Genomic DNA, 144,179 nt, shown 5'->3' on the forward strand with positions numbered 1-144,179 from the left:
ACCACACGATGACATTAGCATGCTATGAAAGTTCCTCCAGGAGTGCAGGAAGGTGAATCAGGGGACGATGCTGGTGGGAGGAATACCAGTTAGGAGGCGGTTGTCTCTCCTTCTGGAGGAATCCACCCTCAGAGGCCTTCCTTCCCCTCCCCGACAAAAGGATTATTGACTATTTTGGAAATGCCAAAAGGAAAAAATGCAAAAACTGTTGTGCAAAATCAAGTTAGTACTTACACCCAAAAGTGTTGATTGTGTTTCTGCTCTGCACTGTTGCCATCAGAGTTGAGAAGACCTGTCCCAAGCAGCCTGAGTCTGGTTGAGCAGTGAAGACAACCAAAAAAACCAAGGGGTTTGTTTAACATACTGCAAAAGCGTCTAATTGTTCACTTGGCTGTCACCCCTGACTAGAATGTGATCTAGAATGTAAGCTAAAACCAAGAGAGAGAGAGACTTTGTCTTGTTGGCTCTACTCTAGCAGACGAATGTTTTTTGAAGGAACAAATAAACCCTGGGCAGTCACCCCAGGCCCAGCCCACGTGGCCAGGCCAACTCCACCCTCCCTCCTCCATACTCCCACGTAAAGTGCCCTTGACTAGTCTTGTGTACTGTCCCTGACAGTATGTTTAGGGCTCCGAAAGAATAAGACATTATGGACAGAGACAGCTTTTCACCACAGTTCTCCACAGAATTCCCCATGCTGCTGCCCCTCCCTGAAGTAACGTTTGGCAGACGCCCTGCAGGTCGGGGGCCAGGAGCAGGGGCTCATCCCTGGCTGGCTGGCAGGTGGAGGCTGATTCCTTCCGTGAAGGGGCCCATCCTTTCTTCTGTGCAGGGAATGCATCTGAGGGGCCAGACCCTTTCATCGTGGAGGCTAAGGGGCGTTATCCTCTCTGGACCTCAGAGGACAACTCTCAGTGCCGGGAGAAACACTGACCAGGAATGTGGCAGCTCCTCTTTCCCGTCCCCGGCCTCCCCCCGTCCTCCCGCCTGTGTGCTGAGATGCACCATCCCTCACCCCTTCGTTCTCCCGCCTCCTCCTGGCAAAGGTCCTCCTCCTCTCTTTGGGGCCCTCTTTCCCTCCTACTCCGTTTCCTGGCTTTATTCCTCCCAGGCTTCCTGTCACACTAAGCTCTTTGTCTCCACTCCCCATTCCTCATTTTCTGCATGTCCTCTGTAAGCCCAAAGCTGCCTGCCGGGGCCTTTCCTCCTCTCATGTCTTCTGTCTCATGAAAAAATGCACCCAATCCAGATTTAAAGTTTCCTTCTGGGCACTTCATTCTGTGTGCCCGGGAGGCCTGAGGGGCAGTCACTCGCCGTGGAGCACTCTGCCGTCCTGAAGAAGGTCCTGTGAGAGAGGTGGCTTTGTCAGGCCTGGCTGCGAGCTGCAGACCTGGGTTTTATTCCAAGCTATACACTTCCTCAGCTCTCCAGCTCTCCATCAAAACTCACAAGTACCTACTGAGACCCCTCATGGGTTTAGTCAGCTCTGGAATGGATTCCCTGGGTGACAGATAAGCCACCGGCCGGTGGCTCCCCCTCCACTCAAGCCAGCCTGCGGTGCGCTCACCCCAGGCAGCCCGGCCTTCAGAGCTCATCCTGCCCACTCTGCCTGCTTCCAGGAGCTAAGCAGCCGCCTCCCTCCGCACGTTCTCCCTCCTACCCGCAGGGAGCTGCTGCATTTTGTAGGTTTAAGCTCCTCCCTGGTAGAGAAAAGCAACCAAGGCATTTAGAAGTTGAGTTCTCTTCAGAGAGAAAACCAGAGGTCACCTTGGCAGGAAACAGCAATATTTCTTTTGTGGGAAGCAAACAGGGTCACACTCCCTGCCTTTCTGCTTTCTCTGCCCTCCCCTCCCAGCGGGGACTCAAGATGCTCTTTTTCTCTATCCTCCTTCCCCAGGGCCAAAGCTTTGGAGTCAGCACCCACCAGCCAGGCACCAACAGCCCCCAGGCATGGGGAGCAGAGGAGAGTCACTGAAAGGCAATGCGTTAAAAGAGGGGCTTGTTCTGCTCTCTCTTTGCCCCATTTCTGTTCTGGGCAACCCAGCTAACCTGGCCCCTCTAAATCTGTGCCCCTCTAAATCTGAGCTTGGGACCATCCAGAGCCTGTTTCTGCCCTTGTTCGTCCACCTGCCAGCCCTCCCCTGCTCCCCTCATCACAGTTCTAGCCCACTGGAACCATTTCTGGGTTTTGGCTGGATTCATCTTTCAAAGCTTTCAAGGAGAGTGAGAGGAAAACTGTCTTTGCAACTCTGGACACATTGAAGGAGCTCAGGAAATATGAGCTGAATTGGGTGAAGAATGAAAGGAAGGAAGGAAAGAAGAGAGGGAGGGCGGATTCTGCCCTCTGGAGTGCCCTGACGCCTTACAGACTCCAGAGGCAGAAAGGCTGAACACTCTTCAGGCAGGTGTCTGGCTGTGGAGGGCAGGTGGGAGGCGCAGAGCAGAAGGGAGGAGCTGGCCAACGCTCCAGTGAAAACAGGCCAGAGGCTGGGAGCTCACAGCTTCTACTGCCAGCCCTGGACCCTCCACGTCTGCCCCACTGACCTTCTTCCCAGGCCCTGGGAATATCAGAGGCCCCTTCTCTTTACTTTTGTCTTGTCTTTACTCCCGCTATTTCTTCCATGTAGGCTGCTCTTTCCTCTTCACATTTCTCATCCCTACTCCTTCAAGACCAGGTACAAATTTCCCAAGAGGCCTTCCCACACATCCTTTCCCTAGCCCAGTGGCCAGGGGCCCTTCGACTGGGCTGTCCACCAGGCTTGCTCACATTCTGGTGTAGCACTTGACAGAGCATATTTGTCTATAGGTCTCTCCCTTTCACAGCTTCATTCACCCATGTATTCATTCATACTTCATTTATTGAGGGCCTACTGTGTGCAGGGAATTGATCCAGCAGTGAGAGAGAGAGAGCTGGCTCCTCAGCACCACCAGGGAGTTCGCAGTCCAGTGAGGGAGAGGGCGTTTCAAGATGGTGAATGTTGGGCCTGGCCCTGTGGTGTAGTGGTTAAGTTTGGCGTGCTCCACTTTGGTGGCCCAGGTTCATGGGTTGGGATGCCAAGCACGTACCTATACCACTCATCAGCCATGCTATGGTGGCAACCCACATATAAAATGGAGGAAGACTGGCACAGATGTTAGCTCAGGGCTAATCTTCCTCAAGCAAAAAAAGAGGAAGATTGGTAACAGATGTTGGCTCAGGGCTAATCTTCCTCAGGAAAAGAAAAAAGATGGTGGATGTTTTGAGAAGGAAAGTCAGGGTATTATGGGAGTATATAAGAGGCGGGCATTCTTTAGTCTGGGGTTGGGGCAAGACAATCAGAGAAGGTTTCCCTAAAGACAGAACATTTAAGCTGAAACCTGAATAATGAGGAAGCCATGACCAGCAAGAGAGGTAAGGGGTGGGGGCGTGTATGTGTGAGTGTATGTAGGAGCATGTATGGGTGTGTATGTGTGTGAGTGTGTATGGCAGGGTGGGATCCCTGTTCAGGCTGAGCATGTCCACGTGCAAAACCTTCGCAGCAAAAGAGACGATGTGCCAGGCGGGAGGAACAAGCAGAACGACGTAGCAGGGGAGAGACATAGGCTTCAGGTAGGAAAGGCTGTGGAAAACCAGGACGGCCGTGTTCAGTGCTAGCTCTAGAAAGGGAGGGTTTGAGACTTATTTGTTTTTGTATTCCTGGGGCCCTGCAGAGCAACAGGTGCTCAAGAAGTGTTTATTGAACAAACAAAAATGAATACGCTTTAACTAGAGAAACAATTTAAACAGGACGTAGGGATGTGACAAATGAAACAAAACCACCTCTCAAAGCCAGCTGTGCCACCATGAGGACCATTTCAGTCTTTAGCTGGGAGCCAGAGAGCCACATCCATCTGGCTGGCACAAGGACAGGTTGTAATGAGCACATATGGCCTGATTTGAGTTGGTCAGATTTAGCAAGACAAGTGTGCCCTTCATCCAAAGCAGGCCTATCTGGAGCCAGTGGGGGCAATCTAAGTGACATCTGCCAGGCTGGGACTTTCCACGGCATGGGAGTCTGGCAGACAGAGACCCAGCCAGGAGCTGTCTTGATGCCACTCGTCAGAGGAGGGCTCTCTCTGCTACTCCCTGCAGTCTTGTGGACTTTGGAGAATCGAAGCATTGTAGAGCCCAGGGGTCATCTGGTTGGCCCCTAAGTTTACAGATGAGGACACTGAAGCCAAAAAGGTTGAGTGGCTTACCGTAAGTTAGTGGCAGAACCAGGCCAGGTCTTAGGTCTCCTGATTGTAGCTATAACCAGGCCTCTTATAAACACATATAAAGGGAATAAAGGAGGAAGAGAGACAGGGAGAGAAGGAGAGGAAGGAGGGAAGAAACTACACTGGTGCCATCTCATGGGAACTAAAAAACAAAAAGCAGATCTCTGCAGCCAAGGGTGACTAGGAAATACTGTGCCTTGAAACATCCTCCTAACCTGAGTTAAGGCAACACGTTGAAAGGTAATGAGTGAGAACCCAGTGTTCAACTTTCTCAGCTGCAGGCTCAGCCCCCGGGGGAAGAGTTTCCATCTCACAGATCCAGGATGCTATTGGCTGCAGTTGGGACCACACATCCTCCTACTTAAGGCTATTCCATCCTTAACCAGTAGCTAGGAGCTGAGATCTAGGACAAAACAGCCACAGTTTGTCTGAGTCCTTGCACTAGCATTATCTCCCAATATCTCATCTTCTTTCTGTTAATAGATCTCCTGATCTTTAGCTGAGCATATGGTTGCCCAGAATTAAGATGGCATTTCCCAGCTCTTTGTGGCTAAGAGCTGCCTCTGTGACTAAGTTCTGAACAATGGCATGTAAGCAGAGGGATCAGGTGCAGCCTCAAGAAGTCACCTACAAGCAGTGGTTCTCTACCTAGGGATATTTTGCCCCCAGGAGGTCCTGCTCCTTCCAGATTCTCAGCCTATCAGGCTCTAACCAGTCTTTGATTAAGCCATATTGAGTTGGGTTCTAAACATTTCTTTGTAACCCAGTTTGCAACGTGGAGCCCTCTTCTCCCAGACTAGGTGCTATCTCTAATGATTGGTATAGTGTGGGTGCCAGCCCAGCAAAGTGGAGGCCTGACCAATGGGAATGGACCCTAGGCCTTACTCTATACAGGCACTAGCAGCTGGGTATCAGCCCTGGTCATACTGTAGCCGAAGAATTAATCCACCCATCCATCTGTGCAACACCTTTGTAAGTCATATTCAAGGCTTTAGCATGGAATCTGGTATGTCCATACCCTGAAGGTCCTTCCATTTATTATTATTGTTTGCCACAGGCTTAAAAATAACAAACCCTTGGCTACCAAGTAGGATCACTCAGAGAGACAGAGGGAAGAGCTGGCCCCTCTCTTGATCTCTTTATGCCTCCCCATTGCTAGTGCCAGAGACCTCGATATTAACTAGCCCGTTCCTTTCTGGGCATTTTAAAGTCTGCCACCGGAGAGATGAGAAGAAAGTCATGGGGTGACCCCATCACTCTACAAATGGATTCACACTTATGCAATCACACTGTTAGGGATCCATGAGTAAACTGTTTGTATTCACAGGCAGACATTCCAGAAGAAGGAGGGGAACTTCAGCCAGCATATTTGCTCTGCTCTGGATGGTCTACCTGACATCCTGAAGATAGAATAAAATGCTAGAATGGATTATTCAAGGGGAAAGTGGGAAAGGACCAAAGAATAGTAAAACAAGGAGCATCCCAGGGGGTCTCCGAGTCCTTCAGATGAACTGGGACAAATTCCGAGTCTAGCCCCAAATTTCTGAATCGTGACTGTAAGCCTGATATGAAGATGGAAGCTTCTAACTTAGCCAAAGTAATTTAGTGCGAGAAGAACAAAGTTGAATCACTTCAGCTGTGTCCTTTTCAGAGAATCCGTTGATTGGAGAGGAGTGGGGAGTGTACGGCTGCCATGTTAAGGGGGGGCAGGGACTAATGTTACAAAGGCTGTGGAAGCCAACTTTCAAGATGGACCCCAATCTTCCCACCTCCTGGTATTTGCACACTTGTGTAGTCTCCCACGCTGTATTACAGTTGATCTGTGTGACCAATAGAATATGGTAGAATTGATGGTATGTGACTTCTGAGCCTCGATCATAAAAGACATTGTGGCTTCCGCCTTGCTCTCTCCCTCTTAGATCACTCACTGTGGGGGCAGCAGCCCCGTGGAGAGGTCTGTGGTAGGAACCGAGGCCTCCTGCCAACAGCCTTGTGAGGGAGTCATCTTGGAAACAGACCCTCTAGCCCCCGTGAGACCTTCAGATAATTATAGCCCTAAATAACCTCCTGAGAGACACTGAATGTGAACCACTCAGCTAAGTTGCTCCCTGACCCACAGAAGCTATGAGACGATAAATTTTTATTGTTTTCAGCTGCTTAGGCCTGGGGTCATTTGTTAACGCAGCAATAGATAACTATTAAATCCCTTACTGTCATGTCAGTGTGTGTCAGCAGCTGTTAATCCTCATGACAATCCTGTGAAGCAGAAATGATTTTCTCCATCCAAGAGGTGTGAAAATAGGTTCAGAGAGGTTAAGTAATTTCCCAGGGCCACACAACTGCCTCCAAAGCCCACCACACCACACTGCCCCGCTCAGTCCTTCCTCCCTGAGACCTTCTTCCTCCTCCTCCCACTGAGCCGCAGAGATGAGCCAGGCTGTCCTGCCGACAGTTGGTCTCAGGCTTAAAGGTGAGATCACACGATCAAGGGAGGGGAGTGGATGAGGGTTTGAAAACTACCACTGCCTACAAAAATTTTACTCTTACACACCATGTGAAGCAGTTTCAAGAAGTTGGTGGAGACATGGTGAAGCAAATGGCATTCTAAAGCAATGGCAAATAAATGAAAGAACTAAAATATATGGATAATGTTTACTAATTAGAATCAGAGAGCTGATGACAAATAACAAGACCTCCATTGGGACAAAGGATTGTTGATGTCATTTGTGGGTGTATGTCATAAACACACCATGGGGAAACAGCTGAGGTCCTGCAAGCTTGGATACCTCTGGCTGGAGGATTTTCTTTCTTTTTTGGTGAGGAAGAGTGGCCCCTGAGCAAACAACTGTTGCCAATCTTCCTCTTTTTTGCTTGAGGAAGACCATGGCTGAGCTAACATCTGTGCCAGTCTTCCTCTGTCTTGTATTTGAGATGCTGCCACAGCATGGCTTGATGAGTGGTGTGTATATCTGCCCCCGGGATCAGAACTGGTGAACCCCAGGCTGCCAAAGCGGAGTGCATGAACTTAACCACTACGCCACCAGGCCAGCCCCAGAAGGATTTTCTTTATCAATCAGCTTAGGAGCCCAGGTGTAGTCATCACCTAACTGAGGTCCTCTGCCCTGTCCCGCTGTCTGACTCAGGAGGAGGAAAGCAGCCTGGAGCAATTCTTCTGCCTGTGCTGGAATGGACTCAATCCAGGTTCTATTGGACATCATCAGCAATATAACTTTTCTTCCCCAGTTACAGTGGGAAGTAAAAGGGCACAGTTTCCTCTGAGGTCATATTTTGGGCCAATAAATCAGATTGATTCTGAGCTTTTTGATGGAGTTTTGACATCTGCCTATTGAGGACCTAATGCTAATGACAGAAGTCCAAGTGAACTAATGAGTTTGAATATCTAAGCCCCAAACCAGTGCTTCTCAAACTTTAATGCAAAGTACAGATTCCAACTCAGCAGGTCTGGGGTGGGGCCTGAGACCCTGCATTTCTAACCAGCTCCCAGGTGAGGCTGAGGTTCCTGGGACCTGGTCGGCACTTTAGTGGGAAGGGCAGAGAGCACTGGTTCTTGAACTTGGCTGCATCTGAGAATCACCTGGGGAGTTCAGAAAAATACTGACACCAGGGGGCCACGCCCGGAAATTCTGATTTAATTGGTCTAGGGTGAACCCTAGGCAGCAGGATTTCAGTGGGCAGCAGAGTTTGAAGACTACTGGTCTAACGAGCCTGTTCCTAGTTGCTCCCTGGTTCTCTGCTGATCTCTTTCCTGGGAAAAGCAGCTGGAGTGAAGGGTAACTGTGAATTTGAGGACAGGCGCCTGGACCAGTCTTGCTGCTCTCCCTGTGGTTTGCCTTCCCATCTGGGCACAGGGGCAATGACTCTGCCTGCCTTAGAGGGTTGTTATGAGGATGAAGCGAGTTCACATATATGTAGAAAACTAAGAATAGTGCCTGGCACTATGCACTATTACTTCCTTATTATTCTCAACTGCTAAAGAATTCAGAGAGGTTAAGCTTTAACGGATGGTTTTCCATTGTGGGGTCCAGGAGCAGGGGAATGCCTTTGTTTGGTGAGAACTCGGAAGGAAGAGATGTAGGTCTCGGGGGGTGCAATTCAAGACCACTCCCCCAAACTGGGTCACTTTTCAGTAGAATTTTCAGCAGAATTAGGACACTGAAGATGAACTTCTACTTCCACAAAGTCATTCATGCAACATTTATGGGGTGCCCGCTGTATACTAGGCATCGTGCTACACCTTGGGGAGAACTGCCTAAAACTAGAAAGCAAGGATGTTTAGCTTTCAAGAGCTTCTGATCCAATGCAGAAGATAAGCTATGCATGTGGTCAAGTAGCTTCCTTATTGCCTACAGGACCCATTCATTTGCTCAACCAATATCTGAAAGAGCTTCCTGTGAGCTAGCCACAGGAAGACGTAGTTCCTTCCCCCGGCAAGATGCTTATAGTCTAGGGGAGGAGACAGAAAACCAAATAGAAAACCATAGAGCTTCCAAGGTGCTTTGGGACACCCAGAAGAGGAGGCCTCTCCACCACCAGACCAGGCTGGAGGAGAACGTCTGGGACAGTTCCTGGAGGAGATGACATGGGCCGATCTGCTCTAGGCCACATAGCCTTGCATTCGAAGTGCTTCGGGATCTTTGCCTCACGGCCTTTCTCAGCCTTATCTCCTGACAAGTCAAACGCGTTTCCTGTACCCACCCATGTTCTCCTGTCTGATTTTGTCAAGATTGCAAGGTACACGGGAGCAAGGAAAGCGTCTGTCTTCTTCACCACAGAGAACTAGAGGAGAGCGCGACACTTAGCTGCGCTCAACGCTTAAATGAATAAATGTGCTTTTTGCAGTCTTGAAGCCTGTGCAGCTTTGAAGACCCAAGTCAGGTCTTGCCTTTGTCCAGCCATCTCAAGAGCAGATGGTGACTGCCACCCACAGGACGGTTGTGCATCCTTCCTGCGCTCTACTAGACAGAAGCCTGGTCCGCAGTCCCAGTCAACTGGCCATGTGGTCTGGAACTGTTGGTGCTGCCTGCCTCAGACATGATATACCTGCTTCTGCCTCAGTTTCCCTTTGTGACTAGACCCCTTCTCTGAACACCAGCCTAGTAGTCTGAGACTTTCAACCAGCTCTTCCCAAGCCCTTCCCTTTGGGGGCCAGATCGTGTTTCATCTATCCTCAGCTGTGATTCTTGTCCTCTTGTGAATGGGCTGATGGCACAGAACCAAGGAACTGAGTCAGGCCTGACTTTGTCATCAGTGCCTTGAACCCCAGTGACCTTCTCCCGCAACACCTGCTGCCACAAAGGCCCATTTAGCTGGACCCTTTTAGATACTGTGCATTGGTCTGTTCAGCCGGTGCCACTTTCCTGGCCTGTCCCATCTTCTTCCTCACATCCCCTTCCCCGCCTCCCCCCGTCTGTTTGCTAACCCCTGCCCAGCATTCACATTTAAATTGGCCCTAGGTTAGATAGCCCTTTCCAAATGCAGCCTTCCTCCCCATTCCCCCTCTCAGGACTCGCCCTCGCAGGACGAATCTCTCTCCCCCGCAGTCCCATACCACTGCACCTACCTCACTTGGAGGCCTCTTTATCTTGCATCACACTTGTGCACCTGTCATCATACTAGGCTGTGAGCCGGGCACATGTCTTCTTTCCTTGTATGTTACCTAGACCCTCAATCACTGCTTGCCAAAGAGACAAAGTCGTAGGAAAATACTAAGGACAAATTAAATGGGATGTAACAGTCTCCCTGACCCTCGGCCCCATTCCACTCAGCCTGCACACCACCCCTAAACGAATCGCTCTAAAGCACAGCCATCCTCTCGCCAAAAGAAACTAGTCGCAGCCCATTGCGCATGGCGCTAAATCCACATTTCTCCTCCCGAATCAAGCCCGCCCCCACCCCTTTTGCCACATCAGGCCTCAATCCTACCTGCCCAAGCTTATCTCCTGACGCTTCGACCCCTCATCCCCAGTTCTGCTTCCATAAGGACGCACTCATTCCTCTCTTCTACCTTCATGTCTAAATGTCTTCATCCTGGAAAGCCTTCTTTCCTTCCCCTCTTCCCATCTCGCTATTTAGTGTAGTTTGCTTATTGGTCCGGCTGAAACTGAATGCTTTTTCAGGATGAAAAAGGTCATCATTTCAATACCGAGAGTAGCTTTTGACTGGCAGAGATGAGTCTTCATAAATCCTTTAGGGGTGGGCCGCACCCTTGTTTTGGGAAACCATGCGATTGGACAAATGAAAACAAGAATCCGCCCAAGGTTCTTGGGGAAAGGACTGTGAGGAAACCATGACGCTGAAGGTAGATGTTTTCGGTATGAAAAGCTGAATGTTCTGTTTGGGAACATACGTGATGTCCCCAGCTGAGCAGGAGTAGGGTAGGGAGGTGGACGATGTTTCTTTGCTTGCAACAAATTTAGCTGATGCCTATCTGAACTTTGGTTAGTTCTTGCAGGATGTGGGATTTCTCTGTTGAGAGTTGCTTACTCATGATAACAGCAAACAGTTGTTACACACTTACCACGGGCTAGGACTGAGAAAAACCCTTGCAAGCATTAATTCCTGTAATTCTCAGAACAACTTCAGGATTTTTCAGATGAGGAAAAGAAGGCTCTGAGAAGTTAGGGATCATGTCTTGCAACTAAGAGGCGGAGCTAAGACACAAACAACAGGAGTCTGACTCTACAGCCTGCGCCCCTAACCTCTGCTACCGGAGACTTGACTTTTTCAAAATCGCATCCCTTTAAAATTTCTTTTTGGGGATGTTTTATAGTTATATAGTAGTGCATGCTTATTTGGGAGTGCAAACTCAAAAACATTTTACTGGTATGGGTGCCCAATCACATTTTGACACTTTTTCATATGCTATCTTGCATTATTTGCTCATTGCTTCATATTTGTGGTTCACATTTCTCCCAAGGAATTTAAAGTCTCCTTGAATTGTGTCTTAAAGTTCCACTCTATCTCCCACAGTTGGCTCAGCTGTGTCGTCCCCACTTACTCATTGAATTGAATTAAACTGGTACTCTTGACCTTCTCCCTCTGGAGCAAAGTGAAGCTAGTGAAAATATATAACAATATAGTAGATCTCTACAGCTTCCGGCAAAGGCTGAAGCACCTTCCAAGCACTGCAAATAGAACAACATAGTAACTTAAAAATAATTCTGCTGTACAAACATGAAAAGTGTTATTGCCTACTCCCAGAGGTGCATAATGGACTTGAACTTTAAAACACCAAAATGAAATAGTGTTTAATTTAGGGTTTTGCTGTCCAGGCAACTGAAATTGCAGCTGGGGGCGGAGATCAGCCTGCTGGCAGGTGGTTATAGTCCGTGCTTTGGCTCCCTCTGTCGGCAGGAGAGAACAGGTAATTTTTTTACTTGCAGGAATTCTTCTTTCAGGTTGTGTAATGGCTGCTGTTTACTGTGTGTTCTGCCTGAGAAAACTCAGCTCTTGAGGAAAGGGGAAGACAAAGCCAACTGGATCTTTCTCCTCAGGTGGTAACTAAACACACATTTTCGTTCCTTTTACTTGCTAACATTGCTGCTTTTGCAGCCAGACTCACTATAAACTGCTTATTAATTGTCAGAGAACACACACAGTGCCTGTTCTGTTGTGGCTTTCCCAGTCTTCTAATCTGGGGGAGTAGAAAGCATGACCCTGATTGCTCACAGAGTTTGTCACACAAGCCTGATTTTCCCACAATGTCTGGTAATCCTGTATTTTGGTAATGTTTTCCATGACACAAACAAGGGGTTTGGGTCTCAACTAGTGAATCAAATATCTAGAATTCTTTGTTTTATTCATTAAGTGGAATTAAAGAGATACACATCTTTCCTTGGCTCGTGGTTTCTTTCCCAATTCCCCCGTCCCAGAATTTTTACATAGATGTCTGATTTGTTACTTAATCATGTCAATGATTCATCCTTTGAGAGTTGGCTTCAGGACCCCAGGCAGAATTCCTCTGCGTGGTATTGCCAACCGGGCATTGAGCATTTCTCTTCCTCTGTTATGCCATGTGCCACTCCAAGGACCAGTGAAGACTCTGAGATGCCACCAGTGCCTGGCACATTGCAGAGTTCAATAAAGATTTGTTTAAATAAATACCATTTAAAGTCATATTCTATTTTAAGGGCTAATTTTGTACATGTGAGAATTCCTCCATGCATATGAAGATATGTGTTTTATTTCATTAATCTTAAAGGGGACATAACAATGCTTGTTGTCAAGTAACTTTATATTATGGTGGAATGAAACAGACAGACCTGGCAGCAATCAAGGCTCTGTCACTGATTGGAGAGGCAATCCACCCTGGGTCCTTAGCATCCTTGCATGTTCTTCTGGGCATGCTAAGAATGCAGGACCTTGCTCGTTTAGGCCATTTCTCAGGGTTGTGTTTGCAGGGAGCACCCTTGAAGGATGAGGGACCATCTCTCTATGGGACAAAGAGCAGGTGTGCTTGCTTCTTGCTATAAAATGGTGGGTTCCCCAAGCTTAGCATTCCTCTCCTGTAATGGAACCCATTTTGCGCGCAAGCATCCATCTGGATCCATCTACTTCAGTCCTATGAGAATTGGGGTTCAGGGAACCAACAAAAACATGTTGACACTCTGGCTACTGCATTTGCTGTAAGAGTCTTTCATCTCTGATCTAGTAGTCTTGTGTGTTCTGTGAGCATCCATGAAATTGTGACAAACTATGTTAGCCTGCAAATAGGGTAAAATCTCAGATTCTTCACAGTTCTTTACTCTTATTAACTAGGTGTCCCTACACAATTTATTTAACCTCTTTTAGCTGCAGTTTTCTTTCTTTATAAAGGGGACAATAGTACCTGCCTCATAGCATTGTTGTGGAATTAAATAAGAATGTAAAGATCCCTACTGCACTAGAATCTTCCCGGGAGCTTCCTTTTCCTCTTTAGATCACCGACGGAGGCTACTTTGCTTTGACGTCTGACGATGCCAGGCAGGGAGGAACGGAGTGGACCACAGCCCGGGCTGTGGCTGACCCTGGCCTGGTGCAGAAGGCCGCTGAGCACCAGCTTGAAAAGTGTGCCCCGCGGTGGCTCCGCAACTTCCACGTAGGCGGGGCTCGGAAAGTGCCAAGTTGATTGCAGCGGGAGGCCAGAGGTTTTGTCTTGCAGCGGTGGTTGCATGGCAACCACGCGGGTTTTATTCCGATTGTCTATTTCAAGTGGCTTGGGGTCGCGATGATGGGGATTACCGGGGCACTGAAGACCCCCGCCCCCAAACCACTCCTCGGACTCCTGGCGACCGCGCCAGTCTGAGCAGCTTCTGGCTGGGCATCCTCCGCCCGCCGCCTGGAACCCCTGCGGCCGCTCGGGCGCGCGCCCCCGCCGCCCGCGCCCGCGCCAGCTCACGCACGCTCCCGGCGCCCCCACGCGCGCGGTGCCCCCGCCGGCGGCCGCCACGCAGCCGCGTGCTCCGGGAGCGCGGGCTCGGGCGGCTGCGCGGCGCCCACGGACGAGCTCTTGGCGGCGGGCCGAGCTGTCGGAGGATGCTGCAGCCGGGGCGCGTCGCCCCCCGCAGTCCACCAGAGCCCGGATACCTCCGAAATTCGGCTCTGGGTCTGTGGGGAGCGAAATGCAACCCAAACCCCGTTTTACCCAAGCCCGCGCAAATAAACACGCACAAGCACGCACACAGACGTCGCCCGGCCCGCGCTCGCGGCGCCGGGGCCTGTCTGCGGGCGGCCAGGGAAGAGCCCGGGGCCCGGGAGGGGCCGCCGCTCGGGATCGGCCGCCAAAAGGTGCGACGTAAGTGCCCGGCGTTCCCGGCCCGGCCTAACGGCGCAACGGCCGGCCTGGGGCCTGCGTCGCCGGGGCGGGGGCCGGGGACCGGGCCGCCGGAGAGACCCGGGAGGCGGGGGCGCTCGGGGCAACAGGGGCGCCGGGGAGGAAGCGTGCGGGCGTGATTTGTCCTGCGCGGCCCTGTACGGCGGCCTGGGTGGGCCGGAGACCACCGGCCGGCGCGGACCCTGCAGACTCGCAGGCGCCCTTCGCTCGCAGGGCTCGCCGACCTCGTTGGGAGGTGGCCGCCGGGAGAGGACGGGCTCCTGCGGCCCACGTTTGGTGGCGGCTACCCGGGCTGGCGGTGCCCTGGCCTCGGCGGCACAGACGGACGACTCAGGGGGCGGTGGGAAGGGCGGAGGGCTGTTGCCTCTGGCTTAACATGGCAGATGCGCGGAGGCTCCAACAGGTGGCTCCGTGGCGCAATGGATAGCGCATTGGACTTCTAGAGGCTGAAGGCATTCAAAGGTTCCGGGTTCGAGTCCCGGCGGAGTCGCAGTTTTTTCCCCCGTGATTTGCTTTCTATCCTCATCATTTCCCTCCTCCTCCTTTTCCTAAACGGTGTAATTCACTCCCGGTTCCCTGCCCCCTTCTCTCCACTACGTTCGGCTCCTGCGGCCCTTTCCCCTCCAGCTGATCGCGCCGGTGCCGCTCCCCCGGCTGCGGGGCTCCGGGCCTGGGCTGGCGGCCCCGGCCGGCGGGGTGAGGGTAGGAGGTCCTGGGTCTCGGGTGCTCCGGGAGAGCTGTCCACCTCACGGGGGTGACACCCCCTGGCCCAGAGCGCGACCGGGGCTGCGCTGTGCCGGCCGACTGCCCCGCCGGCTCAGAAGGCTTCAAATTTGTTACGTCCCGGAATCCCCAGGGGGATCCCGTCATAAATGCAGATTTCTGGGCGTCACTCCGGGACTCTTAAATCCGTCGATCGGGGGGGGGGGGGCCCAGGAATCTTTATTTCTGATAAGGACGTCCCCTCCCCTCCCCCATGATGCCAGTGCAAAGAGGTCCGAGGTCCACTCTGTCTGTCAGCTCTTCCGGGCAGGGATTGCTGCTATCTTGTACCTCTTCCCCTGCCAACTCATAACTTTGCACACGATTAGGGTTCCACCTCACTAAATGCGAATATTTCAATGAATGAATGAAAAATTTAAAATTCATTGTAGCAAACAAGCAAACAATTCATGCAAAAAAGACAAAGTCCAAAATTGTCAAAAAAAGGTATAGGGAAAAATAAACATCCTTGTTCCTTTATCCCAGCCTTGCCTTGCAGTTCTCTCTATAAGCCATTAGTGAAAATGGTTTCTTGGAAGTATTTTCAGATTTATTTTATGCACATGGCGTTTTTATATCTGTCTCTCCCTGTATATGTTTATTGGTGTTATTGATATACGTGATACACAGTTGGTAGTATGCTGCATGTACTTGTTCTTTCACTTATTCACGCAAGGGGAGCTGCCTTGTTCCATTGTACGTATGTATCATAATGATTTAACAGCCCTCACTAGCTGGACATTTAAGTGTTCAGTATTTTCCTGTTGGAAACAGTGCTTCAGAGAACGGCCTTGTTCTTACATTATTGTCCACGAGTGCAAGTATATCTGTAGGGTGGAGTGCTAGGAAGTTGAATTTCTGGGTCAGAGATTTGTGCATTTTTTGATGGATGTTGCCAAATTGTCGTAGAGATTGTACCATTTTCCTCTCACCAGCAATGTGTGAGAATGCCCATTTCCCGACAGCCCACGTTATCAAACAGGTGAAAAATGGTTTCTAGTTTTAGTTTCAGTTCGTGTCTTTTATTATGAGTGAAGCTGAGCAGCTTTTCATACATAGGATAATTAGTATTTCCTTTTTGTGATTTATCTGTTCTTGAGTTTTGCTCATTTTTCTATTGCATCATGGGTCGTTTCCTTATTGGTTTGTAGGAGTTCTTTACATATTAAGGAAACCATCCCTTCGTTTGTGATATGTGTTATAATTATTCTTTCCCAGTTTATATGTCTTTTGATTTTGTTTATGGTATTTTATTTTATTTTTTTGTGTTACATAAATTCATATATTTGGATTTATCAATCCTTTGTTTTATGGCTTCTACGTTTGGGGTTATACTGCACTGAGATCATTAAATAATTTCATCATGTTTTATTGTAGTGCTTTTATGATTTTCTTTTTATACTTAAATCTTTACTTCATCTGGAGTGTATTTTTGTATCAGGAATGGAAGGGGAGTCTTGTCCAAGAATCACTGGTAATGAACACCTCTCCTTTTCTACATTAATTTGAAATGCCACCTTTATAATTTTCTAAATTCCTGTCTGCATTTGGGCTTCTGGATCCTCCATTCTCTTCCGCTGATCTGTCTTACTTCTGATTCACCAGAACAGTGCTGTTTTAATATCTAATAGGGCCAGTCCTCCCTGATAACTCTTTTTTTTAAAGATTTTCTTACCACCTATTCTTGAATTATTTTTCCTGCATAACGTTAATAATTTGCACTTATTTTGCATTTGCTATATACCAGGTATTATTCTAAGTGCATTATGCATTTTAATACCTTTGATCCCCATTATTATCCCCTTTCATGGAAGAGGCATCTGAGACACAGAGAGGTTAAGTAACTTATTCAAGAATACACAGCTAGTAATAAGCAGGATGGGAACCCAGGAAATCTGGGTCTGTGGGTAAAACCATAATTCTGTATTGTTTTTTCAATGGGAGCTTTAGTGATAACTAGTCTGGCTCTAATCTTAGGAAGTATTTCTGTTGAAGTCATGTTATTTATAGATTAACACAGGGAAAATTGAACTAAGCATGATGTTGAGTCTTCCTACTTAAGAGTAGCAGGGGAAATTATTTTTTTTAAGAACGCCTATGCCTTTCCATTTGTTCAGTCCTCCTTCTGTGCTCTTCAGGAGGGTATTAAAGTTTTCTTTACATGTATCTTGATTTTTTGTTAACTTTATTCCTCGATAGTTTTTCTTGTTATTGGGATCTTTTCTTCCATTACATTTTCTAACTGGTTATGGTTTGTGTAAATGAAGGCTTTTGATATTTTAAATAATTTTTATATCCAGCCATCTTATTGGACTATCTTATTATTTAAAATAGTTTTTCAATTCAAGACCACAATGAGATACCACCTCACACCCATTAGGATGGCTATAGTAAAAAAAAACCAGACAGTAGCAAGTGTTGGCAAGGACGTGGAGAAATTGGAACCCTCAGATGTTTCCAGTGGGGATGTAAAATGGTACAGTCTCTTGGAAAATAGTTTGGCAATTCCTCAAAAAGTTAAAAATAGAGAGGCCGGCCTGGTGGTGCAGTGGTTAAGTTCGAACATTCCACTTTGGAGGCCTGGGGTTCTCCAGTTCGGATCCTGGATGCGGACATGGCACCACTTGGCAAGCCATGCTGTGGTAGGCGTCCCACATATAAAGTAGAAGATGGGCATGGATGTTAGCTCAGGGCCAGTCTTCCTCAGCAAAAAGAGGAGGATTGGCAGCAGATGTTAGCTCAGGGCTAATGTTCCTCAAAAAAATAAAAAAATAAAAAAAAAATAAAAAACAACAACAAAACACACACACACACAAAAAGTTAAAAATAGAGTTACCATATGACCCAGCAATTCCACTCCTGGGTATATACCCAAGAGAATTAAAAACATATTTCCAAACAAAAACTTGTACATGATTGTTCATAGCATTCTTCTTTAATAGGCAACAAGTAGACACAGTGCAAATGTCCATCAGCTGATGAATGGATAAGCACAATGTGGTGTATCCTTATAATGGAATATTATCCTATTATTCAGCAATAAAAAAGAATGAAGTACTGATTCATGTTGCAACATGGATAAACTTTAAAAACATTATGCCAATGTTCTTCTTGTGTAAAAAGCCAGTTGCAAAAGACCAAATATTGTATGACTCCATTTATATTAAATATCCACTATAGGCAAATCCATAGACACAGAAAGTAGATGAGTGGTTGCCAGGTGCTGGGGGTAAGGGAATGAAGTGAGTGCTAATGGAGATGGGGTGTTTCTTGGGGTGATAAAAATGTTCTGGAATTAGTGGTGATAATCGCACAACTCTGAATTTACAAAAACCCGCTGAATTGTACACTTTTTAAAGGGGTGGATGGTAAGATATGTGAATTATATCTCAATTTTAAAAGGAAAAATAGTTTTTCAGTTGACTAAGTTGTGCTTTCTGGAAATATATCATCCACAAATAATGATAATTCTACCTTCTCCTTTCTAATTTTTACGCCTCATATTGTTTCTCTTGTAACAGCGTCAGCTATTGTCTCCAGAAAATGTTGAACAATTTTTCATGAAATTGGTGATAGTGAACTGACTCTTCTTCTTCTTGATCATTTGAGGAATGTTTCTCCCCTGAGCCAGCTTCTGGGGTGGGTGCACACACACGTGCACACATTCACACGGTTATCACAGTAAGAAAATGTCTGTCTCTATTTGTCAGGAATCTGTGGATATTTTTCTCTTTGATCTGTTAATATTGTGCAATATATTAACAGATTTTCTAATATTCAACCCTCCTTACATTCCTGAAATGTATCTCACTTGGTTGTGTTGTATATTTATTTTAATATTTTGCCAATTTAGAAAGATTGATATTTATCTGCCGTAAATGCAGCATTGTTTAGAATGGCCCCCAAATGGAAATAACCTAGAAGTCTATATTAATAATGATCTGTTTGAGGAAAGTGTGGTAGAATCATTAATTGAATACAATGCAGACCTTTAAAAATGAGGAAGATCTATATATGTTACTATGGAAAAATGTCCAAGGTTATGTGAAAAAAGGTGATGTGCAAATGAGTATGTTTAACATGATTCCATTTGTGTTAAATAATGCTATTAATAATAGTAATAACGTGTGTTACTGTGATTGTGTGTGCGTAGGAAATTTCTGGAAGGATATACAGTTAACAGTGCTGGGGCAGGAGAGGCGGTCGTACGAAGGGAGGGGACTTACCTTTTTACGTTCTGCCTTGTAAGGTTGGATTTTTTTCCTTATAAGCTTATCTTATCCTTGTAATAAAAAAGTTAATTTTTAAAAAGGTAAAGCAAAACAAAAATTCCTAAAGGTAACGATGAAGGAGAAGAAAGCATTTTGTGCTGGTTCTTAGGCCACTTTTGGATAGGCAGCCCTGATACTGCTAATCCATCAAAGATTTTCCGATCTCCGTCTGACGTTTACTGACACCCCCACTCCGCCCTCTGCTGGATGTCAGCCAGACGCAGCCCCTTTCGCAGCTCCTTCCACTCGGAGTGGAGAAGCCTGTCCACTGGGTCTCTCTCTGCAGAGCGTTCCAGCGGGGCGTGCCCGAAGATCCTTACTCCATGCGGACTTTACCCGAAAGGCGATGGGAAACCATGGAATAGCTTCTCGGTGGAAGCAGGGTGATTAGATATGTGTTTCGTGTCACCTCTCTGGCTGCAGTGTACATCCGGCTGGAGTAGCACAGGACTGGAGGCTGGAAGGCAGTCAGAGTCATCTAGGTAAGAAAACGGTGAGGGCTGGAACCAGGGAGGTGGTTGGGGAGAGGGATCAGTATACCAACTGGAGGGAGATCAAGGGAGGCCAAATTGATGGGACATGACGAATGAAGGGACATACAGAGAGGGAGGGAACAGTCAGAAAAGACTGCCATTTTTTTTCAATTATTTTATTGAGGTCATAATGATTTATAACATTGTGTAATTTCAGGTGTACATTATTACGTATTAGTTTCTGTATAGACTGCATCGTGCTCACCAGCAATAGTCTGATTTTTATCTTTCACTATACATGTGTGCCCCTTTACCCCTTTCGACCAGTCCCCCCACCCCCTTCCCCTCTGGTAACCACTAATCTGTTCTCTTTATCCACGTGTTTGTTTATCCTCCACATATGAGTGAAATTATACAGTGTTTGTCTTTCTCTGGCTTATTTCACTTAACATCATACCCTCAAGGTCCATCCATGTTGTTGCAAACGGGACAGTTTTGTCTTTTTTATGGCTGAGTAGTATTCCATTATATATGTACACCACATCATCTTTATCCAGTCATCAGTCGATGGGCACTTGGGTTACTTCCATGTCTAGGCTATTGTGGATAATGCTGCAATGAACATAGGGGTGCATAAGTCTCTTTGAATTGTTGATTTCAAGTTCTTTGGATAAATACACAGTAGTGGAATAGCTGGGTCATATGGTATTTCTATTTTTAGAATTTAAAAAATTTTTTGAGAAATCTCCATACTGTTTTCCACAGTGGCTGCACCACTTTGCATTCCCACCAGCAGTGTGTGAGGGTTCCCTTTTCTTCATATCCTCTTCAACATTTGTTGTTTTTTGTCTTGGTAATAATAGCCATTCTGACAGGTGTAAGGTGATATCTCATTGTAGTTTTGATTTGCATTCCCTAATAATTAGTGCTGTTTAACATTTTTTCAAGTGTCTGTTGGCCATCTGTATAACTTCTTTAGAAAAATATCTGTTTATATCCTCTGCCCATTTTTTGATTGGGTTGGTTTGTTTTTGTTATTGACTTGTCTGAGTTCTTTATATATTTTGGAGATTAATCCCTTGTCGGATATATGATTTGCAAATATTTTCTCCCAGTTGGTGGGTTGTCTTTTCGTTTTGTTCATGGTTTCCTTTGCCGTGCAGAAGCCTTTTAAGAATCCTGTTTCTAATTAGGGCAAACGGTGGATGCTGAAGTAGTCACTGGGATAACGAAGGAGAGAGAAGGGGGTTTGGGGAGAAAAATAAGTTCAGATTTGCATATGTTGACTTTGAGGTCTCCGGAACGTCCTGGAGAAGAGGTGCTGTTGGCAGTTGGATGTACAGTGCCAAGGACATAGCAAACTCTCAGTAAATATTTATTGAATGGAAGACCTAAGGAGGGTGGTATGCAGGGCGAGAGGGAAGGGAGAGAAGAGAAGGTCTGGAGCTCGGGAGACCGGTCTAGGTCCGCTGACCAGTCCAGGCTTGACATTTTAAATTCATTGACTTACAGATGGCACTTAAAGCTCTGGGTCGATGAGACTGTGCAGGAGAGTGTAGAGCAGGAGGAGATGAGGGCTGAGGACAAAATCCAGAGGACAGACATTTGAAGGACAGGCAAAGAAAGAGTTCTTCAGAGACCAAGAAAGGGTAGCCAGAGAGGTAGGAAGAAAACCAGGAGAAAGTGTTATCTCCAAGAACTGATGGAGCCGTTTCTCCTAGAGGAGAAGGGAGTCAGGAGGAAAAAGGAAGCATCTCACGTTTTTCTAAACACCTGCTTTATGCCAGCCACTTTATTTAACCCTTGCCATTTAATTGTCCCCCAAATCCTAAGAAGTATGAATTATCCTCATTTTACAGATGAGAAAATTAAGGTGCAAAGATGTTCTGGGAGCAAGGTGAAAGGATTAGCGTAGAAATGATGGGAAAGTGCCTGCTCTTCTGAGGCAGGTAGGAAGAGGGCAGAGGTAAAAGCATGAAGGTGGAGAAGGGCGAATTGAAGGTGCTCCTGTTTGAGGAGCTGTTTCCTCTGTGCTCTTTTACAGCTCTACCTCACACACCCAGGGTTCCAGGAAGGTGTTGACAAAGTGGGAGCTACCCCGAAGGGTGGAGACACTCCCATCTTATTACCACTTATGCCCAATACAGACCCTGAAGACCAGGAGTGGTTTCATTCCAGCTTTCTCCTAATCTGGGGCTTTCTACATTTATCAGCATTTAAAAAATATTTTATAACTTCATTCACCTTCAATTTGAGATATATATATATTTTTCTTTTTTTGTGTGTGAGGAAGATTGGCCCTGAGATAACATCTGTTGCCAATCTTCCTTGTTTTGCTTGAGGAAGATTGGCCCTGAGCTAACATCTGTGCCAGTCCTCTATTTGTTTTTTTTTTTATGTGGGATGCTGCCACAGCATGGCTTGACAAGTGGTGCTAGGTCCACACCCGGGATCTGAACCTGCAAACCCTGGGCTGCCGAAGTGGAGCACATGAACTTAACCACTACACAACCAGGCTGGCCCCCTCAATTTTTTATATATTTTTTGAGTTCTGGCTTTGTGCAGGGAACCATGTTGGAGGGGAATACAAGGATGAGTGGGAATAGAGTGCATTTTCTTAAAGAGTGCAGCCTAGTGAGGGACAGGGAGCTGTGAATTGGCGATTCCATTATATAGGATTGGTTTGGGCTATGAGTGACAGGAAACTCAAACTGACTGACTTTGGCAAGAGAGAAGTGTGTTTCTCTCTCATGTGACAGTCCATGGAGGGGCAGCTACTTGATCATGAGAGACCTAGGCTACTTCTTATTCCTCCATCCTCCAAATGCAGCTTCCAACCTCATGTTCCAAGATGATTGCTCTTGCCCCTGCCATCAGGTCAACACAGTTAGTTATTGGGGAGAAGAGAAAGGGACAGAGCCCCGCTCCAAGCTCACCCCTCTTTGAAGGATACTGCCCAGAAGTTCCACAGACCACTTTCACTCACTTCCTGTGGAAAGGGGGGAGTCAGAGCTTTTTTCTTTTTTAGGTGGCCACTTTCCCAGTTAAAAATCATGTGTTCTATGACTGTAAAAAAAAGGGGGAAAGTCCAGCAGTTTCTGGACTAAATTGTTATATATGTATGTGATACATTTCTTATGTACATAATACATAATGGTTGCATAAACTAAGTTGTATTTGTAAGTCCTTAGAACAGTGCCCGGCACTCAGTAAGTGCTGTGTAGGCATTTGTTAAATACAAATAAATAAAGTAAAAAGGACAGTCAAATGAGAATTTCAAGCGTGTACATATAAGTGGAGAAAATTTGAAACAAAATTTTATGATGAAATGTAGACCATGAGCTCTGTGTTGCCTGGGATGACCTCATTCCTCCCCTGGGCACCCCCAGCACCTAGCACAGTGCCTTGCACAGGTAGATACTGAAAATACTGGTTTCTGAATAGGCTTGAAAGGTCAGTGGTGTTTTCTTACATGGGATGGAGGCAAGGAAAATATTTTAGGTGGAGTTAACCATATGAACAAAGACATAAAAAGTGAAACGTGCTGTATCTGGCACAGTAGCTGGTGTGCGTAGAACTCCGTGTTATGTGGACTAACACTCAGCGTCAACTAGTTTGGCTGAAACGTATCAGTCGGGTTCAGGCAGAAAAACACATCACTAGAGAATTATGTAGGGAATTGTGACCCAGGTGATGGGAATGCTGAGAGTGCAGGTAACCCAGAGATTGCAACAGTAGGAAACCTGTTCCACCCTTAGTGCCAGAGGGACCATGGGAGGCGATGGTGTTACCAGAACTCAGAGCCTGGGCCATCCAGTGACGGGGCGCTGCTGGTGGAGCTGGGACATGGCAGAGCTGCAACCCAACCCAAGGCAGAGAGGGAGAGAAATACTCTGGCTTCTCCCCTTCTCCTGCCCTCCAGTCTTAGGTCACGTCTCACCAGGAAGTCAGTTGGCGAGAATCTGGGAAATGGAGTTTCCTGCAATCCAGCGTGGAAAGAAACAGGCAAATGACGGCACAAGTGAAGTTTGGGGCATGAGCCGGGGAGCAGTGAATATCAACCGGTGGTGGTGGTGTTTTATAGAGGGTTGTGAATGTAGGGGTTTCCGTGTATTGTGTTAGGCAGCAGTGGGCCATAGAAGCTAAAAAGCAGAAAGGCATCATTAAAAGTGTTTTAGGAAGACTTCCCCTATGGGGAGGATGGAGAACAGGGAAACAGTAGCTTCCCTTTGAGTGCCTGGTACGTGCTAAGCACTTATTTAATCCTGTCACCAAGATGATGTGCCTGGTTCTGGACATGTGGAGTTTCGAGAGGACCTCATGACACTTGGATGGGAGCATCGCACAGTTAATTGCAAGTGTGCAGCTGGAGCAGGAGTGTGGAGATGGAAGGAGGCAGATGTTGGAGGCTTCTGCAGAGAGGTGCGAGCAGAAGCTAGAGAGGGAGGACAAGATATGCAAGTCAGACAGTAGAAGATGAGAGAGCAGGCAACGGTAAGGTGGAAGAAAAACACACATCAAAGGAGATGAAGGAGGGGGCAGGGAAGTAGGATATGGGAAACAAACACTTGGTGGGCAGAGTAGGAGCATCAGCGAGGGAAAAGAGAAGAGAGACAGAAGCAGAAAAGTTTATCTTCCTGCAGAAGCCAGGAGAACCTGGAGCTTCAAGTAGGAAAGGTCAGTAGTGTCAAATAACATTTCCTGGTCAGAAGATGAAGATTGAGAAAAAAAGCCCCCATTGAATATAGCAGTTGGGATGCATGTGGGAGTAGTTTCTCTAGACAGATGAGGTCACGAGGAGTTAAGGCAGCCTTCAGTGGCCGTGGCGGGTGGAGTGAAGTAGCAGAGGAGGTAATCTGCTGAGATAGGAGTGGGAGGTGGGGGCCTCTGGGAGATGGAAGTATGCTGTTTGAGCTCCCTGGGTATGGGGGCTATGTCTTTTTCATTGGTGTACCCTGGTGCTTAAATAATACATAGGACTCAATTTTGTGGTGACTGGTTGCCTTGCAGAATGAATGAATGAATGAATGAATTTGGTGGGAAGTAATCAGAATTGAATGAAAGAATTGTGGAGCAGCAGTGAAAGCTCCCCTGAGAGTCAACAGTTTCATGGTACTGCCCCAAACCCCAGTAATCTGGACAGATAAGAATAGTGGGTGCTTCCCTGGCTGAGATTGGCAGGTGACAGTAACAGAAAAAAAAAAGGATAGAGAATAAGGAAACTAGTGGGATATACAAAGGATTTTTGGGATGTCTGACCTGTTGGGGCCAGATTGATTTGGGAGGAAAATGTATCCTGATGGGGGTGGAGGATTGGGAGAATAAGTGTGGCTGAAATGCTTGGGATCATGAGTTCACTGTCTTTGCGGGTGAGGCCCAGGCATCAGTATTTTTGAAGTCACCTCTGGTTGTTCCAAAGTGCAGCCAAGGTTGGGTTAGCGGGAACTGGAGGGAAGGCTAACAGGATAACAGACTGGGTTACTCTGAGTTCAGAATCTTGAGTCTGAGGCCATGATGGTGCTTTGCTAAGGGGGAGTGGAAATGAGGGTAACTGGAATTGATAAGATTGAGCTTGAGGAACTGTAGGTCATCTTGATTCAAATGCCTTTGGCTAAATCAGGATAATGATTTCACCAAAGGAACAACCAAGAGGCAACCCTAAAGGACTGCTGTCAGGTGAAATATGTAAAAAGGGCTGAAGTTGTGATCATCCCAGGCATGGGCAAAGGCCCTGGGCCAGGTCTTTAATAGCCTTTCATCTCACTCTGACACCCGCTTCCCTCCAGATCAAGGCTGCTGAAGTAACCTTCTGTCAACAGTTGAAAATTGGAGTCTACGGCCATACCACCCTGAACGTGCCTGATCTCGTCTGAAAATTGGGAGAAGTGGCAGATTTGGCTGGAAAGGCAGATGTTACAGATAAACTAGCCAAGGTTTTGATGAGCTTTACATTCCAGAATTAAGCTATGATTTTTTTCTTCTTCTGTCTTATAGTTTGCCATTTTGGAGTGTGTGTGTAGATATATAAAAGTGTGTACACATACATACATTTAAGGAAAAAAGCCTTACTGGTAATACACTAACCTTAAGATACAGGAAAATTCTAGTTGATTACAATATGTATGTAGTTTTCGTCCTCTTCTTTTAGTATGTTACTCCTCTGAATTTCCCTGAGTTGTAGGGGGTGAGGGAGTAGATGTAGGAGGGAGATTGAACAAAACTTCACAGACATAAATTTCTTTTCATATAGATGACGACATGCACGGTTTCTTTTCTACCATTTAAAAAGGTCAGGGAACACCTTTCAAAGTCATTTATAGTATTCTTCACTGCATGATAGATAAAATTCATATGGTAATTGGAAGTAAGTCTAACCATAGTTTTCATATCCATATTTCATCTTTTCTTCCTTTAGTGAGCAAGACCTCAGAATTTCAATACAATGCATGGGGTTTGGGGTCAGGATTTTAGTGCCTGAAGCCTACCAGTCCCTGCTTTGCAGTCCTGCCCAGGAGGTGGTAACCATAAGAACAGCCAGTGGGAAGGAAAGTACCACTTAGAACAGCTAGAAGAGCGCCGACTGCAGGACTCCCAGCTGCGCTGCGATGGGACAGCCTCTGTTCCCTTATTCGCATGCATCATCCCCTGCCTCTAATAGAGAAAGCCTGGCTCAGGAAATCCCCAAGTCCAATTTCCCATCTCGTTTGGAAGAAGGGATGACAGGCCTGCCCCCTAATAGGGCAGGAGAGCCTGCATATGGTTAATACAGCAGCCCTGTTCATTTGTAAAAATAAACCCAGTGAATATCTTGGGCTCACTTCAATCTGGTTAGCAATTCCTCTTCCCTTAGGAGGGCTGACTAGGAAGGAGGCAGGTAAGGAGTAGAACTTCCTAAATACTATTGATTGAGCCCACGTAACCATTCTAGAGCTTTCAGTGCCACAGTGTGTGGGTCATGTTTTAGTCTTCGATCAATTTCCATACTATACTGTTAAACTGAAGAAAAATTTCAGTCGTCACCAAACTTTTAAAACATTACAGGGTGCGCAGGCATGTTAGGGAAGTGTCTCGGACCTTCCAGATCTGCTCAGCTGCCAGCTGAATACCACTGAGTGACTTCGTTGGAGACCATGTACCGCACAAGAATCACCCAGCCGAGCCCTGGCCCACCAAATCACAAGATGTAACAAAATGGTGCTTGTTGAGTCACTGAGTTTTTGGGTAACCTTAGGTAGTGATAACCAGAACAAACGTGTACTGTCCACCATCCATCACCTAAACCGAAAATCGTTTTGCCTTTCTCACAGTTGGTGTTCAGTATTTATTGATAACCCTTTCCATTTCAGAACCTCCACCACTGTATCTTATTTCATCGTTCGTTTGTGAGATTTTCTTTTTTGCTAAAACACTGATCTGCTTATGACATTTGATTACAGGTCATGCTATTGGCCCTGCTTCTTGGAAGCTATTAGTAATTAAAAGCATTCCTTCTTCACTTTTAAAAACTGGAAACATTTCTTCTTCACTTTTAAATTGCATAACAACGAGAAGACCTGAGTTTTTAATTGGATGCTTGGGGAACTGGTTAACTAGAAAGCATTTATTTTTTGTTTCAGCCCTTACTGAACACTTTCAATGACATGTTGTAGGTAGTTATCCTGTACAATCGTTGTCATTGCTTCAGAGATTGAACTGAACGAGTACCCGCACATATCCCAGAAATGGAATTAAACATTTTTCAGTGTTTTCTTGTAACTTGCTGTTTCTGAGAGTGAGATCCCATGAATTTATCCCAGTTAGTCAAGGTTATATTAACTTTTCCATACAGCCCTTCCCTCTTTTTCTTTAAAACCCTGCCACCTATCCTCTGGACAGCCAAGTATGGCCTCTCGTCTGACATCCTTGATATTGGGATCCATGAGACATTTTCTCAGGTCTTTGTAATAGGAATAATGGTGTTTCTCTAAAGCAGAACACTGAACACAGAACTGACATTTTGTTAGATTTTAGGAAGCTCAGAGCCTGCCTCTATCAGCTGCTACAGTTAGTTTCACAGAATCATTTATTACCTTCACCGTGGCTTCGTCTGATTTCTCCCATCCTCATTTTCCTTGCCCTAATTTCCTCACTTAAAAAACTAGCTGTGTTGTAGGTTGTCTTAAAAGCATTTTGGAACAAGACAGGATACTTTAGTGATCTTTAAAGATCTTCTTAAGGTACTTTGAAGGCCCTTCTTTCATCAGCACATTGTATGCTTTATAATCTTTTCAGTTGAGTCAAGGAACTTTCTGGTAGTCATTAAGCCTTAAGATAGTTTCGGTAAGTGGACTGTCTTTAGTGACACAAGCCAAAGTCACTAAAACCTGTTTCTCAACACAACGCTTTGCTCAAAAAACAAAAGACAAATAGGTCCATTATTCAAATATCCAGATATTTGCAGGCTGGGAGCACAAAGACTTTTTTTCTGACCTTTACCTCTACTTTGATCCTCTTCTTAATTGTGAAAATTTAAAATAAATTTGTGAAGATTGAGATAAAGAAGCTATATATATTACTGGTTTTAATTCCTTACAATATAATAGAGGTGACTTTAAATGATTTAGTTGAGTAATTTCAGTTTATTTCACTGACTGAGGTATTTTAACATTTGTTAAAAACTCTCTGCTTTGTTCCAAGTGAAGTGGCTTACAAAAACACATATAATAAAATAAAATTAAAAATGAATCAGTGGAGACAAAACAGAAAAGAGCCTGGATGTTAAAATGTAACTAAATGTCAGTACTCAAAATACATACTGTGAGGACCTCTACGGTGAGTTAGCCACACGGCTGGACTTGGCACTTAGGTTCAGTGCTGCCCCATCACTGCCTCCCAGTCTGGAAAGCTCGAATGCTGTCTTGTGTGGGAAAGATTAGAGGTCACCAGTCTTGTTTTTCCTGTAAAATGACTATCGTATCACAAATATTTGTCATAACTGCAGTACTGAAGTAATTCAGCCTATTCCAGCATTCACGAGTCAGAAACCAACATGGAAATCATGTTACATAAGAAGTGGACCCACACCTTGAGCCTCAGGAAAACTGGGTAAGTCCTCAACTGTCTGTGCAGAGAAACACCATACTGATTGACAACTTTCAGTATCCTTACACTGTAAGTGGAAGTATTCTGCTAACAGCAGCTCCTGCTGGAACTTGTAAAGGGTAAGTTAACTGTTATTTCTTGTTCTTGTTTTGACACTTCTTTCAGAGCAGCTCCTTATTTTACCCAGTAGAAGGCAAAACTTAATATTCTTGGAATAAAAGATTTTCTATAAAAGAGAACATATGCAGATGCTTCCCAACTCCACCTACAAATGTCACTGTCAGTTCTATTATGAGGGTGCTTATGATCCCAAGCAGTAAATACAAAATGTGAGATTTCACATTTACTGAAATTCTAAGGAAGCAGCAGTATGCTGGGAAAACAGAGGTCTTGTAAATAACGACATAAGGCAAGCAACACTCCACTGAGGAGCATGGAGAGAAACGACCAACAGTCCCTGGGTGCCATAAGTAGCTTAGCCAGGATGCATACTTCTGCCACTGGAGACAAGAGAAGGCACTTTACCTCCTGACCAACTTAAATTATATTGATTTAATCCTATTTCACTTGGAACACAGCACTGAATCTGGGTAAAATCAACCTTTCCCCCTGTTTCAGGTGCTAAGGAGGAGCGTGCTCCTTCTGCTGCTACCTTTAACCCAGACTTTCTAGGTGTTCTTCACTATCTTTTAAGTCCCTTTATAGCTTCATTTAGTTCTTTGGTCATATGCTAATGCACATTTTCTCCAAGAACACTTTTTTATCATTCCTTTGGTTTCAACTGTGACTGATACTGGCAACAAACAGATCTCTGTATCCCAATTTGCAGCTGACCAAAGAGCCTCCCTGTCTACCTCCCCCCAAACACCCCCCTACATAGTAATTGCAATATTGTTTATATATCTTTGATAATATTATTTTGAAGTTTTTTGACTGTTAGCAAACTTTATACTTTGTAAATGTCTTTTAATCAATTTTCTTTAAATAACCAAGCACTGAAAACTTTACAAAGACGTTATCTTAAAGGGTTGAGGTTCTTTTCCTTTTTTTCCCTCAAGAGGTCTAAGCATGGGTGGGTCTTTTGTAGACACACCTATTTTTATTCCAAGGGACACGTGATTGAGTCTCTCTCAAATCAACTTTTTCCAAACAGAAATCCCTGTATATAAATAGGGCCAGTCTATGTTAATGTATGTGATGTTTGTTGTTAGTTTTCAAAACATCTTTAGTAGATAAATAAAAGGGAGATGTAAAATATTGTGGTTTGCTTGGTGAATCTTAATTGCGAAATTTCTTCTTCTTTCGAAACTTCTTTCCTGCTGCATTTGCTGCCTTTTCAGCCATGATCTCCGAGTACTTCCTTCGGTTATATCTAAAAAGAAAAACCAAACCTTTAAGTTCTAAAGTATGACACATCAGACATTAGAAGTTAATGTAACCTGTGGGTGGGTGCGGGGGAGCTTCTAAATCTCAAGTTGTTTTTCGCATTTTCCCTATCCATCACCTGTATACTAAGTTCCACCATGTGTAAGGAGCCACACTAGGAGCTGGGGACCCAGCAGTGAACCAGACAGCCACGTCCCTACCCTCACAGAGCCTGCAGTCTAGTGAGAGAAAACTGGCAACTGGAGAGGGAGGGCTTTTGAAAACTTTCAGCCACTGGAGACCCATGTATTTCATCCAGATGCTTGAAAAATTTTAATGGGATAAAAATGTAAAAATAAGGACTAAGCAAAACAAAAAGGTTACATTTATCTAAAAACACACAATCTATTTCTTAGAACCTTAAGAAATGTATCACAGACAGGTGGTTTTCAAAGTGTGGTCCAGGAATGAGCCCTTTCAAGGGGTCATTAGGTAAAAACTATTTTCACAAGAATACTAAGGCTTTAGTGGCCTTTTTCTCTCTCATCCTCTCATGAGTGTACAGTGGAGTTTTCCAGAGGCTACACCATGTGCTATCAAGGCAGAGAGTGATGCAAAAGCAGGTATGAGGCTCCAGCTGTCTTTAAGCCAGACATTAAAGAGATGTGCACTAAATTATTTTTGTTTTTTCATGAAAATATTTATATAGTATGTATTGGATTTCTTATTTTAAAATGAATTATTTTTAAGGTTTCTTAACTTTAATTTCCATTGTAGTAAATACTGATAAAGGTAACCCATAAAACAAAAGTTCTTTGAGTCTTCAATAATTTTTTTTAGGAAGATCAGCCCTGCCTGAGCTAACATCTGCTGCCAATCCTCCTCTTTTTGCTGAGGAAGACTGGCCCTGAGCTAACATCCATGCCTATCTTCCTCCACTTTATATGTGGGATGCCTACCACAGCATGGCTTGCCAAGTGGTGCCACGTCCGTACCCGGGATCTGAACCGTGAACCCCGGGCCGCCGAAGCATAACGTGCGAACTTAACCACTGCACCACTGGGCCAGCCCTAGAGTCTTCAATAGTTTTTAAAGAGTTTAAAGGCATCCTCAGATCAGAGAATTGCTGCTATAGACTAGATTTCCCTATTGGGCTTTGGAAACACAGAAGCACAATTTATTGCAGAAAAATAATGATGCAGTAGCTAGAAGTTTCACCAAAAGAAGGGCTATCAGTGCACAGTTAATTAGGAAAAGTTAAAAATTCTCTAAACATAAAATTCCTTTGTTCTAAAGCATTTTCACTGTTACATAAATCTGTTATCACATTACTAAAGCTGAAGATTAGCTAATCTCTTTAAAACAGAAGCTATTTAAGACTTTTACAACTTTACAGCTCACCCAATCCCACAAGTCAGCAGCACAATTTACCCACATTCTAACAAACCTAAGTTTAGGGTAAAAATGAAACAAACCAAAAACCAATACAACACAGAAAAGCACATTTTCTCTCGTACATCACACTTATTTCTCTTGTCCCAGGATATGCCTACTAATGAACATACACTGCATTAAATATGTTCAGTGAAGCTCCCTATCCCAGAGTGTTCAGAGGCCAGAAAACCTCTTGAGAATGTTGTAGAGGGGATGAAAACACTCTGGAGAGATGGGCTAGTCATGTGTTTCACATAGTGTGGTATGTAAATTTAGGTGATACAAAGTCAATATTCATTTTAAGTAATGTATCTTTGTATTAGAAAAAATATAAGTCAACAAGTCCATTTACAGTAGCAACATAAAGTTTCCTTTTAAAATAAAGTAGGCAGTATACAGATAACACAAACATTGTGAAAATGGGATTCCAGGACTGAAGAAGTATGGGAAACAATGAACTGGTAAGATGACCTCTAATCTGCAAATTATGAGTTTCATTCTACTAAATTTCTAGTTTACTGCCCTAACTTCCTTATCCTAAGATTATTTTTTAGTGAAAGCATTATCAACATTGCTGTGATTTCTAAGATTGCCATCATCAAGATTATAAAACGTCAGGTCAATTTTTATCCCAACATATAGTTAAACACTTAGGTAAGCAAAGATTCAGTCAGCTTGCACCACATCTCTGTGGGGATGGAGAGAAAGAGACAGGCTTTAGAGATAGGAAAACAGGAGGAACTCTGAGTCTGAATATGGGATTGAAAGGAGAAGGAAGTATCAAGGACCTGCCCTAAGGGATGGATGGCGATGCCAGTCAGTCATGAGGTACAGAGCATTGGGAGACGATTAGATTGTACAAGGGGAGAGGGGTCAGGAGAGACCACAAGTTAGCTCTTAGAGGTGCTTGTGAAATACCCATTGGACGTGCCTGAGGCAGCAGTTGGAAATGTGAGTCTGGACTCAGGAGCGATCTAGACTAGACATAGACAGTTGGAAGTCAGCAGTATATAGATTATAATTAAAGCTCTGTGGGGAGGAGACTTCCAAGGAGGGTAATTAAGTGAGAAAAGAGCATTGCTCGTTAAATTATCCCAACCCAATAAATAGCTCACATAACACTTATTTTCCATGCCTATAATCTACATTATTTTTAGAACTCTTGCTATGCCTACAGTCTACATTATTTTTAAAACTCTTGATAAATATTTTCACTTTTGCTATTAAATAAATCTGGAAGTTCAGCAGAGGTTTCTATATGAGGTATGCTTTTAAATCTCCTATAATATATACACAGCTGCTTCGAGGACATTTAAACATACATTGTTCCCATCTTAATAAACCTCTAACACCATATCCACTAGCCTCCCCACCCCCCCCCCCCGCTTCCTCTTCACAGCCAAGGTTCTTTAAAGATTGTCTCTTTCTTCATTTTCAGCTCACTTCCGGGCCTCTCCATCTGGTGTCCTCCCTATCACTCCCCTAAAACTCCTTCTGCCAAGGTTACTGTGACCTCCATGTAATTAAATCCAAAGGAAGCTTTTAGTTCTTACCTCATTTGATCTCTTGGCAGCATTTATTCCTGTTAACCATTCCCTCCAGCTTATACCTGCTCATAACATTCTCCTTCTTTGACTTCTATGACCCTGTGCACTCGTGGTTTTCTTAATGCCCCCTTGGCTATTCTTTCCCAGTCTCCTTTGCAGGCTCATCCTCCTCTAGCCAGTCAAATACTTTCAAGCTTCCCTTGGAAGCAGTGATTGTAAACTGGGAATGCTTATGCCTGCAGGGGACATTTGGAAATGTCTGGAGACATTTTTGAATGTCATGAATGGTGGAGGTGGGGGGGCGTTGCTACTGGCATGTAGTGGAGGCCAGGGATGCTGGTAAACATCCTACAATGCATAAGATAGTGCTCCCAATAAAGAATTATCCTATCCAAAAATAAACAGTGCTGCGGTTGAGAAACTCTGTGCTAAAGCGTTTAAAAATCTGAAATTTTAAAAGTTTACACACATTCTAAAGGAAAGCATACATATCATAAAGGGAAACATAAATTCCTTTACCTTCTGAACTCAGAATCAGCCAGCAGTTCTTCCACAATAGTTCTCTTCCTTTGTTTCTTGGGAATTCGTGAATGGTAGAAGTCAGCTGGATTGTCAACAATGGTTCCAATCTATGAACAAGTGATTGAAATAAGTCAGGCAATACCTGAATGCCAAGTTGCTTTCCTATTTCAGGACAGCTCTAACGAAGTATATTTACAGAAAGGAATGGAACCCACAAGCTTACGGTATACCAATATTAAAGTTAGTTTTGCCATCTTTTAAAGCAAAAATATATCACCCATTCAATCTGCATTGGGTCCTACTAATGACATTTCTTCATTAGAGTTTATAGTAAATCCAAAATTCTTTTTATATAATTTAGTGCTAGACAGTAAATTCTTGATAAATAGTGTAACTAGAAGAAAAAAATGGAACAGATAATAAAACACTTGTTCTAGTTTTCCAAATTAATGAAACTGACATAAATTCTACTACCTACATATGTGATCTCCCAGGTTAGGTTATCATAAATGCTGCCAGCTTAGAACCTACATAGTGATCACTCTGCATTTGTTCATACGTTCCACCGAGTAAAATTTACAGTGTCCACTACGTGCCAGGCACTGTGCCAGGTATTAGGGAAACAAAGACAAAGAACCCATAGTCATAAAGAAGACCACAGATAGAGAACTAAAAAACTAAAGCATAACATGATATTATGCTGAACAAAACACTACAGCTGTTCTGAAAACTAAGTGACCAATTCTACCTAAGGGAGGTAAAGATTTCACAAATCATGACATTTTAGCTTGGAATGGGATGGGTAAAATTTCACCAAGCAAACATGACAGAGGCAAGCACATGCAAAGTCAGAGTGCCAAGACCAGTCTCTGCATATTCTGAGAACAGCTAAATGTCTAAGCTGAAGAGGGCTATGTGACAAGAGAAGGGTTAGTGAACTGGTTCGGGTGCAGATTGTGAAGGGCCACATTAAGGGATACAGATTCTATCCTATAGATCATAAAGAATCGCTGAAGGTACCATGGAACGATATCTGTGATATCATTGAGCAGTGCTATATCATGAACAGATGGTTTTTTTCAAGAAGAGATAACTGGCTACAATATGGAGGATGGACTAGAAGGGAGAGTAGACCTGAAGGCAAAGGACTATTATGCTAATCTCCATAGTGACGAAAAAGGTATTAAAGAAACAAAATGAACTTGAGAGCTCCCAGAGGATGAATCAACGGGACATTCATCTGAAAACACTTTGAAAACCAACTTTTAACTTATTTTCAGAATTTGCCTGGGGATGTCCCTCTACCTGGAAAAGAAGAGTTTGGTGTAAATGATTCCCTTTCCTCCTCCATCCTGCAAGGATTCTTGCTCTTAGGATAGTACTGTTCATATATGGTACTACTCATAGGTTTCATAACTTTCAGAGTTGACCTGGAAACCCAGTCACCATTTGCAACCCCGACTCTACATGGAAAGCCAATACAGTTACACGTCCCTTAACAACAGGGATACATTCTGAGGAATGCATCATTAGGTGATTTTGTCACTGTGCAAACATCATAGAGTATATAGCCACACAAACCCAGAGGGTGTAGCCTACTACACACCTAGGCTATATGGTTCCAATTTTATGGGACCACCGTTGTATGTTCGGTCCGTCATTGACCAAAATGTCGTTTATGCGGCACGTGACTGTACAAGCTGGTGGCTGTCTGAATGGGGTTCTGGCCATTATTATACGGCCTAAGAAGATGTATATTGTAAATATTTATCTATTTTAAGAGTAAACAAATCAGTATAGGGCTTTCCAAACTAAAATCCATCAATAGCACCACCATTGTTCTGTTTGCTTCATACCTGGAAGTACTTGGGGAAGCCATCCCTATCATTTTTCTTGTAAAACCTTTTTGGGTCCATGCTAGCTCTCATCTTCAGTACTTTGAGATCATTTTTCAGTTCATCTGTCAATTCTGGAGCTTTCATACCAAACCAGCCATCACCTGCTGTTTTTTGTCGCTCTTTCTGAAATTCAGATTTCAAAGACAGAGAGAAAATTCTAATTTTAACAAGCAGAGTATAAATTATACCTCATTTCCCCCAAAATTACACATACAGAAAATTTCATTAATTAAAAACAAAGTTACTCTCCAGATTCATCTTTCATAAAAGGAATTCAATCACAAAAGTGATTTCTCTGGTAAATTAGGCAGAGCATTATCAGTTTCATAAATAAGGGCTCCTTAAAATTTATTTTGTATCTTAGTGAGAATTGCTGACTTGCTGGGTGAATAACCCACAGCTTCAGTTTTGATTGTCTAAAATAGCCTACACAAGAGACAATGTATAAAAACATTTTCACTTCTGGAGCTTTTATGAAAACATAAACACTTTATTCAGTCACTCAGGTGTCTCAGAAAGTCACTCACTCCAACAGTCTAGAAATTTGTATTATTTCTAAAATAAAACAAAAATTTCTATTCTTTTGAAAACTCCTAGCAAGTTATTTGCATAATTTTATTTTTTGTTTCATTCATACAACAAATATCATGGAGTGCCTACCATGTGCCAGGGTGCTCCATATTAGTGACATTACTGGAGTACCATCCTCAAATTTCCTCCAAGCTCTCTTGATAACTTTTTTTTTTTCGGTGAAGAAGTATTGGCCCTGAGCTAACATCTGTGCCAATCTTCCCCTACTTTTGCATGTGGGATGCTGCCATAGCATAGCTTGATGAGCAGTGTGTAGGTCTGCACCTGGGATCTGAACCCACGAACCACAGTCCGTCGAAGCGGAGTGCGCAAACTTAACCCCTATGCTACTAGGCTGGCATCCTCTTGATAACTTTTTTATGCTTATTAGTTGAAATGGCAGATGGAAGCAATCCTCTATATTCTACTAAAGAAAACAGTTTCTATCCGCTCGTTTGGCAGACTGAATAAACCAGCGTTTTTAGCTGGCTAGATCAAGTTCTCTACAGCAGCCTGCAACAGAGCTCCTGGCCTTTAGTGAATAGTACCTATAAGCCAAAAGATGTGGACAGTGACCTTATATGCTGGCTGTCGCTATTTTTAAGAAAGCGGAAAAAAACAGCTGTATCTATGTGCACTACTTGGTGCAGTTCCACTTTGTGGAAATCCATATAACACGTTTATGGAACCATATTTTATGGGCCGTGAGATATCTGTGATAATTTACTTTGGAAATATATATATTTTAATTGTACAACCATGTTGTATAAGCTGAACATATAGAGTCTAAAACATCTAAACATTCTAAATAATAAGAGTCACTGTACTTACTCGGCGTTTTTTCTGAAGTTGATACTTTGACTCTCTATATGGTGGGACACAGTAGTTTTTTTCAAAGTCAGGTGTAACGATGGCTTTTTGCAGAAGCTATAAAAATATTAAAATGGTTTTAAAATAATGTCAGAATGTCATAGAACTTTTTTCAACATTTTTGCTTTATATGGGAAACATCTCCCACACTGAGGACTACTCTAAATACAGTAACCTTCTTTATACACAGACACACTACTGCAAAGTTGTTCCTGTTCTTAAATTTGTACACTATATGACAATAAAAATGTTTTAGGAGCAAACTAAAGGATTATTTTAGGAAATCTATAAAATGGATATTCAGCTCAAATTTGCCCCATCAGATTTAATGTGTCCACTTGTATTTATTGGTTTGCACCCAGTCACTGCACCAAACCAGTGGAAAATAAAGACATTAGGAACAATGCCACAATGGCTCTTGAAATCCCTGAGAAAAACTTGTCTTCAATAAGTCTTAATAAGTCTTTAATAAGTTCTTTTCATGTTAGTAAAACAGCTTCCTGTGATCTGAGGAGACAGCTAGACTATTAATAGAATACGAACAGCAATACAGATTTTGATTAAACAACATATACTTGTGTTATACCAATGAGATCATTCTATCTAGACAAATCTTTTTACAACTCAACAATACATCTTACTCTTTCAATGTCAATTCATACATAGATTAACTTCATTCTTTTTAATAGCTGTTACGCACCACAATTTTTCTTCAGACATTTAGTTTAAGTCTCCATTAAACTTTTTCCATTAAACATTGTAAACATCATCTCTGTACACTTGTGATTATTTCTATAAAACAGATTCCAAAATGTGTCATTTAAATTTTGATAGGTATTGCTCAATTGCTTTGCATTTTAGTGTAAACTCCTACCAACAGTTAATCGTGCCCTTTTTTTTTTACAGTGCCACCAACACTGGGTAGTTTTTTTTTTTGAGGAAGATCAGCCCTGAGGTAACATCCGTGCCCATCTTCCTCTGCTTTATATGTGAGATGCCTACCACAGCATGGCTTGATGAGTGGTGCCATGTCCATACCTGGGATCAGAACCAGTGAACCCCAGGCCAGCAAGGTGGAATGTGTGAACTTAACTGCTGCGCCACCAGGCCAGCCCCTGGGGAGTATCTTTTGTATGTTGTCACTGGTGCCTCCTGGCTGTTTTCATTTGTTGTTGATCATCTTTTTTATATTTATTAGCTATGTCCTCTTCTGGGGAATGCCTGTACGTTTTGGGGTTCTTTTTCATTTTTATATAGGGCTGTGTTTTTATTAATTTGTAGAAGTATATTTTGTTATTTTAGTGGTATTAATCTATGGTCTTTTACTTGTCCTTCCCAAGGTGTTTTTAATTGCATAAGTTTTAAAGTTTTGTGTAGTCAAATCTGTTAATCTCTTCCTAAACAACTTCTGCATTTTTTGTGACTTGCCTAGGATGATTAAATATTGTCATAATATTGTTTATGTACCTAAAAGGAGCCTCAGGGTAATTCATCATCTCCCCCAGTGCAGGAACTAAAGAAGACTGCTCCCTCAAAATAGTTCATAGGAATACAGCAAATATTAATTTGGTCAATAACATTTGAAATTATCATTTCAGAAATAAACTATTAATTCAGAAATCCCCAATTCAGGTTCAGGCCCAGAAGTTTCTGGGTAATGCGGTAGCAGTCTAGACTTTCCTACTGCTCAGAAGAGAGAGCATGGCATTTATTTAACAGATTATTAAGAGCTTGCTATGTGTCAAGTACTATACTAAGATCTAGGACAGTGGTTCTCAACTGGGAGCAGTTGGCAACGTCTGAAGACATTTTTGGTGTGTGCATGGAGGGGAGGGCGAATGCTACTGGCATCTAGTGGGTAGAGGCCAGGGATGCTGCTAAACATCCTACAATGCACAGAATATATCCCCACAAGAAAGAATTATCAAGCACAAAACATCACTATGGCTAAAGCTGAGAAATCCTGTTTTAGGAATACAAAGAGTAAAGCCAGTAAATTAACAATTACACTACATGATCAATAATGAATCAGATCTATACTGGGTGTTGCAGGAGCACAGAGGTGGGGGGAAGGATTCGGGTCCAAGACTGTTTCCCAAAGGCAGTGATCTATGATCTGCAATGGCCTGGGAGAGAACAGGTATGTTGAGGGAACTACAGAAGTCTTCAATGGCAAGAACACAGCAGGTGGACAATCAAAGCAGGAGGTACAGAGGCCCCCTGAAGGCTCTGAGGAACCACTGAAGGCCTTCAACAGGAGAATATCATGGTCAGACTTGTGTTTTTAGAAAGAGACATCTAGCAAGAGCATGGAGGATGGCTTGAAGGACAAAGAGTAAGGAGGCTGTACTGCAGCAGTCCAGATGAAAACCAAAGGCTGGCACTAGCCAATGACAACGGGGCAAAAATGAGGGAAGAGAATAGAAAGTATGTAAGAAGGACTGTTTTCTAGGCTTAGTGATTAGTCAATCACTAAGGAGAAATCACAAAAGGGAAAGAGATTTTGGCATCATTAACCAGGATTGAGAATACAAAAGGAGAAGCTGGTTCAGGAAAGGAAGAGAAGGAGAGCAATAAGCAAGTTCAAGTACCTGAGGACATCTGAATGAACAGACAACAAGCACCTGGATTTAAAGACCTGAAGAGGCTGCAAGGCTAGAAAATACAGATTTAGGAGGAAGCCAGGCAAGGTGGTGGCTGAAGCTGAGGGTTTGGATGAGGTTACGCACTCTGTGAATTCCTTCTGAAATTAAATGTACAATTTTATGTCTATATGCACATATGGGAGGGGGAGGCAGGCACACACAGCTTTCAGATTTTCAACAGAGTTCAGACCAATTAAGAACTAAAAGTATAGCAAGAAAAAGAGAAGAAAACACAACCCCTGGGATCATAACTGGTGGGTGCAAGAAGAGGAACACTGATCTTGCATTACTTTATTTTTCAAGTGTCATCTTTTATAGCTAGGACTTTATAAAAAAGAAATGACCATTCTAGAAAGAGGGAAAAAAGGAGCACAGTCGGCTAATGCGGTTTCATTGTAGGAAAATTAGTCTCTTACCAAGAACTAATCATTTCTAGAAGTGATTGGTTAGTTCTATGAAAACCAACAGGACACTTTGTGTAACTTACCTCATTTTTCTTTTTCTCCTTGATCTGTGTTAGAGTTCTCTTATTCGACTGTAGTTTGTCTGCATTGAAATTAATATACAAACCACCCAATTGCTTGATACTCAAACCAGGGTCTATGCTGCTGCTTGTCAACTTCAGACTGAAAGAGAAATAATCACTTAAAAGATCAAGTAATTAAATCAAAATGGAAACAACTGAAGACTCTATTTTTAAAATCACTTTTTTTCTTTTCTTCCCTTTTACTGTCAATGACCAAAAAAAGTCATTTTTACAATAGAGTTTCTGAAAAACTGTGAACAAATATATACTTTAAACCTAGTCAAGTCATTTAGAACAAAATTCTGGGATGAATAATGAATTAAACAAAAAAGCTTTTGGGGAGCACATCCACATTTATTCCCTAGATTTTCTTAAAATGGATTAAGGCCATACAACAGGCCAACAGATTTCACAGAGGCATTTTATAAAAAGAAAAGAGGAGAGGAGATACATCTGGCAATGTATCAACTTGATATACAGGTCATGAGTTAATACATGTACATATCGCCATCTCTAAAACCAGGAACATAGATTCTTCTCCTTTGAACTTCCACGTTATCCATTAGATGTTTTTCTGCTAAATCAGTGAGTTTTAAACAGTGATGAGCACCCAGATTTCCCACTGGAGCTTTTTAAAAATATAAATGTCATACCCCAGACATACCAAATCAGAATCTCATGGTTCCTGCTATATTTATTTAATGAGCATTTCTACTTTATATTATCAAAGGGTCCTTTTTATAAGCAAGTACACTTTCTTCCCTGATTGTTCATATAAACCGGGCAGTTGAAATCAACTGATAATCAACCACTATTGGAAAGTGAAATTATTTTACTGCAGTGCCTTGGCGTGAATTCTCAACCCTGAACGTACATTAGAATTATCCTGGGGAGCAGTGTGACTTTTAAAAAATAAGTATGCATGTGCCTAGCCTCAGAGACTGATTTCATTGGTTTAGAGTGAAAACTGGGATCTGTTAATATACAGTTCCTTACAAGGATGCCAGTGTTTCCGGTGGACACACTGCTACTAGGGGCCTGTCCCTAGGGAAAACAAATTTAAAACAGCAAAAAAGAAACAGCCCCAAACATTAGCACTTTTCAATGGGTGATAGCTGGGATTATAGGTGATTATTTTTCTCAGGCTCTTCTAAATTTTTCAATTTCTCTACAATCAAGATACAGAAAAAAACAAGTTACTTTCCTTCCCTTTTATGTTGCTGTTAACAATCATGCAGAAAAATTTAAACAGATGATTTCTAATATATCACCAAAAGGAGCCCTGTTAGCTATAATTGGTGGAAAAAATATGACCAACAAAGGCACCTACAGAGACGAGGAAAATGCTGGATAAATGAGCTTTTCCATTAAGAACTCGAGGCAGTAATTTTCTCAATTCCCATGTTTTCTAATATTTTATATTTTTATGGTAAATTAGCCACTTGAAATATATATCAAAAACTTACTTTTAAAAGTAAAGGTAAAACTTACAGTTTAGACTTTGTGCCATTTAGTAAATCATCTTCATCACTAAACTCACTATCCTTATTTTCATCACTGTCTGATGATTCTTCTTCACTTTTTTCATCCTCTTCTTTTTCTTCCTCAGTGGCAACCTCGCTTGCCTTGTCTTCCTCATCCAAGTAAAAATTTTTATCAGCACTCACTCCAGGAGTTGTGTCAATTACAAACAATGCATTGTCACATACAATATTTTCTGAGTCTTCATTTAATGACTCTTTTTGACCACTGTTTTCAACAAAACACACAGTGTCCTCTTCATTCTCACTGTTTTTGGACTGCTGGCTTTCATCACTGCTGAGAACTAATAAAACAGAATCACCTTTATCCTGAGATGTGTTGAACTCAGACTTGTACAGTTTGGTATCACCCTCGAAATCTGTATCCCTTTCTTCATTCATATCTTCACACTCAAAATCTGTATCCCTTTCTCTGTTCACATCTTCACACTCAAAATCTATATCCCCTTCGTTCATATGTTCACTGACACCTGTAACTGTGCACTGTTCTTCATCACTATGACCACCATCATCAAATTCTGCCAAGTCACTTGTTTTTATGGTGCTCTTTCTTTTTGCATCCCATCTGTCCACTTCCACAACCGCAAATGTTTGAGCTAATGATTTCATTATAGCCTCACAGTTCAGATTTGAGGGCTCTGAGGCAGTTTTCTTACTTTGAGGGGTTGAATGCCTTTGAGAAATTAACTGCTGAATGCTAGCGTCCTTAAGTTCAGAAAGACTCTTCAACTGAGAATTTTTCTCATTAATTTCTTTTCCCTGATCTGTCATTCCTTTGGCTTCTTCATCTAAACTCTTAGAATTCTTCTTTGTTATTTCTTTGAGAGGTGCAACACTGGCCTGTTTTTCCTCTCTTACATCATCTTTCTCCCCAGTTTGTGTCTGTATTTTCCTCTGCATACTCCTGGTTGTTCTCCTAGTTGAAATTCCAGAAAAGGAAGACATGTCTGAGCATGATGACTCAGCATCAGAAACAGCTTCCCCATGTGATTCTTGGCTTGGGTCTGTTAGGGATTTAGCCTGACTTCTGGTTCTTGCAGTCATTATTGTGGGAAGCACAATTCTAGAAATACCTGAAACATGCGATTCTGCTTCAGAGACTTCTTCAGTATGAGATTCATTTACTGGAGTTATTTTCAGCCTTTTCCTAGCACTAGACACTGGAGTGCAGGCAATTAAGATCTGCCGCCTTCTAGTTATTCTTAAAATGGGACCCTGGAGTTCAGACACAGAAGAACAATCTGACTCTGCTTCAGAGGTCTCTCCATCAGTAGGTGGTCTGTCCATTTGCTCATGTAATGAGCTTGTAGGTCTGCTCTTCCTCCTTCTGGTTTTAGGAGTTCTAGAGACTGGACTTTGTTTTCTCGTGCTCTGTGATTCAGCAGAACTTTGGTCATCAGATGGAGAGTCCTTCCTGCCTTTTGAGTGTGCTTGAATTCTTTCAGCAGCAGAAATCTGTAAGCCAGAGAAAACACACTGTAATTGAGGTAGGGCTGGGACATGGGCAAAGTGAGTGAGGCAGTCCCCTCAGGAGCAAATTTTAAGAGAACAATAAAGAACTCGGTAAACAAAATGAATTACAAAAAAATCACCACCACCCATGATTAAAAAAAAGAATCAAAAACTTAAGTACTGGATCTGACCGTGCATTTGCAGGGCCCTGCTAACTCACCTCACCCAAGTACTGGATCTGACTTTAGGGAGTAAGACAAATAACTCAAGAGAGTGTTCTCACTCAAAGTCAAATCTGTGTTTAGGAACACATACAGCCATGGAATCGGTCGCTGCCCTTACCTTTACATGAGTGAATTAACGCTCCGCTTCGTCCCGTCCCCTTCATCGCATAATCAGCAGAGGCAGCGGACGACTAGCGCCACTGAGAGCCACCAGGCGGCGTCACCGCAGCCCACGGCCCCTCTGGCCCCCACCACGCCCACAGGAGGTGCTGTAGGGCCACGGCCAGCCTCCACACGTGAAGACGGCGCCCTTTTCTCCAACCCCGCTAAACTGTCTCACACTTCGTGGGCGAAGTTATTCCTCCTTACTACGGTGTTAGAAGGCCTGAGCCGTGCATCTGCATTACGGAGGTGAACTACCCAAAGCAAGTTTGCTAACCTCTGTTCCATGTTAAGGACTGCCCTAAAAGACTTCCACTGAAGAGGAAGCTAAAGGCTTCGCGCGGTGCCTGGAGCACAGAAGGGCGCGGCAGGCTCGGGCCTTTTCCGCCGCTCCTCCCCACGCCGCGCGGGGCCCTCGCACCGCCTCTCCTCTCTGAGCACCGCCCTGCGAAGCAGCGAGCAGAAATGAGGGAACCTTGCGATCTCCTACCTTCTCCCGGGAGCTTTCAGCTGATGCGGCTTGGACCCCAGCCTGAAGCCGCGCGGACCTGGTGACCACCATCTTCCCGGCTTCCGGCTCCCCGGCGGTCATCGCGGCCCGCCTCTGTTCCGGCGCGCCGGAAGTGCGTCAGAGAAGTGCCTTGGTGGTTTTTTTCTGCGGGGACCCTGGAACTCGCTAGAGTCTCCTACCTGCCTCTGCCCCCCGACTGGGGCGGGGGCCATCAAACTTGGGGGTGTTAGAGGGCCCGGTTTTAGCGTTCACTCCAGTGCGTAGAAGACAGACCTGGATTTTGCAGGGAGAGACCTTCGTGGGGCCTGCGAAACCCGCAGTGAAAGAGGGCCCTCGTCTCCGTTTTACACGAACGAATTGGGAAAGTCTCATCTTCTGCCCTACTCCATCCATCCTCTCATTTGTTCAGCAATTCTAACGGTCTTAATGTACCCAGGGGTGTGGCTGAAGATGTTTGCCTTATTTATAATATATATGTATATTTACAATCATGTATTCTTGTATTATTTGTGAAGTTGAATATAAATAACATAAAATTTAAAGACTTGGTTGGGGTAAAGATGTATATGTTAAGTGCCCCAGGAGCTCGGAGACTAATTACGAACTATATAAAGGTGAGATGATGGGTAGGGATTGGAAATAAGCAAAAAAGAAGAACTTAAAGAAATTGTAAAGAAGAGCGATAAAAAATTTTTTTGCAGTGAAAGGAAGGGAATGACCAGAATTAAGAGAAGCTTTTTGATTTTCTTTTAGGATGAAGAGTGGAGAGCTAGAACATGTTTGAGGGGAACGGAAGAGGATTGAAGAAGGAAGTAAACAGATATTGTTGGAGATGAGAAAGGATAAGTGCCTCACCAAATCTTTCTCCCTTACTTCTTTATAACAGAATACCATTTTTTTTCTTGAGGTAACAAAGCATAGATTTTTTTTGGCGGGCACACTGCCACCCAGTTAAATAGCCCCTTTCACAGTTTCCCTTGGAGCCAGATTTGACTAAGTTTTGGCCCATTACATATCAATTAAGTGTCGTGTACTTGTTTAGGGACATCTTACAAGAGAGGAGGTCCTCCCTGCCTTCTTTAACTTCACTTTGCTCCCTGGAAAGTTGTGTTTCCTGGTTTTCAAGCAGCAATTTTGTGCCGTGAGGATGAGGGCCACGCTTTAGGGACGGCAGAGCAGTGAAAAAGAAAAAAACATGGGTCCCTGACAACTGGTGGAGCTGCCATCTCAGTCCTAAACAGCCTGCTTTTAGATCTGTGTCACCTGAGAGAAGCACCTTTTTTCAAGCCACTGTCATTTGAGGATTTTCTGTTATTTGCAGCCTAGCCTAATCCCAACTGAAGAATAGAATGAAAAATAGAGATGGAGGGGTTAGCCACAGAAGAATGTGCCTTCTTTTGCGACAGAGGAAAAGGGTTGATGAACCAGAGAGAATGTGAATGCAGGGAAACTACAGTGAAGAGAAGAAAAGAGGACATTTTGGATAGATAGCTTCAATCTTCGTAAGCAGCTGATTCATCTGCTTAGAGAATGAAAAAAAAAATGTAATTGACCCTGTGAGGAATGTGGTAAGGAGCAAAAGGAAGGAGTTTTAGTAGAGCCAAGTTGCAGTGAGACTATGTAAGATGAGGAACAGAAAAGAAAACAGGCTGGATTTGAAGAGGAGGCAGAATGGTGTAGAGGAAGGAAAGTGAACCAATTGGAGGAGGGTAGTAGAGATCAGAACAGCAGAGGACAACAGCATCAATCTTAATAATAGTATTGAGCACTTACGGTATGTGGGGTACTAAGTGCTTTACATGTATGAACTCATTTAATCTCTACAACAACTTTAACATGAGCAAATGCATGAAAGTAGAAATTACGATCACAGGAGTGGGTATAGAAAATTGGCAGAGTATTAGAAAATCAGTGTGTAATATTCACTTGCAAGCATGGCCCCTTTAAAGTAAAACAAACAAAACTCCCTAACATTTACAATCTAAAAAGGTCGAGAAACAAACCTAAAGTAATAAAATTAAAATGTCAGTACATATTCATTATATGAGAAGACTGAGCTGGTCTGCAACCAACGGGGCTGCTGATTATAGGCAAAACTGCAAAGTGTTCTGTTTTATATGGGCTTACCAGTTCTGCCCTGTTTCTCTTTCTTTACCGTCCCTCTTCTTTACCCAACGTGGATTCTGGGCAAATACAGTATACCCAATTTTAGGTATACACAGTATAAAAATACAGTAATTATTACTCAGGCCCAAAAGGAAACTCTCCCTTCATAGTCTATATTTTACTAATGAAACCCTTCAACTGAAGGATTGAATCTCTCTCTCTGGAATTTTAGGCATTAACCAAAAGATGAGAATTTTAGTGCATGAGCCTTCTAAAAATACATACCATTCATGGTCATTCTGCATTATTACATATAAAAATTACTTTTAAATTAAGTCTGATCTGTAAAATGGTCCCCAAGGATCCCATCTCCTAGTCTTCAAAGCCTTGAATGTGGGCTGGACTTAGTGACTTACTTATAATGAAAAGAATATCACAAAAGTGATAGATGCTACTTTCAAGACTAGGTTACAAAAAAGGCTTGCTTCTATCTTGTGTTCTCTCACTAGTTCGTTCTGTGGAAGCTGGCTAGCTGCATGTTGTGAGCTGCCCTATGGAGAGGGCCATGTGACAAGGAAGTGTGGGAGGCCTCTGGCCCATAGCCAGCGAGGAACAGAGTCCAGCCAACAACCACCTGAGCAGTTTGGAAGCCGACCAACCTCAGTCAAGCCCATAGGTGAGACTGTCGTCCCAGCTGACACTTTGATTGCAACATTTTGAGAGACCATTGAGGTACCCAGATGCAGCAATAGATAATACATTCACTATTGGCTAATTTTGTTTGTTCTAAAACTTCATGTAAAAAAAAATGTAGTATGTACTATTTCATGTCTAGCTTCTTTCTCTCACATAATGTTTCTGAGATTCATCCGTGTTAGTTTGTATACCAGTAGTTCATTCTTTTTTATTGCTGAGTAGTATTCCATTGTATGATTATACTACAATTCACCTCTCCATTCAACTCTTGATAGACACTTGGGTCATTTCCAGTTTTCAGCTATTATGAGCAAAGTGCTATAAACATTTGTGTATGTCATTTTTGGACATTTTAATTTTCCTTGAGTAAATACCTAGGAGTGGAATTGCTGGGCCATATGGTAAGTGTACATTTGATTTTGTAAGAAATGCCAACTTATTTTCCATAGTGGTCATACCATTTTACATTCCCACCAGCATTATATGAGAATTCTGCTTCTCCCTCATCCTCACCAATACTTGGTATTGTCAGTCTTTTAAAATTTTAGCTATTTTAGTGATATTTCATTGTGGTTTTAATTTGCATTTCCCTGATGACTAATGATGTTGAACATCTTTTAGTGTTCTTATTGGCTATTCATGTCTTCTTTGGAGAAAAGTCTATTCAATCTTTTGCATATTTTTTATTGGGTTGTCTTATTAAGTTATAAGAGTTCTTTACATATTCTGGATACAAGACCCTTATCAGATGTGATTTGCAAATATTTTCTCACATTCTATAGGTTCTCTTTTTACATTCTCAATGATGTCTTTTGAAGTGCAATTTAAAAAATTTGATCATGTACAATTTATTTCTCATCAGAAATATGTACTGCAAATATTGCCCCCCCAGTCTGTGGCTTACATTTTCATATTCTTAATACTGTCTCTTGAAGAACAGAAGATTTTAAATGATTAAATTATTACCAATGTTTTATGATTAAATTTTTTATCAGAAACTTTTGCAGCCAGTTTTAATTTTTTTCCTTTGTTCTAATTCCATACACATCAAAATGAATAGAAAATTTCAACTGAAAATTAAAAAGTGACCAGAGGGAAAGGCAGACTATTTCTCGGGAAGAAAATCCAGATTTTCATCAGCAAGAGTATTTATGCTGGAAGTCAATGTAATATTATCTTCAAGATGCTGAGGGAAGGCATTTGGAAACAGTATTCTATAATGTGAAATGATCATTTAAGATTGATGACAAAATAAAGTCATCTCAGACAAACTTGACCTAGAAAGATTATGCCCAAAGACCTTCAGTGAAAGAATTACTAAGGACATACTTAAGCAAGAAAAAGGTGAACTTAAAATGGAGTAGGAAGCAGGAATCAACAGTGAGCAAAACAGGGAAAACAGAGCTGTGTCAAAATAAGTAATGCTTACTATAAAACATGAACCTTCTTAAAATGATGCACCAACAGACACTAAAACCTTGTATTACATTTTATACATTTATTCATCTCTGAGGGATACATACTACAGTTTTGTTTGACTTCTCTGGTAGTGAAACTACATACAGCCATATCCTGATATATTTAGGGGATTTGGGCAAGTTTTAGTCTCTTTCATAAAACGTTGACTTTTCCAGCCTTACCTACTCCTGTCTCAACAGAAGCCATTCAATATACGAACAAGCTCTTGAAGAAATTTTCACTGAATTTCTAAAGTCTACATATAGGGGGCTGGCCCAGTGGCCTAGAGGCTGTTTGCGTGCTCTGCTTTGGCAGCCCAGGGTTTGTGGGTTTGGATCCCAGGTGTGGACCCACACACTGCTCATCAAACCATGCTATGATGGCATCCCACATACAAAAAATAGAGGAAGATTGGGACAGATGTTAGCTCAGGGACAATCTTCCTCACCAAAAACAGTAAAAACATTAAAAAAAATAAAGTTTACATATAAACTGATCATCATTCAACAAAAGCATATTTACAAACAAGTCGAACAAGGGCCTCTGCCCAGAATGCCCACCCACACCTCGTCCTCTGATCTGACTCCAAGGCTAATTTCTTCTGGGGACCCTTTCTTGTCCTTACCCTGCTCCCCAGCCCCACTTCTTTCCACGTGTCCCTAATTGCTTTTCACCACTTCTGTCATGAAGAGATGCAGCCTTTCATTGCTCTTGTCCACGTGCAGATCTCTCTCCCCACAATATACTATGTGCTCCTTGAAGATACGGTGGTTTTTCATCTGTGTCTATCTGCCAACACCTTGCCAGTGCCTGGCACATAATAGGCATCCAATAAATCTTTGTTATATGCATGCATGAATAGCTTTATGGCTTGGATATTTAAAAATTATTCACAATTTATTTTCAAATCCTATTCAGTTTGAGTTCAAATAGTTCAAAATCAATATAATGTTCCAGGATGCTTGCAACTATTGAAACAACTCAATAAAGAAATATACAACTCACACTTTATTTTAATTAAATTCATAATACAGATAAAATTAAAAAACTATTATAAATATTTAATGTTTTATATTTTGTCTTTATTTTATACTATACTACTACATACACATAAAAGTAGAGTTATCTAATTAAAACATTTCCCCTTCTAAGTGTATTTCTAATTCTGAAAACCATAAAAAATGCAAGTTATGTTACATATTTTTCAAAAATAAAACTGACATCTATCACCAACTTTATGGGAAAATGACATGTACAAGTTCTGGTACATTAGGAACTCTAAAAAAAATAGACTTAGAATCATATGTTGGTATATTTGAGCATGAAAACACAAATGGTTTAAATTCTCATTAAAAGAACTTCAAATTTCTCTAAATATACATTTGGCAGAAAGATGAACTGTTGGCCAATATACAATAAATATATCAATTGCTTACATTCCCAAATATTAAAAATGCTAGGTGGAAAATTAGAAAGAAAATCTGTTGTACAAAAGAGACATAATTAAATGAGCCTTAAACCTTTTGTCACTGAAAATCAAGATCCTATTTCAGTTACTACTTGGCTCTGGTAGGGAAAAGTCTAAACCATTCATTCAAAACAGAATAACTTTATTTCCCATGTCACACACAGCCGTCTAAATAGTCTTTTTTGAGAAAAGAAAAAGAAAAATTCTTAGCTATTATTTGTGATCCGAGTTCTAGCGCCGGCCATCTTGGCACGGGTACTCGATTAGTACACCGGCACGATGTGGTCTTTGGAATTTACACCACATGAACATATTTTATAAGACACCTTGGTTCTTCTGGTGACTACAGTTTCCTGGATGGGAATTCCAAGTTACAGTACGTTGTGTTAAAGTAAGGCTCCAGTGTATTTTGGAAATGTAATAACAAGTTGCAGCTTCTTTTCATGTTTACTGGAAAAAAACAATTATATAAATTCTTTCTACCTTGGGTCACTGGATACACATCTGCTTAGAAAACATATGTTATATACACTATTGATAACTAAGCTTTCAGCTTTAAGCAATTCTTTAAGCAATTATTTGGTAGTATTACCGCTCTTTATTTTATGGCTTTTTAAACATTAAGTCCTTCAATATCTGAAAAGTATTCACTATATTCTGATAGGTCATGGAAAAAAAAGATGTGAACATCAGCTTGGAAAATTACAGTCTTAGAAAAAAATCAATTTTTCAAAAAAGGTTATTCAGTAACAGAAATTAAAGGTACAGAAGTGAAAAAAACAAACACTCATCTAAAAATTCCATACATGATCCCTTACACAAAACGAATCTATAATCTGGCGTCTTTGTCAAGAGTGGGGGAAAAAGCACACAGTAAAGCTCTTGCTGAAGTTTGGATACATAAGCAACATAAGCTTTTTTTCCATTTTCAAAATAACCCTTCAATCTATTTTTCTAAGTCTAGTGTTTTAAAAAACAATAAATGTGATATTAAAGTTTCCTCTTAAAATATCTTGACTAATTCCTGTAGAGGCTTAAATTAAAATGAGCATTTGTTTAAAGACTTATGTTATATGAAAAATGTTGTACATTTCCAAATAAAAAAGTTAACTATATACATTTAATAACATTACATACAATTAATATAAAGGCTCTATAAGGCTTTAGGAAGCTCAAAGTCTAAACAAGTTTTAACAGGCAAATCAGCTGATTTCAAATTATAATTCTAATGATCAAATTATGCAAGCAGTAAATCACAAAACCTTACTTAGGATAGGAAAAGAGCCTAGTGTATTTATTTTGGATATGGAACCACAGTTCTTTTCCCTAAGTTGAAAAAAATCGAGCAAACTTAGTTTTATATATTAATTTATGTATATAAAATTAGTTTCGTTTTATAAACCATGTATTAAGATACATGATTTCAAAGTATTGATTGAGATGCAAGTGATGTTTAAAAAATTTTTCAAACTATTTGGGTTACAGATACAAATTTATAGAATTAAGGAGACCTATAGTATATATTAAAGGTCACAGCTTATTTATTTGCTATTTTCTGGTTCTTAAACTAAAGAGGAATTATACTAAATGATCTATAGTCACTTCTAGCTCTAAAGTTTAGATTATACTGTTTTGCTTTTAAATAGTTAAGACTGTATCTCAAATGAAATTACCTAAACAGACAACAATGGCCCTGAATTAAAGATTTTTTTCACCCCTTTTCTGGCTTTTAGACCCTCATAGTCAGTTATTAGTGGGGAACAAATACCCCATGTTTTACTCAACTGATTTTTAATCCCTGCGCCCTGTCCTCTCTCCAGAGCCCACAGTGCGCAGCACATAGTAAGTGCTCAATACTTACAGAATATTCTTCAATGAATAGCAAAATATTAAGGATGGAGGAAGAATTAAAAAGCATCTGGAGGTGGTAAAAGTTACTTTTATAAAAACCCCCAAACAATAATTTCAAAGCTTCTAGTCTCCTTTTCAGATTTACTTTGGTTTGTCTTTATAAATAACAGCAAGAGAAAATATGGCACAAGAATACCAGGTTCAATCATTACAGGTAAACTATAAGCAAGGACACGTAAAAAAATTTAAGTTTCCATTCATGTATTGAAGAAATGAATTTTATTAACACTATTAGTAGATCCCAGCTACTCCAGTTACTCCGAGATATAGTCATCTTATCAATGACAGGAAAAATATCTTGCAGTATTTCAGTTTGAACAATTCTAACTAAGTTGCTTTATTATACTATAGAATCAGAAGCAATTAATGAATTTTTTTGGAAATCAAAAATATGTATATATATATATTACCCTGATGCCTAGGCCAAAATATATTTAACAACAAATTTTCTTGATTTCTATTATTCATAAAAATAAAGGAAAAATATATTGCAAGTATTTTCTTTATAGACAATTTCAATTAGAAAACAATAGTTTAATGAAAACAATACAGTGGTTCATGTAAGTGAACTGACATGGAGGCAAGAGAAGTATTAAAACTTGACAGACAACATATTGTCAAATGTAATTAAAGACGACCTGCCCCAGTGACACCCCTTCAGGCAGTAATTAAACTTTTACACATCTCAATTTTATCTGATATTTAAGGAAAATACAAGTCAGTAGGTTATGATCCTAAGTCGTAGCTACGAGCCCCTTCTTTTAGCTTGTAAGATGTAGCCTTTTGATTTGATGATTCCTCTGCTTTTCACGATGACCGAGTACCGCAGCAGCCATAGGGGCACCCACTCGTGTGCCTGAATGCCAGGGATGCTTTCCTGCAGAGCTTCTTGGAAACTCGCTTCAGAAAGCAGTTCTTAAAAACAACAACAACAACAATAACAAATAAAAACCCAACGTGTTAAATTAGAAAATAAAAGCACTTTACTATGTGGGTAAGCATTTCTATACAACAAAAGAAATACCTCAGAACTGAATATAAAATATGCTTATCCTTAATCTGTGCTATGAATCTGAACCAGAATATTAGAAAGACCCAGGCAGTTCTTTTCAAAGTATCTATTCCTGTCCCCCCACCCATTTAATTCATAACTTCTGGTGAGTGGAGCCTGGAGATCTGCATTTTTTAAAAGATCTCCAGGTAATTCTAATGTAAAGCCACGGAAAATATAGGAAAGTACAAAGAAGGGAAAAAAAAGTCCACCCATAATCCTATCAATTGGAGACAGACCCTTTCCATTGCCATGTATTTCAACATTTTTTCTCTATCTTCTCTCTCTCCATATCTTACAAAACTAGAAATCACACTGTAGCTACAGACTAATTTACTTATTTTTTCCACATATATTATGAATATTCTTCCATGTAATTAAATATTCTGTGAAAGTGTCATTTTTAATAATTCTCCCAATACTACATTATACAGACATTGTAATTTATACATTTAATGTTGGCCAAAAATGTACGTTTTTCCTAATACTTTGCTGATAAACATAAAGCTATGCTGAACATTCTTAAAATGCACGTTGGCTATGGAACGACAGGGTCAAAGCACAAATACTACATTTTTAAGGCTTGATACATAGTATATTGCCAACTACTTTCCAGAAAGGCTGTACTTCACACTTCCACCAGCAGATGATAATGTTAGAGCGCTAATCTTGCCACATCCTCACCAGCCATCAGTTAAAAAATCTTTGCCAATGGTTATCTTTTGATGTGCATTTCTCTGATGAAATCATTATTTTCTAATTTCACGTTTATGTCCAAGCCCTCTACTACTGCTCTGATGTCCCACTCCCTTCCTCACTTCCTCTTCTCCAGCCACACTGGTCTCCTAGTTGTATCCTGAAATCCACAAGCACTTTCACACCTCGGGGCCTCTGAATCAGCTGCTCGCTCTTTCCTGAACACTCTTCTTCCAGATACTCACGCAGCTGTCTCCCTTCTTGCTTTTCTGATTAATGATTAATGTCTCTGATTTATGTCAACTTAGCGGAGAGGCCTCCCTGACTACCCTGTATAAAATAACAACCCCTAACCTGGGCACTCTTCTTCCTCAGCCAACTTTTCTCCATAGCATATACCACCACTTATCACATTTAACGTGTGTCTTATTGTCCATCTCCTCCATTAGAATATATATTCCATGAGATCTGGGATTTGTCTGACTTAGTCCTTTATCTCTAGTACTTAGAACAATGCCTGTCACATAGTAGGTACTCAAATGTCTGTTGAATCAATCAATATGGAAAGATTCCACTGGGGTCAGAACCAACCATCCAGATAGGGATTAAATGACCATCTATACGGTGTGATTTGGGAGCACTAAAGGACCTGCCTGCTCCAAATGAACTGCTGTGCTATTTGCACAGCATCAACAGTAAACTCTTAGCAAACGTTAGCTATTATCATGCGCTAGGCCCTTTTCTGAGTACTTTACTTGTATTAACTCACTTAATCCACCAGTTAACCCTATGAGATAGATATTATTTTCCCCCTTTACACACGGAAATTGAGGCAGAGAGGTTAGAACACTTGCCCAGGGTCAAACAGCTAGTAAATGGTAGTTTTCATAAACAGAACACAAATGCCTCTTTGGAAACGCAATGTTAATACAGATTTGTTTATCAGATTGTCTAACAGAGAAGAGGACCCTAAGGAACAGAGGCATAATACAGATTAGATTTAATGGGAGTGGGGGGAGGGGTAAAGTAAATAAAAAGGGGAAAGTTCTAAAGTCAGGATCACTTACTTCACAATTTTACCCTGACTGTCGTTAAACTGTTACCACAACTTCTAGGACAAAGAGTAATGGAAAATAAACCCTTTCTGACGAATAAGGGTAATTTTAAAACAGAAGAAGGCCTTTAGGGGACGTATAAACAAAATTCTATTTTAGATAACAAGTAGAGTTAAATGTTTTACAACTTGATTGCTTAAAAAATAAAAAATATGACACATCAAAGAACTCTGCTACTCATTAGCTTAACTACATACTTTTAATTCAACTACACTAACTCTTTAGAATCCGTAAACTCGACACGTTTTTTAAGAGAATTTCTTCATTATGGATCAAAGTGTCTGAAGATTCATTAATGGTGTATGTAGGATCAGCCTATAAATTCTAATCAAAGGATTTAGAATTAAAATTGAAAGACAACCAAGTGTCAAATTATATCAGTAATACAAAAACATAAAAAAAGGATTAAATCTCTTTTCTTATAAAAATATACAGTATATTTTGTCATAACAATCACGTATTAGCACATGAACCACATGCCAACATTTAGATAACATGGTAATAAAATACTAGACATCTTAGTCTTTTCCTATTTCCTTTCCTACTGGAAAAAGGATAGAGTCTTTTTCAAGTGGAGTGAGAATTGGGTACAGGCTCATCCATCAGCTGTTGGTAACAAACGCTGTTGGAAGAGCCCCTGCAAAGTAAACAGATAAATGATACATCTGCCAACACATGGAAAATTAAAATTTAAATAGTTTATATTTCAGAATAAATCAGCATAGCATTTCTTTATTAGATTTTCACTAAAATGACTTTTTTTAAATGAATCTAATTACTTACTTGTGAAAGCTCTACTGAAGGAGGAGGCAAAAGTCATTGTCTCCTGTTCTGGTATCATTTAAATGGAAACTGATAAGAAAGTATGGTTTTCAGGCTGAAATACTCTAACACATTTTCAATCAGAGAGATAGTACAGTAGAGTGAGAAAAGGTTCCAAGTTTAGCAGGACCTAGGTCCAAGTTCAAACTTTGCCCCATGCCAGCTGAGTGAGCTTGGCTAGTTTGCTAAACTCTGAGGCTCTACTTCCTCAGCAATATAACGCCTGGTTTCAGCCGTTGGAGGATTACAGATAATCTGAGGCATCTAGCATGATGCCTGGCATTGAGGAACAATAATTATTAAAACTCCTCCTCCTCTTCCTACAAAACAGTGAGAAAATGAGAATGAGGCAGATTGCTAATAAACAGTCTAAAGACTTAGGAGGTTATCCATTAAGCATCCTAAAAATAAACAAGGTGAATCAAACCACCAATATCATGCCATCTTTTCAGACATGGAAGTAAAAGCTGAATGTTTTTCCTTCAGGAATCACCTATAAAATATAATTTCCTCCAATAGTTATTAAACTAGAATCTCTATAAAATGTAATGGAGATTTAAAACTTTCACAGGACATTTCTCACTTATGACTATACCAAAAATACTGTTTCAGAGAGCCTATACATTTAGTAAGTAAAATTCCTCCTCTGCTCCCTTTGCAACACTGAAAAAATGGGAATGGGGCAGACAGCTAATAAACAGTATAAAGTGCTAAACATTCTCTTCCTAGCTTTCCTAGCTATCTTGTAAAATGTTGATAAAAAATTATTCTATAGAAGGACAGGCCATTCTCATTAATCAAATTTTTCTGATTAATGCCAAACATATATATCTTGATAGTAATAATTAATAAAATCCTAATCAATTACTTATCCTAAGATGCTTTTAAGTTTTAAATTAAATTTGTGTGTGTGTGAGGAAGTTTGGTCCTGGGCTAAAATCTGTTGCAAATCTTCCTCTTTTTGCTTGAGGAAGATTGTTGCTGAGCTAACATCTATGCCAACCTTCCTCTATTTTATATGTGGGACACTGCCACAGCACGGCTTGGTGAGTCGTGTGTAGGTCCGCACCCGGGATCTGAACCTGTGAACCCCAGGCCACCGAAGCGGAGTGTGCAAACTTAACAACTACACCACTGGGTCAGGCTCTCATATTAAATTTTATCTGCCTCTTTTTTCCAAATATTTACCCTCTTTAATTAAGTGGCTCTTTGGTGCAATCTTTGCTGTACTAGCCAAGATTATATGAAATCCTATTTAGAGTATCTTAAAAGATCTTTTCTGTATAGCTTAACATTTATAAACCTCAACAGACTGGATATTCAGGAAATGACTCTTCACCTTTTTTCCCATTGGCAAGAAGGCAAAACTAAAGCTCCCAGAAATTAAACTAAAGGCATATATGTTTTGAACTAACCATTAAGAATAGTTCTAGGTAATAGCATTGTACATTTATTACTGTACACAATTAAAAACTACATTTTAACAGGTAGCTTCTTGTAAGATAAAAGCTCATGCTCAATTTCTGTAAGTGAAAACATCAGTCTTACCTTTTGGATCATTATGAGTCAACAGCTGTATGTCAAATTGTTTAGCAAATGCAGTCAAATCAGGTGGCATCACACAGCAGGAGGCAAGATTAACCTGGTTACTATTTGGTTTTACCTAGAAATGAAAATAAAATCATGGCATCTCCACTAAATTAAGTAATACAAAAAGTAGAAAGCAATAAAAGGACTCAATTTTAGAACATGGGAAATATCATTCTACAGTGCTTAAAGTTTATAAAATAGTTTTATATGAATATATTTATTAATGTATGCTTTTCTAACATGTTAGTGGTAACAAGAAAAGGAAAAACTGCTGTAGGAGGGGGGAAAGCCAATCTAGTACTGCACTACTGAAAAGTCTCCTGCTGGAACCTGCAATCTAACACATCTGCCTCGGAAACAAACATGATTCTAAGCTGATGGTTCTAGCCACGGATGGAATGTGTCTTAAAGGTAGAGGAGCAAATAGAAATGATAAGTATATTTAATGTTAAAGTATAAAATATGGCTGTTAATCAGAGACATTTTGAAAAAGAATTAGTAATTTCTAATAGCTGCCCTGGTTAATTCATAAGTACATTCCAGACCACCCAAGTCTTTCCAGCAGGATCTTAGCCACATTCTGGCTATCACCAAGTCAAAGGGAGAAGGGACTTGTCTAGGGTCTTCCTGTCCATTAAAAACTGAAAGCTCTGGGGGCTGGCCCTGTGGCCCAGTGGTTAAGTTCGCGAGCTCCGCTGCAGGCGGCCCAGTGTTTCGTTGGTTCGAATCCTGGGCGCGGACATGGCACTGATCATCAAACCATGCTGAGGCAGCATCCCACATGCCACAACTAGAAGGACCCACAACGAAGAATATACAACTATGTACCTGGGGGCTTTGGGGAGAAAAAGGAAAAAAACAAACAAAAAAACCCCTGAAAGCTCTGAAAAGGAGAAGGCTGAGGATGAAGTACAAGGAATAAAGAAAAATAGAGTAAAGGTAAAATACTAGTAAGCAACTTCTCTAATAATTTTGTAGGTTATTAGGCCAGAGAGTGGAGGGTGACTCATTTATGACACCTATTCCACATTTAGTTGTGTGAACTGTCTTATAGATCTTTAAATAACTTTCATCAAAATATTTGTTATATATGATATTCCTTTACTTAGGAAATTAGAACCATGGCCTAATAATACCTAAAGAAAAATTAATGTTTTTATCACATAAGTAAAACTGAAGGAAACAGCCTTAATTCATTTGGCTATGAATGCTTCAATACACATTTTCTAGTGTTTTTACCACTCATTTTAAATGAGATTAAGTTCAATTAGACATGTATTTGAGGGGGGAAAAATCGAATGCTTTAGATAAAGCCTGCCTCAAAACTCCCACATTTGGAACAGTGACCCACAGTGAGTGTCCACTGTGTGCATGATGCTCAATGGTATGCAGCAAGGACTAAGAGACAACTTCCTCCCAGAGGCGTCGTGATCTAGCCATCCTTTACCTGTGCCCACTGATACAGCTGTTCCAACTGTGTTTTGTCTAGATCAGAGGTACCTATGGCAACAATCTTTTTGCTCTGAACTAAGTTTTCTAATTCTTCCCAGTAAGGCTGCAAATGCTCCAAAGAAAGATTAACTCCGTCTTCAATAGGAGGTGAAGCAATGATCACAGAATCCAGCTGCGCAACTCCAAGGACTGAACAGGCTGATGTGCAGGAAAACACAAAGAGGATAAATGTTTGTTACATATAAAAGCAAGTATTTCTAATGTCCTTCAAGCCTCCCATTGAATTCTGTCCATACCCTTCACAAGTTTTCTGTATAACAGATTTCCTTCAGTTTCATAATTTACCCGTCATTTAGAACATTTCCATCTTTTAAAAAAATCTAAGTACCCATTCATCTACTTGCTGTGTGGCAGACAAATGGGTTTCTTTGACCTGCCTCCTTCCTGGGGACTCGCAGCTACTACACGCTCTTCCTTTTGGGGAACAGGCCTCCTCCTTGTTTCCTAAGCCCCAGGATTTTTTGTAGCTTCCTTATCTGCATAAAACTTTCTTCTTCAGTTCTGCTAGTATCACATATGGATGATCACAAGAATTCTTTCCTAATACTCTGTAATTGGTAGTCACAGCACTGAATAAAGCTTGAGACTCTGAAAAACTGAATTTATGGTCTTAATCGGTATTTATAGAGGTAGATAATTTCTTAATTTCCATAAAAATAATTTAAGAGTTTATTTTTAATGATTATTGTTCACTCTACAGTCATATTAAGGAGCTAATTATTTAAGTGTTCAACATATATAAATACCGGAAGAATATTTTAAAAGAAAAAATACTGAATAACTGTAATATCACAACAACCTAACCAAGTGCTGAAACAGATAAAAATGCTGGTTTTTTGTTGTTGTTTTCGTACTTCATCTATAGTACTACAAGGGTTAAGGATATGATTAAGAAGAATTTCTATCTCCAAACATATAGTTAACATTTGATTATGTTACATCTTTTGCACTCCTCTTATATATCAAAATATGACCCCACGTAAGTCAGTATGCTTCTGTGGAAGTCTTAAGAAATTAGGCTAGAACTTTAAAAGGTAAAATTGGAATGAGCTTATTTTCTTTTCTACCTGGACCTGAACACAAGATATAACTAATATACCCACACTAAGTTAAAGTCCACTATGAAGATAAAAGTTACAGTTTTGCTTACCCATGTCAACTGCATTTCTAGTTGATGATGAAGAGTTGGATCCTACAATGAACAGTTTTGCTGAGTAACAAAGAAAACAAAACTGATTACCACATTTGGGTAACACTCTACTACATAGTATTAACACTGCTAACAATACTAAGATGACAGATAATCCTGAATGAGTTATTTTTCTTTCCTAGTAACATTATTTTATAGTTTTCATTTTAAGACATTAAAGTATATTCCCATTGTAATTTTTTTTTTTGAGGAAGATTAGTCTTGAGCCAACATCCACTTCCAATCCTCCTCTTTTTTGCTAAGGAAGACTGGCCCTGACCTAACATCTGTGCCCATCTTCCTCTACTTTATACATGGGACGCCTACCACAGCGTGGCTTGACAAGCAGTGCTAGGTCTGCACCTGGGACCCGAACCGGCAAACCCCAGGGTGCCAAAGCAAAGTGTGTGAACTGAACCACGGCACCACCAGGCCAGCCCCTGTAATTTTTAAATTATATGCTAGTTGCCAAAAATATCTGTTTGTCCACACAAAAAAGCAAATATTAATTTCCCATTTATTAGAAGGTAGATCAGATAAAATATAGAAACAATTACTCAATACGTATATTTTTAGGAGTTAAACATTAATGGAGCACATTGTATACTTTCTCCAATAAACTAAAATCTGTATAAACACTAAATTAAAATTACTTGTAATGAGGAGAAAATTGGAAAAAACCCCAACAATCCCACCTTCCTAATATAATCATTTCATTTTTAGACATTACCTTCTAGTTCTTGATCATATGAAGGAGGGTATAACATTTTTTCACTTCTATTTGGTTTACCTTTAGGTAATAAATATATATTTTTTACACCTCTATGCAGTATTTAGTTATCTTAAAAACCTTTTTATCATAATAGTAATGTACTCACTCTAGAAATGAGGAAAACCTTTAAGCATAGAAAGACCAAAAAACTTGCCAGTAGACATTACTGAAAGCAATTACTGTTTAGATTTTTTATACTCTGTATTTTTTTTTAATTTTTATTTTTTTGAGGAAGATCAGTCCTGAGGTAACATCTGCCACCAATCCTCCTCTTTTTGCTGAGGAAGACTGGCCCTGAGCTACATCCGTGCCCATCTGCCTCTGCTTTATATGTGGGACACCTACAACAACAGCATGGCTTGATAAGCCATGTGTAGGTCTCAGCCTGGGATCCAAACTGGTGAACCACGGGCTGCCTAAGCAGAGTGCACTAACTTAACCACTATGCCACTGGGCTGGCCCCTATACTCTGTATTTTTAATGAATAATTTTATGTACTCATTTTTAACAGTTGAACACTGTTCTGTAATTTTTTCTTTTTTGAGGAAGATTAGCCCTGAGCTAACATCTGCCACCAATCCTCCTCTTTTTTGCTGAGAAGACTGGCTCTGAGCTAACATCTGTGCCCATCTTCCTCTACTTTAGATGTAGGACGCCTGCCACAGCCTGGCTTGAGAAGCGGTGTGCAGGTCCGCACCTGGGATCCCAACGGCGAACCCCAGGCCACTGGAGCAGAGCGTGTAGACGTAACCACTGCACCACTGGGCTGGCCCCTGCTTTGCCATTTTAATAGGGTATAATTTATTAAATGAGTTCCTGCTTTTTGAACATTTAGGTTAGTTCCAGTTTTTTGTTATCACATATAATGCTGAGATAAACATCTTGGTAACTTTTGTTCAACTTTATGCTGAAGCATTTCCCAAGGACAAATTGTCAGAAATGTGAGTATGAGTCAAAGGACATATCTTTTTTTGTGAGACTTGTTCTATTTTCTTTACCTCTGACTTTATAAAAGATTTGTACCAGTTCACCAGAACACTAAAAGTTAGGAGTTGCTCTCCTAACAATATAGGATGCTATTAAAAAAAAAATATATATATTTTTGTTGATTTAGTAGGTACAATATATACCTGCCCAGGACCACGTTGATTGGCATTTCTTTGATTACCAGGAAAGCTGAGTAGTTTTCTATATTTATGAAATTGAGGCTTTGGCTTGATTTCAACTCAACTTTATACATACATATTTACTTTATGTAAACTCATTGCTCAAAAATCTAAATTTACTCAATAGACAAATAGGTGAAGTAGTAGGAGAGCGAGAAGAGAGAAAATCAGAAAGGGGAATGGAGAGAAACAGGGCTAATGAAATACCCATATATAAAGTGCCTGGTGTTCAACATATACAATTTTTCCTCATACAACCTTTCTTACATGTGTCCTTTCCTTTCTACTGCTAGGTAATCTTCCTAAAACACTGCTTTCCTCATGTTACGTCTCTAAAAGCCATCACAGCTCCGCTAGTGGGTGAGAGCCAATCTTCCCCACGCGGTCCAACCTCAGCTCCCAGAATTGTACTCCATGAAAACTCTCCCCACCACTCTCCCTCTGGCCAGAATTCACGCCATGTGAAATGCTCTCCCCTCTGAAAGATGAGGCATTTTTCGGTAAGTCGAGAGAGGAAAGCTCTTCATATGGGGAGAATTTTGATGCTTATCAAAATCTCTAGCCCTCCAGGAACTGAGGACAACTTGTAAGAGCTCCAATATGGATCTACATCATGAGGAACTAAAATCAACCAGTGAGGAAGCGTTGCTGTTACTTCCTTTCCAACACAAATAGCACGAGAAATTAACAGAAAGAAATGGGTTTTGGAGTCAGGTACACCTGGACGGATTCCTGCTTCAACCACTCACTGGCTGTATGACAACGTTCAAGTTATTTAATGTTACTTGTGCAACGGGAATAAGAAACCTTGCAGAACTGTTTTGAGAATTACATGAAGAAATATAACCAAAAAGTACCAAGTACACTGTCCAGACAAAGCAAGACTCAACAAATGGTAGTTATTATTATTAGAGTCAAAAGACAGTGCCCTATCTCATGTTATATGTCCACCCCAATAGTAATAAAATAACAACCACAACACAACCACAGATGGTAATAAATAGCTACCTAGCACGCACTTTGTGCCAAGCACTGTGCTAAATGCTTCTTTTATTTCATCTAACTTACAAAAGAAGCCTGTGAAACAGATGCACCCCATTTTATAGATGAGGAAACCGAGGCTCAGAGCAGTTAAATAGTGTGTTAGCCCAAGATTATACCAGTCAGTAATCTGCACACCTGGGAATTTCAATCTAGTTAACCTCAAGCTTTTGATGGCTATGCTGTGCTGACTATCAGATGAGGGCAACAGTGCACTTTTTCATTCCTTAAGCTTTGCAGAGTCTCTGGAAAGTAGTAGCCACTCAATACATTTGTTGAATGGGTATAACATGTATTTTATTTCTGTTCATAAATCTTGTTGCCCAGACTTCTTTCTACACTCCCAGGTGACCTTAGCCATTGCTTAGCACTGTCACACCAGGAAGGGAGGGGTATGCTTGCTTTGGGCAGACACTGCTCTTAAGCCTTTTATTTCTTCCATTTCCTTCACCTTGATCTTCACTGCTCTGAAGTCCAAGACATAAATCAACGAGAACATCACGAAGAACAGCAGGGCAAAGTTCTATTCTGACTCCACTGAAGTAGCCAACACTGACCTCCTATAACTCCCTCTTAGAGCTGATATTAAAATTATGTTAAAAAAAAGAATCTTTATATTTCCCATACTTAACGACTGAGTCGCTCAGACCAGAAGCAAAGAAAGGCTTATTCCCATGCCTGACAACACCTCACTATCACTTGCTCTGTATAACAAAATAAAGTGTAAAGGCTGGACTTTACCAGAAACTTTCATTTCTTCTCTTTCATCAGGATTTATCTTTTCTACTGCGTGAGACACAGTACATTCCAAGACGTCTGGAAATTCCTATAATAAACAAATGATATTTACAATAAACAAATATAAAATTAATGTTTCTGATTAGCTATATATTTTCTCTTGTCCATAATGCCCTGTATAAGTAGAGAACCCATAAGACAACAGTGTTTTTAACCTGAGGCCTGGATGGGCTTCATAAGGTTTGAAAAGTCCTAAAATAAAGGGAAAATGCTGTGTGTGTGTGTGCACATTTTCAGAAAAAGTGTCTCGTTTTGATCAGATACTCATAGAAATGCATGATCAAAAACAAACAAATGGGGGGAGGGTATGTGAAGAGTTAGAACCACTGGCACAGTAAATAATTTTACTTAGAAAAGAAATCAATGAAAAACAAGAAATATTATCCATCCTGGATAATGACGTGTTAAAAACTCTCCACATCAATCACAAACATTTTTTTTCTGAGTACAATAGAAAAGCTAAAGGCCGTTCCAATTCATTATAATGAAAAATTTATGAATAAAATGTTAGGACACATAAATCAGAAACATATTAACTCACATTTATAAGATTAAAACAAAGTAAACAGTGAGGCCTTTCCCCTGATTCTTGAGCACATTACAATGCCCGGCACATATCAGGGCTCAGTAAGTGTTTACAAGTCATGCATAGAGTGAACGGTCATTTCAGAGAGACAGACTGATCAAAGATATTAATCAATGCCTGCCTAGCAGCTATAGTTATAAACTTGCAGTATGCTCAGGGAAACAAGTATTTCTAGCACACGTCCTCTGCTATACTTTCAAAGTATGTGTAATTTGTCATGAGCCTTTGGCTGAGTTGGATTCCAAAGAGTGGTTTACAGACAGGTGTTTTGTATATTAACATTTATGATAATAGCCATATACTGACTGACATTTAATGAAACACAGTTCCTTACTGTTTCATCAGAAACTGATAAAGAATTATTTCTAGTGATGGTATTATTGGAGTGATAGTCTACCAAAGCAATCTACCAACCAAAACTGTTTGACAGTCATTCCTCTACTACACCAAATATAAACTGCAACAGAACACACGGTGAGGAAACTATCGTAGGAACTGAGCACAGAGAATTCAAACATCTTGTCTAGTAGAAGGGTTGGCCACAGAGTGAGATTTTCTGTTTTTTGCTTAAGTCTCCTGAGTCAGACTGCCATCTCAGCAGATCAGCCCCAGGGAGTCGTGACCTGCCTCTCTGACTTCCCTATCAGAACTGAGGACATTTTTTTCCTGCTTACTTCACTTCCCTTTTGAACTACATGATTTCTTCATTCACATTTCACTCACCCTGACCAAATCCGGGCTGATCTGGGAACTCCACTCATTCAGGGTCTTTTGGATACAATCTCGAAGCTGCAAAAGGAAGGCATTTTGAAGCTGTTAATCAAATTCTATACACTCTTCTGTAGTACTTCTACAAGAATGTGTTAGTTTGATAAGTAGGAAAAAGAAGATATCAATAGGAAATAATGCCATACAAACCAAAATTTTAATTCTACAAGGCTTTTGTCTCCTTCAACAAAGATAAATTTAGACCTGTTTTTATCCTCTTAATTCTCACGTGTTCTTGACAGCAATATCTAATTATTTTAAGTGTTTTTGTACCAATGAAACTTTAAGTAAACTTTTGAGACATAAAAGCATTCATAAAGAAACAAAAAAAAAATCTCAAGATTCATATCTGTGGCCGAGTGGTTAAGTTTGCACGCTCCGCTGTGGCGGCCCAAGGTTCGGATCCTGGGCACAGACATGGCACCGCTCGTCAGGCCACGTTGAGGCGGCGTCCCACATCCCACAACTAGAAGGACCTGCAACTAAGATATACAACTGTGTACGGGGTGGGGGTGGGGGGGTGTTTGGGGAGATAAAGCAGGGAAAAAAAAAAAAGATTCATAAACTTGGATCCAAGCCCAGCCAGCCAGGCTAGAATTAACACTAACCATTATGCTATATCTCTCAAAGACAAACAGATGATTGTCTATGTATGGCCAGAGCACCTCCTACATCAGATTCACCTGTGGTGTTTATTAAAAATTCAAATTCCTGAGCCTCATCCTAGACCTGCTGAATCACTCTCTAAGGGCAGCAGAACTTGCATTTTAACAAGCATGCCAAGTAATCGATATATACTCTAAAGTCTAAGAACCACCTCAGTCATATCTTGCAGAAGTCAACTTGCATGACGTCAGTCCCTAAGTCATTTCCTAACACTCGGGTCCACTTCCAACCTGTCTTTAATGTTTTCTTACATAAACAAACAAAAAAATGTTTTACACTGACATTATAGTATGTTGTAAATTCATTAAAGTGTTTATTCATATTTTATCTCTTATATCAGTGTCTTTCAAACTTATTTGATAAGGGTCCAAAGTAAGACATACATAGTGAGTGAGGACCTACATACATAGAACAAAAATCGACAATTCACTATATGCCAGGCACTCTGATGGTTTCTATTCTGTTAAGTAGAAAAAAATAAGCTGCTCCATGACTTACTAAACTGATTTATGACCACTAATGGGCCAACACTAGCAGTCTTAAATCAATGCCTTATAAATATCCAAGGGTACAGTGCTTTGCATTGTGGGCAATCAAAGAAAAAATAAATGTGTAACTAGAAGCAAGTCCCTGAATTGCAAAAGCACTTTCCTAATAGCAACAACAGAGACTACACTTCTGAACTATCTAATCTATGACTGCTTACGACAAAAACTGATAAAAGCACTTTACTGCTTCTATCTTACTACAGATAATTACAAGGGACAACTGGTTTATCAATTCAAGAGCTCAGAGTCACGTATGTTAAGATTTACAATCCACAACGATTTATGTGCTATCCACAATAACCCAAATGAATTCAATTTACAAAGTCTAAGTCTTTATGGAAGGTATATTTATAATCAAATTTAAGTCAGTAGATAAAAATTAGTTGATAATCATTCCAGAGAGAATTACAAGGCAATATTCTTTTTTTTTGGTGAGGCAGATTGTCCCTGAGCTAACATCCCTTGCCAATCTTCCTCTTTTTGCTGAGGAAGATTAGCCCTGAGCCAACATTGGTGCCCATCTTCCATTTTGTACATGGGATGCTGCCACAACATGGCTTGATGAGTGGTGCTAGGTCCGCACCTGGAATCTGAATCTGCAAATCCCGGGCCACCAAAGCTGAGCGCATGAACTTAACTGCTATGCACCAGTCTGGCTCCTACAAAATTCTTTTAAAAATTAGTAAAAGTTGAGGCAGCAGGACCAACTAGAAGTTAACAATTCCATCAGGAGTGCTTTGGCTCAAATCATGGGAGAATTTTTAGAAAATTTCCTCTGGAAGGATGGCTCATTTGCATACTTAAGGCTTTCCTGATGAATTCCTTAATTCAGGAAGTATGTCTTCAGAGTATTCACCCCCTTCTTGAGAAACCATTTCTCTAATTAACCTTGGATGCTGCAAAATGTCAGGACAAATCAGAACAGTCCAATGCCACAATAATATGAGAAATTCATTGACTATATCACAAGCCTAGTGATTTTTAATCTTTTATATGTTACCTATACTGACTGAACATTAACCTTGTACTTTTTTGTTCTCTGTTCTCATCAATCTTATCACATATACACTTTATCACTCAAGGTAAGTATCATTATCATTTAGTATATCATTAGATCTGCAGTTGTATAAGAGTTTTAAAAATACCACATGATTCAATTGGTCAAATATCCATAGAACAAAGAATTGGGCAAAGCAGTCCTACAATGGCCCATTTAAAAAACAAGATTTGGGGGCCAGCCCCGTGGCGGACTGGTTAAGTTCGCACGTTCGGCTTCGGTGGCCCAGGGTGTCGCCAGTTCGGATCCTGGGTGCAGACATGGCACCGCTCATCAGGCCATGCTGATGCAGCGTCCCACAGAGCACAACTAGAAGGACCCACAACTGAAAATACACAACTATGTACCAGGGGACTGGGGAGGAAAAAGGAAAAATTAAATCTTTAAAAAACAAGATTTCGTAAAATTCTAGTGAAACAAAAAATCTGGGCAGAGATCACTGAGTTAGGGAAAAAGAAACACTACACCTACAAGAGGTCTTTTAGGAAATTTAGTTGAACTCTACTCAATGTGTAAATTTTCTCAAAAATGAGTAATTTATTCAGTTTCTTTATTCAATGAGGTTAAACTGTTTCAAGTAACATATTCTAATTTGGAGCTCTGGTTGTTACAAAGTCCTTCTTTACAAAGAAACAAAACACTCATCGCCCATTCTACCTAAATTGTCACATTTACTCTACAATATGCTGCCATACCTTCAAGTTCTCCTGAAATGTTTTCTAGTTTCTTTAGTTTTGTCTCTTGTATGCAGCACCCAAAATAAAACATACAAACTAGAATTAATCCTTTGAATAATGTTTTTCAAACTGTGGGGTGTGACTCACTGCATTAGGAAATCAAATTTTTAATAATTAGAATAGAAAAAAACCCAGAATATGCAGTAAAGGTTAATATCTTTTCATGGGACCTGTGTGTGTGGGTGTATGTATAAACTACGAACTTTGGATTGCAAGGACTGCAAGGTAAAATGCACTTCTTACTGGGTGTGCTGTCAAAAAACTTTGAAAACTACTACTTTAGACTGTGTTGTAGTGAGATGAGAGACAAAATTTCACCCCATATCATCAATATACATGCAAACTGCTCTGTTGAACCATCAGCCCTGGAGGAAAGTAAAGGTCTAGGCCTAAACACAGAAATACTTATCTTTGGGAGAGACAATTCAAGTGGGGGTGGTTTAAACAGGACAAGACACACAAACCGGTTGGAACCTGGACACAGAATACGGTACGGATTCTGATTCCATTAAAGTTACAACCAAGAGTCCTCATCTCCTGATGGGTGCTCTCTCCCAACCCCAGGCCAGGGTACAGGTCGAGTGCACACGCAGAGGGATGCCAGGTGCTGCTACACAGCACTTTACCAACGCCTTACAGAAAAGGGCAGAAGCTGCACAGGAATATAGAGCTGAGAACATCATAATATGACAGAGTTTAGGAAGTTTTTTCCTTTTAATCCAGATTTGTTTTATCTTTCCGAGTGAATGACATGATAAAGGAGAAAACTCCTCTATGGTGTTTTCATATATGTGAGGCTTTTAATCCTCACAACGACCTGATGCAGACATTATCATCTAACTTCCAATTTATGTGAACAGACTTCCCAAAGTAACTTTCCCAAAGTCACAGAGCTCCTAGATTAAAGGTTTATTTATTATTTCTTAACACTAAAATCGTCCCATACAACCAAGATGCCTCAGCAATTAATAGTGCAGTCAATGATTGCCTCTCCGCTCAGGAATGACCAGCCATGTAACAAATATGTAACAAGTGTATAATTCGAGATTGATCTCTGCCGCTTCAAACTAGTGAGTAGTCTTTAGGCCAATAAACTGAGGCAGATTTAATTTTCGGCAAGAAAAATATATACCTTATTGCAAAGCTGAATTTGAGCTTTTAGTCATTTGCCTCACGGCAACAGAGACACTATGGTCAACATCCTAAAAGCTATGTGGATTATTATTACTACTTCATTTCAACCCTCGAAAAGATCATCTCTAAACTATTTCTGTCCCTGGACCCCGTGGGGGGAAGGGAGCGAGGTGGGGAGAGGGGCCGGGCGGGGAGGTGGCCTTCTCCGACCCCCGGCCCGGGAGAGGCATCCACCAGGTCTGAGAGCGGCTGTCGGCCCCGAACACTGATGGAGGCGGCCCTCGGGGTCAGCTGCACCTGCCAAGCTTTCCAAGACGCCTGGCGCCGAGCAGCAGGTGTGGCTGCGAGGTCGCGCCGACCGCGGCCGCAGCCTCCTCCCGCCGCCCGAGCCTCTCCCCGCGCCCGCCCGGTCCGCCCGGGAGCCCGCGTCGCCGCGGGCCGCGCTCGGCCGCCTCACCTCCTCGCTGTGCGTGGACGGGCACTTCTTCCGCAGGCGGCCCCAGTTCAGCAGGTTCCCGGTCTGCAGGTGCAGGGTGCGGGCCCGCGCCAGCAGCGCCCCGGCCGCGCGGCTGTCGGTGCCCATGGCAGCGGCCGACGGAGCGGGCCCGGCGGGGAAGGAGGCCGCCCGGCAGGACGCGGGGCCCGAGGCCGGAAAGCCGAGCGCGAGGCTGCCCGCCCCGCGCGGCGGGAGCTCGGCCTGCGCTCGGGCCCGAGGGAGGCCGGGGGCGGCGCGGCGGCGACCCGGGAAGGACGCGCTGGTGGCTGCGGCTCCCGCGACTGCTGCCGCCGCGGGAGGGCTGACTTCCAACTGATGGAGCCGTTTCCTGGAAGACAATGACTAAGCAGAAATCGCGGCGGAGAAAGTGCTTCGTAACCGTTACCCGTCCCGCGGCGGGGCGGGGTGGGGCGGGACGGCGAGCGGGCTGCCGGAGGCCGGGCGCGGGGGACTGGCCCTCGGCCTGCGGCGGGCGTGGCGCCGGGCGGCGGGAGGGCGCGGGGCGCGCGGGGCGGGGCAGCTCGGGGCTCGGCCCTCTGCAGGGCGCCCCCTGCCGGCCAGAGGGCGGCTCGCCGGCCCGCGCCCCCTCCACCTAGTGCGGCCCGCGGCGTTCGCGGCATCGCCTCCTGGCCAATGGGCGGTCACGCTGGTGATTTCCTTACACACCTCTTTAAAAAGACAGCCGAGGTATCTACCCAGGCTTTGAAGTACTCGTTGGCTTTAGTTCTGAGGAGCAGGTGTTAATGCACAAGTGCCCCTTCTTCTCCTTTGCTTTGCTACTCTCTTAGTTCATTTCCTTTCTCAAGGACTTTCCCCGGAGCTGCTCATTTTTGTACATGTCCATTGATTAAGGTCTATTGCTTTACGCTATTTGCGGGGAAGTGTGTGAAGTCAAAGAATAAGGCTTGATCTTTGCCCTTGAGAAACTTAAACTCTACTTCCAGAGACAAAGTCTAAGCATATGAAACAGTAAGTGATAACACGAGACCTTCATAGGGCAGTTTCCAGATGCGTTCAGATGAAAGGACCCCTTAAACCCGGGAGATCAGGAAAGACTTATCACCCATTCCCTTAGAGGTGTTGTGATTCTTTACTCCTAAGAAATTGCATATATGGCAGACTTGATATCAACCTCAAGTTGGATATTTATTGAGCCTTCCTCAAGAAACCTTTACTTTCGTTGAAAGTAATCAGATATATTAAAAGGCAAAATGCTACTGAAAAAAGAGATGAATTCTAGTTGGTAAGAGTTAGAGGAGGGATGGAAAAGAAGCTCCTTCTAGCAGGAAGTTAGAAATTGAGCCTGATCTTGAGTAAATATTTATTGGCTAAATGAAGGTGAGGAACAATTCATTGAAGGGCTATTTTAATTGATGTAAACATTTGATTCTTATGCTGAATTTCCTGTGGCATCATTTCTGGGCTTCTTGTATATTCTCGAATGCCATGCATATAATACTTGATTAAAGCTTAGAGGTTACATCTCCTAAACTATTAGACCTACTGGTCACTGACATAAACCTACATGGCTTGTTCCCATGGTTCCACCTAATACAGTATGTACTACATGGGGTAGGTGTGAGGAATTAATGAGAGAAGAAAAGCCCTTAGTACAGTATTTGGTTCATAGCAAATGCTCAGTGAGAGCTGCTGTTACCAAAGCCTCTGCTCTTCCCCGCCCCCCCCTCCCCCCACCCCCCCCCCACCCCCGCCCGGAACCTAGTTCTCACAACGTTGGCAAAGTCCTGACATGAATTCACAGGAGCGTCGTGTTATGTTTTTAAAATTTACGTATGTAAAGTCATTTACTCTTCCCAGCAACTCAGATAAGCAACTTGTTGAAAATCTCACTATTAATAAGTGTTGGAGCCCCAATCAAAACCTAGACCTTTCATCTTCAAACTCCTTACTCTTCCATACTATGATTTACTTTATAACACAAAAAGTGTATTTATTGAGGTGCTCTTAATTCTTGAATGTGTGTGGGTGTCATTTATATGCTTTTTTGCTCGTACAGCTTTATTTTACTATATATTATACTTGATGATACCCTTGCCATGACACCACAGTTTTGGGAGAGGGAAACTTAATCTTCTAAGTTTATTTGGTGAAAAAAGAAAAAGAATGCACAGTCAGAAGAACTTTATTATACGCTATTATTTTGAGTGAGTCTTTTTTTTCCTGTCTATGGAAGAGGAGTAATAGCGCTAACATTTCCATCTTTGGGAATAGTATAAATTTCGGTTTTAGATGTTTTAAAATTCTTCTGAAAATGTTTGTAAATACAAGGAGTCACTAACATCAACTGCTCTTTTTTTAATTCTCCTTGACCTTTCCCGGATCTGATACTACTGTCTGTGCTCTCCTTTAAAAACCACTGTCCTCACCTGACTGATAATTGTGGGGACCTGGAAATGGCCACCCCAAGATATGTCTCTTTGGCATGAGGATTATTTGAGGCTGGTTTCTTTGCAGACAGGAAAGCAACTGAAAAGTAGAATTTACTTACCCTTTTGTAATAGACATTTACATTGTAAAGGAACTCTCCATCTGTAAAGGTATCTCTAGAAACTCTTAATCAATGGGGAAGGCAAGGCCTTAAATCTGCATTTGTTTATTGTGCTTGTCTTGTAACCTCCTGTAACTGACTTCCCTCCCCCTCCCAATGTTGGCATTTCTTTAAGGATTAAGCATCTTTCCTTAGGCTAGGAACTGATTGCTGCGCTCACCTGTGACCACCCAGCTCGAGACAATAGACTTGCCTCCTGATACGTCCTCCGAGATAGCAGACCACTACCTGCTGTGTCCATCAAGCGCTGTGCCGACAGGGCAATCTTGTGACTATTGTGGGAGGGACATTTCAATCATATGTGAAATATCCTGTTTGGGGGTATATAACCACTCTGTGCACCCCACTTCTTCGTGGCCTTTCTTCCTTCGGGAAGAGAGGCCCTGGACCATGGTTCCTCATAAAGCTTTGTTTAATTTTCTCTTCCTCTTCTGTCTCATGTGAATTTAATTCGTTCTCTGGCCAGACGAACCCACTTTGGATAGAGGAAATGTCTTCCTCCCCTACATAATATACTACACCAGAGGTTCCTCAATATATTTGATCACAGAACACTTAAAAAAATTATAATCTACTGTTGGCAGCCCAGTAGGAGCTCATGAGCTGTAAGTTTTTAGATTAAAGCAGACAGTAATAATGGTCTCATGGATGAATTATTGTTTCAGGAAGTCATCACATTTTCATTCATAATCTACTTTTACTTTATATAAGAGCAAATAAAATTTGAGAATTAAAATTCATTTTACCTTATTGGGGACTACCTGGCACATTTTATTCTTAATAAGGTAAAATGGATTTAAATTCTCAAATTTGGGGTTAATCCCTGAAATTAGTGTAATTGCTGTGTTTGTGTTAACCATATTCAGAGCCACTCATTGGGTCATGGCTACTCTAGAAGTGAGGGTTTTTAAAAGAAGTTCTCTAGGATTTTTCTAAAACCCAAATTCTTTGGAAATAATACAGTTGTCACTGTATTTGGCATACAATTTGGAGGAACAGACCTGTGGTTTAAAATAGAGCATGAGCAAGTGCAGAGGAATGGAAACACCCACAGCATTTTCTGAAGACAGGAAAGGGAGAGGCCTCCCTTGAGCGCGAGTACCCCTTGAAGGTGAAGGGAATGGAGGAGTCATTAATGGAGGACACTTCTCATCAGGTTGAGCCTTTTGGGTTTGGTTTAAGAAGCCTCTTGACTTTGAGTAAAGCAGAGTCTTGACTCCAACAATAAGTAAGAAAAAAAATGTATCCTGAAAATAATATTCATTTATTCAATAGATATTTCTCAAGTGTCTAATACTTGTCAAGAGCTAGACTAGGCATCACAGATTCACAGTGAGCAATTTATGGTCCAGTGGAGGAGGCCGATTTTAATCATATAATACAATAAATGTAAAATTCTAGTGTGGTTGTAGGAGGGGTACAAATATAAGTCTAAAAGTGGTATATAAAATTGTAGTGGGAGGTCACTCAATGCCGGGAGACCAGCGAGAAGACTCTGGTAGTCACCTAGGCATGGGTTAGTGAGAACCTGGCCACGGTCAATGAAGGCTGTGAAGATGCGTGGAACAGAATATGTGTGTTTTCATTTTGCCCTAGTTAGTAGAAAAGAGAGAAGTCAGATTATCACGGTGGGGTTAGAAAAACTGATGAGATTTACTTAGAGCAAGCAAAATAGAAAATAGGGAACAGAGAAAAGTCAAGGAGCCAAAACATAGCAATTAGCCTTTTCATATTATTTTTCCATATTGATAAGAGCAGAGCAAAACTGATGAAATCCTAGCACCGTCTGCCCCTCATTTATTATATCCAGTTTTTAGGTAAGCGCAGTGAGCTGAAGTCACTTTATGGTAATTATCTTATACTCAGCGTATTGAGGATTACAGTGGTCCCACCTTATGCAGGGGGATACTTTCCAAGACCCCAATGGATGCCTCAAACTGCACATAGTACCCAACTCTATGTATACCATGTTTTTTCCTATACATACATACCTGTGATAAAGTTTAATTTATAAATTAGACATAGTCAGAGATGAACAACAACACTTAATAAGAAAATAGGACAATTATAATTGTAATATAATACTGTAACATAATATAAATACTGTAATAAAAGTTACCATAGATCTTAGCAACCTCAGCATATGATTTTTCTTTCCTTATTAAGTTGAGAATTTTCACCCTTTCACTTAAAGGAAGCACTTTATGGCTTCTCTTTGCAAACATCACTGCTCTTGCGCTTTGGGGCCATTATTAAGTAAAATAAGTGTTACTTGAACACAAGCACTGTGATACCAAGACAGTCGATCTGATAACCCAGAGAGCTGCTACGTAATGGGCAGGTAGCATATACGGTGTGGTGGATACACTGGACAAAGGGACAGGGCAGGAGGGTGGAAGATTTCATCATGCCACTCAGAACGGCAGCCCAATTTAAAACTTCTGAATTGTTTATTTCTGGAATTTTCCATTTGATCGTTTTGGACCACGGTTGACCTCTGGTGACTGAAACCTTGGAAAGTGAAACTGAGGATAAGGAGGAACTACTGGATAGGATGTAGCCAAAGGAATGGCCTATTTGTTCATATAGACAGTGTGCCTGCCAGGACAAATCAAGTGCCTGGCGCATCATAGGGCACTCAATAAATATTTGTTGAATGAATGAATGAATGAATGAGTGCTATTTTGGATGGTTTGTTTCAGAGCTGGGATGAGTGTCCACATGTTGGTTATTCTCTGAGGTCACAATCATCCAGATTACTCAACCTCACTTAGCTGCTGTTGAACTGTTGCTGCAGCAGCTGGAGCCTCGTGGGAGAAAAGGATCCCAAGCAATCCTCTTTTCCACATCCTCCAACCCTGGCCTCACCTCCCCCTGCCCCATTTATGCTACTGAGGAGTCTAGTCAAAGGGGAAAGCAGCCCTCTCTAAAAAGCAGGCAGGATGGGCAATCCCATGTAGGTTGTGCCTGCTGGAAAAAGGGAAGTGGAATCAGTCATTCACAGGCCTTGTCATACACAGGATCCCAATAATGGCATGAATAGCATTTATTCAACCAGTCAGGAAGTCTTGTTGAATAGCTAATGTATCATCTAAGGACTATTCTAAGGGATTTGGACTGGCTCTTCAAGACAGAGATGTTTCTTACTTTTAGTACAGAAGACATATAATAAATAAAACTTTAAAATGATTTCAATGAATATTTAAGGCTATGAAGAAAATAAAAGGATATTGTCATGTATGGGACATTGGCAATCTTGATAACAATACCTATCATCTGTTCGTTGCTATGCCCAGGCCATGTGTACTTGAGTTGTACCATTAACAGTTTCAACTGCTGTGTTTTTCCATTATTGGGAAGAGAAGATCTAGAGTTGAGTTACTTCTACCAAGGAGAGTGAGCAGATTTTTAATGAGGCCATGTAGAGAAGCAGCCCTTTCCTGAGCGTCCCTCTGGCTTTGGGGTAGGCCTGGCTCAACTTCACAAAGCAGGTCTGATCCATTCTCATGATATCAGACAGCTTGACAAGAATTCTGGGCAGCAGTCTCCTGAAATTCCAATATTTCACCTTGAATAGGGCATAGTATCCACAGATCCCCTGGGTAAAATGGCCAACCATCTTCTGGAAAATCCAACCATGATGATATCTGAAAATGAAGATTAAATGAAATTCTGGACTTTGGACTCATTCAGAACTAGGTTTGATTTCCAATCCTCTCTCTTCCCTCAAAGGTTGGACTCTGCAGCCAGACTGCCTGGATATGAATCTGAGTTCTACCACTTAGTGGCCGTTTGACCTTGACCAAGTTACTTAACATTCTGTAACTCGGTTTCTTCATCTGTAAAATGGGTCTAATTATGGTATGTTGTTCATGGTGGTGTTGTGAGAATTAAATGAGTTAAAACCCAGAATGATCTTAGAACAGTGCTTGGAACACGTCCAACAAATGTTAGTTATGTATATGTTTGTGTGTGTGTTTGACATAAGCATGAATATACTATTATTTTAGGGAATTTCTTTTAAATTTAATAATATATTACTATATAGTATATATATATATGTTTACCTCATCCATATTAAAAACAACCTAGTATTCTATTACATGAATGTACTATAATTTATTTATTCTCAGTATTGGTTAATGACCAGGTAGCTTGTTTTCAAGTTTTTGCTAGAAGAAACAATGTGGTCAACAAGAATGTACTAAAAATATTCGTAGTACTTGCTTCTTGTACTTGGGGGAACACTTTTCTCAGATAGATAACTAAATGTAGTATTCCTGTCCTGAAGGGTGTGCATATTTTCTACTTTAATAGCTACCACTGAACCAGTTTACACCCAAATCTAAATTACATAAGACTATTCATTTCCTCCCACAGTTCCCAACACTGGATTTTATCAGTTTTTTAATTTTTGCCAACCTGTTGGGTGATAAGTGGTATCTCATTATTCCTTGATCACTAGTAAGATTTTTGTGGTTTTATAATATGTTGTGATCACACTCTACATAGTTTTGCATCCTCTTAAAGTTGATATTGTATCATAAGTATTTTTCCCATGTTATTACATTGAGTTATTTTCTAGTCTGTGTTAATACACGGACAAGAAGATTTCTAATTCTTGTTATATTTTTCTGGCCTTAAAAGATGTTTAATCAAGGCAGCCATCACACATCTGTTGATAATATGTAACTTCTTGAGAAAAACAAGCTTTTATCAAGAGGTGATTTAGACAGTTAAAAAAATCTGCAAGCCAAGTTTGTTCTCTCCAGCTTCCTGTTTCTGTAGCAATTCCGGTGGAGCATGTTGGACAACATTGCATACCTCTTCATAAGGCACCGGAGGCTGCCATCCAATTACTGAATTGGTGGTTTGCCAGTGGGACACAGACCACAGTGCCTCAAAGCTATAGGAATTCAATGCTACATTATTTGATAATGTGCTCTGAGGTGGAAATCTTCAATTGCCCTCAATCCCAAATTTCTTCTAGGATGTCTTCCGGTACGACAAAGCCTGCAAGCTAAACAAGGTAATTAATTCTCAGAATCCCTTGAAGTTCTTGTTCTAGGTACGAATTAGATTATATCAATTCCAAGTACTAGTCTTAGATTTCAAAAGTAAAAGTGCAATGGAGGGCATCTTCCTGCATCTTCAGCTATTGAGTTTTGCTGCAGCCATGGTCTGATGTCCTGTTCCCCAGCTTTGCAGGTGTCAGGGGAGAGTTACGGCCACTTTCTGACCCCTCGATTCTAGTGATGGCCATAGGCTCTCAAACTCGGCAGAGTCAGTGGCAACCTCCTGATTGCTCACCCTTCTTATTGTGGCACAGGAGGAGCTCCCCTGGAAGGACAGTTGAGCGTGTCATTGTGATAGTCATTCCCGGGGGCCCAGTCCAGAGCTTATTTGTCCAACCTTCAATTTTGTAAGCACCTAACTCCCTCTGTTAAATATTTTCTGCTTAAATAGAGTGTTTTCTGTTTACTGAAACTGATCCCTGACTGATACCATTTCTGTTCTTATAACCACATTTGAAGTGTACTGCTACATTGAAAATGTAATATAAATTTTTGTATTTTTGTTTCTCATCTCTGACAAACAAAGGTCACTCTATAATTTTTAGGTATACATTGATACAAGTGTTACTACATCTGGGCAAAGTGCTAACTTTAGTTTGCAATTATATACACAAAATAGCACCCATAGGTATAATACACATATTTTAAATTTATTTTTATTTGAAGATATAATAACAAACTTCTAGGAAGATTAAAAATAGGGAAAACCCTATAATTCTAATGTGAGTTTTTGAGGATTATGTTCATAGAAAGCCGAGGAATGATAGGTGATAGCTAGCCAGAGAAGCCTCTAGTAGAATTGTTAGGAGAGAAAGAACATTGACTCACACAACCTTAGTTCAAACTTTAGCTCCAAAGCTTCCCAGCAGTGTGTGTTTGGGTAAGATTTTATTCTCTCTAAGCCTCAGTTTTCTCATCTATAAAATGGGGGTAATGCTAGCCCGCAACTCATGTATTTGTTATGTAAATGAGATAATATATGTAAGATTGGCACCTGAGCTAACAACTGTTGCCAATCTTCTTTTTTTTTTTCTGCTTTATCTCCTCAAACCCCCCATACGTAGTTGTATATCTTAGTTGCAGGTTCTTCTAGTTGTGGGATGTGGGACGCTGCCTCAGCGTGGCCTGATGAGCGGTGCCATGTCCGCGCCCAGGATCCGAACCCTGGGCTGCTGCAGCGAAGCGTGCAACTTAACCACTCGGCCACGGAGCCGGCCCCTTAAAATTCTCTTAATGTGTGGCATACATAGCTCAATAAATGTTAGCTGTCCTAGGAACAGATAAATTACCTTTTTTTGCATGATTTACTCAGGAAACACAAGACTATTAGGACAAGGATTCTAAAACTTTCTGGCAAGGAAACTATACTTATTGGTTTCTACTTCTAGTTATTTCTATATATTATTTCATAAACTCTATGGTATGTTGGCTGACTTCCTCAAAGATTCATCCAAATCCCTGAGGAAATACTAGATGATGAAAGAAATTACCTTCAAATGTATTCAAAACTTGCTAATACTTGCTAATTCTGTACAAGTTGTATTTAAAATCTGACTAGTGTTGAGCCAACTTTATTTTAGGCTATCATTAAATTGTGGGATGGGGGTTTGGGGACCGGTGGACCTTAGAACCAAGTCTAAGCTGTAAGTGACAGTGGAATGTGCTAACCTAGATTCTGTCTTTATTGCTCCTGATGACCCCAACATGAACATGGACTAAAGTCAGAATAATATGTTTGCCATTCAATGACGAATTACCGTTGAAACACTGAGAAGGTTGGAGAAAGCCCCCAGGACTGCTGAGGAGGAGTCCAGAGCCCGGGGAGCAGGGGCAGGGGCTTGGGCTCAGGCAGTAAGCAGCAGCGGGACCTCAGGCAAGTGACAATCTTTCTCTGGTGTCAGAACCTTGTTTTTGAAGTGAAGGAACTGACTTGAACGACACTGTTTCCCAATAGCTGGCCCATTGGCCGAAAAAAGGACTTTTCTGAATATCTGGTAACTGGGAAAAGAAAGTTTTAAAGGTTTGTTATCATAAGAGTCGAAATTTAGAGATAAAATAAGGAACAGTGTTATACTGCTTAGAGAAATAATGAGAAATTTGTCAATATTAGAAGATGCTGAATTGAGATAGTCACATTCTTATTACGCTATTTTGAATTGTGAAATACAGTTGTATAATAGGAATCAAAGACTGGCAGCTGTGCACAGCCAGGTGGATTATCTTGGTTTGGGGGATGGGGACTGGAAATCTACCTTTAACGCGAGTCTTCCAGATGTCTCCAGAGTCACTACTATTTGAGAACCATTGGTCTCGTATATGTATTTTCTTTGACACCCAACTACAGAGACAATTCAATTATTTTGTCCAGTATTTCTCTTTAAAAATATTTTTCAATTATAAAAAGAATGTAATTTCATTGTAGAACATTTGGAATATGTAGACAAGTAGAAAGAAGAAAAATCATTTATACTATTCAAAGGTATCTACTTTGTTTTTTAAGATACATATTTTTTACATGACTATTATTCATACTGTCTCAACAAGTGTGTATCTTCCTTTTTTAAACTTAACATCATAGCAAACATTCCCTCAAGTTATTAAAACTATTTTTAAGCATCGCTAATATTTTTAAACATGCATTTTTCTTATGACAAAATTAATGCCTGTTAATTAGAGAAAAATTAAAATATACAAATAAAAAGGAGAATAAAATCCATAATCCTGCCATCCAGAAGTCACCATTGTACTATGATGGATCTCTGTCTAGACATTTTTGCACATATAATATGTATATTTATCTTTAAAACAAAACTTGATCATACTGTTTGAATTGTTTTGTACTCTATTTTTACTGTGTTGTGAATATTTTTGTGTTAATAAATATTCATCTATATATTTTTAGCAACTAAATAGTATACTGTTCCATTGTATGGAGATGGCATAATTGATTTAAACAATCTCATATTGTTAGACATTTTTTTGTGATTATATTGATAATTATCTTTGTAGCCAAACCTTTGCACACTTAACTCTATGTTCTTTTTTTTTGTGGTAAAATATACATTACATAGAATTTACCACTCTATGTTCTTTTTTTTCTTTTTAAAGATTTTATTTTTTCCTTTTTCTCTCCAAAGCTCCCCAGTACATAGTTTTATATTCTTCATTGTGGGTCCTTCTAGTTGTGGCATGTGGGACGCTGCCTCAGCGTGGTTTGATGAGCAGTGCCATGTCCGTGCCCAGGATTTGAACCAACAAAACACTGGGCCGCCTGTAGCGGAGCGCACAGACTTAACCACTCGGCCACGGGGCCAGCCCCACCACTCTATATTCTTGACAACACTTGTTAATATAATTTCTTTTATCATCTCCATTTGAAAATGGTCTGTTAATTCTTGCTTTTGTCACGTCATTCTATATCCTATTAATGTCCCTTATTGTTGGGTTTAGGGCTGTTTCTAGTTTTTTGTTGTTACAAACTACGTTGAATATTCTTGTGACACATTGTTAGGCAGTCGCACTAGTAAGTCTGTAGCATAGTTTTCTAGAAGAAAGATTGCAGATCACAGGAATGCACATTTTAAATGTTGTCGAATCGCCCTCTAAAAGATGACACCACTTTACAGTCTTGACATCAGAGTGTTGAGAGGCCTGCTTCTGAACATCATCACCAACACCAGATGTTGTCAATGTGTAATCACCAGTCTGATAGGCCAAAAATGATATTTTATTTTTGTTTTAATTTGCATTTTTCCATATTAATAATGCTGTGCTTTTTTTCACTTGCTAATTGGTCATTTGTCCGTGTTTGGTGAGTGGCCTGTCGAGACCCGCTGTCTTAGACCATTTGGGCTGCTATAACAAATTACCAAAGACCAGATGGCTTAGAAACAACAGAAATTTGTTCCTGACAGTTCTGGAGGCTGGGAAGTCCAAGATCAAGGCACTGGCAGATTCAGTGGCTGGTGAAGGCCTGCTTCTAGTTCGTAGATGCCGTCTTCTCCCTGTGTTCTTCTCACATGGCAGAAGGGGCAAGGGAGCTCTCTGGAGTCTCTTTTATAAGGGCAGAACCCTCACGACATAATCACTTCCCAAAGGCCCCACCTTCTAATACCATCACATCAAGGATTAGATTTCATCATATGAATTTTGAGGGTATGGCACCTGCCAACATCAGATATTGGTTACCCTCCCTCCCATTAGCAGTGGAGTCTATTTACACACCACACAAAGGTTAGGCTTTGCCACATGACTTGCTAATAAAATGTTAGCAGAAGATAGGAGAGTAAAGGTCTAAAATGTGCTTGGGTGGTAGGGAGTACTCTGCTGGTCTTCCGCCATCACTGTGGGAAGAACTTGCCCTGGCCAGCCTGCTGGCCAAAAGGATGAGAAACACATGGAACAGAACTGGAACCAACCTGCAGCTTGTGACAAGCCCAGCTGAGCCCAATGACCAAATGACCTTAGTTGACCTGCATGTCATGAGTGAGAATAAGTGTTATTTTATGCTATTGAATTCTGGGCCTGTTTATTATTATTCATTTTTGTGGCAATAACAAACCGATACAATGCCTTAGTCACTCTTCTGCTGCAGTGTTTTATTTTCTTACTGATTTGTGAAAACTAAGGACATAATTGCATTGTTAGTCTTATGTCACATACAGTTTTCCCTTTTTGACATTTTCTTTTTAGTTTTGGTTACTGTGTTTATTGATTTACAGAAGCTTTTTATTTCTTTGTAGACAAATTTAACATTCTTTTCCTTTTTGGCTTCAGCTTTTGGTGTTATGCTTAGAATGACCTTTCCACCTCAAGATAACATAAATATCTCTGTCTATTTTCTTCTAGTACTTTTATTGCTCCAGTTTTTACACTAAATCTTTACACTTTTTGGAACTTATTTTGATAAAGAATATGAAATAGATATCATGTAATTCATATTCACACTTGGGTCTGTTTTTTTTTTAATTGAGATGTAATTGACATATAACATTATATTAGCTTCAGGTGTACAACATAATGATTTGATATTTGTATATATTGTGAAATGATCACCACAATAAGTCTAGTTAACATCCATCACCATACATAGTTACAAATTTTTTTTCTTGTGATGAGGACTTTTAAGATCTACTCTCTCAGCAACTTTCAAATATGCAATACAGTATTATTGACTATAGTCACCTACATCCCCATGACTTAGTTACTTTATAACTGGAAGTTTGTATCTTTTAACTCCCTTCACTCATTTCGCCCACCTCTCACCCCTCACTTCTGGCAACCACCAATCTTTTCTCTGTATCTATGAGCTTGGAATTTCTTTTTTCGATTTCACATGTAAGGGAGATCGTACAGTATTTGTCTTTCTCTGTCTGCCTTATTTCACTTAGCATGATATCCTCAAGGTCCAACCATGTTGTCTCAAATGGCAAGATTTCATTCTTTTCATGGCTGAATAATATTCCATTGTATATATACCACACTTTCTTTAACGCTTCATCCATTGGTGGATACTTAGGTTGTTTCCATATCTTGGCTATTATAAATAACGCTGCAGTGAACATGGAGGTACATATATCTTTTCGAGTTAGTGTTTTCATTTTCTTCAGATAAACACCAAAAAGTGGAATTACTGGATCATATGGTAGTTCTACTTTTAATATTTTGAGGAACTTCTATACTGTTTTCCATAGTGGCTGCACCAACTTGCATTCCCATCAGCAGTGCACAAGGGTTCCCTTTTCTCCACATCCTTGCCAACACTTATTTCTTGTCTTTTTTATAATAGTCATTCTAACAGGTGTGTGGTGATATCTCACTGTGGTTTTGCTTTGCATTTCCCTGATGATTAGTGATGCTGAACATCTTTTCAGGTACCTGTTGGCCATCTATGTGTCTTCTCTGGAAAAATGTCTATTCAGATCTTATGCCCATTTTTTAGCTGGATTCTTTATTTTTTGCTATGGAGTTGTATGATTTCTTTATAATTTTGAATATTAACCCCTTATCAGATATATGATTTGCAAATATCTTCTCCCAATTATTAGGTTGTCTTTTCACTTTTTTGGTGGTTTCTTTTGCTGTTCAGAAGCTTTTTGGTTTGGTATAGTCTCACTTGTTTATTTTTGCTTTTGTTGCCTTTGCTTTTGAAGTCGGATCCAAAAACTCTTCACCAAGACTGATGTCTAGGAGCTTACAGCCTGTGTTTTCTTTTAGGAGTTTTATGGTTTTAGATCTTATATTCAAGTCTTTAACCCATTTTAAGTTAATTTTATTTATGGCATAAGATATAAACAAACATTCTTTTACATGTGTCTATCCAGTTTCCCCAACAACGTTTATTGAAGAGACTGGCTTTTCCCCATTACATTCTTGGCTCCTTTGTTGTAAAGTAATTAATCATATAGGCATGAGTTTGTTTCTGGACTCTCTATTCTGTTCTCTTGATCTTTGTGTCTATTTTTATGTCGATACGTACTGTTTTAATTACTATAGCTTGGATCTGTTTTTTTTTTTTTGTCTTTCAATTCTCTTCCATTGATCTGTCTTCTATCCAGTGGCACATAATCCTATTATTTTATTTCATTTATTTTAATCTCACAGTGTGATTTAACTTATGTTGATAAAACTAATACCATTTGAGGATGCATACACAGGTGTTAAAAGTAGAAAGTAAAGGAAAGAAATGGTAGTGACAAAATTTAGGAGGCTGGTCGCTTCTGAGAGTGAGGGTGGCATTGTGAATTGGGAAGTGCACACAGCTGGCTTCTGGGGTGCTGCCAACATTTTATTTCCTGACCTGGGAGAGGTTACACAGGGGTTCACCTTATAATAATTCTTTAAGCTGCATCAACATGTTTTACTTACTTTTTATGTAAAGATGATATGTCTCACAATTTAAGAATGTTTTTGGAAGTTCTTACTGTATTCAGAGTACCCTTCAAGCATGTGTGTAGAGACGATTTTAAAAATATCCAGAGCAGTGGATCCTTATATTTGGAAAGTTTGGGTATCATCAATATAAACATTATTCTGGAATGGTTCACAGAAGCAGAAGCTCCATGAGGATGTTCGTTCAAAACGTCCAAACCTCCTCTCCCATAACACAATCGGACTTTCAGGTCAGGCCCCCGAATGTCCTCCATGTCTCTCCCTCCCGCTCTTCCCAGCGCCCACATTCCGATTTAGGTAGGCACTGCCTTGTGCCTGGCTCCTCCACCCCTTCTGCCTGGCCTCAGTAGCTTTCTCTGATCTGTCCTGACCATCCTTACTACCCAAGTGAAATGCTGTGAGTATGGCCAACTGTTAAGCAGTGGAGCTCTCGTTACCGAGCGTTCTTCGCACACAGCTTCTGATCCAGTGACTCCCCTTATCAACCACTTCCAAGGAGTCTCACTGCCTGTTGGGTAAAGTCCAAATTCCCTATCGCCGGCACTCCTGGCTCCAGCCTGCCTTCTGTCTCATGCCTTTGACTTCCTACCCACGCCCTACATTTAAGGCAGCTGGACTTGGTGCTTTTCCACCTCTGTGCCACGTTTTCCAGCTCTGTGACTTTGCTCTCCTACTTCGACATCACAAACAGCCCAATCTTCAGGGCCTACCTCACACACTCTCTTCTTCACAAAGCCGTCCTCGCCTCTGCTCTGCTCTGCTCCTCTGGTTCCCTGTTCTCCTCTCCCCTGGGGTGTGATTGGGAGCAGACTATTGGCGTATCCGCCCACACCCACCTCTCTGATGCTCAGTGTCCTTTTCTGCTCAGAGTCTCTCCGAGATTGCCCATGACCTCCATGATACAGTCCAACAGGGATTAAGGCCCACAGATCCCCTCCAGTCCTGTCTCAGGTAGTTCTGACTTGGGAACCCTCTGCTCCAACCAGAATCTCCTCTACTCTGTGTCTTGAAGTACTTGGTGGTACCCATGCCACGCCTTCAGTTCATTCTCTCCCTCCATCCTAGCTGCCCTCTCCTTCATTTACTTGTCGAAAGGCAGCTTGTCATCTTTACACTAAGTTTATTTAAATGGCACCTCTTCTCCGAGAAATGTTTCCTCGTATCTCTGGTTGAACTTTCTATTTCCTACCTCTGAACTTTTGTTTTAACATTTAATTTCTATTGACATTTATCACATATGTTTTTAAATGCTCATTTTTGTACTTGCTTATCTAGCCAATTAATTATCAGCTCCTGGAGCTGTTGTGCTATTTCTTAGACTTCGTCTATTTTTAGTATTTCCCATGGTTTAGAGTGATCTCAGTGCCATAGGTTATTTGAAGACATTGATTGAGTGCTAATCATGTGTCCAATTCAATTCTGAGTAATTGCAAGATTCCCTGGCCTGGGCAACTGTGTATTCACCTTCTTCATATCTCACTTTTCTTGCTTGCAAAATGGTGATAATTTATTCCATAAAAGAATGGATGGGACAAAACTAAATTGTTATGCTCTATACTTTTCAATGTCGTGTATCTTTTTTATTACTTAATATAAATTTGCTGCCTAATTCAGATGTAACAGAGGAAGTCAGTTTCTCTGGGGCGTGGTTGCATTCCCCAGCTAACTTGTGGTAAAGGCTGATAGGGTTTGGATTCCACCAGATAGCTTAGGGAAAAAGGAAACAACACACAATTTCAGTAAATTCTAGTTCTTAAAGCCCTCAGAGCAGAGGGCTAAAGTAAGCCCTGTACACACAGGGGGAACAAGAGGTGCTTTAGAAGTGAAAGCCGAGGCACAAACCCACCCTGTGCTGTGGGCACCATGAGACCCCTCCACCCATCTCCCTGCTGGACATCTCCATTGGAGGGCCTGCCAGCACCTCGAACTCCTGACAGCTAAAGCTGGCTCCTTATTTCCCAGCCTAAACTGTTCTTTATCTCACTTGGGCGCCACCTTCCAGCAGTTCCCCAGGAACCATGAGAGCAGGAGAGCCCTCCTGTCCCCTTTATTGCTCCCACCCTCTGTGCTGATTTTCCTTCTGAAAACCATGATTGCTTTCCATCTCCCCTCTTCATCCCCTCCATTCCACCGTTGCAGAAGCCTCCTCATGCTGTGGATTTCCACGGTGCCACTTCGGTGATCTTTCCAAATTGCAAATGAGCGTCTCTCGCCTCTGTTTAAAAGCTGTTTCTGTTCTCTCTGAACGAGATGCCCCTCCTCTCCTGTCTACCTCGTGACAAACTCACCCATGGAAACCCTGCATGGGTGTCTTCTTCCAGGTCATTGTTGATTCTCCCAGTGAATCAATGTGTCCCCTTCCTTCTATTTGTGTAGCTACCCTGCAGGTCCACAACTGCTGTCTCACACTTGCTCTAGTTAGGGGTTCCAGTTGGTTTTCTGTACTAGACCGTGAATGCCAGGATGGTGGGTGACTTATTTGTTTTTGTATTGCTGTACCCAGCGTGCTGCCCAGTACATAATAACAGATGCTCAGTTAACGTCTGTTGACTTGACGTGCAAATAAATCATTGCATGCTGATGATTTGGCAGAAAGATGGAACATATTGTCTTCTCATTTAACTAGGCATCTTGGAGTCCCCAATAGCTAGGAGCCACTGCGTGACTTTGCCCTGCCCTGTCTCTCCGTGCATTTGACTGGGCAACGTTCCTCCTCTCATGGTTCATCTACTTCCCATCAGCCACCCACCACATCAGTAGGGGTATTTTCCCCATCATCTGCATGGCGTAGTGGAAGGCTCATTGGATTGGAATAAGTAGACCTAGAAACTCATTCTGGCTCTTCGAGCAACTGGCTGTGTGACCCTGGACAAGGCAAGTATTTTTTCTCAGCCTCAAGTTTTCCTTCTGTACGATGGCAGGGCCAGTGGGTTAGACTATAATTAGTGGTTTTAGAAGCGGTAGTGGGGCAACAGCTGGAATTGGGGCCTGAACCCTGCCTTCAACCAGAGCAGCTCTGTCTTGGTGTGTTCCATTTGGTTACACATCTTGGTAATATTTAGTCTGAACAAGACTTGCTCAGTCAAAACCTGTTTGAAAATCCCTGACTTAGATGAATTTTAGCATTTCTTTCCTCTTTTTATTTTCTAAGGAACCACAGTTCCTCAGTTGTTAATAAGCAAAAGGCTTTGCTGGTCTTCTGGAAAGGATTATTACCTGCTGGGAAGATTTCTCCCCCTTTAGTTTTCTTAAAATTGAAATCTCATCATAAGTCCAACTGGTTCTCCTCACTGACTTGACTTGCATAGTCCTGGCTTGTTTGTATTTTTATTGTCTTTTCAGCCTTTGCTCTCAGTTCGCGCTGAGGTTTGCCGGCTCATTATAAAACACAGCTCTGCAGTGAGGTCATCTTGGAGATTAACTCGCTGCTCTAAGAGATCAGAGGCAGGCTCAGACTTGTTTTCTGTGGGTTGACTGAGAAGAGAACCACTGGGCATTGGCAGGATTCTTTTTTTTTTTTTTTGAAGATTGGCACCTGAACTAACATCTGTTGCCAATCTTTTTCTTCTCTTTTTTCTCTTCTTTTTCTCCCCAAATCCCCCCAGTACAACTTGTATATTCTAGTTGTAAGTGGCAGGATTCATTTTAACACTTGCCATTTAAAAAGCATTTGTTAAATAAAACAAAAAACAGTGCATTTGAGTATAAAAGAAAGAAAAGCCTTTGTTGGGTACCTACCATGTGGAGAGTGCCGTGCTGGGGGCGGTGGGTGTAGTAAAAACCAAAGACTACGCTCTGTCTTCTCCTAGGGAGTCTACAGATCAGAAATCTTCCAAGAAATGTTTCAATTAACCTAAAACTTTGAGGTTCATAAATGTTTGTTTCCTACTGAAAATAAAAAGTTGTGAGCCATTTTGACCTTGTTGGTATAACCTTCAAAGATGAATTTAGTTCAGACTTACTGTTTAGGATCTGAACCTGAATTCTTTGCAGTTTGTACATTAACGGTTCACTGGAGAGAAGGCACATTTCAAATTCTGTAGTAGCTGTGACTTAGTGACCGACTTACTGCTTGTTTTATTTTTTAATGAAGCAAGCTCACCAAAGAAAGCAAGGACTTTTGCCTCCACGCCTTTCCATGTGCTGTCCTTCAACCTGGAACATTCTTCTCCCTGTCTTCACATCCCCTTACTACGATTAACTGATTCTTTAAGCCTCTGTTTAGAGTGTGACATCCTTTGGGAAGTCCTTCTAAGTCTGGGTTGTGCAACCCTCTTACGTCCTCCTAAAACATCTTGTACTTACACTTGTTATAAAGAGCACTTATATTTTATTGTGTCAGTCTGTTTCATTCTCACCACAGTTCGTAATACTGACCTATACACAGGACTTACTGGGTGCTAAACATAAACATATTTAGCATACGTGAATTCACGTGATCCCCTCATTGCTATGAGGTAGGTATTGTTATCATCACCATTGTATACATGGGGAAACTAAGATACACCGGGTTAAGTGACTTGCCCAGGGTCACAATGCTAGCACGTGGCAGAGCTGGATTCTAATCGAGGCAGTCTAGCTCTAGAGTCTATACCCTGAGATATGACACCTTTCCAAAACCAGGACAGTCCTGCTCACAGGTGCACCCTAGTGCCCAGCAATTAGAAGACATTAAGGCATACTTATCGTAAGAGTGCACGCACAAACAAAACTAAGTTTAAACCAGCCAAATCTGCCCACAACCCCGCTTCTGACCCTATACCTTATAGGTACATGTTTGATGAATAGACACATATTTGTTATGTATATTATAATTTACATAAAGTTGCACAACCTCCTTTTTCACTCGTGTTACTTCACGAACATCTTTCCATGTAAATTGTATGCATCATCGTCATCTACATTATTGCCTTCAATGATTATAGAGTTGCATTGTATGAGTGTACTATAATCTATTTAATTATTTCCCTACTCTGGGAAAGCTGTGTTGTGGCTAAATGACCCTGTAATGAAGACCATTGAAAATTTATGTGTGTTCACTTATTTGACGTTTTCTTAGGATAAATTCATAGAAGAGGATTTTTTGGGTCAAAGGGTAAAAAATTTTAAAGACTTTGGATACAAATCACTATATTATCTTCCAGAAATGCTGTTTGCTATGCTGTTATTCAGCTCAGGGATATCAAAGGATTTTTGTATGTCTAACTGACCATTTTGTTTTACCGACTTCTGTGACAAAATATTTTATGCTCTAGATTTCTCATTGTGTTTCTTTGGTGGTGACTTCCAAACTCTGATGTCTAAGGGCTGTCATTATTATTTGTGTTATTATTTGGAAACAAAGACTCATTTATACAAAGGAAAGGAAATCTGCACTAAATCCTTTGTTAAAGCAACTAAACATGTTTTTTGTAATGAAAACAATCCACCTTGATTCGATCTGTAAATGCCAATATTAACATTAAAGATGTCTTTGTAGGAAAAAAAAAAGAGTAGATTTGGCATGACCTTCACCTCCAGGAACTTCCTGCATGGTAGCCTGGTTGTGGAGAGCTGTAATATGAGGTCCAAGGCAGAGGTTTCAGGAGAGGCACAGACCCAGGGCCGAGAGTCTGAGGAGCAGGGAGAGACTCATGCACCCCAGGAGCTGGGGGCTGCCTGTGTGGGCTCAACATTCTCCCACAGGGAGCTGGGGGCTCAGCCAGACAGTGACTCCCTCTCTGGTTGTGTCAGGACAACCTGGAATGTGTCTCGTTCTGCATCTTGAATTAGTCACTCAGATGACCTTGATTTTAAGAGAAATATTGTGCATTTGATTTGTAGAAGTCTAATAGAAACAAAACCAAAAATTTTCTCTCAATGCCAAAGAGTGGAGAAATTATACTTGTAGAACTGTCTGCACAGTGGAATTTCCAAAGCACAAAGAGCCACTTTCTTTTTTTTCCTTTTTTCTTTTTTTTTTTTTTAGGAAAATTAGCCCTGAGCCAACATCTGCTGCCAATCCTCCTCTTTTTGCTGAGGAAGACTGGCCCTGAGCTAACATCCGTGCCCATCTTCCTCTACTTTATATGTGGGACTCCTACCACAGCATGGCTTGCCAAGTGATGCCATGTCCGCACCTGGGATCTGAACGGGCAAACCCTGGGCCGCTGAAGCAGAATGTGCAAACTTAATCACTGCACCACCAGGCCGGCGCCAAGAGCCACTTTCTTTTTAAAAGGATTTTGAGTCTAAAGAGCTTATGTGGAGGAAGCTATCATGAGTCACCGCAGTTTGCAATGCCCCAGTGAGGGAAGAGAATGTCACTGGAGGGTAGCTGAGGAGAAAGACCACGTGGGAGAGCACATCCCTGGTGCCCCCGAGGCTCGTTCATCCTGAAGGCTAGGGGACCAGGCCTTCATGACAGCTGCTCAGATTAACAGGTGTTTCAACAGCACTCATTCATATGTGTTCAGGTAGGCATTAATTTACAGATTAGATACATTACAACAGGGATGTGAGAAAATTTTGCTCTAACAAAGTCTGTGCTTGGCCTTGCCCCTGCTTCCTGAACATGCCAACTCCTTCCTGGCCGTGGGTTCCTTGCCTCTCCTTCCCTGGGGCCCTTCCAAATCGTTCTGCTTTTCTGTGGCGCCTTCCCAAGTAACTCCACTGCCCACTAATCTCCCAATTTTTGGAAATAGTATGATGTTTGTAATTTGTAGTAAAATGGGAAAAGCAGTACTTTATGGGACCCTCCCGCATCAGGTAGTGGAGTTTAACACATGCTTCTGCCAGTTTCTAGAGCCTGCCACTTAACCTCTCTGAGCCTTCACACTAGCAACAGTTCCTGAGTATGGGGTTATCATGAGGATGAACTGAGGAGATATATGTAAAATGGTTGGTGCAGTGCCAAGCACACACACATACTCCTGGGCCAATCCCTTTCAACAGGGCACCAGAAACCTCCCTTTGTCTGTAGGTCCTTTCTTGGTCCTGGTGGTGTCCCAGAAGCGACTTTGGGGTTGGAGGTGGTCTTGTCACCCACTACATACAGCAGACACAGACACAGGGAAATTAGACTGAAGCTACTAATCTAGTGTCTGTCTCTCCCGTAACGGGGAGGCTCCCTTCTGGGCTACAGAATAGAATGTGCTGGAGCAGCTTAATCACTGGCTTATTTGTTAACAAGTCAGGGAGAGTTTGGCTGAGGACCCTAACCTACATTTGGGGCACTAGTCTTCATTCGGCCTGTTGGCTGCCTCATCTTGATCCTTTGGGTTTTTTTTTTAAATACAAGAAACTGAAGCCAGGCCAGACAGAACAAAGGGGTTTATTGGCCCAGAGCTGGCGGAAGCCCCTGGGGCCCGCTTCTCCGTTCCAGGTGCCATCCATTGTTACACATCCCGAAGGTGCTCCCAACTTCCTGGTGCTCACTGCCCCACAAAGCGGGTTGCAGGGATTTTTCATGAGATTAAAAAGTAACCCTTCTCCAGGTCCCACTCTGAGTAAGCGAAAGCTCACTGGGGCAGAGGCACCACAGGCTCAAAGTCAGTAACGAATTTGGCAGGCTGACCTCGGCTCTGTGCTGCCAGGGAGGAAAGAAGCAGCAGATCTGGGCCATGGGGATGCCTGGGCTTTCGGGCTGCCACTGTGGGCAGGAACAGGCTAGTCTTTGCGTGGGGATTTTCATTTTCACAATTCTGAGTTCTCAGTTGTTTAATCAAAGGTGGCTGGAACTACAGGGTGGTGAGTGGGTTGGCATGAAAAGACCTGAATTCTGGGCTGTGGGATCAGGATTTTGTCCTAACCATGATTCATGGAGAATTTCTTTTAAAAACATAGGCCCCATGGCTCCGTGCCAGACATTTCCAGGCTGTTCATAGTTGCTAACATTGCTAAGCACTCATTCTGCACTAGGCAGGCTCTGCGCTGTGGATCTGACAGGTGTTGTTTCATTTAGTCCTCGCAACAACTCTGCAAGGTAGGCCTTTGAGGTACGCATTACAGCCCCACTCTGCAGATTCAAAACAGAGATGCAAAGAGGTTGGTAAGTGGCCAAAGTCACATAACTAGAAAGTGGCAGAATTGAGACTTGAGCCCAGGTCTGACTGATGCCCAAGCCTATGTATTTCACAGAATAGAGGAAAAATATCAACAAACTCTTTCCTTTGTCCCCAGTTCAGCGAAATCTGGGGCAACAGATGTGATTCCCTCTTCCTTGTAACATAGTCGGCAGCCTCCCAACTCCAGCACCTTGGAAAGGAGGCATGAATTTGCCTCCAGCGTTGCTTCAGAGAGGGAGGCTCAGGTTGGTGACAGAGCCCAGCAGTGTGGGGCCGGCTATTGCCTGGTCTTGGTAGAAATGAGGTCCCAGTAAAACTCGCACTGTGGGAAATGGGGTGGAGGGGTCATGCGTCTTTCCTCTCAAGGGAAAGGTACCAATCCCGTCTAGATTTGCTTGCTTGCAAAAAGCACCAAATACAAGGGCCTTGGTGACATTTTTGCCTTGTGACCCAGACTGAGAATGTCTGCTGCAAAGAGAGTTGTTTTAGGCGGGAGGATTTGGATTGGGCTGTATCCTGGGCTGAGGTCAAGGTTGGGTGGAGACCAACCGAGGTGCTTTTCAGATGGGTCAGCTTCTCTCCTGCCTCCCTCCCGGGATCTTAGCCATCACCCGACCCAGCCTTTACTTCACAGGCCCGAAGACAGACAGGGCTGAAGAAAGAGATTTGCCCAAAGTTTCAGTGGTTTGGGGTGGAATCAGAACGAGATCTCCAGTCCCCTGTGCTCTTTCCTCTTTCCTGCCAGGCCTTGTAACTCCTATCTGTGCCTGATAAATCAGCACATTGAGAGCTTTGTATGGGAGGTCTGCAGGCCCACTTACCTCTGTTGGCGTTTAACTCTCTTTGTGTTGAAGTTTCGCTTCCAGGAAGAGACATTTTCATAAGCACAGCTGTTTGTTGGAGTTTTGCCACCACCTTTCCCTCAGGAACTGTAAAGAGCTTGGAGTGATCCAGGAGAGCACAGCCAGCCTGACTTGAGGAGGCCTGAAGGGTTAGGCCAGGCCAGCAGGTTGCTCATTCAGCAAATATTTGTGGAGACTTACGCCCAGAACTGGAGGCTACTGTGGTAATACTATCACCCTTGCCAGTAAAAGAGGTACCAGTCTAGTGGGGGCCACGTAATCAGGCAACCATTCTGCAGAGTGGTAATGGTTCAGAGGATGACCCAGGGTGTTCTGGGAGCAGAGCTGTTGGTGATGGTGTCTCACCCCGTGGGGGGCTTAGTGGGGACTCTCTGCAAGGGGTAACAAGGTAGCTGGGAACAGAAGAATGAGCAAAGGGGCAGGTGAGGGTTCCAGGTTAAAGAGAGGTGACACCTTGGGGACCATACCTAGTTTAGTGACTGAAGCAAGAGCTGGAAGAGGGGGGAGATGAAGCTGGGGAGGAAGGCAGGGGCCAGGCCTTGTGAATCTTGATGAAGACACTGGATGTTTTCATGGGAGCAGTGGGTGTGAGACCTTGGTTCCATCTCTTGCCTGCAACCTAAGCGTGTGTGCAAGAGAAATCGTTTGAACTCTGTGGTGACTGACCACAAAAGAAGGTATTTTTCTAAGAGCTCTGGAGACAAAACAAGTCAGGGCCTCTATGCCAGGGATAATAACTAATCCTGGCCTTCCATGCTGGCCACCAAAACAGCTTTTGCCCTTGGACATGGATCAGCTCCAGACACTGGGGCCAGGGAAGCTCCTGTGCGTCCTACTGCTCTGTGCTTTATTCCCTGCCACAGATCACACCAGAGAAGGTTATTGTGGGCTTGTGCTGTCACCAGCCATGCTGCAGAGGAGGGCTCAATCCTTGAAAGCCAAATGCCATATCCTTTGTACTTTTTTGGCTTGTTTTTGTTTTTCCTAATGGTACTATCTTCTTGTATGTTACTATTATGAAAGTAATATGCGTCCCTCATTAAAAAAAAATCAAACATCTCAGAAGTGTATACAATAGAAGTGGAATTTCCCGCCTCCTCTCATAGTCCCATTTCCCCAAGAAAACATTTATCCCTCCAGACTTTAAAAGAAATGATATATGTGTATGCCTAGACATTTTCTGTTGCAGTATCACAAGTAACAAAGGCTCTCAGGCCCCTCTATGTGTCCTCCAGTTCTTTCTGGAAGTCCCCGGAAGGGTGCCTCCCATATGTCCATAAACCTGTCTGTCGGTTGTGGCTTCATATGGCAACATCTCTCTTCCCCTCTCCTATGCTTCCTGTGTATCTGCCGCTCACAGAAGCTTGGAGAAGTTCACAGAAACCAAAGTCCACGCCATGGGTGTTGCTCCAAAGTTTCTAATCCTTGAATGGCAGAGTTGGGGTGTTGAGTTTCAGGCAGAGGTGGGGAAAGGGCCATTTGCTCATCGTGTGCCAACCACTCTTTGTCATCATGGGCCCAAGGCTGCTCTGCTTAGATCCTGAGTCTCAAGATGCCTCTACTGAATGGTCCCGTCAGTTGCTGCTGCTGAAGCCTCTTCTAGGGCCCTCAAATTCAGTCTGTGTGTCAAGTGGAAGGGGAGATGCTCTTCTTTTTTTTATTTTTGGAGGAAGATTAGCCCCGAGCTAACATCTGCTGCCAATCCTCCTCTTTTTGCTGAGGAAGACTGGCCCTGAGCTAACATCCATGCCCATCTTCCTGTACTTTATATGTGGGACGCCTACTGCAGCATGGCTTGCCAAGCAGTGCCATCTCTGTACCCGGGATCCCAAGCAGTGAACCCTGGGCCGCTGAAGCAGAACTTGCGAACTTAACCACTGCGCCACTGGGCTGGCCCCAGAGATGCTTTTCTTACTTATTATTTTTTTCCTTTTTTTCCTTTTTTTCCCTCTGCTCACGCTTACAAATAAAAGTATCTTCTTTCCTTTGTCTTCAAAGAGTTTATGTTAATTTGTAGAAGCTCTTTATATATCATCACTATTAATCTTTTTATTTATCTATACTGAAATATTTGTATCAGTTTATCTTTAACTTTGTTAGTCTTATACTTTGTTCTTAAGAAGTTTCAAAATTTATTTAGCCAAATCTGCCTAATTTTTTCCTTACTATCTGCATTTTCCATTCTGTTTATAAAGGACTCTTCCGCCCCAAGATTACAATAATAGTTTTTTTCTAGTAATGTAGGAATTGTATATTTAAGTTAAACACTTCCATCTATCTGGAATTTGTTCTTGCGAATGTCACGTGGTACGTGGAATTTCTTTAAAATTCCCCATAGAGTTAGATGTATAAGTTAAAAGCTAAGAGAAGAGATGGAGGGAGTGACTCAGCTGGCTCTTGGATGCCCCAAGAGGGGCAAGCTTGTTTGGTGAAAACAGAGGACCATGCTCTTTGCCAGCTTGGAGTTCCCTCTGCTTCCTGCTGAGAACAACTCTCAAACCTTGTGTCTTTAGAGCCAGGCTTTCCCATTCATTTTAGTTCAGGCTTCAGAGGTTCCAATGGATGTGTTCAAGGCTGCATTTTTTTGCGTCTGGGGGCAAGCTGAAGAATTACTGTGGACCATGAGGACTGAGTTTCAGAGAGGGCCAGGACTTTCCTGTCCACAAGGCCCAGCCCCACCCTGGTGGGGTGGCCAAGGAACGATGAGTTCTGGGCTGCTCTAAGACCCATGGTATCGAGTGGCATCCTTGATGACTCCTGGATAACTGCATCAATGATGGTGCCTCAGTGCCTGGCATGTGTTAGGGCCTCAAAAACATTTATTTGTTGCATTGTTAGAAAGCCATTAAGAGAGAAGTGGGGATGCCCAAGAAGTTGACGGTCAAAACAGGAGAACTTTCATGACAGTTCTGTGTAGGGGAGATGACATCCATCCATTCATTCATCCAGCAAATATTCATTGAGTGCCTGCTATGAGACAGGCACTTTTCTAGGAGCGCAGAAGTCCCCTTTGGAATGGGGTCCGTGATGCCAGCACTGAAGGCCTAAAATCACATTTATCTTTCCTTCTCTCTTTCACAGAGCTGGATGTTGACATTCTTGAGATGTCGTACTTACTTTGTTTCTGTAGAAAGAAACTTCAAACAAACCTGGGGTTCATCAAAACATGCACATTCCTCAAATAGCTATGTTAAAGTCTTCTGGAAGCGACTGTTACACCAATCCCACAGAGAAACTTAGAACTGAAGGTGGCTTTAGATGGCATTTGGTCATCTACTTCAACTCCTCATCTTATAGATGCAGGAATTGCCCAAAGCCATTGCAGAGAATTCATGGGAATCAGTCTCCTGACTTCTTATATGGTGTTTCCTCTACCACATTGTGCTATCCATATTATAATCTTGTGCTTAGAATTTGGAGTTACCATATTTTTTTTGTGAATGAATATTAGGGGTGACTACTTTCTCTTTGCTAAGAACTCTGCCCCTCATAAGGGTGAGTCCTGGTAGCCATGTTTCTACCAGGTACCCCTGCTCCATAACTGACTGAATTAATTGGACCCACTTGATTCTCATTCTGAGATTTTGGACTGAGTCCTGGAGTTGAGAATTGATTCCTATATGCTGCCTCAGCTGTAGAAAGAAGGTCTTTAAATTCCCTTACTGAGGTCCTACAAACTGTCTTATCCTAATTCTTGGATTTCATCCTTCCAATAAAACCCTTGTTTTATTGATGCTAATTCAGATCGGTTTCTGTTATTTGCAACCAAAGAAGTATTAACCAAAAATCTTAGAAGCTGAGGACAAAGCACATCAGTTGCTTTCAGATCTGATCTGCGTTTTATTTCAGACCTGGGTTTAAAAGTCATGGTTCTTTTGATGTAGATTATTAGATCATTACCATGGTTATGCCATTAAAACGTGAGGGTTCTATGAAGACTTAGTCTGCCTGGAACTATGAAGAGATTGAGCAATCACTGTGGGGGTCTTGTCCTCCAGGAACTTATGTTAAGAGTCTTGACCTGTGTATTGATAGTGACTATAGAAGACAGTGTGAAAAATGTTTGAGCTGAGTGTTCCAGAGGGCACACTCCTTTCAGAAGCAACCTCAGTTTCTTCACCTGTAAAGTAGGGATAATAATACCTTCATTATAATGTGAAGCAGAGAACATTATATTAAGTAAAATAAAATGAGATAACATGGGGTGTTAAGAGAGACAGACCTAGGTTCAAATCCTACTCTGCCTCTCATTAGCTGTATGAACTTGGCAGATCACTCAATTTCCCAGAGCATGGGCGGCCTCATCTAAAAAGTGGGGGTAAGAGTAGCTACCTCACAGAATTATTTAAAAAGCTTCTGGCTCGTAGTAGGAACTTGACAAATGTTAGTTCCTCTCTTACCTTTGTGTCTTTTCAGCCTTCTCTGTTTGCCGTGGGTGGGTTCCAGAGTCACAGCCTTTGCCACATGATTATTACAGTTTGGACAGTTGGAGTTTATAAACTGAGGCAACAATTCGAGAATGGGAAGGACTCAGCCCAATCCAGCTGAAATACAATCTCTGAGAGGAACCAGGCAGGTGCACACAAAGCCTTTTGTATGGCTGTTGAGACGAAGAGTAGCTCAGCTGTGTGTGTATGTGTAAATATTGATCTCCTGAAACTCCCTTTTGTTATTTGGTGTCAGGAAACTTGTTGTGTGTTTCTGAGTAGTGTCTCCAAGCTGAGGGTACTTGAGAAGGGTATAAGCATGGCAGTGGGGCCCCCGAGCTTTGGTTCTGGCTTTAATGGCATTGGGATAAATATGCTAGGGGACATCCTAAGCCAGTAGGCACACATGACCAGTAGATAGAATTTTTGTTGTAATTTTTGTTTACACCAGGTGGAAATTCTTGCCTAAGACTGAGAAACAGCTGTGTCTTCTGGACAAGGCAGCAAACCCAGGTGTTATAGGTATGGTGTGTTGGAAAGACAGTGTGGTAGAAAGAACATGGGGATCGGGCAGACAGGACTGGGTGAATCTCAACTCTGCTACTTACCAGTTATATGATCTTGAATTTCTCTGAGCCCTAGGTTAATCATCTTAATTAAATTAAGATTGGGATAATAATTAATTAAAGTTGGGACAATAACATCTAGAATTAAATGATGTGAAATTAATTTCATGTATGTGAAAGTGCCTTATGTGTAGGTCTTTACTTTTGACTAAAATAGTTATAAAATGACACAAACATCATTTTGAAGACTACTTAAAGGTCTATCTTAATTAAAATAAACAAATTCCTAGGTCTTAAAGTCCTCTTGAGATTTCAAATATCTTTATCTCAGATCAGAATGGATGGTAGCAATGCCCACCAGCTGGGCCAGTTCCAAACTCCTGTCCCCAGGCATCACAGGCAGCAGAAAGGCAATCATCATTGAGTTATCCTGACCTCTTAGCCTCAGCACCAAGACATATGGGTACTTGACTGGGTTTCACTAAAGCCAACCACTCAGCTCCTCATGTTAATGAATTGTCATGACTTTTTAGTTCTTTAGATCAGGATAGTATCCTTGATGGCCATCTCTTTAAGCTTTAATCATGGTATGGAAAGTTGATTACAAATGATCAACTTTCTAGAAACTTGTTAATTATAAATATTTTTGATACCTGTGTTGAAACTTACCCTTCAATTAATGATATTAGATTGATGTTTCTTAGATTTTTTACATATTGACTACGTACTCACAAATGTCTTTAGACCACACACACACACACACACGCAAATGACGTTTAAATGTCTATGGCCTAGAAACTGATAGACAAGTTGACATGGAAAATGTAGCTGCTTTAAACGGAATCATCTTCTAATGGTTGTTCGCAGCATCTGAACGTGATTATTTTTCCATTTTCTTTTCTGGTCCTCATTGGTGTCCTGTCACATGGTCTATAGTTAATGAGGCTTAGTCTCAGCAAATACCAGTCAGGAATCAGTTGGCAAAGGGGCAATCTGCTAAGCATAAGCCAAAAAAATTGCTTGAGGAGTGTTCAGGAAACAAATGTCCCAGCTTAGAGTCTAGTGGCTGGGTGGCTAGAGCTGAGCTGTTAGCACTCTGGCCAGGGGGCTGAAAGTAGGCCCAGCCCACCCATACAGAGGCCTCCTATTCATTTCGGATCTGCTCATCTGAGTAGCTGCTTGGTGCAGGGCACCAGAAAAAAGAAGCCCAAGACATGGTTCTTGCTTTCTGAGATGGTAGAGTATGAAACAAAACAGTACTTTCTGCAGTGTTGTGCAAATTTGGGAGAGAGAAAACTGTTGCTGTGGAAGAGGCATGAGAAGACAGGAGAGGTGCTGGGCTCTGAAGGCTTGTAGGGTCTGGCTCCTGAGGGGGCATCGGTGGTGAGCACTGAGGTAGGGTGAACATCACCTAGCCTTCTGTGCTGTTAGCCAGTGTCGGTTGGCCTGAGTTTCTTTCCATGCTCAGAATCACCGGGTCACAAGAAGGCAGTTTCTGCAGAAATCCAGCTCAATCGATTAGGCAGTTCCAAGAAATGAGTGGGCAGCCTTGGTTGGAATGTCATTGTTGTAGCCACCACAAAATATTTATCAATGTATCCATCCCCACTGGCTGCAGGAAACTAGACTACATTAATCAGGATAGATTCCATTCTCTGAGATGATATAATTGGCATTTTAGGCCAATTATAGAGCTGGCATTTTAGGCCAATAAGAGCTGACATGGCCTGTACCCAAATTCCTCCTGGGCCTTTGTTAACCAAATGAGCACAGGCTCTGTCTTGTCAGGAGCTGCTGTAGCCCCAACTAGACTAGACATGGATCTGCTCCAGGCTATAGCCCCCAGCAGAGCCTGTGTCCTCCAGAATCCAGAAGTCCATCAGTGGACCTGGAGCCCCGAGGCTTTCATGCTTACACAACCAGCACCCTTGTTGCCCTGAGTTTTGGGCTACCAAACGTCCAAAGGAGAAGAGTCCAGGAGAACTCAGTCTTGACCTTCCCAGCAGTCTCTCTTCTTAGGAGACTGGCTCTGTCAGAACCAACTCTGAGCTTTGCGGCCCCTGGCAACAGAAGGCTACTGGGGGATTATCCAAGGATTAGGAGGCTTTGCTGAGCAAGCATGTATGGGGACTTTCTGCCAGAGTGATTTTTCTGAAACAGGTCTGATCACGCCACCCCTCTATGGCTCCACATCTCCTGCAGCTGTATTTGGAAAAGTGTCGCCCAACCATCCTCTGCATCAAACTCACCCAGTGAAGGGAGTGGTTGTGAAAATACAGATTCCTGGCTCCACTCCCTGACCTGTTGAATCTGAATTCCTGCGTGTGGGGTTCAGGAACCTACCATTAGAACAAGCTCCTCCACTGATTCTTGTGTTCACTAAAGTCTGAGAACCAAAGTACATTATAGGATGAAGTCCAAACTGTTTAGCCTGGTGTACGAGGCCCGCCAGGATGCGGCTCTGCCTGTCTCTATTTTCTCATCTGCCCTGGAAGCACCTGCCCACCCCACAGCTCCCACTTGTAGCCACACTGATGTCCCTCACGGGGGTCTTATCCCCCAGGGTCACTTACCAGCGTCTCTCTCACCCCCATACTGCTTCCACTGCTTCAAGCACCCTCCCCTTTCCCCTCACTTCCTTCCCCTTGTTATTCTTTACTCTTCTTAACAGTTAGCTCAGTCACCTCTCCTTTGGATTAGGGATGCCTCCTCTACTTGCCTCTTAGTGGTGCTCACACTGAATCCTAACCATTTGGGTACTTGTCTCTCTCCTTGGACTATGAGCTCCATGAGAATGGGGAATGTGTCTTGTCCTTGGTTTCCCAGTGCGTACTGTGCTTCCTGGCCCTTAGTGGAGGCTTAGAGGTAGTAGGGAATGAATCAAGTTCTCAAGTTAGAGGCTCCAGAGCCTTGGGCCTACTTAGGTTGAGTACATCTTGTTAATAAAATCAAATAGTGGCAGTGGTAGTTGTTTTTAAGTTCTGGTTTTTCAGGGACAACAAAGGGATTAATAAAGAAGAAATAAACCCAGGCTATAAGATTAACCGTGTATTAGAGGTTGTTAGGCATTATACATGCAAAAATTACGAGTGGAGGTACAAGCACAGTGTGGCCCTGTCCTAATTGTGTAAAACCATGCTCACAGGGCTGGAAGTTAGATGGAAGGGGTATTGGATGGGTGGGCTACAGCTGGGAGCCAGGGAACCTGGGGTCTGAAACTAAGAAAGAGGGCCAGGACCTCCAAGAAGAAAGGAGTCAGAGGTCTGGGTTAGCGTTGGCAGGTGTACCAAGGGTCAGGACTCTGAAGATCAAGTAACCTCACCAGATCCTGAATGCAGCAATTGGGGTAGGGCCACGAACACCATCTTCATCAAGAGTCAGGAGCTGGATGAAAACTAGGCCAAGAATGATGAAGAGTTTGGAAAAGCCAGGGCTGGCTCTGCTCGCCAGGAGCTCTTGGAACAGCATGGAAGGCCTCTGTGATGAAGTTTCATAATGAAGACCTTGTTTTGGGCAGTCACCTGAAGGGTAGCTGTGGGCCCTGGTTGTGGTTCATGAGAAGATGACACCTAGGGGAGGATGGGCATCTGGGCACGGTGGTCAGGAATCCCTTGATAAAATTCTTAATACTCTCTCCTCTCTCTCTCTCCTTTTTTAAAATAAACAACAGAAATTTATTTTTCATGGTTTTGGAGGCTGGAAATCCGAGATCAGAGTGTCAGCATGATTGAGTTCTGGTGAAACTCTCTTTTGAGTTGCAGACTGCTGACTTCTCGTTGCATCCTCACGTGGCTGAGAGCGGAGAGAGGAAGCAACTTCTCTTGTTCTAGCCTCCTCTCTCTGACTCTGCTACTGACCACAGCTTTTGTGGTTTTAAAAAAGGCCCCCATACCTTTTCTTGCTCCAGCCAACTGTAAATGGCCCTTTCTTCATCTCTCACCCCCGAAAGGGAGTCAGTTCACGAAATCTTGGGCCTGTGAGTTTGCGTGTTTGAAACTTTCTTAACACTCCTAAAGGCTGTGGGTCTTTTTCCTTTCCAAGTGTCTCTGGTATGAGATGTAGGTTCCTAAACACCCACGGCCTGCTCTACCTCTGCATGCCTTTTTCAACCTTGGCCTCACAGGAAGCTCATTAACCCGGTCTGTCCCCAGAACCCCAGGGAGTGTCAGCACCAGAGTGTTTATTCCAAATGTCTACCACTCATGCTTCTTTAGCTTTCTTAAATCTTTTTGTGTTTTTACTTCCAGTTTGGCCAGTATCTGCCATTTTTTTCACATCATCGAAAGGTTGAATGAAATAATATTTGTTCATTGGATTTCCCATGGAACCATGCTGTTGGGGGAGTATCATGAAGGCAAATTGTCCCTGTGTCCCCCAGCCTCTTTCCTGGGCCCTGGTGCCCCCTGCTTGGCTATGTGGCTGACCTCAGGCATGTGCCCACCTCCGGGTGATGTGCAGGCCATCTCTGGTCTCTGTGTACAGAGTTTCAGCACCTTTTCAAACCCCTTCTCCATCCTATCCTGCTGTTCCAGTCCCAAGTTTGGTTTCTCATTAGTGTTTTAAGCCCTGCCACGTATTCCATTCCTTCCAGCTCTTTGGTGGTAATTGTAGAAATACTGTGCTTTTGAGAAGAGGGTCTGACAAGTATATACATGTGGTTTTGGCCTTTGCTTGATACCAGTCTGTTTCTCTGCTGTTCTTTTTAATTAAAAGGGAGGAAGGTGTGAGCGTGCGCTCAAGACAGGACTGGGGCCGTCAAGACTTGAGCCTGATCCTGGCTCTGACGTTGAGGCTCCCTCTGGCCTTGGGCAAGTTTCTTAAATCTTCCCTTTTTTACTGGCTCTAATGAAGCATCTAGCTTGTTTCTCGGGGACAGGGTAAATACTATTTAAAAGGCTAATTATTGAAAAATGTCTTCTCAGATATTTTCTCATCTGCACAGCTGCATCCTTTGGCAGATTCCGAGCGACTTCCTACAAGGTCCAGGGTCAGATACCCTAGTTTCTCTGCTTGAGCACTCTCAGTTAGCTGGCCCATTATTTCATGGAAATAGGAATATCAGTCATGGATATTCATTAATTGTAGCTATTTAAAAAATAACCCAAACTCCCATGCAAATTCAAGTAGAACGTGGTTATGAAAGTCAAGGCTTATTGTCAAAGAAAGATATGTGCATGTGTGTGTGTTCCTGCTGCAGGCTGTGTGCTGTGTTACATAACATCGGATCCTTGATCCCTGGATGTTATCTGAGGAGTAGCTGGTTGGATTTGGGGCTAACATGCCTTGGGAGCTCTTTGTAGCCTTGCTGGGAACTGGATGACTCTGTGGAGTTTCAATCCTGCTTGATAAACAATCTCTTTCTCTGGTCCATTTGACGCAGCCCAGCTGGTTTTCAAGCAATCTTGCTTACTGTGTCTCCTAGAGAAAAAAGTCTGAATGGTTAGTGAGGAGCCACTGCTGAGCTTGTGGCAGCCCATCCCAGGATTGCAGAAAAGGTTCCTGGTGCTTCGAAGGACATCCGCTCTTCTATGCAGGGGTTTCCAGGCTTGCTCTGGTGAGGAACTTTAACATCTTAAGCAGTTAGTTGAGCTTTTTTGGAAGGAGCATGTGTATTACTTCCCCTTTGAGCCAGGCTCCTTCTTTGAGGCTGGCCCAGGGCCTGTTGCTGCCAGTGCACAGGGCCTAGGGGACTATTACCACATTCGATTAGTTTAGAAGGGCTTATTTTTAGCTGTTGGGTGAATCAAAAGTGGTATTTCTGTAGAAATAGACAACCAAGCTAGGCTGCTGTAACCAACATTCACACTAATTTGGGTCACCTAATGGTCTGGGAGGACCATGCTGCATTGCTGAGCAGCTCTGCTCCGCATATACTGTCAGGGACCCAGAATCCTTCCATCTTGTGGCTCTGCCCTCCTGAGTCCTTGAGGTTGTTTCCATGGTTGAAGCTGGGTTACCACAAAACCAAGTTCCAGTGAGCAGAGTAGGGGAAGAGAGTATGGAGGGGTGGTCCTGCTCCAGTTACACATATCACTTCTGCTCCATTCTGCCAGACAGAACTTAGTGACAAGGCCACACATTACTACAAGGCTTGAGGAATACAGTCCCTCCCTGGGCAACTATGCATTACTCTGTAATTGTGGAAGAAGAGAATGGATGTAGTGCATAACCAGCAGCCTCTCTTATCCTACTCTTTTAAATCATTCAGATACTAGATGAGTTCTGCATTTAAAGCCTGCCCTCAGGGTCAGCTGCATGGGTGTGAGACCTGTGAAGTTGCACAGATTCTACATTCAGAAGGGCCCTGTGCTTGATTTAGTGTTCTGCTCTTGCCATCTTGAAATTCTAAGTAACTGATTAACAAGGCACTCATGTTGTGCTTGTTTCATTTTGTGCTTGGCCCCCAAAATTGTGTAGCCAGTTCTGCCTGCCATTTCCCAAATTAGCATTTTCATTCCAACCAATGTAATATTTATTGAAAATCCATTTTAAAGTAAGGCACCACGAAAGATCACATGAGGGATGCAAAGGTAAGTAAGATTCAATATCAGGGATCTTCCAATCCAGTAGGGTGATGAGAGAAGTGGAGTAAGTTATTGTTCAAAAGAGTTGCCCCCACACACTGCTGTGAATATTCATGGGAATGAAAGGCGACCTCTGATGGGTTGTGGTGTTGGCAGGGGGTGGCTGTGGTGGTGTCAGATATTAGCTCTGGATAGGATATTTTTTAATGAACTATTTCAAGCCAGCAGAAAGTACAGAGAGTAATCTTATAAATACCTACGCACCTACCATCTAGTGTTGTCAGTTCTGAGCATGTTGCCGTGCTTGCTTCAGACAGTTTTACGAAATTTAAATATTACACATACACTTGAGGCTCCTTCCTGTTTCTCCCTGATCTCAGTCCTCGTCTCCACCTAGAAACAATCACTTCCTGAATTCAGTGTTTATAATCCCTATGCATGTCATAGTATTTTTTACTGCATATACAGGTATCTATAAATAATCTTTAGTACTTTTACATGCTTTAAATTTTATAAAAATGGCATCATACTTTATTCATTCATTAAGTCAACAAATGCTTGTTGAGTAGCTACAATGGCAGGGCATGGTTTTAGGCACTGGGGGAGGGGGCTAAGGTGCTCAACTCCACTGAGTGGGTCATCCCCACTGTTTGTGTGTTGCAGTCTGTCATCAAGTGTGTCAAATAGATGTACCTGGTCATGTTGGAGATGCTCTTTCCGTCTCCGCAAGGGAGAGTCACACCATTCCATAGTAGCCCATGCCAGCCAGCTCTCCAGTCCTCTGTGTGGGCTGCTGAGATAGGTGCAGCAATGTTGCAGGCTACCCCCATGCCACCCATGACCCAGAGGGACCACTTCTAGATGCCTACTCAGTTCAGGGACAGCACACCATTTCTCTGCTCAATCAGGCCGAGCTGAACCAGGTGGCAAGACAACAGTCCCACTTTGCCATGATGCACAGCAGGACCAGATTTGCTGGAATTGACTCCAGCTCTCCACAGGTGAAAGGTGGTTGGGTGAGTTTGGATGTATGTAGTCAAACCACACATGAGCTCAGCATTCCAGATAACTTAATTGGCTGCATAACTTGGCACCAAGGCACCAACGTAAATGAGATCTGCCAGATGTCTGGGGCTGAGATCAAAATTGCCAATCCGGTGAAGACTCTTCTGGTAGGTGGGCTGCTATCATGGGTTCTGCTGCTAGTGTTAGTCTGGCTCAGGATCCATGCCAGTCTTTCCTCTGAGAAGGGCATGGGGCACAGCTAGACAGGGTAGGTTTACTCATAATCACTTTCTGCTGTTTTTCCGTAATCTGTGTAATTTCTGGTCAGTCATTCCAGGTTTTAAATAATTTGTACGTGTTCAGTTTCTAGACGACTTTATCATCTGCTAAGAATTAAAAAATCTCTGTTCAGCTGTTAAAGCTGGGATCCACATTTAGTTTTATAAGCTTTTCCCTGTTTTTAATTTTGTTTTGGGTTTTTTGGCTCATGAATTTTTATTTGTTTGTCAATAAGAAATGTAAGAGTGAAATGTTAATAAATTTCAGTTTAGTTCTGGAATGTCAAGAATTTAAAAATTAAAAGATGGATTGCTTAACAACAACAAACAAAAAGTAAAGAAATTAAACAAAAATTCCTGCCCCCGTGGAGCTTGTATTCTAGAAGGGCAGTGAGACAATAAGCAAGAAGAGTAAGTAAAAACATATAGTATGTCAGATAATGGTAACTGCTACCATTAATAATGGTAATGGTTACTGCTAAGGATGTAAGAAAAAGCAGAGAAGGGTGTATGATGCTAGGATGGGTTTAGGGACAGTCGAAATTTAGATCAAGTGGCTGGGGAAGGCCCTGCTGTCTCTATTCTTCTGCCATTAAATATTGTTTTTAACCATTATGTTTTGAGATTTATCTGTTTTGAAACATATATTTCTAATTCATTCATTTCCACTGCTATATAACATCCATTGCATGAACAGGCCACAATTCATTTTTTCATTCTGTTGCTCAATATTCAGATTGTTTTTTGATATTTTGCTATTAGAAACAAGGCTACAAGGAGCTCACTTGAACACATCTCCATGTGCATATGTGCAAAGTTTCTCTAAGACAGACTTGATCCAGGAGGAGACTCGTTGGGCCGGTGGACTTGCATGTCTTAAACTTCATTAAATACTGTCAAATTGCTATCCAAACTGGTCGTATCCATGTACACTGTCTCCAGAAAAGGGTTAACATAGCAGGGGGGAGCTGCTGTCTTTAGAAGGAACTGCTTCCAAGATTGTCCCTTGGCTGGCATCTGGGAACTTGGATTTCTGGAGTGTTCACATTGTTCTTTAACTGATAAGTGTGGCTTCCTGTGTCTAGACTGCAAACACTGTGGTTTATGCTGAACACCTGATTTCTTTCTGAGAGTCTGGAATTTTGGACCATGCTAATTAGAGTGTGCTTATGTGACACAATAAAAACCATTGATGCTGAGTCTCCAATGGACTTCCCAGGCCAGAAACATCACATATATGTTGTTGTGTTTTGCTTCTAGGGAATGGATGGACTCTGTGTGATCCCTCATGAGAGGGAGAAAGCCTAGAGGAGGCTGTGCATAGAGCCTCTCAGACTCTGCCCATGTCTTTTTCCCTTATGATCTATCCGTGCATTCCTCCTACATTGCTGTAATAAATCTTAGCCATGAGTACCACTATATCCTGAACTCTGTAAGTCCTCTTAGCCAGTCTCTGAACACAGGGATGGTTTGGGGACCACCATCACACACTCCCACCAGTGGGGAAGAGTTCTCATTGTCTCATGACCTTGCCAGATGTGGTAACTGTTATGGACTGGTTGTGACCCCTAAAATTCATATGTTGAAATCTAATCCCCCATGTGATAGTATCAGAAGGTGGGGTCTTTAGGAGGTGATTAGGTCATGAGGGTGGAGCCCTCATGAGTGGGGTGAGTGCCCTTTAAGGAAGAAGCCAGAGAGCTAGATGGCTGTCTTTCCACTATGTGAGGATATAACAGAAAGTCAGCAATCTGCAACCCGGAAGAGTGCTCTCACCGGAACCTGACCATGTTGGCACCCTGACTTCCAGCCTCCAGAACTGTGAGAAATCAATTTCTGTTGTTGGTAAGCCACCCAGTCTATGGCACTTTGTTAGAGCAGCCCAGACTGACTAAGACAGTATTGTTCAACTTTCTAGTTTTTGCCAACCTGACAGGTGTGAAATGCTATCCTGTTGTTTGGATTTTTATTTCCCTGATTACTAGTGAGGTTGAGCATCTTTTCATACATTTAGTGACCATTTGAATTTCCTCTTCTGTGAAGTGCCTGTTCATATTCTTTGCTCATTTTTCTTTTGGGTTGTTTGTCTTATCTTACTGAATCACAGGAGTTCTTTATATCTGGATGCTAATTCTTTGTTCATTATGTGCATTGAAAATAACTTCTCCTTGTCTGTGGTGTGTCTTTATTTTTTTATTTCTATTTTTTTGCTGAGAAAGATTCACTCTGAGCTAAAATACATTGCCAAATTTCCTCTTTTTTTGCTTGAGGAAGATTATCCCTGAGCTAACATCTGCGCCAATCCTTCTCCACTCCACATGTGGGTCACCACCACAGCATGGCTGACCAGTGGTGTAGGTCTGCACCTGGGATCCAAACCTGCGAACCTGGGTCACTGAAGTGGAGTGTGCTGAACTCAACCAGTATGCCACGGGACCACCCTGGCCTGTCTTTATGTTTTAGAGTGTGTTTTGTTTTATGGAAGTTTTTCATTTTAATGTATTCAAATTAATGAGTCTTTTCCCCTATGGTGTGTGGATGTGTGTTTGTCATGTTGTGTGTCTTTTGAGAGGTTGTACTGAGTAGTGATTAAGACTAGGGCTCTGAACCAGACTATGTGGTTCAATCCCAGGCCTGCCACTTAACTGTTCAGTTTAGGTTAAGTTCTCCTCTCTGGTCCAACATTCGCTCATCTGTAAAATGGAGATAATCACAGTTCTTGCTTATTAGGTAGTTGTAAGGATTATATGATTAAACATATAAACTGCTTAAAACAGCACCTGGTGCGTAGTTGGTGTTCAGTAAGTGTTAGGAACCAACATTATTGTTTAAGAAAACTTTTCTTATCCCAACACGATAAAGACAGTAACATGTTTTCTTCCTAAATTTCTCAAGTTTTGCTTTTCAAAAGTGGTCTTTAGTTACTCTTCTTTTGCCTTTTCTGTTCCCCTGCTTTCCTGAATAAATTATTCTTAAAGCCATTAAGTGGCTGGAACAGGGTAGATGTCCATGTGGGGCCGAGTGGGGAGCCTCAGTGGCCCTGAGTAGGGTGTAAGAGCCTAAGGGAGGGGAGGAGGGCGTGCATGTAGGAAGGTGGGCAGGTGTGGAGAGTCAGATCCCAGTCCAGGTGAGAAGAGTATCCATGTGGTGGGGGTGGCCCAGTGTGGGGAGTCAGAGGCTGAGCAGGGAGAGAAAAGTGTGGATATCAGAGCCCTGGTGGTGTGAGGTGGGAGCCATGTGGGAGGGAGAAGAGTGGCAGAGATGGGAGATGAGTTACAGCTAGGGAAATTGATCAAATATGTAAATATGTATGTAAATCTTTAGAGAGAGTGGCAGCCAGATTGTCAGAGAAGGGAGTTAAAATATGTTCAGAGAGAAAACTAAAGTGAATCCTGTGTTGTTGGATTGGAATTGGAGGTATCAGTGTGAACTCAGGATTGTCAATATATACGATTTACATAAATATATATGTCAAATAGGAATAAATGTAGATGTAAATGGATACCTATTTATCTATCTACACCCACACACATATACATTCTTTAACTGTCCACTGAGAGAGTCTAGGTGTTGGCTTCTAAATAGTAGATTCCCTAAAAGGAACCAGGGCTCCCTGGGAAATGGTTCATTCCAGGTGGGGAAATGGCAAGATGAACTTGGAACGTCTTGTTGTGCCAGAAAGCAAGGAAGTGCTTAAAGAATGATGTGGAATGTGTCAAAAGGACACAGAAGCCAGCTTGATGGATTTCCACTAACTACATCAGGGACAAATCAAGCATTTAAAAAAATAATATAGTAAAGAATTAAATCTGTTGAATAAAATAGGAAACCATGAATCCATGCAGATGTAAATAAGTAAGGGATTATATTAAGCAGTTGATGAGGAAAGGGATAATTTACATAGTTTCAAAAATATATCTCCACAAAATACTTACAAATTACAAAGGGAAAGAGAGTAATTTCACTGTGGGGAAGTCTGACAGATGCCCCTATAATCAAGTGATCAAAGTTAATATCATCAGTAATGGGTCAAATCAAATTCCCGTGCCATGTAATAGGATGCAATGGAAAGGACAGCATCACGTATAAGATATTCCCGCCAAAGGTGCATAACCTGAACCTCGTTCCAGGGAAATAGCAGACAAGCCCACATTAGGGAACACTGCAAAACTATTGGATTATGATCTTCCAAAGACTGAGAGCTGTTCCAAACTGAAGGAGACCAAAAAGACAGGCCAACTAAATCTAACGTGGTTCTGAATTGGATCCTTTGATATAAAGCACATTATTGGGATAGTGGTTGAATGGGATCTGAGGATTGGACGGTAGTATCCATGTTAATTTACTGATGTTAATGGTTTATTGTGAACATGTAAGAGAATATATTTGTTTGTAAGAAATATACAAACTGTTCAGGGGTAACGAGGCACCAAACTAGCAGCTTTCTTTCAAAAGGTTCAAGAAAAAATTCTTTCTACTGCACTTGTAACTTTTGTAGATTTGTGATTATTTCATAATTTAAAAATTATTAAATAAAAATGACTTTTTTACTTTTTAAAGAGAGTAGTTTGATGCATTTGGAATTTTTTTGTGTGGTATGAGACAGAGAGAACAATATTTTTTTGTGTTTTCATGTGACTAATCTGTTGTTAATGCTGAATGTAAATTTTAATCATGAAAAACTAATCAGTTTGAATCTCAGAGAGTGACGACAATTAAAATAACAAACACATGTAAACTTGCCTTATAATTGCTTAGCATTCTGTAGTTCTCAAAGCTCATGTCCTTATAGTGGGAGATACCACTGGGTACTCCAAAAAAGGGAACCCCTCTCCAAAGGGGGGGATTAAAAATAAGTGGGGACTTCCAGGTTCTTCCCTGACATTTTTGCCCAAGAGCCCCAATTTAAAAATTAATCTACCTACTGACCATGCTATTTTGTTTCTATAGAGCTCCTTAGCCAGTCAGCTGAGGGGATGAACACGGAAGGTTGGGCCCAGGGCCCTCAGAGACCTGCTGGTTGGGTCAGAATTGATGCTGTGCCTAGGAGGTGTCTTGTTGCCTGAGGCGAGGTGTGTGTGAGGCAGGTAAAAACCCAGGCTCAGCTACACCTTCCTGTAGGCTGGCTGCTAAGGATCATCTTGTATGTGGAGGCATCAGCCAAGATTGCAGATCTGAAACCGTAAGTTCCTGAGCTTGAAAATCATCCCCATTCTCCGTCCTTAGACTTATCTTTGAACATCTACTGTCCTGGCTAAACTGGAGTTACTTGAAGTCCCTTCAAAAAAACAGAGGAAAGGAAACAAGTGATTTGGGGGCCCTATAAGGCACCCAGAGCTGCTTTTGCTGTCCCTCTAACACTAATGTCTGCTTACTCACTGGAACAGGGGTGGGCGCAGCACGGCCTGTGGGCCAAGTCCATTCTCACTCATTTCGTTAGGTTCTGTCCACACCTGCTTCCGTGCTACAATAGCTGAATTGAGTGTTGCAACAAGAGACTGTATGACTTGCAAAGTTGAAAATGTTTACTCTCCAGCCCTTTACAGAAAGTTGGTCAAACCCCGTGTGAGAACATTAACACCACGAAGACACAGGCTGCATCTTACTCACTGCTTTATTCCCAGAACATGGAGCATTGAATGTTCTTCTCTCTCTTCTCTCTTACCCCTTTGCTTCTCCGGTAGCCCTAAGAAGAACGCCTTGGCAGTCAGTATCATTGAAGACCAAAGAGATTGCCGAGCTCTGGTGGAAGGCAAGAATGGCACCAGCCCTAAGCTGCGTGCCTGGAATGCTGTCTGACCAGGTGCTGTCTGTGCAGAGCTTTGCAGATGAAATGTGCCCTCTGAAACTCACCACAACCCAAGACTATGGGATTTGGCTACAATAAGCTGTGATCCCTTATGAAAGGATCCCTTTCATATGGTTTATATGGCTCATTTGGCTTATTTGGCTACAATAAGCTATGATCCCTTATGAAAGCTTTACGTACAAAACCAAGAGGATGACTAGTTTGGGCAAAGCTCGATTCACTAGGCATATACCTCTGAGCCTTGATATTAGTCACCTACTCAGAAAGCTGAGTGTGTGTCGTGGTGAGCTTTGGGAAAGGCTCTGAGGAGAATACCTTTTGGAGGTCCTTTACCATATACGTCTCAATACTTAAAGTTATAAATCAAGCTAAACTGCTAAATAATGACCTTAGTAAACCTTCATAATGACCTAGGATCAAATTTCGACCTCTTGGTTTCCTTGGAGTTCCACACTGGACTATAGTGGTACAGAGCCAGCTGCCCCATGGCCCACCCACCCTTTCATCTCGCTCCTGGTTTTCCAAGGGGCCTCCTGTGCCATGTGTAGACATGAGCCTGCATGATCAAAGACTACCTTTGACCCAAGAAAGAGGCCCATACAGGCCCTACAAGCAGACTTTACACCATTTGGGGAGGGAATTCCAGAGTTCCGGGTCTGGCGGGCATGTCTTCTTGGACATGAGAGCGAAGTAATTAGAGGACCAGAGTGGGGCCTGCAGGGAAGTTTGGAGGGTCAGCCAAGTAATTTAATCTTTCTGGGACTTGGTTTCCTTTTCCATTAAAACAATGCAAAACAAAACAATTATATAAGGTCTTAGTTTTTGAACATTGAGATATTTTCTAGGTCTACAGCCTGTGGTTCTGTGAATCTGAAACTTCTAGTACCTACGCTTTCCCCAACTTGACAACCACTTTGCACAAAATGTGGTAGCAATTCTGCTGTGAACACCAGGAGTCCCAAATGGCTCATCTCGGGACCTGCTGAAGCACTGAATGACCACACTGAGGAAACCAAGCCTCACATATCCTGGGCCCCGTGGGCTGAGTCTGGTGCCTGAAACAGCAACCCCACAAGGGTGATGCTGCCATAAATCTAGGGCAAAACCTTCTTTCTTCCTCCAGAAGCCCCGCAGGCCTGCTGGTGCAGAACTTCCTCCTCACTGGCCCCCGTGCCAGTGTCCAGGCTGTCACAGAGACCCTTTCTTCCAAGCCCAGAGCTTGCTAACCTGTTTTCTGCCCCACTTTCCCCTACCAGCCTGTTCAGGAGCCCTACAGCAGCAGGGACAAATGAAGCTCTTCACGAGCTTCTTACTCATAATAAGAGAGATTCTCTTTTGATCCCAGCTATTTTAAAATCTTGAGCTCCCCAAAGAAGCCCTGAGAGCTTAGAAAATCTGGCAGCAAGTGATATTTCTGGAACATCTCCTGCGTGGTCTTGGGACTGAAATGACTCTCTGAAATGACTCTCTCCATTTTCTTCTTGTCTTCTTTGTAAATCTCCCTTATTAAACCAGATTGGGAGATCTTTCAATAAAGGAACACGTTCTCAGGAGATCTTGGCCAAGCTCTCACATGGAATAGTCAAACCCAAGCAAATTGTGCATGTCCCCTCCTCCTTGACTTTTTCCTGCTTACATTTTGTGACCAGTATCTCTTAAAGCATAGCATCCCTGTTGCTTCACCTGCTCTTTGCTGCTGTCTTTAGCTTTTTGAGGCATCATTTTCTGAGAACTACTTTTCTGTGTATTTTTTGGCTGGGTTTTTATAGTGTTCACTTCTGCAAGCATTTGTTGACTGTTCTGTGTGTTTCAGGAGCTGGGGAAATGATGAAGACGACACAGGCCTCGCACTGGAGAGCTCAGGTGTAGTGGACACAGACAGAGAAACTAAGCCTTCCTCCCCACGGCAGGAGGAGATTTGACCCACACCCGCCCCTTCCAGTCCATGATGCCTTTCTAAAACCCTCACAACCCACCCTGAATGACTGCTTGTCTCCCTCCCTGCTTAGTCTTCTTCCTTGTGGTATTGTAGTTGCTAATTTAAGTGACAAAACCAGCTAGGATACAACAGCATGATATCAGTATCAATAACACACTCCTGGACTTTCCCAAACTCAATTCTAACTCTCACTAAAATGGTTTTGTGGTTTTGGTTATAGGTAGATTTTAAAAAAAGTCAAAATCAGATTAAGCTCTGAGGCTACCAAAGTAGTTTTGTAGTCCCTATAGGCAGTTATTTTCCAAGCATCCATTATGTGCAAAGTGGTGAGCCAGTAGCTGCACAGGATTCAAAGATGTGTAGCGCCCTGCCCTCTGTCTGCCTCTAAGAAGCACTGGACTTTCCTTGTTGAGGGAAAAATGTCACCACCTTCTGTTCACTTTCTTCTATGGCCCCTTCTCAGCAACAGCTATTGGCCTCAGATTCTTTCTCCCCCGATCCTTCCTCCCTCCTGGACTCTGGAGTATACCTATGGTATCCTGTGCCTCGAGCAGCACTGTTCTAGAAAGGGTTTGAACTAGGAGGCTCATCTGTTGGTCGTGGAGAGGAGACTGCCTTGTCAAGGAAGTCTGTTTGCTCTCCTCATCCATGTCTTTTGAAATGGTTTGGCTTAAAACTGTTATTTTCTGATTCTTGGTGAGCTTTAACGTGAACAACTAGATGTCCTGGGAACACTGCCTCCTAACGTCACTGCACAAGATGCACACGTCAGCACTGTGGAAATGGCATGGCACCATGTGAATGAGGCCTGGACTTCTTGAAAAAGTTACAAGCATGTTGGATCTCATACTCAACCAAGGATCCACTCTCACCTGTCCTTGCCTCTTTGTTTCTTGTCCCAATTATACCTATGAGGTAGGCACTCAAATAAGCTGGGCAGACAGACGTGAAACTTAGATTCAGATAATACCCAGCTGGCAATAGATAATGCGTATATGCATTGCCAGTTGGGCGTTTTCTTCAAACCCTATAAAGTGGACTTGGCATGGAGCATGAAGTCTAGTCCATTCCTTCCACTCTGTGTTGCAGAATCTTGCTGGGACCAGCACTCCTGTGGCAATAACTCTCATGGAAGCTCACAGCAATGACAGGAAGCCACACACACAAAGAACGTCTAATACTGTACCAGATGGTGCACACCAGGGAGCTCAGCGAATTCGGAGAGTTTGTGATGAGCACATTTGCATTTTATTTTCTCCTTAAAAATAAAACACACACACACACGCACACACACACACACACACACACACACGCACACAGAAAAGCAGACCCACTTGAAATGAGAGCAATACTGAGGTCAAATCTACTAGCAGGATGGAACGGGCTTCTACTTCTGTGGTCATGACGAAAACGGTTTGCATTTGTTTGGCCGGGTCAGTTACACCACCAGGTGTTCCAGGTGAGCAAGTCAGTTCTGGTTTTCTTCAGAAAGGACCCCCTTCTGAGTTTGCTGTATGCCCCATATGTGTTTTTTTCTGCTGCCAAGGGATTACTTTTGCTGGCAGGTCTGGACAGATGACCACATGGCAAAAGTCATCCAGCAGCCCAGAGTTCCTTTCCGGCTGTAGCGAGTGAGCAGTGTGGAGGATCAGACCTGTGGAAGGAGATCAGATGGACTCTCATCAGCTCGGTTTTCTAAATAGATAGGGCAAAGGCTTCCAGATTTTAGAAGTTAAACAGCTGTCAACCAGTCTCTGAAGGAAGCTCAGCCCAGGGCACTGTGATTCTGTCACGTCATCAAGGTTAAGGGTTATCTTTGTTTCCTTGTCTGTGAAAAGGTCAGACCAGATGATCCCGCAGGTCCCTCTGGCTCTACACTCTAGAGGTTATAATGATTCACACTCTTGTGTGTGCACACACTGACATCTGAGAGGGAAGTTACACTCTCTGTGCCACTTCCAAAGGCTGTTATGATATCATTTACCTTCTTTTTTAGCCCCCAAAAGTTACCATGCTCTTACTGTCTTAAAAGCCAAGAAGTCATAATTTAGGTCATCCCTGAGGTGCAGAATTCCCTTTGTCCACTTCCTACAGAGGTGGCTCCTGGGAAGCAGGAAAATTTGACTGGGGGATGGGAGGGTGGGGAGCTGGGGTTCTGAAGAGCAGACTCTAGATCAAAGCTCGGGCACTAAGTACAGCTCCTGGAGAAGTGGACACCAAGGTGACCTTTTTAACCAGAGAGACATGGTCGCCATTTAGAAAGAGCAGGTTGAATTCCTGAACCAATACCCAGCTGGGTGGTAGGGAAAGGAGGGCGTCAGAGGTAGGCCCAACCAGTCGAGACAAAATGTGGTTTATCAATTATCTGGTTTAAAGTCACACATCCTGTTAAGAAGATGACTAACCTAGCATTTAGGGCTAAGAACATGATTTGAGGTGGGGCAAGGATCCCACTCAAGGCTGCAGGTACTTCAGACACTAATTGATAAGGACCTAAGTTATATGTGGAAACTCCGTAACAATGTGTAAGAATAAGGATCAGAAATTGATCTGAGTTGTTTCCAATTTTGGAAAACACATGATGGTCACTCAATTATTAACCCATTTAGGATGTTTCTAAGTTGACTGATCACCTATCACCACCTAGTCATCTAGCAAAACCTTGACCTTCACCTGTTTTCATAAAACAGATTGTGAGATTCCACAAAGCCTCATCCCAAAAGATATTTTCCAGGACTGTGGCCATTAAGAGTTTAAAACATTCTTGACAAGCAGACACACTGATCTCTAGATAAGGAAATGTCACTGTGGTTGTGGTTGTCGCTCACAAACTGGGGCTGTGAAGCCACCAACCTACTGAATTTCCTGAAGCTGCGCTCTCAGTCTCGTTCAGAGGCAAGTTGTGAATGTTTTCTAGAACTCGTTGAGAGAAACGATCTTTTTCTTGTTTGTAGGATACTTTAAGGAAAATTATTTTAAAGTGGTATAATGTAAACAAGAACGTAATTACTATTTGTTTCATGACATTTATTTATATACAAGGCTATACGGAAGGATTTTTGCAAACCTTTGTAAAGGTACTATGTCATAAAGTCAGAGTTAGGTTTTGAATCACAAATTTATTATAAAATATACCAATCTAATAAATGCGTTGTAGTTGGTTTTCTAATATTTGTATGCTAAAATGTGACAAGCAAAATAGAAAAATAGTCACATCCAGTAAGGGAGAAAAGTTTGGAATTAACTGCTGCAGATCTTAGACCATCGGCGCCCCTCGCCTGGCCCAGAGGTGACTTGGTGTTAGCCCTTAAGAGGGAATATGCCAGGTGGTGGTGGGGAGACCATTGCTAGTTCTAGGAAACACTTTTGTTAACCAACTATGTATTCTGAATTATAAAAGAAATTCATAACTCTAAGTTGTTTTCAAAGAATAATTTTCTATAGGTGTAAACAGCAAGTACAAGATCTATAAATGAAAAAGAGTGGCTGGAAAATCTTAGCAAAACTAGCTGTCCCTGGACAGGTGCCTTTACTTGGGCATTTCTGGGCCCTCTGGGGAGATGAGGGGCAAAGTCAACCTTGCCAAGTAACCATTAGGTCTCTACTGGTCAAGAGGAAGGGGAAAAATTCATCACAAGGATGGCCTTGGAAAGGAATGTTTCAATCATTAGTGGTATTTGGTTTTTCTTGCAATTAAGAAACTGGTGGGAGGAATGAGAATTTTAAGGGAAAGAAGGTTTTGCACATCTTTGCTTATTGGAAAAATGCTTTAATTTTATTTGATTTACTCTCCAGCTGAGTCTGGCGAGAATAGCTGAGTTAATTCATCCCTTTAAAATCCTAGGCTTAAGCCAAGGGGTTCTGGATCCTGGAGCTTCCTCCAGTACTTTCTCTCCCTCTTTCTGGGGAACTCGGAAGGGGTGGGCGTGCTTCTTACAGGGGGAACCATGCCAGTGCAGGAACCTGGAAGCACCTATCCCAAGTGTTGTCACAGTTATCTATTGCTTCCTCCTCCATCATCTTGATATTTTTATAAAGAACAAAGAGCCCTCTTCCTAAAATAGGTGATAATCCTTGCTCTAATCAAATGTGCCCACCACTGAAAAGGAGTGCCAGTTAATCACCTTCCTTTGAAACTCAATCATATGACCAGACATAGATGTCAAGTATCCCAACAACCAAACGTTTTAATATTCTCTCCTATCTTCCCTGCTTATTTCCAAAATCCAAGCTTTTCTCTGTAAGCAAAAACATGTGAGAAAGTTCAAAATGCTCTCTCATACCATCCCAGTGGCTTCCTGATTATAAAAGGAACTCACACAATTACTGATTGAAAAGTCCTTCAGGACAGAACTTGTGGGGAGTGGCAGGGACGTGGTTGGTATATGGTGGGGACATTGTGGGGATGTGGTAGGGTGGGGCTCCCTGCAGGAGGCATATCTGGGCCTTGGGGCCCCTGAGGCCCAGTGGACTGTCCCTGAGCTGAGGATCCACCTCAAGCAGTCAACTGTGAAAAAGTGGCAGGGGTACCTTGGCTTGTTGGCTGGCTCCAGCAGCTCGAGGGTGCAAAGGGACATCGTGAGTTTCAGTCTGCTGTTTAGCAAAGTTCACAAATACCTGGAGGCAAGAGAAGAGCAAGTAGGTAGATGTTTCCAGAAAAATGGTACCCTGCACCCACCTACCCACTCCACTTTCTCTTTTCCACAGCCCTGCTGGAGCAGCTTATGTTCTATAGGAGGGGAGGCTGGCCCACCTGAGGAAGCCCGGCCACCAGGTCCCTGAATAGGGCTTGTTTCTTAGAATTCTGAGCTAAGCCAAAGGAGTTCTTGTGGGAGGATTCAAGGGACTCGGGGCAGCAGGGTTTGGGGTTAACAAAGCAAGGCAGATTCTCAGCTAGCAGTGTCCTCCTAAACCTCCTCAGAAGAAACTAGAAACAAAGCAAAACAAGAATCTGATCTCTTCTCTTTTCTGTTCCTTATTCAGGTGCAGTGTGACCATGCCTCCCGCTCCTGACTTCATCTGCTATGGCTGACAAGAAGGTGCTGGTGAGCCAGTTCCTCCAAGGGGACATGGAGACTTGCCTATTTCCCTGCTTTACTGAACGTTCTTTAAGGATGTTTATTTACAACAAACAAACAAACAGCAACAACAAATAACCCCCGGAAAAACTAAATGTCTAAATGGATGAATGGATAAGCAAAAGGGGGCATACACACACAATGGAGTATTACTCAGCATTTAAAAGAAGGCTATTCCAACACATGCCACAAGGCGGATGAACCTTGAGGACATTACATTCGAGAGATGAAAAATTTCTGAGATAGATAGTGGTGAAGGTTGCACAACAGTATGAATGTACTTAATGCCACTAAATTGTACACTTAAAAATGATTAATTCTGTTCTATATATTTTACTACAATAAAAAAAGTTATCACACTAAAAAACCTGACAGGGGCCGGCCATCTGGCCGAGTGGTTAAGTTCGTTCATTCCACTTCGGTGGCCCAGGGTTTTGCCGGTTTGGATCCTGGGTGTGGACATGGCACCACTCATCAGGCCATGCTGAGGCAGCATCCCACATAGCACAACCAGAGGCACTCACAACTAGAATGTACAACTATGTACTGGGGGGCTTTGGGGAGAAAAAGAAGAAGGAGAAAAAAAAGATTGGCAACAGATAGCACAGGTGCCAATCTTAAAAAAATAAATAAAAATAAAAAACCTGACAAATGGCACACACATTTTCCAAACCTCACCAAATTGTACACTTTATTATTTTAATGTATTTATTTTAATGCTCTTTATTTTTTATTTTATTTTATTTTTTGAGGAAGATCAGCCCTGAGCTAACATCTGCTGCCAATCCTCCTCTTTTTGCTGAGGAAGATAGGCCCTGAGATAACATCTATGCCCATCTTCCTCTACTTTATTCGTGTGACACCTGCCACAGCATGGTTTGACAAGCAGAGGATAGGTCCGTGCCTGGGATTCGAATCGGCAACCCCAGGCCACTGAAGTGGAGCATGTGAACTTAACCACTGTGCCACTGGGCTGGCCCTGAATTGTACACTTTAAATGGCTGCATTTTATTATATGTAAATTAAGCATCAGTAAAGTTGATTTGAAAAGAGTAAAAAGGCACCACCTCAAACCAGGAAGGATGAAATGAAATCATAGTGTAGTGGGGAAGGATGATGTAAAGTCAATGACGTTTGCCAATGACTAAAATACTGTTAAAAAACAATTTCTGATACACCAAGTTTTACCCTAACGGACAGAGGGACAACAGGGTTAAAAATCAGGCATGTCATGTGGATTCCAGCTCAGGCTGGGCGTTCAGCCCAGTCTGCACAGCTCCGCCTCTGCACATGGTGCCCCTCAGATGACTCGCCTGGTCCAGCGTGGTCTGCGTGACCGAGTACTCCTCGATGAGCAGGCTCTCCTTGTGGGAGAGGAGCAGCCGGAAGATCCTGGCCAGGGAGGAGGAGGAGACCTGGAACTGGAGCATGTTGTAGTGCCTCTCCCTCTGCACGCTGCCCGGGAAGTTCCCCTGGAAGAACTGCTCGACGGGATTCAGGTCGGGAAGCAAGTCGTCCTTAGGGGATTTGATTTTCATGGTGACAATGTAGCCATCTCCAAACCTAGGGGATGCAAACGGCAGTGAGGGGTATAGGCCTGTTAGTAGTTGGGTCTAAGGCAATCCAGAAATAAGGAATAGACTCATCAAAATATTGGGGATTAAAGGCCCATACTATAGACCTCATGTGCATGTTTAAAACTAGGAGAAAGGGGGCCGGCCCCACGGCCGAGTGGTTAAGTTTGTGCTCTGTTTTGCTGGCCCAGGGTACAGCAGTTCAGATCCTGGGTGCAGACCACACATGGCTCATGAAGCCATGCTGTGGCAGCATCCCACATAGAAGAACTAGAATGACTTACAACCAGGATACACAACTATGTACTGGGGCTTTGGGAGAAAACAGAGGAAGATCGGCAACAGAATTTAGCTCAGGGCCAATCTTCCTCACCAAAAAGCATACCTTTAAAAAGGAAAAAAACTAGGAGAAAGAAACCCACAATAGTTCCTGAAGAAATAGTTTGATACTAGTTTTTGGCAGTCTAAGTGCCTGGGGAGCCAGTGCTGACGGTCTAGCAGTTAAGATTCAGCACTCTCACCACTGCGGCCCAGGTTCATTTCCAATCAGGGAACACCACCACCCATCTGTCAGTTATTATACCATCTGTTGTTTGTCCTACTGTGGTGGCTGAGTGCTGCCGTGATGCTGAAAGTTATGCCACTGGGATTTCAACGTCCACCCATGGTGGATAGGTTTCAGCAGAGCTTCCAGACTAAGACAGATTAGGAAGAAGGAACTGGCCACCCACTTCTAGAAAAATTGGCCATGAAAACCCTATGAATAGCAGTGGAGCATTGGCTGGTATAGCACCGGAAGGTGAGAGGATGGCGCAAAAAGACTGGCAGGGTTCCGCCCTGCTGTACACAGGGTTGCTAGGAGTCAGAATAAACTCGACGGCACTAACAACAACAAATGTCTGTGTGGTGAAGTGGGTCACCAGACCTGTGTCATAGCTTCCTGTGTCCAACATGGATGGTCCCTGCTCCTTTCCCTTTAAATATTTGCTGAAGTCAAAGGCGGTTTTAGCCTAGGGAGAAGGTGTCCTGATGGTGTGTTGGGCCAGTGCTTACTCAGTCATAGAAAGAGAACTTAAGAGACTGGCCAGTTGGTAGTAAAGCTTGGGAAGGCAGCACTTCCCTGTGGAAGCTTCCAGAACAAATGGAGCTGTCAGGGCCAGGGTCATCAGTGCTTCTCTCCCCTTCTCACCAGGTGAGCTGGTCACCTGCAGGTAGATGAAGAATGGTCCTCCAGAGAGTGTGTGCACGGCCTGCTGGCGTCCCTATACACTTATGTCAGGGTATACTGTGTCAGTTGCAATTTCTTTCGATGCTTCCTCCTTGATTAAGGGATGTTCCCCCTACGATAAAATTCCTTTACCTTTCAGCTCGGGAATATTGACTGTCCCTGCATGTGGGGAGTTCTCCCCTCTCCCCTGCTCTACCATTGGGATATCGAGAAAAGAGAGGGAAGGGAGTAGGGAACATCCACGTCTCCAGCAGTTGGACACAAGGAGTTGCTGACACAGGTCTGGTGACCTCACATGCTAAAGTCCCCCTAGATATCTGTGCAGTGTCCGAGCTGTAGTTGCTAAAGAAATCAGGGGTCAGGGGCTGGCCCCGTGGCAGAGTGGTTAAGTTTGCGCACTCCGCTGCAGGCGGCCCAGTGTTTCGTCAGTTCGAATCCTGGGCGCGGACATGGCACTGCTCATCAAACCACACTGAGGCGGCGTCCCACATGCCACAACTAAAAGGACCCACAACGAAGAATATACAACTATGTACCGGGGGGCTTTGGGGAGAAAAAGGAAAGAATAAAATCTTTAAAAAAAAAAAAAAAACTTTAATTAAAAAAAAAAAAGCCAGGGGTCAAATACCCAAACACAGCTAATCTGCTGACCTTTCTCTCCATCATTTATCTGCTCTGATGCATATGAAGCATGCTGTGTACTATGCACCACCCTTCCATGGGCCCCTCAAGATTAAGCATCTTGACATAGACAAGGTGGGTTATGTGCTGTTCCTTTTGCCAACTAGCATGGTGACTTCTACATTCTGGACTCTCAAAAAGTGTTTGTTAAATAAATGAGTGATAACCATAAAACATTTCCTAATTTATAAAGCATATCAGATTGCAAGGGAGGGTGGCATTAATATCATAATCTTGTTTTAACTGATAGCTTTGACACACAAACTATTAATAATGCATTGTTTACAACTTAGGGGGACAGGATAATCCTACTGAAGACTACTGGAATTGCTGGTTTGTTGTATAATACTGGTCATTTCTCAAACTCAAAAGCATACAGCATGCCAGAAAGGAAAACTGACTCTCAGGCTGTTTGGACCCCTTATCATTCCTATGTTGGTTGTGCACTCTAATCAAATAGGTCATTGGTCCTGGATCTGTTGGGATAAGTGGTGGGATAATGAGGCAATGGTGGTGACCCTTCCTTATCCCAGCCAGGCTCTGCATACGTCCCAATAAGAAACCCCCATCTGGAGACTTGGAGAGCCTTCAACCACAATTGGGCAATTAGCCCAATATAAAGGAGTTTCTTTTAGCACAACAGACTTTTCCATCTGCTGCTGCAGAATGAGGCCCGGCTACCATCTGCTTCTGCTTGTGGGAGGGCAGCAGGACACTCCCAAGTGTCAGCAGAGAGCACAGGGCCTGGTTGACCCTTCTCCCAGGAAGGTAATAAAGGGCCCCCCCAACCCCCCACATCTCCTTACTTGTACTTGAGGTGCTGAATAGTGCCCAGACACTGAAAGGAGCCCTTCACCATGATGGCCAGCCGGGTACACAGGGCCTCACATTCTTCCATGCTGTGGGCAAGACAGAGAGTGAGGGCTGTGGAGGACTCCTGCCTGCCACCGGCTCCACCCCAGTCCCTGGGAATCTCTTGCCTGTGGGATGTGAGGACCACAGCCCTCCCTTCTCGGATGATGCTCACGATGGTGTTCCACAGCATGCGGCGTGCCTGGGGGTCCATGCCTGTGGTGGGCTCATCCTGTGGGGAGGCAGAGGGGGCAGGGGCAGGGCTTGGAGCCGGCCTCTCCTGGCTGCTGCACCCTCCTTGGCTGACTCCCTCCAAGCAGCTCTGCTTTATGGCAGATGCTGCTCAAAGTCACTCCCAGTGGGGTGAGACCCAGGGTACCCAGTACAGGGTACAGAAGGCAGGAGGTGGACCAGGAGAGTAAAGACACAACATGCACATCTCTAGACTCATTTCAGCCCATAAATGGATTAAGGTTAATGAAGACAATGGTAGAATCACCTTAAAAAAAGAAAAAAAAACCCTACACCTATGTCTGCAAGGAGGCCAGGAGATAGCTCAGATGACTTTTCCGGTTCCCTCCAAGTCCTGCAACCCATGCCTTCATAAACCCAGGGCACCTGGGGCCTCCAGCCTGGCCTGGCTCCTGTGAGAGTCACATGAGCCTTTGATCCAGGCCAACGTTCCTGTCCTCTTCAGGTCCTGAACAGACCTCCTCAGGCAGTAGTAATTTCTGACCCAACACTGACATTTCCGTAGAGGGGTTGAACATTCTGCTGTGGGCCTGTGGCCCCACAAGAGACTTCCCAGGAACTCAGAGTGAGCATGTGCTATGACTCCAGTTTCCCCCAAGAGCTGTGAAGAACAATGGGCTGAATCACTCAAAACGAGCAGGATAGGGGGCAGCCCAGACAACAACAGATGGCTGCATTTTCCAAATCTGCCAACCCAACCACAGAGATGCAGCTCCCGGTTCAAGCCCTTGGACCCGCCTGTCCCCACAGGTCGCAGTGCCCCTCACCAGCAGCACCAGCGGTGGGCAGCCTATCAGGGCAATGGCTGTGGAGAGTTTGCGCTTATTGCCCCCACTGTAGGTGCCGACCAGGCGGTCTGCGTAGAGAGACAGGCCCAGGCTCTGAATACACCACTTTGCAACCTAGAGGAGAGAAAGGAATCCCATTTGAGAAAGACAAACAAGCAAACACCCCAAACCTCCACCGATTCAAAGTCTTGGGTTCCCAGATCTCCCACATCCAGGATGACAGACCCAGCTAGGCTGCAGCAGGGCCACCTGCTGGCTCATGTTCTCTGGAACATGCTTCAGGGACCAGGTATCTCCCGTCCACTGTGTGCCTTAGATCTCGGTGTGCCTTGGTCAGCTCAGCACTCGGTGGGTGCAGCCCCCTGAGAACTGGCCTTCAGCTTTACAAAGAGCAAGGCAGTGCTTCTAGCCCAGTGTCCAGGACTATGCTGGGAGGGGAAGAGGAAGAGTTCTAGGGTCTATTTGAAAAGATCGTGGGTCCCCTTGATTTCATCCCTGAACAGGGTCACATTTGAGGTCTTGTGCATCACATGCATACTTATTGAGCACCCACTATGAGCCAGGTGCTGTACTAGGCACTGGAGAATAATGATGCACATAACCAGTGACCTTGTACTCACAGACGGTGGGGACAGTGACAGACAACCGAAATAAACAGAATAATCACAGATTATAACAGTGCTTTGAGGGGACTCAACAGGGAACCATGGGTGTGAGCGTGTGTGTGTGCATGTGCACACGTGTGCACAGGAGCAAAACTAGGGAAGTCATTGGAGACAAGCCTACAATGCTGCTGACTTCTGCACTTGTACCTCTGCCTGAAATGTTCTTTCCCTAGACATCCACACTGCTGGCTCCCTCTTTCAGCTCCTTTTGTCTTCACTCAGGAGTCACCTCCTCTGTGAGGCCTGCCCTGGACCACCCTACCTACACATGCAAACCCCACCCCAACAATTCTTCTCTGCTCTTTTTCTCCCTCAAGGACTTTTCACTCTCAATTGTACTGTGTTTTTTTACTTCGTTATCTAATTATTGTCTATTCCTCCCACTATAATGTAAGCTCCATTTTTAACTTTTTCTTTGGAGATAGTTTCAAACTTACAGAAACACGTAAGAAATAGAGTAGTACAAAGAACACTCACAAACTTCTTTCTCTCTCCCTCTCTTATACACACACACATTTTTTCAGATCCATTTGAGAGTAAGTTCTACATCATGGTCTTTCTCTCCTAAATACTTCAGCGTATATTTCCTAAGAATAGGGATATTCGCTTACATAACCACAGTACCGGTATCAGTGTCAAGAAATTTAACATTGTTATAATATCTTAATCTAATCTACTCTTCACAGTTCAGTTTTGTCAACTGGTCCAATAACGTTCGTCATCCCATTATTTCTCTCCAGTCCCAGATGCGGTCTAGTGTCCCTTATTGTCACTGTGTCTACTTAGCCTCTTGTGATCAGGAACATTTCCATAGCCTTTCTTTGTCATTTATGACTTTGATACTCTTGAAGAATACAGTTCCTGAAATTTTTTTTTAATCGAATGTTCTTCCTTTGGAGTTTGTCTGATGTTTCCTCCTAAGATTCAAGTTATACATTCCCAATCAGAATATTCCATAGGTAAAGCTGTGTCCTTCTTAGGGTGTCACATCTAGGGGCATGAGATGGCCATCTGCCCCTAGTAGGTCAGTTAATTTTGATCATCCAGTTAAGTTTTTGTCTAATTTCGCCATTATAAAATTATTATTATGCTTCTCCATTAAAACCAATAAGCAATTTGTAAAAGATGATTTTAAACCACACAAATATCTTGCTTCTTATAAAACATTTCCCCTAGATTTAGCAACCATTGATGATTCTTGTGCAATCCAATCTTTACTATGGTCATTGCAAACGATTTTCCAATTCTAGAATGTCCTCCATACTAACCAGTTGGGTCTCAGCATTTGACTGTAAGCAAGAACACTCCCTTCTCTCCTGTTTATCTATTTAACAGAATGGACTTGTGAATTCCTACTTTTCTGCCAATGTTTTATAATTTATCATGGTATTTAATTATTTTGATGCTCAAATTGTCCCATATTTGGTCACTGGGAGCCCCTTCAAGATGGCTCCTGTGTTCTTATGATATGCTCTCACCATTTTTTTAAAAGCACTTTTTAACTTTCTGGCATAATAAGATGTTCCAGGCTCATTTTATGCCTATGATGATCCAGCCCTGAAATCTGTCATTTATCTGAGGAGTCACGGTTCCTTTGGGTGGGGAATAATTTTAGAGAACAAAATCTGGGCACTAAGTGTGCTCATTGCCACTAGGATATTTTTGCTTCTTGGCCCTTTCAGAGGACACTTACATGCATACACAAACATACACACGTACACATCCATGCCTATGTGCAATATCCATGAACACATATACATGCATGTACAAACACATGCATACAAATGTTTCATGAGTTCACAGTGAGATCTCTAATTCCAATCCATCCCACAGGGTTCTTTTCTGCTTTATTGCTTTCCATATTTGCATGTCCCTTCATCCACAGTGAGGACTCTGGTTCCCAACCTCATTAACACATTTATTCATTTACTTAGTCCTATAACACACCTAAAATTATTTCAGAATTGCTTTGCCCATGCCACTATAAAAAACATTGGCCAACAAGAGCTCAGAATTTGTTTGTAGATCTTTGCTTCTGTTCTACCTGCCCAAGACTGAGGATATATAGTCAAATACTGTGTCATTAGTTATTTTTATTAGTTCTTTTCTTCCCCTTCTGTGTAATATTTATTTGAATAAAATTGGATTAATTTGTTTCAGTTTTCTTTCAGTGGTTAGGATTTTCTTTTTGTTTTCATTTTTACCCCCTTCCTATTCTTATTGATTTACTTTTATTTTTTGAATATGTAGAACATTAATATGCTTCCAAAAGTCAAAACTATATGAAGTGATATCCTGAGAGAAGTGTCATTCCTTCCCATTTCCCTCTTGTTGATCACCAAATTCATTGTTTCCAGGTTTATCCTTCCAACTTTCTATATGTAAAGGTAAGCAGACATATGGATGCTTTCTTATTTTTCCCACTTTCTTACATTAAAAAGCAGCATTCTACATGCGCTCTTTTGCACTTTGCTTTTTTCACTTAACAATATCTCTTGGAAAATAATTCCATATCAGTTCCCAGAGATTTTCCTTGTTCCTTTTTTTGTTTGTTTTACAGTTGCCTAAGACTTTATCATGTATATGTTCCGTAAATTATTCAATCAATCTCCTATGCCTGAACATTTAGGTAATTTCCAATATTTTGTGACTACAAATACAATGAGTAACGTTGTGCATGTGCATTTTGTTCTGTGGGAGGTTTATCTTCAAGGTAAATTCCCAGAAGTGGGATTGCTGGATCTAAGGGTAAATGTATATATCATTTGGTTATATACTAGGGCAGGGATTTTTTGTTTTGTTCATTGCTATACCCCATCTTCTAGAACAGTACCTGAAACATAGTAGACCCTCAGTAAGCATTTGTTGAAAGAACGAATGGATAGCATGTTCCAGCTTTCCCATCTCTAAATAAAAGCACTCTCATGAAACAGGCTTATGGTTTACCAAACTCCTGAGTGGCCATTACAAACCATTTTTTACCTTCTCGATTTTCTCTGCTGGTACACCTCGAAGCCGGGCATAAAGATACAGATGTTCTCGCCCTGTGAGCAGGTCATCAATTGCATCAAACTGAGGACAGTAGCCCATACTTTGATGCACGTCAGAAATACTGGTTAAAATACTGCAAAAAGAAAAAGCAATTAGTAAGTTTCCTTCATAGAGGGAGGGGCCTGAGAGCTGGGCCTGGAGAAGCTTCTGCCAATGGGATAAGAGAGCTGCCTCTTCTCTTTTCCCACTTTGTTTCAGAAATGTGCACAACATTTAGGAATGAAAGCAGGGGCCTTTGGTTAAAAACTGACGAACTTCAGGAGTTCTGAGCTTTGAATCCAGTCAGATCCTCACCAGTTTCCCTGTCTAGGATAAATTGAACGCCTGTTACCCAAAGTCAGCTTTGGTTTTGATTGGATCACCTCATATGTGAGTTTAAAAACCAAGGAAAGATCAGGTTTAAGAACATGATCAGTGGTTTTTGATCCCTTTCAGACATTTGGGAAGTAGCCAGAGAAGATGCATCCTTCCCAATGGAAGTAAACTTCTCCATCTGTATTTACTGGCAGAGATACGGTCAATGAAAGAGGAACCAATCAGATCAACACCCAGAGCAAGAGGCTCCCACGGAGAAGAGATGAAGTGAATTAAGTTCTATCAACTCCCTTTGACTAACATATTCTCCCTCACTAGAAAATATATTGCCTTGATGAAAAAACAGACTGTCCATAGGCTGGTCTAATCTCTTCCCCCTCCCCTTATACCCTAGGATCTATGAATAAAGGATGGATGTAATAGGAGGGGACAGAGAGAGGTCAAGCAGTCCCTCACTACGACAAAAATGACTTCAGCTATGGCTGGACCAATTAACACCACCCAGGGAAGCAAGGAGGGTACTTTGCCAAATTCACAGGAGCTACCCCACCAGAGAACCCCAATCCTGTGTCTTGAACCTAAAGTTTCTTTTTAGTTTCCATCTTAGTTTTACCTTCTGGGCATCAGACTTGATGTCTCATGGCAAATCCTATTACATGCCCCTGCCCTCCACCCTCTGATCCCCCAAGACTCCTTTTGTTACCATCGTGAAGTCATTTGCTTGGTTGTAGGCTAAGCGGTGACCTTGCTGCACCCCTGCTAGTCCCAATGCTCTAGACCAAACAGGGATGGTTGGGGAAGGCCAGAGAACCAAATTCATTCTGTCCAAGCCTGTGAAGCAGGCTCAAGACTCTCCCTGCCTCATGGGTATTGGGCCTTGTTGAGGATGGCTCTCAGGTGAGGGAAGGAGGCCCCAGTCAGGCAGATGCTGGGCAGACGTCAGCAGTGCCTAACTCCACTTATAAACCAGGGCAGAGGGTTTCTCTGGGCACATCTAATGTGTGAGCTTTGGTGTTAAAGGAGCAGCCTGGAAAGAGGTGTGAGCTCATGTTCTCCATCCTGTCCCATAGAGAAGCAGTCTATTTATTCACACGTTATTACAGAGAGCAGTAGGCCCACTCCAGAATCCAAGGGCATATGCCAGTTTTCCTTTTATAAAGGTTCCTTGGCCTAGCAAAGCCAAGCATCAGCACAGAGATAGTCAATGCAGATTAAGGTCCTCAAGGGCCCTTGAAGCAAGCCCTATCTAGAAACTTGACCCAGAGAAACGATGCTTCAACACACGGGTTCTTAACCCGTGACCCAGGGGTCCTTCCATAAACCATAAATGTGTTTCAGGGCTCAGTAAATGCCCTGAAACTCTTTGCCAAAATGTGTGGAGTGGGGTAATAGTGGGCAATGGTGTATTTTTATAGGAAGAAGTTCAAGTGTTCATCAGATACTCAAAGGAGTCCATGAGCCCCCCAAAAGTAAGAACCACTGTCTTAGTGCTTCCCAGAACTTTCCAAGAATCCATGTTAACAGAGGAATCTCTTAACAATCACAATTCAATTCAACTTTCCAGAGGGTCTCTGTCTTGGACTTTTTGGACCATGCTTGCTGGGAGGTCTACTCTTCAGCACAGATCTTTCACGCTCTCAGAGTCACCCTCAGACACAGGGTCTGATCCTCAGTCTCCCTATGCTGGGATGGGGACATGGCCCAAAACTTTCAGAGATATCCTGAGACAGGATGAGCAAGACACTCACCTCTTGCCTGCTACAGTGGCATCACCTGAGGTCACTGTAGTGTCCCCAGTGAGCATCTTGAATGTGGTTGTTTTCCCAGCTCCATTCACTCCCAGGAGGCCAAAGCACTGTGGGAGAACACACAGAATTGGCCTCACCCTAGGGCCCAAGAAGGTCCGGAGTGTCAGGCCCAGGGCAAATGCGTGGGTTGGGGGTAGGCATTTTAGACCTGTGCTGCCATTACAGAGGCCACTAGCTAGCCACATGTGGTGTACAGTAGCAGAATATGCCACCCTAAAATATGCCACTTTGCCATACGGATGATTTTGAGGTGAAGGCAATTGAGAAGAAGCAGGTACAAAAAGTTCTCTACCCCCTCCCCCAATTCGCCTCAAAGCAGGACATAAACTTACAAGGTGTTCCCTTCCCCTCTATACAAGGAAGGACAGGAGCGAATCAGTGGAGACAACTCTAGACCCTTATCAGCCTGGAGGCGGCACCAGAGGAATCTACATAACAAACTTTAATAACTAGCCTTTATTCACATTAGTCCCCCAGATATTTGCCTTCCCACAATTTCCCACCCTAGAAACTCAAAGTCCCTTTCCTTTGTCTTGTCACTTCTCTAAAAATGCATTGTCCCTTTGCTAGGATGCTGTCTAAGCCCAAGTTCTAACCACCCCTTTGAGTCATTCCTCTCCCCTGTGTACGTGTGATGTGCATGCTAACACACTTCTCTTTGTTTTTCTCTTCTTAATCTGTTTCTGTCAGTTTGATTTACAGAGCCCCAGCCAGAGAACCTAGGAGGGGAGTAGGAAAGAGAATTTTTCCTCCACTACAGTGGCTGCTGAGCACTTGAAACATGTCAAGTCTGAATCGACATGTGCTGTAAGTGTAAAGCACACCCTGGATTTTGAAGAACAACAACAACAAAAGGAATGTAAAATATCTCATTAATAATGTTTTATATGAATTACGTGTTGAAGCGATAATATTTCAGATATATTGGATAAAATAAATGATTAAGATTAATTTCACCTGGTTTTGCTTTTTTCCTGGGGCTACTGAAATATTTAAAATGACTATAGTGGCTTGTGTTTTACTTCTATTGGGTAGCTCTGCTTCCGAGGGGAGAAGAGACGTGCACAGGAGCTGATTTTCTGAAGCCCTTTTGCGTGGGGTCTGCAGAGTACCCACCTCTCCAGGGCGGACTCCCACACACAGTCTGTCCACTGCTGGGATGGAGGTGCCTGAGTAAATCTGCAAGACCCAGAGAAACTGGACTGAGGACTGAGAGAGGGCTAGAGCAGGGAGGGCAAGAGAGCAAAGGACGGTTTAGGCGAAAACTGCCAACATGAGGAGGTTACATATGGACACGGGTGTTCAGAAGGGTGCTATGAGCACTGAGAAATCTCAGAGCTGACCCGCTGTGCAGAAAAGGAATGGAGAAAGGCTATTGGTGCTCAGTTGGAGTGGCTCTTGCTGAGCCCATCTGTACCCAAGACGAATGCTGGGGAAAATGCATAGGAATTAGATGTTCTTGGAAGACAAGTTACGAGACAGAGATGACAACTCCACATAAAATTAGAAAAATGAGTTGCTTGCATAGGCATATTGCTTATTCTACAGAAGGCAAATTACAACGTCATGCCATCTCTGGGTCCAACTGGCACCTCCAAAGGAACACACCTCTTCCCTTACCTTGGTTAGTTCATTTAGCCGTAAGATATCAGTTTTATTTCCTCCACTAATAATTCTTTGTCTCTCTTCAGCTACATCATCATCTTCATCTACAATGGGCTCCTTAGAGGGTTCGCCAATCCTAGAGGAAGTAAAGGGGACAGGATTGGGCTGGTGTACAGCGTCCTTGACACTGTCCTTTTCATCTTACTTTCTTCCCATTTCCTCACCTTTCCCCCAGTCTGGCCTTCCACCCCCTATGGCTTGAATTCTCCAAAGGACTCCCACCAGGAGAAGCAATAGGCATTAGGCAGAGAGGGCAAGTGCTCACATCCAGAGTCAGCCCTGGGTTCTGTCCTGGCCTCCTCATATGTGACCTTGGGTGCGTCACTGAACCTCTCTAAACCTCACCTCCTTCCACCATAAGATAGGGAGGAGATGATAGTGTCTACCTCATAGGATTATGGTGAAGATGAACTTGGCATGGTGTCTGCACAGCATCAAGACTGAAAACCTGGTAGCTGTAATCATTACTAAAACACTTCATCCACAGTAAGCACTCAGTAAACGACAGTTACTAGCAACCAAGCTTCCTACTTCCTCCAGCCCATCAGGTCACCCCATGCCCCCAATCCTTTCATGGTTCTCCATCAGCTGTAGCTTAAAGCCCCAACCTCTCAGCTGGAATCCCAGAGCTGTGCAAAGGCCCCACCTCCCCTCTCCACCTGCTCTCTCACTTAGTTCTTGAACTAACTCCTCCACCAATCATTTGATCTACCCCTGGTCCCCAGCTCATGCTGGCCTTTCCCAACTCCCAGCCTCTGCAGGGATTTCCAGGCCCTCAATGTTCTCTTCTTCCTGCCTGCCAAAGGGAACCCTTCCCATCCTTAAAGACACAGCCTCTAAAACCTTCCCTGACCACCTTGGGCTACTGTCTTTCCTTCCTCCCTCACTGGTCACATCCAGTTCATCACCAAGTCTTGTCTAACAAAATTCTTACTATTTATCCAATCAACTTATTTTTCTCCATTTTCCAATGGCCCCACTCCTCTCCAGGTCACCATTGTCTCTTGCCTGGGGGCCAAAATGGGCTCTCATCTAGTCTCTCTGCTTCTAGCCCTGGCAGATCATGTCATTCCCCTGATTACAACACCTCAACATGGGGCCAGCCCTGTGGCCAAGTGGTTAAGTTCACCACCCCAGGGTTCACCGGTTCGGATCCTGGGGACAGACCTACACACTGCTCATCCAGCCATGCTGTGGCAGTGTCCCACATAGAGGAGCTAAAATGACCTACAACTAGGATATACGACTATGTACTGGGGCTTTGGGGAGAAAAAAAAAGGGAGATTGGCAACAGATGTTAGCTCAGGGCCAATCTTCCTCACCAAAAAGCATACTTTAAAACAAACAAACAAGAACACCCCAACACGGATGGACCCTGAGGGTGTTATGCTAAGTGAAATAAGTCAGACAGAGAAAGACAAATACCGTATGATTTCACTCATATGTGGAAGATAAACAAACAAGGAGAACAGATTACTGGTTACCAGAGGAGAAGGGGTGGAGGGAGGGTGAAAGGGGTAAAGGAACACATATGCATGGTAATGGATAAAAACTATTGGTGGTGAACACGATTCAGCCTATACAGAAACTGACATATAATAATGTACACCTGAAATTTACACAACGTTATAAGCCAATATGACCTCAATAAAACAAACAAAAATACAAAACAAAAAACACCCAATAGCTCCCTGCGGCCCTCACACTAAGTCCCAAGTCCTTGTCAAGGCGAGGCGGCATTTCATGACCAGGCTCTACCCACCTCTCTAGGCTCATCTCTAGTCCCCGTTCACCCTCACTTTTCACAGCCATCCTGAATTCCCTCCACGCAGGCCGTGTCCTCTACCAAGGGCCTCCTTTCTCCCTCCCTTCCCCTCTCTTTGCCTGGTTGCCTCTCAGTATGGGCATGGCTGCAAGCCTCTTGAAGCCAGAGATTGTGACATGCTTCTCTGGTCCTATTTTGGGCCTAATGCAGGTAGGACTCACTCGGTCGTGTTGACATCCGAGTTTGAAGCTAATAAGTCTGTTTTGGTAAAAAACTTTCTCCCCTCCCCGCCCCCAAAGCTGCAGAGGGGGACCTTCAAGGAAAGAGGGTCCCAAGGACCACAGTTCCTCACACCGTCTCCCATAACTAGAACTCCCTGGTCATGTGTTTTCTTCAAAGAGTGTTGACACCATCATCTCCTTCAATCCTCACAAGCCTGTGGGTAAGGAGGTGGATTTGCTTCCCATAACTCAATTCCCTGTGGATCAAAACCTAGAAACAAGCCCTTTGAATCTTTATTTACATGTGACCAGACTCAGCCTGAGAAGGTGAAAAGAGAAGAAACAAACCACTGTCCAAGAAAGCTTGTTATGAGTGCCCAGCGATTGGCAATTCATGGAAAAGGTCATTGGAAAAGGTCAACCTAGATTGCAGAGGGTCTGCCTTGTAGAAACCCCAGTGCCCACCTCAGAATGAGGCAGGGCAAGAGCCTGGGGAAGAATGGCCCGGCGGCTGGGGCCATGGCCACTGACCCAGCAGTAGAGGATACCTGGTCAAGAGTTAGGGTTGGTGGCTGGCTACTACCTCCTCCATCTCTGTGATCATTGCCCTTCCCCCTCCACAGTGCCCCTGGCTGCACTCACCTTGAACATCACCCCCATTTTACTCCCTTCCTTCTTGCCCTGCCCCTACTTTCAAATCTCTCATTAGCAAAGGGGCCTATTTATGAACGCATAAATCCATTTCCTAGAACTGAGGATACCCCTTCCCCATTGTCTTTTCTGATGCTCTCACCCAATTTAAAATGAGCATCTGTTAATTAAATGAGAGGGATGGAGTATTAGTGATTGAAATTAATAACATTGTATTTTAAATATTTTAGAGTTCAGATTCTTCACAAATTCTAACTTGCCTATTTTAATGTGCCTCTCCTTCTTGCATCATGCAGAGCAAGCCAGTCTTTGGGAACATAAAAACAATCATGGATGGGGCTCATGAGAAAAGAGGCAACCGCATGGATGTGAAGTCAAGTGCCTGGAGGGACACAGGAGCTGCCCTCGGCACCCTCAGGGCAGCGGCACGAACATACCATTGCGTGAGGAAGAAATGGTACTGGATGAGGAGGGTCAGGAGGAAGTACACCACCCCTTCTGCTGCCATGGCAACCAGGTTCTTCCCAATCAGGTCCCACTGGAACGGATTTGAAGAGTGCTGCTCACCTGGGGATGGAAGTCACCGGAAAAACGATAGGAATTAAGCCCACTTCAGCTGCCCGTGAAGACCTGGTTACTACACTAGGTCCAGCAAGGGTTTAAGTGAGCGCGAAACCCGAGTCTCATGTTAGCTCCTCAAATCAGAATAAGGAAGAGTCGAAGACCACCCTCCACCCCTCCTGTGGCTCCTTAGTCACGGAAACAGAGGCATCCTGATCCCTTCTCAGGGGCAGGACCATCCGAGACCAACCAGGTGCCCCCAGCCCCAGCCTTGGCTGCAGGTCTGATGTAGCCACTCCCGCTGCAGCCCTCCCAGCCTCAGAGGATCCAGGGTCACACTCCACAGCCTCGGCTGCCACGCACCAAATCGGGCATAGACGTCCGTCACGGCCTGGCTCAGTGCCAGGTCAATGAGGCCCCGACCCAGGCAGAAGTGGGGGAAGATAATGAGCAGCTTCCTCAGCACAGCATTGAAACTGAGCAGCGTCTGAAACACAGAAAAGCAGAATAGTCAGGAAGCCAACTCTGCCTGTCCCCTCCTGAGCAGGGTGGGGCCTGGATGCCCTGCCAGGGCAGGACCAGGGGGCCAGGGGAAGGCCTGCAGACAAAGGGGGCTAGCAGCCAGACTGGCCACAGGAAGGATTTGTCAAGCAGATATGGAAGTCTTGGAATACTCACAGGAGGTACCTCAAACTAGGTGGTATTTTCTAAACATTCACTATGTCCAGCACTGTAGACAACCGTGAGGAACTTCCAGGTTACTTTTCTTAAGAGCCTGGGTGACTTTGTGGGCAACAGCAGGAGTCTGGACAAGAGCAGCCCTCCTGCTGTCCGCTTGGGGGCTCTCACTGCAGACTCACTTGAAATCACACCGCAGCCCTCCAGGGCATTGGATGCCAGGAGATCAGCAGCTGCCGGGAGTGTGGCCTGGGCTCTCTTTCCTGGGGTGCAGCTGTGAGCTGTCACTGGGGACTGAGGCACTTTCACTGGTTCTGTCTTAGCCCAGCTTGTACCAAAGGGGAGAGGGGCCCTGAGCATCTCCGAGCTCTGCTTCTCAGCTCCTCCCAGGCAGCTATGTCTGTCTGCAGCTGTCGCCAGCAGAAAAGAGGGCTGGAGACTGTCTCTGGGGTCTGTGTTAAGTTGGGGGACTTATTTTCAGGCGGTCAGACTGTGCTTGCTGCCTTAGCCTCGGAGTGTTGGGCAGAGGCTCCCCCGAGAAGGCAGAGGGAAGCCAAGGGGTAAGGCTGCCCAGGCTCCAGGCTGGGCCATGGCTGCCTACTTATCTGGTCCATCCCTGCCTCACACCCTCCTCCTCTGCAGCCTCCACACCTTTGCTCACATGACCCCAGCTCTCTCTATCTACCCCTCCCCACATTTCCCCCCACTCTTCCCGGAAGGCTCTGTGCTCATTTGCCCCTGGGCCTCTGTGCCTGCAGCTTCTATTAACCATTGCTATTAGCAAGAAAGACTTCTCTTTCCCCTCTGCTCACCGGCAGCTTCTCGCCCTTCTTTAGAAAGCTGGCTTCAATACCTGCTTCTCTCATAAGCCTTTCCAGAGTCCCACAGCAAAATATCCTCTCCTCTCTCATAGTACTTACCACATTGCCATGGTTAATTGTTTTTACCTGCCTACTTTCTCCACTAGTCACTGGTCCTCAGAGTACCAGTACAGTATAAACCAGCACTGTGGTTTACGTCAGTTCCTAACTTGGTGTGCAGGTCATTTCTTGACTGGAACGGGAGTTCCTGGAGGGCAGGATGAGTGGGTCACTCTTGTTTATATCAATACACCCATCACTTGGTGCTCACCTAGTTGATCCCTCTTGACTGAGTAGGGACAGCAGCTACTGGGACCTGGGGAGCATCCCATGGGATACTGGGAATTTCTGCAGCATCTGTCTATCTAATAAGTTACGTGAAAGCAGTCAGTTTTTTGTAGGGAGGGAGGTGTACTCAGTAAATGTTGGCTAAATGAGTGCAGCCCACAGGAGGGAGGATGCTTTGAGTTGTTTAAACCTTACCATATAGTTATTCTGAAGTAACATACTCTCTTAAAACTTAGTGGGCTGTGAACCTGTAACAAAAACAACTCTGAAGAGCAGAGCAAAAATGCTCTGGCCATTGGAGGGTCTGTGTTCTCATCCATCTCTCTTCTGGGGTCTGACGTGACATGGCACATTGTTATCAGTCATGGGACAGATGGGGTTTTGTTTCTTGATTAGAGGCCACAGAAAGCCTGAGAAGATCTTGGAAAGAGTCACTCTCAGAAGGCCATGGGACTGGGGGTTAGTGTAGGTTTGCCTTGAGTCTTCCCAGAGAGGCAGGGGTGGGGACAGGGGCCACAGGACAGCAGTGCAGAGGCGCAGGCTGGTGCCCATGCTCTGAACCGCGAAGACATAATGAGGGAAGGAAAGGCTAGAGAGACCACTGAGGACACCTGGGTAAGCCTGCCAGTCCTTGGGAATGTTCCCAGGACAGCCGTGACCAGGGCTCAGACTAGCGGGCTGGGGGTGGGAGTGTGGAGCAAAGACAGCCCTGTAGCCATGGGATTGTTTCCAGGATTCAGCCTGGCCAGTTCTTCCTAGGTGAGAAGTCTAGGGGTTGTCAATGGGACAACTGGACTTTATAGCTCATAAAGATGAGTCATTCAACACCATAAATTCTAATCCTGTCCTCAGGATTAATTTCGATGTAGAATACTATACGTTAGTATGTTATAATTTGCTTAAGAAAGGATGTTAGTACGTCTTTGTTTATATGTCTTCAGAACACATGAGAAACTCAAGGGAGACATTGCCGCTGGAGAAGGGAACCAGGTGATTGGGAAATAGGAGTAGGAAGGAGACTTTTCATTGTATGCCTTTCTATTCCTTTTAAATTTTGAAATCACATGACTGCATTACCTACGTGTGTGTGTGTGTGTGTGTGTGTGTGTGTGTGTGTAGAAAACCTAACACCCAAAGTCCCCAAAGGAAAACTTCCTGAAAGAGCAATCAAATCTAAAAGCTTAGGATGATGAAAGGTCATTTACAGCTTGCAGAATGAGCTCAGAAAACCATGACACTCAGAGCACACAAATGAACAAGGAGAAGGAAGGAAAGAAGGAAGGAAGGAAGGGAGGCAGGGAGAAAGGATGAAGGAGAGAAAGAAAGAGGGAAAAGAGAGAGGAAGAAAAGAAGAGAGGGAGGGAGGAAGCAACATTTGTCTATGCACAAAGCTTGCCTGTGGCTCTGCCTGACCATCACATGCGCTCTAGCATCCTAGTAAACATGGAAGCCAATAAAGTCATCTCACCCGGTTATTCTCAAATAATTCCAGGATGAAGGTGATGGCACTGCTGTTGATGCCGATGAACAGATTAGCACAAGACAAGGCCACGTAGGCTGTGCTGGGGACATCAAACAGGAAGGATGCTGGATACATCATGGGAGTGACCGCCCATCTGTGTGAAATGACACAACTCACTGGGATGGAGTTCCAATTTCCATTCCATTTGCTGTACCCCTAGATATAATGCATTCCCCTCACATGTGAGGTGACATGTTTGAATGGGCGAGAGTCCAGAGGGACAAAAGAGATACTCCATCCCTTGGTCTTTGTTCCTCATCTTTTTATTATTATTTTTTTAAACTTCTTCTTTTGTGAGGTGGGGGGAGGGAAGGCGTGGTGAGGAAGATTGGCCCTGAGCCAACATCTGTTGCCAATCTTCCTCTTTCTGCTTGAGGAAGATGGTCCCTGAGCTAACATCCATGCCAGTCTTCCTCTACTTTATACATGGGATGCCGCCACAGCATGGCTTGATGAGCTGTGTGTAGGTCTGTTCCTAGGATCTGAACCTGTGAACCCTGGGCTGCTGAAGTGGAGCACACAAACTTTACCACTTCGCCACTGGGCTGGCCCCTGTTCCTCATCTTTGAATAGAGATAACAATGCCTGCCCTGACCACTTCATGGAGTTTTGTGACGAATAAATGAGATGGTAGCTGTGAAAATACTTTGAAAATTATAAAGCCTTACACAAGGCATAGGAGCATTTTGTACCCTGCAATGCTTCCCACTCCAGTCTAGAGGAGCAAAGCTGAGCTGAGATCCCAACAAACTCATCTTTGCAGTTCACTGGAGCTGACATGTCACGGTCATGCTGATACCTGAACTCCCTATTTCCAAGAGAGATGAATGGAGATCATTGCTCTGGCAAGACTCTACTGGCCCACGTAGGAAAGCCAGGGATTATTGACCGCATTTTACAGATGAGGAAACTGAGGCCCAGATGGGTGAATTTCTTGTCCACAGTTACATATATAGTAAGTGGTAGGCCTGGATAGAAAGTTGCATGCTTTGCTCTGTAATTCTACTGGATTTAATCCCTGTGTCATCCTCTGGCCCTGACTCAGGAGCAGCTTTTCAGCTGTAGTCTTCTACTATGTGCAAATAACTCTTGGCCAGTCCCGATGGAGACCCTGAGATGGGCAGATTGGCCACGGATGAATTGGAATCAGAGCTCGGTGAGGAAGTGGGGAGTGACGGATTCACTGACTTCAGTCAGGCCACAGTTTGAGTAGAAGAAGATTCAGGCCATGTGGCTGTCTCCACTGTCCCTCAGTGGACCAGGTCTCAGGAATACCTTCATGCGTGGAGTCAGAAAGAGAAGCCAGACAGATTCCTGTCCAGCAGCAGCAGACCCGCCGGGGGCTGGAGGCTAACTTGCCACCAGAACCCCATTTTCTGTCAGAAGAGCTTGCTCATCCCCAGGCTTCCCTTCTGGCAGCATCAGCTAATGGCCTAAACAACTCACCCGTACAGCATGAGCAGTGCAACAAGGGCAGGAAGATTGTTTGGAGATGTGTAGGCTTTCTTCTGAAACCCGATGAAGATACCCACCACCAGTGCAGCACTCACGGTGTAATTCATCTAGAAGAGAGGAGAGGAGGGCAAGGCACATAACCTCTCTGGGCCTATTTCATAATCTGTAAAACGAGGGCTGGACCAGCACTCATGGTCTGGGATTCTGATCCTATTTGTCCAAATGGTTTGCGGTTAGCAAACATGTGTTAAGCTGTTCCCAGACCTCCTACCCCTCCCACCCCCACCTCCCTGTGTAGGAAATCTTCATCCCCTATCTTCTGAAAGAAAGAATTATAAAATTCCACTGATCTCTCATTCTTTTTTTCTAATTGGTCACAAAGTCTTGTTGATTCTACTTTGTAAGCATGTCTCCAAAATTCAGAAAATCTTAAAGAAGAGTCCTTGGCCTCACAAAGCTTGAATAGATCATACTCTTTCATTGCTTTCTCGCCTCTCTTCCCTTCCTACATGGTTCAGTCCTAAAGCCATTAGGTCGGACAGGGACAGGTGGGCAGCCACGGTGGAGTTAGGGGAGGAGTCACAGTGGTTCTGAGCAGGATGAGAGCCCAAGAAGGGTGAGGAGGGTGTCCGCAGAGGACAGGCTTGTGTGGTGTGTTGGAGTCCCAGGGGGCTGAGGATGATGTCCCTACAGGGGACTGATTTGGTGAGGGGTATCAGAGCCAGAGCAGAATGAGGAGGACCTCCAGGTGGGGGACAGCTAGAGCAGGGAGAGGAGGGTGTCCACACAGGGGAGGGGATGGTGGCAGAGATGGGGGACTTATGACATATAGGTGTATTACTTAGGTAGACAAGTGAGTTGGGGGTATTAGAAGTCAGTATCTCATTCTCGGAGAAGGGAGTTACATATATGGAAAGACAGAAAAACAGGATGAGCCTGTGGTGTTGGATTGAAACTAAAGGTTTTAGTGAGCTCGTAGTGTTCAGTACATAGATAGATAGATATTGATGTAAATGTGTGCATATCTATGCCCATGTGTGTAGATATACAAAGAATCCTCTAGTTCTCTCCATTGAGTAGGCCTGGGACCATTGAGACCCCAGTGGCAGTGAATATAGCTAGCATCCAGATCTTGGTTTCTGAGCGTCATTTCCACTGAAAGGAACCAGGGCTTCTTGGGGAGGTGGTTGATTCCAGGGTAGGGCTGGGAGGAGGAGCACGATGAGCCGGAACATCTTTCTGTGCCAGAGAGTATGGAGGTGCTCAAGGAGGATGGTGCTCAAGTCAACAGAAGACAAAAGCCAGCTTGAAGGAGCTCCCACTGGTGAAACTGGGGATAATTTGAGCATCAAAGTAAATAAGGATAGTATCAGATTATAATCCACTGATTAACACAGGAACCATGACTCCATACAGGCATAAGTGGAAAGTTCGATAACAAACAGGAAATTTACATAGCTTCAAAGTACCTCTCTCCCAAATTTTTATTAGTTATAAAGAGGAAAAGAGGAACTCTACAGTGGAGAAGCTCGGCAGGCACCATCTTAATCAAGTGACCAAAGTGACCATCATCAGTAACAGGACAAATTGAGATCAGAAGCTACCTGATAGGATGCAGGGAGAAGAACAGACCATCCCTTGTGCTACTGCTGCCATAACCTGAGCTCATCATGAGAGGAATCCAAACTGAAGGACCTTCTGTAAAATAACTGGCCTGTGATCTCCAAGAGGGTCAAGGTCAGGAGTGTCAAGGAAAGACTGGGGACCATCCCAGGCTGAAGGAGACTGGAGAGACATGACAACTAAATGAAATGTGTGATTCTGAGCTGATCCTTTTCTATAACTTGGTGAAACCTGAGCGAATTCTGAGGATGAGACAGAGGTGATGCATCGTGCTGGTTCCCTGCTGTTGACTGTTTTGCCAAGGTTGTATGGGGCGTGTCCTCGTTTGTAGGACGGAAGGGCATCTTGTTGAGAAGTTACCTTCAAATGGCTTGGGAAAAAAAGCTTTGAACTATACTTGCAATGTTTCTCTAGGTTTATGATTGTTTCAAAATTTAAAAGAAAAGAAAAACAGATAATATATATAAAAAGGTAAGAATTTAAGACATCAGATATGTGCCAAGTGAAAGATACAGTGTTTGCTCATCCCTTCAACAATGACCCCTTAGCATGTGTTGTCTTTTTGCTACTGGCTAATGAGGGTGCTAAGCTCCATCCAACACCACAGATCATAGATCTGGGATTCCAGGCCAGCTTTAAAATTCTAGAGCATCGGGAAGCCTGACAGCATCATATTCACCATCTCCTAACTCTTCATTGGATCGCCAAGTGTCTACTTTGCTAGTATCACCTCCTACCCCAGACTCCCACTCTGTCCTTCTAGCCACGTATCTCTCCTTACGCTTAGAGATCTCTCTGTGTAGCTAGACACATGCATGGGTCAGCTTGAAGCGTAAATTCTATTCTTCATGTTTTAAAAAAAGGAGAATGAAAAAACCAGCACTTTAGCAGCTTTGCAGTACAGATGAGCCTAGCTCCTTTCATGTTAAAAGCACAGGCCAATGTGAGCATCCACAAGTGATGTTCTTATCCAAAGTGAGGCTTGTATGCTCTGACCTCCTCCCCATGTGTTTAGGAGTGTTTTTGTGTGTAGCTAGAAGAGAGAGGAAAGAATTTAGTTGCCACTGGTAATTTCTGGTTTTGTATTGTTAAGTGATAGCTGCTTAATAAGTTGAGTAAATAAAAGAAACCAGGGCCTCAGGAGCCCTAACATTGACCATTATTATTAAAAGCCGTAGTGGAGAAGGTTGTCTGTGTTGATCTCCATCGTGATATATCTGATCATCACATGAGGTGTTAGTCTTCGAATGTTGAGATAAAACAAAAGATTTCATTACTCAAGATGCCAGAATGACCAGAGTTGGTGTGCTAATGATCCTGCTGCATTACAACGAGGCCTTTGCTGCCAATTCATTTTGACCCCGTGGCCTGTCAATAAAATAGCTTGTCTTGACTCTTCCCCACCCCCACCAATCCTGCTGTTGATGTTATAATTTTGTCTTCATTTTCCCTAATTTGATATAGTGAAGGTCTGATAACTTTGGGGAAGCAAAATGAGGCCACTGGGTAGGGTTGCCAGATCTAGCAAATAAAAACATAGGGCACCCAGTTAAATTTGAATTTCAGACAAGCCGCCGATAAAGTTTTTAGTAGAAGTGTGTCCCATGCAATATTCAGGGATAGACATATTTATACCAAAAATTATTCATTGTTTATCTGAAATTCAAATTTAACTGGGTGTTCTATATTTATCTGGTGACTCTACCACAGGGGAAGTTCCATCCTTACCCCTTTGTGGGGCAGGATTTAAAAAGAGGATGTGGGGTGAAGGAGCTCTTAATATGACCTCTTCAACTCCAGATTACTCTCAGGAAGCCCAGCCTCGTGCCTGCAGTGCAGTGATTATTCGGTGGGTCAGAAGGCCCCTTGAGGCGGGGCACGCAGACCACCCTCTCAGTGTTGTTAAGCTGAACCCCCATCCTTCCCCAGATTGGGGCTCCTAGTTCTGTGCCTTTCTAAGAAGATGTCAAGAGACAGGAGACACACAAGGCCCTCGGCAAGCCCCTTCCAGCAGCCCCGGCAATGTGAGAGCCCCCCATGATGTGTCCCTTCGGTCAGAGCAGACACAAGCACCCACCCACCTTGGGCCCACGGGGGTAAGGGAGGGTCATGACCTGACACTTACAATGTCCCAGAGGAAGTTGGTCAGCCAGTAGGTGATGGGGCTCACTCCACTGATAAACTGGAGGTGCTTGGCTTTGCTCACTCTCTCCTGGATCAAATAAAGGACAAAGCTGGCTGGGACAAAGGACATGGCGAAAATCACGCAGATGGCAACCATAGCATCCACCGATGTGGTCAGTCTGCAGCAGGACGGGGACACAGGGAGAGAGGGGTGAAGAAAGAGAAGCAGAAGCAGAGGAAGAACAAAGTCAGGCTCTGGGAAGGCCTCACTCAACCCAGGTGACAATTCCAGAGTCCCCTTCCCACCCCTGAAGCATGACGTTCTACTCAACTGTCTAAAACAGACTGGGTCAAGGTTAAGGGGATATTTGTGGGTTTCCTGTTCCATGTTAATATTAATGTGAATTCATTAACATTAATGTCAATAGTGACTATTATTCCATCTTAATATAAAAGTCTAGATAAATTTTCTCCTTATTACATTTTCTAATGACTTGATGTTGTATAGAAATGGATTTTTACATTAATCTCATACACTGCAATGCTCTTAGCAGTTCTAATAATTTGTCTGTAGATTATCTTGAATTTTCTATGTAGACAGCCGTATGGTCTGTGAATTTATCTTGTTAAATCATGTTTTCAAGAAACACATAACATGGGGAAATATTCACAACGTAAGTTTAAGTGAAAAGAGAACTGTCCCGTTTTACAGGAGCTTGGCTCTCTTCACCCTTTCCTGGATCAAATGGAAAGCATCTGGCCAAGGGGCAAGTGTGGGCTGAAATCCAACCTGAACTTGACATACAGGCCACAACCCCTGGCGTGGGATGGTGCCCACCTAGAGAAAGGAGCACCTTTAACTAATTCCCACAAAGGCACCACCGTGCTAGTCTCCGCCCTGGTAAAACAGCAAATGGCGTGACCCCCACGCAGTAAGGACAGAACATATGACTGAAAGGAGACACGTAAAAATGTTGAGGGGAAATGCCCCAAACTATAGCGTTATAGATAATAAGTTCTTAAAATTCCTTTCTATAAACTTTACTTAATGAACATATACTATTTTATGATCACCAAAGACTCCTGTTTCAGATCTGACATTCAAAAGTCTTGGCAGGAGGTATGGCAACTTGGGCTGAGTGAGAATTAACATAGGACGGACTATTCTTCCTCAGTCT

General features: G+C 42.9%; 3 protein-coding genes, 1 long non-coding RNA gene, 1 other non-coding gene and 1 pseudogene across 6 annotated transcripts in view; 3 read left to right on the plus strand and 3 right to left on the minus strand.

Annotated features, from left to right (window-relative positions):
* Positions 1-14,473: 14,473 nt before the first annotated feature.
* Positions 14,474-14,558, plus strand: TRNAR-UCU (transfer RNA arginine (anticodon UCU)). Its single transcript is given in 2 exon segments — positions 14,474-14,510; positions 14,523-14,558. It is a non-coding gene; the product is annotated as a tRNA-Arg (tRNA).
* Positions 14,559-29,600: 15,042 nt separating this feature from the next.
* On the minus strand, positions 29,601-44,058 carry DNTTIP2 (deoxynucleotidyltransferase terminal interacting protein 2). 2 transcript variants are annotated; one of them, XM_014836342.3, is made up of 7 exons: positions 43,902-44,058; positions 41,524-43,028; positions 39,994-40,132; positions 36,823-36,918; positions 35,380-35,544; positions 33,521-33,630; positions 29,601-30,027 (listed from the first exon to the last, which is right to left on the minus strand). In XM_014836342.3, the coding sequence occupies exons 1-7, from the start codon at positions 44,001-44,003 to the stop codon at positions 29,934-29,936; spliced, it is 2,211 nt and encodes a 736-aa protein (XP_014691828.3). In that variant the 5' UTR covers positions 44,004-44,058; the 3' UTR covers positions 29,601-29,933. The 2 variants fall into 2 exon arrangements, with proteins under 2 accessions (XP_014691828.3, XP_044605366.2); XM_044749431.2 differs by having other exon boundaries at positions 43,368-43,994.
* A 79-nt stretch (positions 44,059-44,137) lies between these two features.
* Positions 44,138-47,719, plus strand: LOC123277652 (uncharacterized). The gene is made up of 3 exons (XR_011494852.1): positions 44,138-44,536; positions 44,676-44,829; positions 46,538-47,719. It is a non-coding gene; the product is annotated as an uncharacterized lncRNA (long non-coding RNA).
* Positions 47,720-49,172: 1,453 nt separating this feature from the next.
* GCLM (glutamate-cysteine ligase modifier subunit) lies at positions 49,173-69,794 on the minus strand. Its single transcript, XM_044749432.2, has 7 exons — positions 69,267-69,794; positions 64,623-64,688; positions 63,257-63,341; positions 59,498-59,557; positions 58,283-58,485; positions 56,794-56,908; positions 49,173-52,476 (listed from the first exon to the last, which is right to left on the minus strand). The coding sequence occupies exons 1-7, from the start codon at positions 69,390-69,392 to the stop codon at positions 52,307-52,309; spliced, it is 825 nt and encodes a 274-aa protein (XP_044605367.1). The 5' UTR covers positions 69,393-69,794; the 3' UTR covers positions 49,173-52,306.
* A 34,462-nt stretch (positions 69,795-104,256) lies between these two features.
* Positions 104,257-106,097, plus strand: LOC106828092 (poly(rC)-binding protein 1-like; annotated as a pseudogene).
* An 8,418-nt stretch (positions 106,098-114,515) lies between these two features.
* The window catches only part of ABCA4 (ATP binding cassette subfamily A member 4), a 135,561-nt gene continuing 105,897 nt past the window's right edge, over positions 114,516-144,179 (minus strand). Inside the window, exons 37-51 of the mRNA XM_070486367.1 lie at positions 143,003-143,180; positions 139,246-139,361; positions 137,746-137,893; positions 134,815-134,938; positions 134,328-134,457; positions 131,209-131,329; positions 130,705-130,767; positions 129,529-129,635; positions 127,397-127,538; positions 123,729-123,863; positions 122,838-122,941; positions 122,664-122,756; positions 119,688-119,937; positions 117,827-117,913; positions 114,516-114,950 (exon numbers count right to left, since the gene is read on the minus strand). Coding sequence (XP_070342468.1) covers positions 114,945-114,950; positions 117,827-117,913; positions 119,688-119,937; positions 122,664-122,756; positions 122,838-122,941; positions 123,729-123,863; positions 127,397-127,538; positions 129,529-129,635; positions 130,705-130,767; positions 131,209-131,329; positions 134,328-134,457; positions 134,815-134,938; positions 137,746-137,893; positions 139,246-139,361; positions 143,003-143,180 — 1,804 coding nt within the window. The 3' untranslated portion in view covers positions 114,516-114,944. The remainder of the gene's footprint in view (positions 114,951-117,826; positions 117,914-119,687; positions 119,938-122,663; positions 122,757-122,837; positions 122,942-123,728; positions 123,864-127,396; positions 127,539-129,528; positions 129,636-130,704; positions 130,768-131,208; positions 131,330-134,327; positions 134,458-134,814; positions 134,939-137,745; positions 137,894-139,245; positions 139,362-143,002; positions 143,181-144,179) is intronic.

This window comes from Equus asinus, chromosome 16 (assembly GCF_041296235.1).
Source record: "Equus asinus isolate D_3611 breed Donkey chromosome 16, EquAss-T2T_v2, whole genome shotgun sequence".
Taxonomy (NCBI): domain Eukaryota; kingdom Metazoa; phylum Chordata; class Mammalia; order Perissodactyla; family Equidae; genus Equus; species Equus asinus.

Coding starts and splice junctions, on each gene's coding strand:
- GCLM (XM_044749432.2), bottom strand. CDS start 69,392: ATGGGCACCGACAGCCGCGCGGCCGGGGCGCTGCTGGCGCGGGCCCGC. Junction 56,909..58,282: donor AGCTGTATCAGTGGGCACAG/GTAAAGGATGGC, acceptor TTTCATTTCTAG/GTAAAACCAAATAGTAACCA. Junction 52,477..56,793: donor GACTCATAATGATCCAAAAG/GTAAGACTGATG, acceptor GTTGTTTTTAAG/AACTGCTTTCTGAAGCGAGT.
- DNTTIP2 (XM_014836342.3), bottom strand. CDS start 44,003: ATGACCGCCGGGGAGCCGGAAGCCGGGAAGATGGTGGTCACCAGGTCC. Junction 35,545..36,822: donor AACTTCAGAAAAAACGCCGA/GTAAGTACAGTG, acceptor TCTGAATTTCAG/AAAGAGCGACAAAAAACAGC. Junction 33,631..35,379: donor GCTTCCCCAAGTACTTCCAG/GTATGAAGCAAA, acceptor ACTTGTTCATAG/ATTGGAACCATTGTTGACAA.